The 144179-nt window shown below is 31.3% G+C and overlaps 1 protein-coding gene across 1 annotated transcript; it reads right to left on the bottom strand.

The window, feature by feature from the left end:
* Positions 1-32421: 32421 nt before the first annotated feature.
* Positions 32422-135103, bottom strand: LOC124362383. The gene is made up of 5 exons (XM_046816822.1): positions 135057-135103; positions 120427-120483; positions 49428-49980; positions 46176-46481; positions 32422-32477 (listed from the first exon to the last, which is right to left on the bottom strand). The coding sequence occupies exons 3-5, from the start codon at positions 49702-49704 to the stop codon at positions 32434-32436; spliced, it is 627 nt and encodes a 208-aa protein (XP_046672778.1). The 5' UTR covers positions 49705-49980; positions 120427-120483; positions 135057-135103; the 3' UTR covers positions 32422-32433.
* Positions 135104-144179: the final 9076 nt, after the last annotated feature.

The following is a 144179-nucleotide window of genomic DNA, read 5'->3' as shown; positions in this document are numbered from 1 at the left end:
ATAGAGTCTCGATAAATGAATTACCTCACATTTCTCTTATTGTGAAAAAACTGAGCACAGTTAGAGGATACAATAGAGCGAGAAAAAGAGATAGTGTCAGAGAACATCAACTCACAACACCAGCAACGTTCATAAACGTATTCTTCTCAAACCTCTCCATAATGTTTTAATTACCGATATTAAACAACAGGCTTATTCAAGGATTATATCACCATCCATATTACGTTCCGTTTCATTGTTACTTTTGTTACAGTTTTACTCTAGAATTCTAAAAACCACCGTTTTAGTCTAGGATTTGTTATAAAATTTTACTGCTTATTACAAGCAGAAGAAATATTTGCCACTAGAAATCTCTATGTTCATATGAATCAATTTTGTTGAATGGATAGGGATATTTTTTTCTTAATGCACATTATCAATAATCACCCAAAAAGTACTATAGTTTATTTTTAACTAAGAACCGTTTTGTCGTGGATAAAGGGAAACATTTTCAAGTCATGATACCAGATTTTGCATTCCACCTTCAAAGAACTCTGCCGCCTGACCGTTAAACAAGTAACAGTTTTGTTCAATATGACATCATTTTTCCAATGGTTTCCCCCCAATAAATTCCTGAGTTCTGGAAAATATATTTTGATAGTGCTAATTCAGGGCTGTTTAGTGGATGATGAAGTAATTCCCAACGAAACTTGGGTCTAGCTGCATCTACGCTGTGTACCACGAGGTCGAGAGCATTGTCGCGAAGCAGAATGCCGCTAGGGAGCTGGCCTAGCCGTTTTGAATACGAATATCAATTATTCAATAACATTTCACTGAATCTCTCTGCATTTATTTTCATTTCTTCCAGCATAAATTTTATAAAAAGTATGCCTTTCTAGTTCCAAAAACAGTGGAAATGAATTTCCTTGTTGAAGGTTCTTACTTGAATCTTCGTAACTTCGTCAGGAAATTTGAGTTATGCTACTCACTGGATTAACGTTTAGTCTCTGAAGGGTAGTTGGCAAACCATGTATCATCACCAGTTACAATGTGACTTTAGTACTCATACAATAGCGCTCCAAAAAGTACAAAGAATGTGACTTACGCTTTGTTTTATGTTTTCCTCTTAACACTTTTAGCACCCATCTCGCACACATTATTTGTAACATTAATAATAGTGTAATGAATTGTATCATTAATAATGTTATAAACTACAGACCTTGAAACTTGTGGAGATAGATTGTTTTTCATTAATGAAGCCCCTGTTTTGGCGAGTTTCTTCGTCAACTTTTTGTGTCAAATCTTCAATCATAACAGTAAGCCGTCCAGTTCGTTCTTCATCATGACATTAAATTTGTCCTACCTTAATTAAAAAGCCTAAACCATTTTTTTCATAATTCATTACACCCTCACCATAAACTTCAACAAGATGCCGGTGAATTTCAGCAGGACGGCTTTTTTTGCATTTAAAAACAGAATTGAATCAGTGCTTAACAATCGGTGTTAATGATTAACATAACGTCAAACAAAGCAGTATAACCACACAACCAACACCGGCAGAGACGTGAAACATAATGGCGGCGTAGTGGAGGACTGTTCAAGAGTGGCTGAACATGAACGGACGTCACGTGACAGGAGACGGGCACAATACCCAATCGGTTCTTAATTTAAAAATGAACCAGGTATAAATAATGAATTTTCAAAAAGTTCAATATCGAAAAGCAAACACAGAAGATCATTGACATCTGAAGTGGGACACGAGTATTCATATACTAATTGGAAAAATGTCAGCTACTAATAGAGCAATAATTTATTAGCAGTTTAAATAACACATCAAAAACTTTCTTATAAGAAATTTTGTAATCGAAGTATATACCCATTTACATAAAAAAATTTGAAGTTGCTATTTATCATAGGTTTTTTCAAATAGTTTGTGAGTTCCAAGTTATTCTAAAACAATGTCTGTCACGTTTACAAAATACTTTGTAATTTTTTACTGAATAATGTTTCTTTGATAACGATAGTATTATGGCTTTTATATGAAACGTTTACAGGATGGACTAATCAAGGGTCACATTTTTCCGCTTTATAGATACTTGTATAGTATTAACTGAATTGTAATAAATATTGAGATTAAGAGATGATTACAATGCATTGAAATTATTAAAAAAATAGATTTATCAGTTTAATTTTAAATTTTCAAAATGAGGATACATGATTAGCGTTCAAGATCAATTTATAGGCTATTAGTAGCAAAAGAAAAAGTTTTGATGATTCATACCTATGAAAAACTACAAGATTCAAACTGGTACAAGCAAAACAATTTTGTAATATTTAGATATTTGAAAATGCTTTATTTTTTAATGTACAAAACGTGTTTTATAATGTAGGAAAGAAAATAATACATTTTACACTTGAAAAGTAATTAAATGCGTGGTTGCGTAAAGACTACCGCCAGGTTCCTAACCGTAACCTAGAGTCATGACCTACATAAGAATGTAGTATGATTGTATTTAATTTCTAATAATAAAGCAACATTATTTACTACTTGGTTTTAGCCCTTGGAATTAAAAATAATATTGTGCTATAACTTAAAAGAAACTGACTAACAAAATAAATATGATACTGTGACAAAAACTAGAACTAAACTGTTAGCTCGAAGAGCTTACAGATAATCTTATATGCATACAAGAATATAATGCTTTAATGCCTCATAACACTATTCATGATTAATTTTTTTCTGAAAGTTATGACATTTAATCATGTTTAGTTTAAGTAATTTTTTATGGTAGTCCTACATTTTACCGCATAGTTTACTCCTACAAAAATGTTTAATGCGTACGCGATTGTAAATTTCTTAATTTATTATTATTATACGAAATTTACATTCATATAAAAGCATAACTGATATACAATCCAAGTATATTTTATTAATAGATTTTCAACCACATCTGTATTGATTAGCTGAGGAATTAGTTTTGCAAATTTTATTTGTAAATTTGCATGGGTAAATGGCATAGATATCTGATTAACGATAAAAGAGTTAAGTAGACCCATTAAATATTGAAAATCCGATAAAAGCCATTAATTTTCTTTAATAAAATAAACATATTTATAATTTCGTAAGTTTTTTGTTGATTACATGCTTCACATATATCCGGTATTTAGTTAAACTAAATGATGTTATGTTCTATGTTTCTATGTAATAATAAAAAGCAAAAGAAATACGTTATTGTCATTAAAATTGTAATTAAAACAACTTCTGCTATATTTCTGCATGTAATAACTAGTCTTCTTTATAAGTACCTGAACTGTTGAACAGGTGCCCTTGGACAGTATTCAGCTGTTTGTATTCACTAAGAAGTTTCCATGTTGTTTCTTCATCGTTCTAGATCCTTTACAGTCTATCAAATGTTCTTAATAATATCATTTTCTAATTAATAACTTAGTTGCTCTTAACAGGAAACTGTAATAAATTATAAATAATTAAAATAAATGTTGGCTCTTAACCAACAGGAAAAGTACATAAAAATGTTGAATATTTCAAGCAACCCATACTTTTTTAAAAATACCAATAGTAAAGTTTGTAAAGACTCTTTTAAAAATAACTGCTAAACATATATCTTATAAGGTTTAAAGTTGGTGTCTATTCAAATTTATAAAACAGAAAGATGATATCTCAACTAATGATGTAGTAGTGAACACAAAATAAAAGTACATGAAATGTTTCTTTCACGTATCAGAGAATCTGTTGCAGTAATTTTTGATATTTTAAGTTCGTGCATAGCTGAGTAAAGGCAGAATTATTTAAATAAACATATGATAAATTTACTACAATAAGGGAATACTTTTGCATAATAATTTCCAACAGGTTGGAAAAAAGTCTTACATGGTTGTTTTTAAAATTATCTGTAAGCTCTACGGGTTAAAAATTTCATTATAATTTTTGTTACAGCAACGTATATATTATGTTACTCAATTTATTTACGTGGATGATGAGATTGAAAGAAAGAGCGTTGATTTGTGTGTTTCGTGTCCAGATATAAAGTCATTTTCTATATGTTATGTGTTATTTCATTGAAATTTTACTTTATTATGAAGGAACTAGATATCAAACATATAATGTTGGAATCAAATTGCAATAAGTACACAATGAGTTATTTGTCAAACAATGGCAACATTTAAAGTGTGTATTTGATATTAAATTTGAAAAAAGGTAAGATTTTGAATTTTTTTAAATTAGTGCTTTTCAGATATTTTAGTTGAAATGGTCAGCATTTTCAAATATAATTTGCAAATCTAACTAGAATTTTTTAAATAGGTTTATCTTGTTGACATAAAATAGTTTAATAATGAAGGTTGGTTGATTTGTTTTTAAAACATTTTTTTAGTAAAAAGCTATTTATAAAGCTGTCTTTTATAGACAGATGATAGACGGAAAGAGGTATACTACAGGTGAATTTGAATTTTGACCTCATTTGAACTAATATTTTATCGTAAGGAACAATATCTTATAGTTTGGCTAGAAAGTTTTGTACACCCTGAGTAGTAATACAGATTTTTATAGCCTTATCTTATTGTGACTTACTTTATTATTGAAATTCATCTATATATCAGCTAAAGAAACTTAAGTTACAATAATATAGGGTAATAATAAATATTCCGGGAGTTACAACGGGCCATTAAAAAGGCGATATGTCATTGTGTGGAATATTTGTCGATGTCTCGCTTTTCGCAGACTTAATTTGGTACATTTCAGCTTAAATAGCCATGCTGTCAAATCTAAAATTTGGCAAAATTTAGTGATCCAATTCTTTTTATTTTTTAAATTTTTATTACGTCTTAGGTGCTTTTTGTACCTGAAGAACAGTGTAGGTTTCAGATTTTCAAACGTAGTGTTTTAATATACGTATAAAGATGGAAAATTTGCCAAATCCTTCTATCCTTTTAAATCATCAATCGTTATAAATTTTATACCTATACTATCGCTTATACCCATAGTATCGTAAATGCTTATGTCCTTAATTACTAACCTAATTTATGATATTTTAGCACATTATGGCAGACCTTAATAAGTTAATTAAAACACACACACACACACACACACGCGCACACACACACACACACACACACACACACACACACACACACACACACATACATATGAGTGAAAGTTTGACAGTGGCGTAGTCATGCGAAAGACGTCACGCTTAGAAATATAATGGTTTGCTTCTATCTGTGAGTACATAATACAAGATTTATACCAGCAATCCCATAGCCAGATGAAAATAACAATCTTGCTACTTATAGTTCCAGCTGCAATTGTACCTTATACTTAATGAAACATAAATTATATAATGTACAAAGTTATAAGAAAACTAAGTCAGTACTACCGAGATTCAGTAATTTTGGGAAAATAAAACTAGTTTTTATTTAGTCATAATTTTGAAATAGTATAAAACTTTGGCTACAACGTGGCGCAGTAACACCATGCTACGTTATTATATAGGGAGTGGGACCACTCCCTATAACTGTAACCTCTGTTAACGAATGTGTTATACCACCCTAACTAGTAGCAATTATCATATTTGTATTCTGTCTGGAGTTAGAGAAACAATACTGTTTCATTCAACGATCATAATAAACATTTCAAATATTGGTTACACATGTACAGAGACCGGTTAAAATTAATGTTGTTGATGGCATTGATGCATAAGTTAAATGGATCTTTCAAGTTACTAAAAGTCTTCTGTACCTTTAGTAATAATGAAGATTTGTATAAATTAACATGAAATAACGAAGAAAATAAAGTTAAGGCAAAGTGAGAAGAGTCCCAGACCCATTAGCAGCAGCCAAGATACAAATATACGCCAATTTCCATGTACGAATATTAGTAATTACAACAATTTAGGACTAGCTCCTCTATTGGAAAGTGTATGGAAACATTACTAAAGTGTCAATTTGAACCTGAGATGAAAATTATTCAGCTTTATTACTCAGTGGATTTTTATAATGAAATATTTTAAATGGCAAAGTTTGGAAATGTTAATTTAAAGAGTTTTCGTGTTACTTATATAAATTATTAGTTTAATAAGAACCCCTTTAATGTAAATATGTAATGAATTAACTAAGAACCCATTAATTGTGATGAAAGTATTCAAGCAAAAAGTTTCTTAATTTAATAGCTTTGTTAGTTTTAAAACTCAGTTAAATATTAAAAAGTAGAACAAAATGAGTACAACAAATTTTAGTGGTTCACAACAACCAGAAGGAGAGCGTCCTCTCTGTGTAGTAATGCTCACTTTTACGTTTCCTGGTTCCTGCCCATTTGTTGGTTTCTCTTTCAGCCTCAAGTTCACTGGGATTCCACACAATGTAATTAAAACTTTGCTTTGTGAGTGCCTGAGTCGTCCTCAGGCCAGCGGTGTTTCTGGTGGAGTTGTACATTGTTGCTCAAACTGTAAAACTACGAACTACAGATTGTCTAGAAAACACAATGATACCAGAACATTCTAGGGAGTACAAGTTTCCTGTCAAATTTATAGTATCCAAGATCACAACGGTGGCCCATTTTTAAAAGCCACCATATATATTTCATTGAGTATTGATAAGTGTATTCTCATTTCGGAATATAGTATTAAATATATTTTGTTCTTTTAACTATAGGTTCAAATTTTACTGTTCCACAGTTATTTAAACACATAGTTGAAAGTGTGCATGAATCTTCGGATAATTGTTTAGGAGTATCTAAATACGTACCATGTATCAATCATACGGTGCAACAGTATAATTACAAATAATGACATTAAGTAATTGGTAGTTTTTGTAAGTATGCGAATTCACTAATATTCTAACGTATTGCTAAAAGATTTATAACCACTCTTACCCATATCATGAAACACAATACCATTAATGAGCATACACAGTTTTGAACAAGAAATTCTATGGACAGTTACGTAATAAATAATGTATGCATTATCTAACCATATCTTAATATATTTTAGTCTTGTACGAGTATCAACAACTAACAACTAAAGTTAACCTTTCTTTAAATTGGTAGCGGTATCTTACATTTGTGTAGTATGATTGTTAAAACAGATTTCTAAAATTAATGTAATCCACGCCATAACAAAGAGACCACATAATTAATTAGGCCCTAAACAATGAACCATAATTATTGTGGTATCTGGTTTAATCTCATCACTAGACACGATTGAAATTATATACTATTCAAAAGGTTTTTTTAGAAGTTTTTAAGTACAATACTTCTGTAAAACTCTTCGTTCTCGATTATTCGTGTATTATCTTGATACTCTTTTACTACAATATACTATCCCACACTATCCACGCTTAACTACCCAAATATTTAGGTTAATTACTATAATTTTATAATTATTGCTTCTTCGGATTTGGAGTGATCTTAAATTAACTATCATCAGTATCAGGAATACAGCTAGTTGGAAGCAAATAAACGAACAATATAAAGAGCCTGACGAGTCGTTCTAGTTTTGAGAAGATTAACTTTAATTTTTTACCTGCTCAAGTATGTCATGCGGCAGACACATCCTGGTTTTGAAGTAATAGAAAAAACATTAAATTATCAAGTAAAAGTGAGTATAAGAAAAGTAGTGCATACTCACTTTAATCTCTGGTATCTACGTTTACACAACATAATCAATATTCCAAAATGTTTAAAAAAAATAACAGTGAAGTTTTTATATATCTGTTTTGTATTCATGAGGAGATAAAGCATAAATTGCAGAAAGTTCAGCAACAGACTAACGAGTAGAAGACGTAAATGGCATACAGATTTCATTATAGAACCTTATATAGCATAATTATATCGTTTATTTGATAACCATATGTACAACTTCACATTTATACATAAAATGTTTTGAAAAGTGATTAGTATTAAAGAGAAATTTTGAAATAAATGTTTGTGTTGTTGTTTGTTGTTGAATACAATTTATGGAGAGGTTATTCAGACGTATAACTTTCGAAGTTATTAGAAAAGTAATGAGAATTGCAATAAACTATCCTTATTAGACTTATAAATTATTTTCATCTTTTATATTCTTACTAATCTACGTTTATTTCAATCTCAGAACACTATAAATTCAAAAGGCGTTTACGAATATTTATGTTGCAAAAAATAAAAATAAATAAATATGATATTTATTTATTTAATTTTGTTTGTTTGTAAACAAAATAGAGTGCTATATTAACAAGTAAAACTTAGTAGCTTTTAAGGTAGGCTATAATGTTGGATATTACACATTGGAGGTTTTCTTAATATTTTCAACAAAAATATTAAGTTAACCTTAAATATTAGGTTAATTTTAGTATTACTCAATGAGTCATCCCATTTGAATTTTTTTAGTTGCTCCCACCCTCAATGTTTGGGTAGAGAGTGTCGTTTTAAAATCTATCAGGCATTTTAGGTAATAATATTTAAAAAGGAGAATTTACAATCTCGAAGGTTAAAAATAAAAATAAAGTGCCTTTAAACAAATCTTTGCAATAATTCTTATAATTACGCAATATGAGGAAGCAGAATAAATGGCTTATTAATTTATTTTGTATAAATGTAAAACTCATATATCCTCATTTTGAGTTATGATACGTTAGACAAGCTGATAGCTCACAACAAAGACACAGCTCAAATACGTGTAAGCGTATATTAACGACACAATAAAATACAAAGGAAGGAATGTGAGTAACTAGGGACCACCGACCCCGTGATGTAAATGCAAATGAAACTACAGCGTCCGATATAAATGGATAAATCAATCCGGCTCTCTTCCACTCCATTGTGCAATTTGTCACGTTTCACAGCTTTCAGTCACAAACGCAAAAGTCGTATTAAGATAGTTTTTTCTCTGCTAGCAATTGAATGCATCAATGGATATTTATTATGACAAAATTACTTTTACTAAATTCATTTTACTTGACTTACAATTCGATCTCTTACTAAACCAAACAGACGTAGTGAATTTTAACAGAAGGTAGAATGGTTCGTATATATTACCGTAGTATAAGACGTCTGGAAGTACTCTTGTATGTTGCAGTAAAGGAACCAATAAAGTTTCGCAAGCGTAGTTGTATTGTGTCGCAATATCCTGCCTCATTATTTATCTGAAAAATATACATATCATATCGAAGATAACAATTTCTTCTGAATTTAGTTAAATCATTATTACGCTCAACCAAGTTGATGACCATCACCCCTCTATAATGACTATCAAAATAAAATGATATGTAATTGGAATATTACATATGATTGTGGAACACTATCTCACTTTTTAGAAAACATAAAACCAATTATCCCTCGGTTAGGATTAGGAATAATTTTGGGTGTACCCGTATATTCACCTTAGATTAAAGACTATTTATTTAAATCTTATTGTTGATGATGGATGAGTTTAAATGATTAGGTAATTTTGGTCAGTTCTCATTTTTATGGAGATATTACATTAACTGAATCATTCTATTCAAAGAATGCGTATCTGTCCTCTTCGTACATTTCGAAAACCTAATACTAAGGAACCGTCATCATTTTAAGTTTTTTGTGTATTAATTTAGGTTTAACGCTTTAACTGCCAACATTGGGGCTACAAAATTGCCTATTGTATAACCTGCGATGTGTTCTACTCATAATATAACCCTTTCCTACTACGTTTGGTAGTACTGGAGTGTAATAATAGGCTCAAGTGTTTCAAACCCGGACGTCATCGAAAATCTAAGACTACAATAAAACAAAACCACAATGTCTCTATACATAACTACACCAATATGAGGAAATAATTTTTCCAATAACATGGCGTTGTGCACCGACATTGAAACTGTGGACATATACTTCAAGATGGTGATACTGACCAAAAGTCCTTTTTCAACTGTGCCAGGATTGTATTTTGGTAATATGACAATCCGCTTTTCTAGTATCAATATTGTACCTTCTTTATTAGCCAAAGGTTTTTGGGGAATTTTTAGCAAGCAATTGAAACGAAGTTCCCTTTATATGCTTAAACCGTTACACTATCAGGTTTTTTTTAATAACATTGTGTAGTATATTGAATAAAATATTAATTAAATGTTTACTCTGAATATCTGAATTTAATGTTTAATTTATAGTTGAAATTACCTCTGGAACCTCGTTTAAAAATTTACAAATGTTTAGAAATGCGTAACTCTATAATTTAATGTTATTCTTATATGGGTCAAAACAGAATTCAGTCTAGGTAACAAATAAAATTATCTAAAATATTACGAGAAATAACAAAACTATTTCTGAGGAGACTATTGTCTTTGCAGCTTACAAAGATAAGATTTTAGTATGTAATGCTCGAAAAAGAAATGCTAGTTTTAGATATTAAACTACTTGTTTAATATGAGGTTTATGTAGAAGGTGAAATATTCCTTGAAAACTCAAAAACCTGTCCATTAAAGCAGCATTGTCATTACACAGCCAGATTTACACAGTGTCGAATGTTCGCCAATCCCTCGATTTACAGTTCACATTTACTCTGAATTAGCTTAAATTGCCCGTTCAGTCATATGGTAAATCAGTTGCTTTTCGAAAATGGTGCTAGTTGACCATGTGTAAAGTTCACTTTAAATACAGTTGTTTGCTGTGCTCTTAGACTAATGATAACTTCCTGAGTAAAATTTGTACCTTACGCTTACGTTAAATAAAATTAATTAAATATCATTCCAATTATAAAAGACCAAAAAGGTATATCATAAGCTTTAGTCCAATGTGCCTATGTTTGATTGAAATCTATTAAACTTAGAGACAACTCAAATATTATGTTACAAACTTCTTGAAGATCCTTTAGTTGTTTTTGTATTGCTCCTGGCTTAAAGATGCTTAAAAATAGTGGAACTGTGGGTTATATTGTATAGGGGTCAAGTTGATAGTAGAAGTAATGCACCTACATTTAGTAATTAAAAGAGGAAAACTTTTACTAAATTTGGTGAAGATCGGTTAGAAATCTACCCCCATAGCTGTTATGGATAGATTAAAGATGAATTCCTATGTTTTAGCCAACAGGTCAGTTGTACTTTGATCGTATGGTTAAACAAACATTGTTTATGTAGTGCGAATATTCACAGAAGTTTACTTACTTAAAATTTCACTAATGTGTTTTATAATTGAGCTGAGTCATGTTTTGTTCTCCTGATAATCTTGAAGTAATTGGCTGTTAGAGAAGACCCGGACTACTACTATTCCCTTAGAATCTGATTATCCCTTCTCTCAGTCCTACCATGCTGGCAATGCCGAATTAATTGGATTAGGGTTCTATAACAACAACGGTGGCTCTGAAACGTCATTATTACTAAAATACACTATCTGCAGCAGTTCGCTAAATTGAATGTTTAGTTGAGAATGAAGGGGGTTTCTACACACTACACTGAATGTCTGGAAATTATTTCTGTTCAACATTAGCGTATTGGCACAACTGTAGTTGATATGATCATTTTTGTATTTGGTTTTTAATCTAATTTTTTTAAGTACATAAAAATAGTTGAACTATTAAAGGAAAATGTAATTTTCTATCGTTTTTCAGAGGCATCATGACTGTTTTTAATGAGTGTACCAAGCTTTAAACGTTTTCCCATTTGAAACTTTTATTGACATCTCCAGGAGTTAAGGCCATGACCGCTCGGTAATAGATCCCAAGGCTTACCCTTGGTTATGTTGAATATCAACATTGTATTATATATTTGATTGTAAGTTTAAAAGTTCCTATACGTTCACTAGGCTGAGTTTTATTTATAGACTGAGTATTTCAAAACTACGGAAAAAAATATCGTGTACTTTGTAGCTTTACTATCTATTATTTAAATTGTCCTCTCCAACTGACCTGGACTGAATTTTGAAGCATCAAATAAGCTATCAAGTTAAGGAAATAAAATAAGATGAATTCATAGGGTATAATTTGACATGATATAACTGTCTAGTGCGAATATCTTCGAATAAGTAATTTTGAGTTTTAAAAATGACGTGCGTGAAAGCACTTGTTAACAGATAGTGTACTGTAGTAAGCCTGCCCCTCGATGCAGGGAAAACTTTGGTTAATTTCTTGTTAACAGGAATTACAAATATTTGATTACAAATGTTTAAATCTACTTAATGGTCACCTCGAGACTAGCAAACATAAATGGAAATAGAAATAAACAGCGTAATAATAAGATACCTGTATATTATGAACCTTCTGCATTACAAAGGGAAATTTAGGTTTTTATTAATAGTTCCTACCTCCTTTCTAATTTACCACTTTACTTCGATTCCATGGAACTTGCTAGTAAAGAAAATTCAGCTCTATGGGCAGCAGTACCCATGTTCATTTCAATATATCATACATACCATATTTTTTGTGTTTTGCCATTTTGCCTTTATCGTTACTGTTGACTTCTAACTAGTTTGTGATCCTATGTAATCTTGCGTTTTGACTTAATTATATTTACTGCCTATGCATGTTAATAACTGTATGGTCTCATCTTTTCCTGCAATACTGGAAAGAACTTATTAAAAAATGTCTGATTTCTTGTAATTAGTGGTGTACAGTTCAATGTAAGTTTTTTCAATGACAGGTTTTTTGGAGGTTATAATAATAATTAGCAAGGTAATTTGGTACGGGATGACCTCACCATTTGATATTTTTAAGGAGACACTAGTTATTATTTATATTGTACATTAATTTTGACATATATTGCTTTATTATATTCAAGCCCAATGTTTCTTGATGGAAACATTAATCTTGCGTGTGTTTTGTAGCCAAAATACTAGTGTTACTTGTAAAATATTATTTTTCTTTCCGGAGTCCTTTCTTAAACTGTCAGGTGGAAAACATTGATTTTCAGCTTGCCAAGTGTTGGACACATTCAGCCTAAATACCATCAAAACGTATGTCTAACCATCACATAATGTGCCTGAGGTACATGTTCTAGTATAGTAAAAATGTGTATTAAATACTGAGACACGTAGTAAATAAGTGCACCTGTATGTTTTCCGCGTCTCAACTATATAACTGCGTACCTTACGCATTTAATTACGCGTTTAATTACGATTCGGCAAAATAAAAATATACAATAAATGAAAACAATACAGAACAAAATTATACTTTATTTAAATTAGGTTTGATTTAGAAATTTTCCAATCCAGTGAAGTGAAAACCCATCTGTGTAAATGGGTTGCCTTTTTGTAATTCAGATCAATCCGGTTCTCTAGTACTCAGTAATTTGCTGAATTGCTATGATTTACAAGCTTTCAAATTAAACACACAATTGAACGGAAAACGAAGCACTTTACAACTATAAACTACTAATAACAGTTTAACAAATGACTTCTTAGCCTAATTTGTGTTTCAGGATCATTATTGTTTCTCTAAATTTTACACTCAAAAGTTTTTTAACCTTATGGTAACCTGGCAGTGTCGATCATAATTAATACGTTTTTACTACTCTCATGAAATCTACTTAAATCAATAAATATACAGATTTAGTTTTACAGGAGTAAACAAGCATTTATTCTATTGTTATTTATTCGTAACACGTAAGGTATCAAACTATCTATTAACAAGCTATATTTTTTATTTCAGGAACAGTTTAACTCTTCAGTCTTTACTAAATTTGGTTTGGAACTTTGAAAAGGGTGATATTTTGAAACTATTTATAATATATTTTTCTTTGACAATGAAATAATGAATAAATATGTAATCGTGAATCATTACGATTCACAATTAAATTCACAATGAATACACAAAATTTAAACACTAACTTAAAGCGTTTTTTAGTTATGATATTGTTATTGATAAAGCGGCAAGACGAATATATATATATATATATATATATATATATATATATATATATATTGTGTTAGAGATGCCTTTTGGTTATTTTACATATTAAATGATATCAAAAATATATTTTATTTAGTAAAAATGTTATTTCATTTCTATATATTCAGATGGCTTTGCAGTCCGAAATGTGACAAAATAAGACCTGTTATGGTATCATGGTAACATACAATATCCTGTACCACTTGTCATCCCCTGTTTTTACCACAAATACGGTCAGATAACATACGTATAAATAAAAATTAATCGTTAAATGTGATGATACGCGCTAATCACAAGAAAGGATGGACCGATTAGGCTAGTTATTTGCTAAATATTCGTTGCAGAGGGACACATTAAACCCTTAGAGTCTACAAATTGGTTTAGTTATTATGCCCTGCCTGTATTGAATGGTTTAGTTCGCTATGAAAATAACCAAGTAATAGTTGACGAGATATTTATTTTGTTATGCTAGAAACAACAACTTGCACAGCCATTTGGCAAAGAATTTGATTTTATTGCATCGTACGAGTATTTTTAGGTGAGTTTGAATATCGCATCTGGGATTTGGGTATTGCAATGTTTTCCATTAGGCAGTAATATGAACTTTAGTATTTCGGATTAGATTTATTAAAGACAATGAAAGACAAACTCTTTCGCCACAATTTCTCTAATGTCTGCCTTCTATTTATAAGAAGTTTTATTCCAACTTACAATATTACAAGTAAAAAATAATTGAAATAAGCTATAATTTTTTTCACATAAGGTACGGCACTTTAAACTGGTGATTCACTAGACACTGATACGTCATTTTAATGGCTTAAGGTAAAACAGTAAAATGAACCCTGCCTCAAAGATCGATTCTTTCTCAGACTACAACTCACAAGGCAACAACACTACTATAACAAAAACCTTAATAACGATTATTTTGAAATGCTGCTTGATCTTAATAAGGATTTTAACCCCTTATACAAAAAGCAGATAGGATAAACGTAGAATCTCGCTTAGACCGTAATTGGCTTATCAATCCTATATAGAACTTACGTATTTATATTTTTTCATACGGACAAAAAGGATAACTGGAATATGACACTGGTAATATTTTAGACCGAAAGTAGATTACCAGAGCCGGAAGTAGACGCTTTTTGAAGTAGATAGACTTTTGACAGCTAATTCGTATATAATATTTTATAGGGTTAGTAAGGCAAACTCAACTGTGGCAGAGTAAATTAATGTAAAAGGCCATACGTTGACTTCTTTTTACCGAAATAAGCGTCTTGTCTTAGGTATGTATCTGCTTGTTTTTCTCCAAAACAACATGGCACCCCATTATACTACAAAATATCTTGACAGATTATTTTGAAAATGTTTTTGGAGCTCCATCGCAGCATAACTGCTTTTAAATAATTAGTATAAGGACTTCTATATTCACAATTGCGTAAAAAGCCATTGGTAACGGGTATTGTTAACAAAAAACAATTTGGTAAATATAATAAAAACAACAAATTGACTTCCAACTTTGTTTAAATAAACTTTACCTCTTTTGGGATAACACTGCACTATTTATACGAGTAATTGCCTAAAATAAGAAACAGCTGTTATTAATTTGTTTTCTTTTAGTGAATCCTCACTAGACTTAAGTTATATTAAGACAAAACAGTTTAATACATCAGTTATTTATAAAAATTTAAATGAATATAGAAATATTCTATGTATATTAATTGCAACTATTTGGGCATATAAACTTCATTTAAAAATAATTGTTACTAGTTTATAAAGAACATTTTATAGAAAACAAAAGCAATGCGTTTAATTATGCTATGTAGGTGAATCATCATGTAATTTAACCAGTTTGTATAGAACTACTACAAGCCCGAGAGATGTCAAAAGGATAAAGGGATAATCGTGACAGGAGACTAAGGTAATAAGCAATCAGTATTCAGGGCCACGTGGCTGACAATCTGTCCCCAAAATTAGTCTTTGCTTGGCAAATAAGGTTTAAGCCATTATTGTCATTTATCTTATTTATTCATATTTTCTGTGCATTAAAATTTAATTACCAGTACTTTTTAATATTTAGTACGTGTGATTTTATAAATTTATTATAGACTTTTGACTTATCAGGAGATAGCAAAACTGAAAAATATTGGATCATAAAATCAGTCAGAGACAATAGGGTATCATCAAAATGTTCAAATAACTAGGCTTATCTAAAACTATAGAAACATTAAAGTTAGTTAAAATAAAATGCTACAATTATTTTTGTCTCTATTTCATGTATAAATTATTGCAGCTTTTATATATATCATTCCACGTATTTCTGTATGAAAAACCCAACAGGTTCGTAAACTATTGCCATCGTCTGCATGTCCGTTTGTGCAATAACGTTTAATAGAAAGGTTCTTAAGACTTGATACATTCATCTTGGTTTAAGTATTGATTTTGAAATTAAAATTCAAAAGGTTCTTCTATGCATAATTTGTTTAGGTACATTTTTTGCCTAGTCCTTCAATACCCAGTTGTATTGGTTTATATTACAACAGTACAACAGAAAATTATAAATTCTAATGTTCATACAATTTTATATTTGTTACGTAGTTTAGCTTTTTAATTTATTTGAACCAAGAAAAATACAGGAAAAAGTTGATGAATCTCATCAGATCTCAGTTTGAAAATTTATGCTATAAAAAAAATAAAAAGAATCATGTGAAATACTATACCCTACAAAACAGAGTAGTGACCGTTCTGAATGCAGATCAGCATGATTTTGAAGAATAGTTATATCTCTTTAACAAATTAGTTATTATACAAGTTAAAGATATCATGGAAAAAATTACACATGAATCTAATCAAATCAAAAGAAAATTTAATTATTGATTAAATGCATTTAATTACAGAGCACTAATAAAGAATATACTCTTCACAAAGAGTGCATGTCTGCGTGTGGGAGGAGCTTCAACAAGATACAGCAATTTAAATGTTAGTATTATAATATTATTGTTCACCATTTTAAATAATTTAATAAAATATTTTGTATTTTGTTAAACGGGCTTCAAAATTAAACAATTTCACTGAGTAATAACGTTTAACATTCAAATTGTAGCTTATTCAGGTTATATTCAGCGTGCAGTGGTTTTATTATTGATTCTGCCGCTGACGTACCGGTACTGAGCGCACTGGATTCAGGGATCCAACACTAGTAGGCTACAATACCGCCTCCCTCAGCCTCTATCACCTCACGAGGGACATTTTTATATAAGTAATGCACTATATTAAATGACACAGGTATGATTTTTTAAATTGGTAGTTGATATCAAAGTGTATTCTGTTATTAGTACATCACGCTGAGTTACAGAAAATATGTATTGCTTATTTAATTTAATTTAAAAAAAGAGTGGTGCTATATAAAGTTGTGTTACTGAAAGTACAGGAAATTTATTGAATAGAAAATTAGTTCAGTAACGCCAGCTATTATTCGAAATAAGTTTGAGAGTTGACCTCTACGACATTGCAAGAGGTTCCAGCTCTGCTCCAGAGGCACCGTCCCACGCCCATATTGCAACACCAACTGCATACGGGCCAGATATAGGGTTCTGCACTGATCCACAGACAGCACTCGCGGAGCTGACGAAAGGCGCAAAATAGTTTTTTCCCAGGCGCAACTTTATATAATGTACATTAGGGAGCCAACTAAGTTTGTGATCTTCTGTTATAATAACTCTCAGATATCTATAGCGGTCCACACGTTATATTATACTACAACCAAATGTTGAGCCCACTGGTCACCGTATACGTGTAATCTAAGTATCCGGAGACATGGACCATTACAGGAACAAATTGATAAACATTTGATATTGTTAGTATTTTGACTAAGGTTGTAGAGTAACTAACCTAGATACAAAACATGATTTGAACTTACCTTATACAAATATAAGTTTATAAATTCTTTTACAAGTTGTGTCTGACAAATTAATTCATGTTCAGTGTCAGTTGTAACATTCTTACTAAAATTTTGAATTTTAATACATTATATTGTTAGAAAACATTATAATTTCAGTCGTAATTATTAACGTTAATACATTTCTAAATGAAGTAAAAGGGAGTACTTATTTTCAACAAAATTTATATTATATCAGATACAGATCGAGATAGAATAGTAGCACTACCCCATTTGCCAAATGTTATTGGTGCCATTGCTACTTCATGCAAAAACTGTCCTCTTCTAGAGCCAAGTGGGAAAATATATTGCCAACAATCTGTGAATGATTTTTTTTAAATCAGCTTTTTTTACATTTTATTCACTTTACTACTCCTACTTAAGTTGAACGGATATTGAACGTCACATCAAATGTAGATATCCAAATATGGGTCATTCTGTTGTGAAAAATATTCATTGAGACTTTCAATTGCAAGCAGAGAGAGATCGTTCCTAATCCGCCATTTGTGTTTGTGACTGAAAGCTGTGAAACATGACAAATTGCATGATGGAGTGGAAGAACCGGATTGATTTATCCATTCACTTCGTCAGCTGTCGTTTCATTTAAATTTGCATTACAGTGTTGGCGGTTTCACGTTAACCTCAATCGTTATTTTAAAGATTGGTTAATATAAAAAACATACTTTCATACATGTTTGAACTATCTATTTACCCAGTTGTGAACGGTCTCTTAGTATTAAAGTATCACATTAAATTTAATCTAGGATATTTTATACATTTTGTAAAATCTTATTTATCAGAAAATAATACATTAAACTTTTATTATTTACAAAAAAATGTATCAATATTTCATTAAGTTTATTCCTGTTTAATGTAAAGCAAATTATTATTATCATTCGATATTTTAAATACCTAGTTATATTTAAAGACTGAAGTTTTAACAGTTAGTATTATGCTAAAACCTAATTCTTGCATTACTATTAAGTTTCAAACTTACTAATATTCGTATAACTTAATCCTGAATTGTCTTTACAAATTCTACCAAAACAAACAATTGTTCAGTTATTTAGTGAACGTACTGTTTGGTTATAGATTGCATTTCAGAATAAGATACATAAGATTTATAATATATTTTATGGATAATGAGATAACAATGTTATGTGGTAAGAGCAGATAATCTTTTTTGCTTACGAGACATGTTTGACATATCAAGTAATTCTTGATATTACAAATTTAATCCAAACACTAAAGTTTGAAACAAAAACTGTATTTTAGAAACATTTAATATCTCAGTTTTCATAAAAGTTTTTGTACTTTATGAACTAAATATAGCAATAATTTAATAACTTATGTAAACTTCCATTATATTATAATAAATAGCATATAATGATATTCTTTACTCAAATGATATAACACAAAAAACATGTTATTTTGTTATAAGCAGTTGTGATTCCTACAAGTTATTTCGGTAGTTCATAGTTCTTAGGACCTGTGTGTTGGCGCCAAAAGAATATGTCGATGATCTTACACTCCGACCTGAAACACTAATTTAGATCTTTCAAGACATATATAGCTTGACTACACTAAATTTATTCATTACTTTCCCACTTGGTATTTCCCCCCAGTGTGTAACGTTTTGATAAATACTATTGTTTACTTCTAGGGGTATTTTACTGGTGCACTACATTCGTACATACAAAGCTTTTACAAATTTATAATTTAAAGATAGAAGTTTTTAAAAAAACATTGAGGAACATGATGTTAAGTCCGTATAGAAAAATTAATTTTTGTTTATTATAAGGAAGTGTAATAATTGGAAATTGTTTTAAGAGCAAATCGTTGTCATGTACTCTGACTTTTGGCATTGAATAATTTTGGTAGTTATCATACTCCACTTAATGTAATTTTCCAGATTATACTGCTTTTATTTAGTGTAATATAAATAAGTAATGCATAACAGGTATTTAGCGTTTATTATGTTACTATTCCAACTAAATAAAGAATTGTAAAGATAGCTCTGATAAATTTTAATTAAAAAGGTATAATAAATTTGCGTTTCAAAATGCAGAGATAAATATTTAAATTATTTACTTACAAGATCTGTAATCAAAAACAGAATCAAATTGTCGAAAATAATTAAAATGAAATTGAATGCAACTCAATGTTTAAATAATGTTAATGTTAATGTAATGAAAGTAACTAAAACCCTTTTAAAAATCTTTTTATTACATACACGTGTTTCGGTTTTTAACCATCATCAGTGTACATTAACCTCTAAATAAATAAATAAATAATAAACAATTAGATATACACATGTGGACCTTTTAAACACATGTTAAATTTAAATGACACAGTTTTAATTTTCTTATTAGTAATCTGTATTTAATATTTTAATTTATTCAAAAATTGGATTTGTCTTATTTTTCAGATTACTATTTAAAATGTTATGAGGATCTTTATTATAATTTAGATAAATATGTAATTCTTCTTTTGTGTTTAATTTCTCTCCTTTCCTTTCGATATCTAAAGTTTCCATGTTCTTTTCAATATTTGTGTAGTTATGGTCAGTCTCCAATAAGTGTTCAGCAAAATTTGATTTTATTGTAGACATGTTATTTGTTTTCAAAGCTTGTATGTGTTCTTTAAACCTTTTATTAAAATTTCTACCAGTTTGCTCAATATATATTTAAATAATGTTTAAATAATGATTTAACATTTAATCAATAATAAGAAAACAACTAATAAAAAAATAAATAAAAACTACTTTAATACCATCCTTAATAATTAGCCTAATAATTTATAAATCTTGTGGTTTGACATTTTTATTAATTTTAATGAAACAAATATTTACTCAAACCATTTCATAAATTATAAACACTGATTTTCCAAATTCTGTTTTCATGCTGATAATGTTAATAATTAATTTTATTATTCAGTTTAAAAATTGACAAACTAATTACGATCTCTTTTTAAATTCCTATTAAGAGTCAACATTGTATTAAAAGAGGAGCTATGTTTATTGGAAAACAAATTATTGCTGTAGCAGAAAATACACAATTGTACAACAATTTTAAATGTCATTGTTTGAAGCCTTTCAGAGATGGCATATTTGATGTTAGAAGCCCTCACGCAGTAATTTAAAAATTATTGGTTAATTGTGTATTTTATTGTATAGCAATAATATTATTAAAAGGAACGTCCTCTTTACGTCTTTATTCTGATGAATCTCGTCCGTCACACTTGTGGGGGTATTATTAAATTTGTCTGAGCTTAAAACTTAACAAAGCAGGTTGAGTTAAGGGAAGTAAAATGCAGTTTATTATGTCAATCGACATGTGCCTATTTGATATACACAAGCAAATTAGATTCTCTCTCCCAAAATGTCTTCTAACTCACTGGATTTGTCATTACATTTTGTAATGCTGGTCATCTTGAAAAGAAAAGTGTAGCCAGCTCAATTTTAATGTGCGCATTAACTGAAGCAGAACTTCCTATAATGTAGTAGTTGTCCTACCTATTAAATATTAAAGTGTGTAAGTTCAACCAAAAACATGAGTACAGTTAGAATGAAAAGTTTTAGTGAAGAGTTGTCCTTCCTGAAATACAATTAATTAAAGTCGCCTCTAAAACCATTGAAACTCCTAATTATATAAGGTATAGAAGTACTGAGAGTAGAACCGACATAGAAATTATGGGTCGATTTATCAGGATTTACTAAAGGCTGTGGTCTCTTTGTTAGGCCTTGGATTGCATTAATTAAAACTTTATGCTGTTTGTCACCATAACTTCTACCAATTTAATCTGGAAATACCACAATAATGCATGTTTTAAATCCTAGAACACAGACCAAAATGTTCTCCTATATTATTTCAATTAAACTTTTAAAATTTTAGATATATATATATATATATATATATATATATATATATATATAAACAATAAAAGAAAAAGATTTCACACAAGTCCGTTAATATTTACGAATTTATTATATTTAATATATAAGGATTAAAAAAGAAAAAATACTTTTGTATCCTTTTTGAAAACGACAATATTAGTCGAAATATTAAGGGATTTGTGTGAAGTATATTTCTTTTATTGTTTAAAGAAGCCACTGTGCATTTATTTTCTGTATACAGTAAATAAATATAAATATAAAAATGGCATTTTCAAAATCTTTCAAACGACGTTTGAGTATATTCAATTCATATAATCAGAAAAAAACAAATTATTAGCTGAGCGTCAGTCAAGCCTATCAAGTAATTCTCAGCGTTTGTTTGAACTAATTTACATTTAAATTTCAACGTTTTAAATTTTACACGCACCTTTAGTGAAGTCTGTTACACAACACGTAATCTAGCTTATACCCATGCCTTTTTAATATTTTTGGTTTACAAAGCTATTTGATTCTTCCGGGAGTTACATATGGTACATACGATTAATCAAAATATGTGTAGGATTTAACTTATTAACGTTAGACATATGTCGCACAAAAAAAAGCTAAAATAAGAATATTGAAAATACATTATTTTTATGATTTAAATCTAGCATAATAATAACCATATTAAACAGATAACCTTGACTATGGGTCCGTATCTTCAAATTACTTTGTGAATGTATTGACGCAAGATAAACTTTTCCTTTTCTTCTGTGGAAGGAACAGAAGTACCTTCCATGAACGTTATAATAGTTCTTAGACTTAGGCGGCCGATGTCATGACTAATACCTAAGATTTCCGGTTCACACGGTGTCAAGATTGCTCTTTACGAGATCAAAATTTTCAAGAAGCAATGTCTCGACGCATTGTGGTAGGTAACTAGAACTTTTTGTGGAGTCGCCTGATGAGGAAACCTTCGGTTTTGAAAGGCCTCGCACGAAAAATAAATAAATTGGAAATATTATGTATTCTTTACATTTATTAATGTTTACTAGAACTACTGTTTGTCTTTAGAGGTTTTAGTAAATTCTTACTCGCTCATTCTCTCATCCTTTTTTACCATCCTCAATATATTACTTAAATTCTATCTACGATTTCGAATTAAAATGGTAACATTTTTCTCTGCCATCATATAGACAATACAATCTACGAATTTCACACACTGTATAATGAACGTGACATATGTATAACATTCTAACAAACATCAACAACTGTATTATAGCTTAGGTTAGTATTTTCTTAGTTGGTCTCCATATTGGGACACAAGTTCTGTAATGTTCAACATTCTTAGACTTCGATGCAAACGAGGCCAAATTAAAATAATTGGATAAATCTCTATTGCGACCTACTAATTCTGCAACACCGAACAGTCGGCTGTGTTATAGTGCCGTCACTGGGCATACTGTTCCTCATTGTTTCGCTGTTTATAGGTCTCATTTATTTAGAATATCTCTAAATTAGGATTTTCAGTGTCGATGTGGTTAAAGTGCAATTTCATGTGAATTCGACTGTCCAAACATAACAAACTGACAATCGGGTTTATTGCTAGATACGCTTGTTTGAATTAAATTACATGTACCACTTTTAGAATAGTAATAATATTAATATATATTCGTACGTTTAAACACTTTCAATTTAAGTGAGTTTGTATAAATAAATATCTGTGAACCAATATCCAGTATAGGAAAAAGTAAGGTTACGCCACACCACATGTCGCGTAACAGGCTTCGCTAAGGTGCATGCAAAATGTTATGTCTATAACTGGTTTCTTTAGCAATTCTCTGGATGTCCTGCCGACCGACAGACAGGCGCACAGCAATAGATAAAAGTAATTTGCACAGCCAACCAGCAGAAGAAAGGAAAATAGTGTCAGTCTACTGAGTGTAGGATTCAATGGCGATCAGCCAAATTTCAAGGTTGGACAAGCATCACTATCATCATAGAACACATTTTTGTCTAAGCACTTCATACAAAGTTCAAAGTGGACAGATAAAATATTTCTTGACGTATCTTACCTACATTTTTGTTCAGTAAGTTAAGTTTTATAGCAATGTTGTTCACATAATACAGGTTACTGTAAGCTAGGGAGGGTATTTTAAACGTCCATTTTAAATGTTAGGTAAACTATTCGCAAACGCTCAGTCAATTTCCATCGCGTAACAGGTACCATAATCGGATTCTGTTTTGACAATATAGAAATGCTTCACGTACAATTTTAAGTCCATAGGTCAATTGGTTTACAAGATATTTTTTAGAGAGACAAATATACAAACATACTGACACATTTACAGAAAGACAGGATTCGCTGACGCTCAGCCAATAATTTAGGTATTGGTGTTTTTGAATAAGTACATCCAAAGGATTAATCAATTATGATTTAATAATGCTCATCATATTAAAATAATTTACTCATTTATAATACTTCAGTTACCTTTAATACAATATTAGTATAATAATTGAACTCATTAATCACTTGTATGATTTATTATGTAACAATTAATAATTACATAATTATCAATAGGGGCGCTGTAAAAATTTTATTCTCGCTGTCTGTATGTCTCGAGAAGGAATCAATGTTCACTTTTTTAAAGAACATGAAACCTCGTATATGATATATGAAATGATATATATAAATCAATTTAAACAATTACAATGATTTTATTGGATGAAAAAGTACCGTAAATAGGCATTAAAAAGCATTCCATAAAAATATAATTCAGAGTTTTCAGTAAATGAAACAGGAGACAATCATATTTGACCTCAGGCAGAGCAGTATCTCTGTACCTCTAATTGGTCGGAGAAACGGATAATATACTGTTTATTCTCCTTTCTTTATGAAGTAATCATCCAGCACTGCCTATTTAACAATAAGTTTGGTATTTATTCGGCCGGGATATTTCCTAAGTATTCTGAACCTTTACCGTTCTTCTAATATGACAGTTTCCGCATATCATACTGTATTGAACCACTTTACCCATATCATCATTTCGTTCTGTTGATACAATGTATATATCATTTTTGAGGACAAAGGGATTAAATCATTAATATATTTCAATATCTCGTAATATAAATTTGATACGTAACATTGCATTAAAATCTTTAACACTCAGAATACATATTATTATATTTACAGAGTAATTGAAATAAGTTAAATTCGTCCTTGTCAAATTAACTTAAACTGCATGTAGTTGAAGATGGGATATCTTAAAAAAGATTTTAATAAACTGTTTATTTCAGAAATAAAAAATAATTTGCAAAAACTAAGGGTACGTTTTTGTTTTTTAAAGCTACAGTTATTTAGAACTCTACATTTTAATTATACTAGTAGTAAAACCACTAACTAGTGTACTGGTAATATGATTTATACTTGTGGTAAATAACATAGTGGCATATTCTTTTAAATGTGTCAGATCAAAACTTAGTGATAATATAATTATGTATATTGCATTGAGTGAGTTTAGGTATTTTATATTATAATTATGATTAAATTAAAGTAATAAAGAGAATAACTATCTCATTAAAAGTATATATTTAAACTTTTTAGAGTTATAATAATTTTTTAACAGTATATTATTGCACATAAGTTAATATTTTGTTTGTATACTGAACCATACAGAATAATAATACTCAAAAAGGACATTATTTAACAATAATTTGAATGTGGCAGATAAGGTGGGATTGTGTGGCATTAAAATCCATATTATGGGTTAGGAGTCTGAAAGATGAAATCCAATTTGGACGTTAGAAGCACGTGAAATATTTTTTGTTATATAAGTAGACAGAAGTTGAATGTCAACAGCACTAGTATGAGGGTCGCAATGACAGGTTATCGAAAGGGTTTAAAATATCAAAAATTACATTTTATTATAATTAAATATTTTGGAGAACTCAAAACCAACACGAATAAATTTAAATCAATTAATTTTGAAATCGTCGTTGGTGAATTACTACTTTTCAATTTGTTGTTCACTAACGTTCATATAAGTAATACTTGTGCGTCACATGTGCGTAAAATATGTACGAAAATATTTATGATTAGACAGTTTTAATAATTTTATATTCATTTATTTTAAAGTTTAAAATTTTAAACGGTTGACAATCAATCCCTTTGTTAGGGGACAATCCGCTTTTGATTAAATCCAGAAGTAGATGACGTGCTTACGTAATGCAAGGAGGGTGGTGGGGGGGCTCACGACTTCCCAAATAATAATGTCCTATCCGGTTTATACTGACCAATTTGTTTTTGTTTGACTAAAGGACATTTTAAAAACCTAATATATATATATATATATATATATATATATATTATTAAATTTATTATGCAGTTTTACCAAATATTTCGTGCTTCTCATAATTTTTTTTGGAATTTTAATTTTGTCGGAATTCTATGTTTGAAAGGTTTTAATTTTATACGCCACGTTAATATTTAATATGTGACCATACACGCCTGTTTCCTTACGATAGAGTGTGTTAAATGTTGGATGCAGCTTCGTCAAGTATTTGCAGTCTCCAATCAAAGTTTCTTGTGCCGGAGTATTTGCTCTGGAGGGAGACTTTATTGGAATAGTTTAACTCAAACATTCCATACGCCAAGTACATATTTTACCTCAGGTACATTAGTGTGTTCATATCCTCTTCTGAGTAGGTAACGTAGTTCATAAGCTACAGTTTATATATACTATCGTTCTATCAGTTGATTAAAGAAATTAAGTTTATAAAAAAGAACACCAGTATTTAGTACTTTATAATAAAATTACTATTAAAAGTAAATATTGTGTATGGTTTAATAGCAATAAATTCAATAAGCTAAGTGTTATTGGCTTGAGTGGCTGGGGAACGAAGTAACCTATAGATTTAAATTTGATGAATGCATTTCATGGGATTTGGTTGAGCGATATTGAATATCTTTACATTGGTCTTAAGAATAACCATGATGGCAATGAAAACATATCAGAATAAGTAAATTGGTAATCAAACTAATTGCAGTCATTTGAGATTTCAACGTGTAGCATATTAAAACATGTAGCTCAACTACCTCAACACATATAGCATTATCATTCGGTGATTTGGTGTGTAGATATGTATTATTTAAACACAGCAATAAAAGGTGACTGAGAGAATAAAAACTAACCCAGCCTGTTGTGTGGCATGACATCTCGAGAAACAATTTATCTGTAGAATTTGTATTTTGTATTAAACTTAATTTCTACATACGCAGGAATGAGTTAGTCGTGCGCACGAGTCCACCATGTAATTTGGCTGAGGGTCATTGAAACCTATTAATCAGTAGACTAACATAACACAAGTTATAGGATACTCTGTGAAACAACTAAAATTAAAACTAAAACTTTTATGCCCAAGAATATTTTCCCCCCAAACATCCGCACCAATATGTCCATTGGGAGAATGAACCGCTTTTACATTATACCTAAAAACATACTTAATAGCAAGAGCTTATACATTGAGTACATAAGTAATAATGTGAGTACCTTAACTTCGCCTGGTAAAACAAGACATCTTTACTTAACTTTACTTAAAATTTTATTTTTTCACTTCTATTTATATTGTAATATAATTTGAAAATAAAAATATTTGATGTTATGGGTTACGTTGCGAAAGGTTTAATCAAAATATCTCAGGAATGGCTTAAAAATGTTATAAATCAAATTAAAACTTCACAATAGATGCAATGTTATGATGTTTGTTATGTTCTGTTATTAAGCTTAACTGGGCTGTAAAAGCCCATATCTCCTTAAGCACCGACGAAAACAATACCTGTTATAAACTTTGTACGGTAACCTGCTTCCTGCAAACCAGAATTCTCAAGTAACAAACGTCTTGTACTAATTAGGGTTGGCTCAAGAAAAATAATCCATTAAAGTATTCAGATTCACTCATGCGTAGTTCCCATTCTATCCCAAAAGATCCCGGAGTATTTTTAAATAAATGAGAAACCTATTTACATGGGACGCTTTACGAATATCTCTTATATATATATTATTCCTAGTACTATATAAATATACGAATTTTACAACTAGACGTAACAATTTCAATAGGTACGTATGTTAGAATATTTTAACGATAAATGATTACAAGGTATTAGGAACTTTTGCAACACAAGAAAAGTATCTTTATAAATTTTATATGTTTTTTTTTATAAAACATGTAAGCGTAAACTAGAAGCAAAATTGTTTTTATAGAATAAACTTGTAACTTTTTACATACCTTTAAGAAGACTATTTATATGAAAGGCAAAGCTTTCTTTAACTCACGCAGAAATTCTCCAACTTATCGATATCCCAGAAAGTTGAAATTTGGCACACATAGTCTCTTGACCTAGATATAAAAATTTAACAATTCTGATAAAGATACTATAAAGATTGAAATGCGGTTGTAACATTTAGAAGAAATATACGTTTTAACTTTCCACTGTCTTCGAAATATGAAATTTGATAGAAATATGACTAAAAACTTCAATAAAACAGAATCTTTATTCAGATCAATAGGGATCAGTAGATTTTCAGTAGGTTTTTTTGGGTAGCATAGACGTTTAAATGGGGATGAAACTCTCTAGAAAAACTATATTTTATTTTTTTAACTTAACGCTGTCCTAGAATGGTATAATTTTAAACACATTTTGTATTATGACCTCAACAGATTACTAGTACTCAAAATACTTTAGATCTGAAATAAATTAAAATGACCAAAAGTAGTCGCTTTTGGACAAAAGCAGTATTTTTACACGAAAGTATTTTATATTTTCTTAATCCATGCAACAGTAGAAACGCTACTATCGAACCTGAAGTAGAGAGTTCAATGACCAGAAGTTTTTAATGTATATTTTTTTGCCTAGCTGCACTCTACGATGACATATAATTGATTAGAACCGGAAATGCTTTTTCGCGGTTTATTTTCTCCTGTCTGGGTATCAAGTTGTTATAAGATACGCTTTCAGCTGTCCGAAAATTTTGTAACTTATAATAATGAGAAAAGTCTGAAATTACATTATCCTTTCTAAAGATCTATCGTGAATAACAAATTAAAAAAACGAAAAGAAATTACGAGGAAGTTCAGGAGACTAGAATATCGTCTGATGGGTATTAAGGAAGTGCATCTGATGTACCTACCTACTATTCAATAAGAAATCGCGCGCAAAGCCGTGGATAGCTACAAGTATATTTATAATTCGTGAAGCTCTCTTCGGCTGAGAACTGCTCCATCATTACTTGTATTTTTAATTTAAGAGGTTAGTTAGGAAAGAAGATGTTACAGGAATAACTTCCTTTATAGCTGTGAGTATTTTAAAAATTATATTAAATAAACGTATTTTTACGGCATCATGATTAACGATAAATTAATGTGTATTCTTCAAACGCCGAAATTAGATAAAAATTGGCAACTATTAACTTTAATTGCGCTGAATAGTTTGGAATTGGCTGAGAATACTACAGAATTAATGATTGAATGGTTATAAGAGCGAATAAAAACTCAATTCAATATGAATGTTTAAAATATAGATTGAAAAAGTTATTATTGCTATGTAATTTACAATGCAGATTAAAAATAAACGCTGTGATAAGTATAGTTCATATCTTTCTCTACATTCATAAAGGTTTAAGTATTATCAGTGCCTAATATTTATATCTATTGAATAAATATTGAGTAATAAGTTATGGAAAAATGTTAATTGTTACAAGGACATAATGAAAAATAGTTTTTGCCTTAGCACTGTGGTCGTAACCATGATGCCATAATTTTATAATTAGTTTATAATGTACGGAACAGTAAATATTAGATAAGTAAACGAGGATATTTTTAATTGTTACTAAAATTTTGGTTCAAACGACGAATTGAAAATCCCGCCTTCATATAAAAAAAACTAAGGAATCTACCCAAAAATCAAAAGTTGATTGTATTTTAAATTACTGCTTAACTAAATTTGAAAATTGTTGTGCGGATATCTTAACGTAAAGTGCACTAACACCGAACTTAAATAGCTTAATAAAGATGGATGAATAAAAAATATATTAAAATAGATAAAGGTATTAAAATAAGTTTTATATTAAACATAACACACACCTTGACACAGAGCTGTATGCATCTATCAGTGGTGTGGGATACATGCATAATAGCGTAAATGGTATTTCAACAATAAACCATTCATTTTCTTCAATCTTATTTTATTTCTCTCTGCTATTCAATTTTGCAACAATATGTTTGTAACACGATTGGGTTTAGATGAAAGTGGTTGTAATTCGTATGCAACTATAGGAGAGAAAACACAAAGAGGTCCAGAGTCTAGAATCCTACGTTTTAAGAGACAAAATGATCAAGTCCAGAAATAAATTGGTGTTGCCTAATAACTAGGATCTCTAGTGGCCAGAGATCAATGATTTTAGTTTTCATGAATGAGAAATTCAATTCAATCTTAAACACTACAAAGCGTACTAGCGGTAAAATGTAAGGATTGTACCCAAATACTCACATGCTCTTCTTTGGTATGGTACTTTCATAACATCCAAACTTAATTTTCTCTGTGAAAAAGTTCTAGCTTTATGGACAAATATATGATATGGAAGCATTAACCCTATAAGGGCTCTAAACGACAAAACAATTTCAAGAGTATTGTTTTAGTGCATGGGAAGGCTTTAGCCGGGCTGAGATTCTACGTAATCCGGGTCCTTTGGGAGTCACGTTCAAGCGCGAAATACCCGTACGCTAGGGACAGGAAACAACAGAATATTAAATTATAAAATACTGCGTTAATTATTATGAAAAAAACTTTAAAATTTTATTCATACAAGCAATAATACCATGTTGCTTAAATGTGTAATTGAATAAATAAAACACAAGTTTTAATATAGTGTCTCAACTATAAAACACTAACATGTTGGCTTATTCTGGTGTCGCATTTAAAAAGGATATAAAATATTTTATATACGTATTTACGAACCTTGTATAAAAACAGTATGTTAGACGAAGTAAGTTATATGATTTAAACTATTTGTAGAAGCATGGTATCCTCAATAGTAGCAGTCTGAAATATAATTAAACAACAACAAATAATATAAAGTTTATTTTATAACTATCATCGCTGCTTTGTTTTTAATATACGTGATATTAGCAGATTGTATTAAAAAAATGCAATATGGAGAATACAAATGATGGATTATTGCACAGATCGTCAAATATGAATTAAACTACTTACACACTGCCGATATGACGTGCGACTTCATAAACTTGGTGAAATATTGCAGGAATATACCTTAGATGGGAGGCGACTGCGAGTATTATCGACATTGAGAGGCTAATTACCACCAAATGATATACGGGCCGCTTTCTACGGGCGTCTGATTGTAATTGATCGCTTCCCACTTCCTGGAGAATCACCTTGAGGTAATGGCAGAATCGAGCATTCATTTCCACTAACCACTTTATTCGTCAAGTAAAGCATTTTACTTATTGACGTTTAAATTAACAACAATTATTTTAAAAGATCAATTAAAAAAACCTTAATACATTTATGCTCTTAAAAACATACATAGAGTATGTGTAGTACTGTACAGTTCACTAAGCGTACGTACTGAAAAAATGTTTCCAATATGCGAGAGAATTTGATAATTTATTACAAAATAACTTATACTATTAATATTAATAAGACGTCTTTCTTTAACAAAATAATCAAATATATTCTGAGAGATTATAATATATCATAAAGTTCTTTAAAAATGTTATCTAATTTATTAAGGACCATCCAAATGCTTTCTAAGATTGTCTAACTATTTGTTGGATAGCTCTTGATAGAAATATTGCAAAACCCTGAACAAATACTTGACATGAACAGGCATATCATTTTCTACAAAACAGTCTATGTAATATTGATGAGTCCAGGTCATTCCCTTTCTTGAAATATTTGTATTTTAATGTTCTTCGTTCGGCTATCCAAACAGTATGACAACAAAGTCCGGTAAATTAACTACGAGGTTGTGGTCTGCCCTAACCCAAAAGCTTGATTACCGTGGTTGCTCTGGTCAGCGTTGATCAACTTAACCTAAAACTTTGGCCAGTAACACCACCAGCCGGGCCGTGATACCACAGCTTGTTGTAGCCTCTCCAGTTAATTAACGGTTTAATGAGTTGATATTATAAAATAGATAATACAAATTTAACAAGACATTAAAAAATAAAAGTTCGTAGTTTCATGTAGTTTGTGACCAACAATATCAGTGATTACTTTTTTGTTGTCATGTTTATTACATTAAAATCACACATTTATTTTATATTGCTAAAATATATATAATTACGATGATAATATATACATATGCTTTGTATGGCTTATAAAGTATACATTTCTACCCTTAAAACAGAATATCTCATAAACACTATTAATGCAATTCTTTCTACATTGCAGTAATTTTCGTCTTCTTCAAAAATAAATAACTCGTTATGACAATTTTCACGATTAGTGGTGGAACATTTCTATTCGGTTGCAACTACCGTTTAAATGCTTTAACACCTTATACTCAGCCATCCCTGACCACACCTCATACAACCTTTAGCGTCTGGTCCTGTGATCAGTAATCTTTGATCTATTTGTTTGATCTAATGTATAGCTAACAATATGGACATTAAGGAAAGTTAAGATGTTGCAATCGACAGTTTAGTACCTATCTTAGTAGTACACACAACATTTACTAACTGTTGTTTAGGGTAAAATCTGCAAGAATATAAAACATTCAACACCGTTAACACTTACCTTGCATTGTGGAGTCGGGAGTGTACGTCACAACTGAAAAAAATAAAAACTTTTTAGTCTTACCAATAAAATGAGCAATGTGAAATAATAGACAGACACACACACAAGTAATGTCTATACTCTAATGTTCTATATATCCCTATATATAGTTTATATCGTGTCAACTGTATATGCACCTTTGAAAATACTATACTTCCTCGAAATGTCTGTACAGAGGAGATTAACATGGATTTACTCTTCATTTGAGGTAAAATGAGATGTTAAAGATAAAATGATAATTTGTATTTATACCATTATAAAAAGGCGTAAAATTAATATAGGAACAAGAGCTACTACTTTTCCATACATTAGTAAAGTTTATTGACATGAAATAAGTAGTTAGATACTTACTGGCTTTTGGCTTTATTAGTAACGTAATTTTAAAACCAAGAATCCATATTTAAAATACTTGTTCATTAAACGCGCCTCCAAATCTGTATTAATGGTTTTTCAGAATAACTACTGAATAACGTGATAGAATGTGTGATAGCCTTCCCCGCAAAATCGTCACAAGGGTTAGATATAATGAATAAGCATAAATAGCTTTAAATTTGTACAAGTTGGGACACTATTAAAAGTTACATCTGTCGTAATAATATATGTATTGTTTTCAAGTTTACAAATCTCTACTTTCTTGGAAGCTTAATATTTTAAACAGAATTGAGTATCAATGATTTTTAAATCACTTTGATTTTAACTTGTCTATTTATGAAAAAATCACATACATTTTTATTTTTACATTTAAAGTATATATTGTAACATATCTCAGAAACATTGTCTCAAGAATAATCCAACCGGCCATACACTGTAACTTTTGAACGGCTGAGACTTACAAACTCCTTTAGGGCATATTAAATTCAACTAAGCAGGATTAGGTGTGAGTCATATAGAAAAAAAGCAAATGTGACAATTCTTATCTTGATATCTTTATTTACACTTCAAAATTGCTATCTTTTAAACTTGCATTTAAAGAGCAAATTCGTCATACATTATGTTAGAATCCTGAAACTACTTCATTCTTAACTAAGATGATTAATAGTTTATTTATAAGAAATCTCTTTCGTTGTTATGAAATACTTTTTAAAAAGGTCGTATAATATATTAATGGTGTAAAAGCATTTTGCACATCGATGTACTATATTAATAAAGCTTATGTAATTCATACCTATATTATTATAAATATAACCAAGAAAATCTATGTTGGACGTTTTTGATGTTAATTATACAATACATAATTGGTGTTAGTAAAATAATGAAATAAAATAATGAATATTGAAATAAAAGAATTCCTTTGATTATTTTCTTCTTCCAACCCTTAACCACGTAAAAACATATTTGCGAAACAATATTTATGTTGAATTATGATTTAGGGTCGTTTTAATTATTAGGTTGTTAAAAAAATGATATGAAGTATTAAACAAAAATCTGAACTGCTGCTATTTTCAGCTAAACTCCAATTTAAAGTTTTTTCACGTAGTTGATCTCGCCTCATCATCACGATGTTCATGACAATTCTAGGTTACATGTAGGTATCATTCAGAATTTTCATTAACTGCGCTCCCTTGAAGAGGTTAAGATGAGTTTGATTGTATGCAAGCATGTGCAGATGTTAACAAATGTGACACCCATTATATTTTGAACCATGAAATATTGAAACTTCACACATCACATGTTTGACAATTCACGATACAAAACCCTAGTCGAGTAACATTATTGAAATCCTACATACAGATTTTCGGATTGGAAACAATATTTTCGATAGTATAACATATGTGGCTGCTATAGTGCCCCAAGAAAAGAAAAGAAAAGAAAAAATAATAATAGAAAAATATATTAGGATGCACAAAATTAAACAAATATATAACGACTTAGAACTTGTCACCCGGCTGGTCACACTCAAGGAAATTGTAAAATCTCCCTTAATGCTTATAAGTATGTATTATTTTTCTAATTTTTAAAATAATAATATTTGTAATAGGACAACTAACATTGTTTTAATGTTCTAAAGGTTCACAGAAATGAGCTCTCTAGCAAGAACAAAAAACCCCAACACATAAATTTTGTAGAGCCCAGATACGATTACATTAACAACCTTACAATGTACTTTTTGATAATAATACTGTTCCCTTATCAGTATAGCTTGCTTGATAAGTGATGACTATGACGATTGTAATATGACTAGCTACTGAGCAAATAGTTTTGATTATCTGTCTAAACTAACAGGTAAAAAATCTATAATCTGTGATAGGACCAGACTTCACGCTATGGGGATTCTGCACGACAAGAAGGAGTTGTTGGTGTGTGTCAACATGAACAAAGCTATTCAGGACTAAAAAACCCTCCGCTGGTGACCCAAGTGGAAGGGGCGGAGACATGGCGAGTAATTTGTCACAGTGCCTGTTTTGTGAGTGACACCGCAAGACGTCAACTACAGTAAGGTTTGAGTGATGGAGGCCCTCAACATGACGCTGTGACGTCCGACCTCACCCTGAGCTATTTATTAATTACATCGTCTTGAGGCCTAATATAATATATATCACACGTCATGATATTGTGCAGTAACTGTCTTAACAGCAGATGAGTACGATAAAAATATGTTATTGATAAGCTACACATACTATTTTTGACAAAATTGTTCTAAAGAATGTACAGCCTAGTTTTCGTGAACACAACACCCACTAGTAATTAAGAAAGTGTAATTGATTATAATAATAATCTAACATAACTAGCATCAAAGTTTTCACGTTCACATCATTTAAAAACTTGGCTTATACAATTAAATCCTTGGAAAAACTCGACCTCACCGTAAAAATCATTTTTCACTCAACATATTAAAATCGAAACATTAGCTCCTAGAATTTTGGCTTGACTTAATTGTGTTAATTGAAGATGGATCTGCACAGCGAGGCCGAAATATCTCAAAAATATGTTAATGCAGATGCACGAAAAATATTTTTTGACAAAATGATTCTAAAGAATATACAGTTTGGTTTCGTGAACACAATCCCCACTAGTAATTAGGAAAGCATAATCAATTATACGAAAACCTTCAACTAACATGAAAATTTTCCCTTTTACATCGCGTTTGCTTACACAATTACATTATTGAAATATTTCGGCCTCACTGTAGAGAGTAATTTGAACCAAAATTCAGGAAATAATATTTTTCGTTTAAATATTGATGTTGACTAAAAATGAATCTCCATGGTGACAATGTAAGAATATAATTTTGTAAGCAAAGTTTCGACGCGGTGTAAACGGGAAAACTTAGATGTTTGTTATAAAACCGCCCGTGTAAGCCTGAGAACTAAAGTGTTTTATCTTAAATTCCCTGCAGCATAAAGTATATTTAAATTAAAACACTGCTATTTTATTAAATGTATTTGTATTTCCCACATTCTTCAAAAAGGAGACTTTTTATATCACTTACCATTAATTATGCGGGGCATCCATTCCATTTGAGTGTTTTTATATTGGATCTTTGATCAATGTCTGAACTTATTGAAAGCTTCAAACGTTAAAAAAAAAATTACGGTTGCCTGTAAAGTCGGTTTTACGGGCGAAGATTTTACGTGACAACGTCTTTTTCTCGGTAGAATATTTATTGATATGAATATTATTAAATTGCACAATAGGAACAAGGAATTGAATGAAAATAAGAATTGCACAAATTTTAACTATAGAAATATATTTTGTTTACTAAAACATTGTACATAATTTGAAAATAATTAAAATTTGTTATTGTAAATGGTAAAGTTGAATAAAAAATTTACTAAAATTGGAATTTGAAATTCTTGCTAAACACAGTTTAAATTCTAACTCCGCGCGTGGTGATTGGTCGGTTTAGTTCGTTTGTTTGGTCGCAATGTTATGACAGGTTAGAGGTTATAATTTGTTATTTTAAATGTTTGACTAGCAATACGCGCTGTTTCTTCTCAATCGACTGAATTACGATTGATTGCAGAGTGATTTAAACTAATAATTTACTTAACACTATCAACATTTGTCAATAGTATGACATAACCTATAAACTCAGTTTCTCAACTTTTGTGTCAATCTAACAATTAATCAATCAATCATAGTTTACGATAATGAAATATCAGTGTACAATTATTTACCTTTATTGTTGTAGTTGTTGTAAATGACGAATCTAAGCACTCCACATTTTCACGAATAAACATAGTTATCTGCTTTATCCCGTGCGGCGGACCCACAGTTATCTGCTTTATCCCGTGCGGATCCCGTGCGGCGGACCCACTGGACGGGCATCGTAACGTTACCGGGCGTTACACTTTTTCATGAGTGACTCCGAGCCGCAACCTAATTTAAGACGTTGTCACGTCAATAATAAGATTTGATCCATAAATATATTGAAAATTTTTTTGATGTACCCTGAAAAACTTTTAATAATTACTATTATAACTAAAAAGAACTTAAGTGGTTGGTGCTAATTTTGAAATACATACGCTACCAAGCGCTTATTCGTTCTCAATATTGGGTGAATTAAAGAAAAAATATTAGAAATATAGAATTTTGTTGGAATTAATGCCCCAATATTGTAACAGGGGGTCTATTTAAAATTGAAAAATTAAAGTGCACGTAGTTCACAGCTCTTTATTAATTAGTCTCAAACGGCTACGCTAAAAATTATTGAAGCTAATGAAAATCTTAGACTTAAAAACTATTACTTTTCAGTAGTAAAGAAACGTGACGAAAAAAATAAACCAAACGATGGAAAATTTAATATAAACTTAGCCAAGAAAATGTAGAAAAAAGAATTTGTGCCTCGTTTAAGAACAATATTGTTTCTTTAATTAGTATAGTTGTCATACACAAGAGCAAAAAACCCCTCCCTCCTTTTATCTGTGATGTTATATAGAAGGAAATGTGTATTCCCACAACATATATAGAAACCGATAAGGATCTAAAAAGACTGATCGAAGGAGAAATGTGTAATGAAATAACATATCAAACTAGATATTTGTTCTGGAACTCCCCTATTCGTATGCCTGCTCTTTTTTTTAGAACAAGTGCGTAGCTGCATATTAGCTTTAATTTGAATAAACCCTTTTTATAGGGTAGCAACGCGTTATATTCAGCAATGTGTTTATAAATTATTACGTTACATAGTCGTAATGAAACTTAAAATAACAATCGTTATTAATATCTAAAGTTAACTAAAGTAGCAGGATACATTATTTCAGTATTGCTTTGCTACCATTTAAACTATGTATTAATCGACTACGTCCATCTTTTGTTTCTATTGCAGAATGTGCGCCAAAGTTCTATTTTTAATATTTTTCCTACGTGTATGCAAAAGTTCGTATTATAGGGTAACGTATTTAGTGTCGTGTAGTGTGACGTGTGTAGTTTACAAATACAAATTCGTGAGATACATTATATTTTTATGAAATAATCTAAACGATTTCTAATTGTAGTACGATCGGAGCAATTAGTATTTTTGCCTTGTGTATATTTGTATGTCGCGTCAATTATAGGGTAAAGTAATTACTCATTTCTTTTTTGTCAATGAGATTTTGGAAGTATCGTATATTACGTTAAGATAATTTCAATGTCATATTTTCAGATCAACGTTATAGTACATCCATATTAAATATACGTAAACGACTTTAAAAGTAATTTTATACAAACATTATAATGTAATTATTGAAGGGATTATTGTTGTACTTATGCCTTAATCATGGGTAGTAATATATTGTAAGTGCTTTTTAGAATTTCATAGAGGATTCTTATCTAAAATAATCACTGTATTTGTATAGTTGTTATATAGTTTTCTAAATATAGCACGTATTAGTTTTTTTTTATCTCTAAACATGTAAAATTACAATTCTGACTACAATGTATTGTTTATATTTAAGTCACGAACTCCCTGAAGTGCGAGAATGTTGTAAATCACTGTCAAGTCATCCTGTGGCAAAGAGTTATGTACGTCTTGAATCTGAATACTCATGTTTCCCTAATGTATCATGAGAGATACATACAGGCAAGGATATTTCAAATAATTAAATTTAAATGTTCCTTAATATGAACAAACAGCCAGTGTCCATTCTCGATGGCTTTTTTCTAAGAGACTGGGAAAAGCCACGCAGAGGACACAAATTTAGTTTACTACGTAGTACAGTGATTTTGGAAGCCCACCGTAAAATCACAGAATTGTCAGAAAATTAATCCTAGATTTCCTTGCTTAGTATTTACCATTAATGATATGAAACCTATTTAATAAGGTACAGTCCTTTCGAGAGGATCCTAGCGAAGCTATAGGTTGGTGCACTATCTTTGAAACCCCGATTAGTATTCAGTCTGTGACACCTTACGCAGTATTTAAGGATATACCACCAGAAGCATAATGTAAGAGATGGCATAAAAAAGAATGTAAAATAGGCTGTCCCTATCGGGCCTCAATAGGAACTATATTACATAGTAATCGAAGCCATGTAAGTGTAAAATGTTGTGACATTGTTTTTATAATATTGATCATTTGAAAATCATCATCCCCAATCTAAAAATTATTGAGTTAAACAGGAAGAGAGTATTTAGCATTAGACAATACCAAGAATAAATCTAAAACATTTAAAACTCGTGTTTGTATCCTATTCTATATTATATCCATATATTCTGGACGCTCCTAATTTTAATTAACGATTTTATATCACTGAATATAGCTGTTATATTTGATACATTTTAAGTTCAATATTTATGGTTTACGTCTCAGGAAGTCATTTGTATCATGAACGTAGAGCGTTCATTTGAAAGTTTAATACATGTAAAATTTCTAATTATAGGCTAACCTTCAACGTATAATGTAAAGGATGATCTTTAGGGATGTTTGTCTATTTCTTATTTCACCCACACTATATTGCAACGGATAGCAGCGACAGAGACGTCATATTATTCAATTCACAGCTTGGATTGTCCAGGAAATAGTGATGTATGAGTACATTTAATTATTTATGCATGACAGAATTACTTGTAACGCACATGAAGTTTCTTTCAATTCAAGAACTTTTAAGCTGATAAATTGTTTGGCTTGAAAAAGATTTCTCAGCCTGATCAATTAAAAATCAAACTTGGCCATTAAACGATTTCCTTAAGAATACGTAAAGATAGTTTGAAAGCATTATATTCCATCTATATGGTGTGGGTTTCATGAGCTGTATTTGTTCTTACTGATTTTGTGTAATAGAATGGTTCAATACGAATAAACAAAGAATGTACATAAGTGAACACTAGATTTTGGTGGAAAAAGTACGTTAACATTTTTTCTGGAGAAATAACCCACAGATTTATAATAAATTCAATTCTGTGGAATGTTGGAAAAGCTACCATAACATAAAATGATCCCCTTTTAGGACACACATAATACAATAAACATCAAAGAAGGATCTTATCCTCTGAGATGTGGAAAGACAACAAAGCTGGTGTAATACAATAAATGTTTACCTTTTTTGCGTTCAAGGGTGTATAAAGTATAGCTGAACTGTGTCAATATAAAATATTTAAGACACTGTTGTCTTACTTTGATAAATACATTTTTGTTTTACATGAGTACAGTTTAGTAAGAAAATATATTATTACCATAAGCTCAAACACAAGGTACTTAGTAAAGTACCTGATTTTGTGATCAATTTCATGCGAGTACTGTAATTTTATTTAAATCAAATATATAATTATTGGTACTCATCTATTTATCTGCTAAATATCTTAGCAAAATTTTTATGATTCGGGTGATTTGTAGAGTATTATTACGATTGTGTGTGTATTATTATATTGTAAATTCAAAATAATTATAGTAGTAAAACTCATTACTGGTTAACGGACACGCGTACTTCATTCACCTTAACTGTAATGATAAGAAAATTAAGTGTACAGGTATAGCATTATTACAAACATTAAAACTATCATAGAATTGAGTAAGTGTTTGGTTGGTTATATTACGAGTACTAAATAGTACATATGTATATAAAACTTTGGCCAGGTCTCCCTACTTCTTTGGAATGTAATAAAGTTTTCATGGCAAGACTTCAAAATACGCCAACTCTGAAATTTACTTTGGTCAAAACAGAATTAGGAACTTCATCAGTAATCCAATTTTGCAAGTATCTTGAGACCATCGGAATGATATAAAAGCTCTCATACCCCACACAGCTAAATAAGCTATGTTTTGTGTACAGGTTTATCTTGCATTGAGCATGAGGCTTTTGTATAACGAGCTAAGTTTTATCAGTAGCAGAATTGAACGTTAAAATAATTTAGAACCCTCGTCAAATGAGAGTAATAAATTTAAAAAATCTAATTCCAAAGTAGTTTTCGCAATATACAAGAAGTTAGAAAATCCAAAATTAGTCTCTTGGGTGTCACTTGTTCTTGAGTGCATTCAAACTTACGTCCTGAGTAAACCGGAGTGAAAAGGTGTTGGTGAATGAAATTCTATGCAAAATAACTCCGAACCAGAATAATTGTGATACATTACTGAACAATGTTAATTAATGAAAATCTCAAACAAACTTTTATTACATTTTATATAATAGTCACGTAAATGTGTAACAAGTTTTGATATAGTTATATTCCGTTAAAGATGTACACTTATCATAACTTGTTTATAAAAATCACTTTATTGTAAACTTCTTAAACTAGCCTCTTATGTTGAAAAATGTATAGGTACCCGAAATATTTTATAGTTAAGAAAATATTTTAACTTAACTTAAAGAAATTTCCAAATTCTTAACAGAAACCATTTAAAGATAAAAAAATAATTACATTATCATATAGAAAATGTGTCTTATGCTCTCATAAGGCAAATAAAAAATTGTGTATAAAGATAAATCACTCATATGTGTCAAAATAGAGGGTTAAAATCCTCAGAATAACTGCATTATTATTACTCAAATTTCTTGCAGAGATGAGTTGGGCACATTTCTTAAAAATCAATATAAACTTCTAAGCATTAAAAATCACCACATACATGGAATTGGAGTTGCAACCCCTTGAAGAACGATATTTTTGTTTTAAAATCTAAAAATAAAAAAAAAAAATCATTTCCACGATCAACTACTTATAGAGGTTTAAATAGGGCTGACATCACTAAAAACTTTCACAATTTTTTATTTTTTAACAAAGGTGAAATTTTATACACACTTGTATTGTTCCCTTGACACACTACCGGTGCGAGAAATACCTTACATTGGAATTAGATTATAATGGCTGCTTTGTGACCGAAGTAACTTTTTTAGACCAACCAACTATGTATTTTTATAATCGTGGTAACAATGTAAACGCTAATTAAGTTTCGGAAGTAGATTAAAATGAGTAGCAGACTGTTTAGACCTATGTATGTATACATCGTCTTGGTAATGATAACAAAAATACCTTAGACTGGAAGTAGAGTTTTGACTAAGGTAGGCTCCTCAGACCGATAATGTATATGAATTTGTTATACGAAAACTGTACTATTAGGTATGAAATATAATTAATTTGAAGCAGAAATACTTTAAATAAGAGTCAGTTGAAATTTTTGAAACACTTAGCAATGTACACTGACGTAATCGGTACCGTAAACGTGTCTACCTACGATTCAAAATCATCATAGGGTCTATCATACTATATGATATGTAGTTCACCAAAGATTGCTATGGACTTAGTATCCCTCCATTCTCGCCTTAACTTTTTTCATGTTACTGAAATTGTGTAACTTTCCCCTCAAATATTATGTAATGTTATGTGGATACAGATACATAGAGGTTGACATTCAAGCAATGGAGCGTTGTTTAAATTTACCAACTCTTTCATCAAGAAGAACGCTCATTGACTTGATGTTCCTTTACAAAATTCTTAATAACACCATTGATTGTTCCGAGATACTTCAAATGATTGATTTCCACGTTCCTCGGTCGGCGAGACATTTCCAGCTGTTTACCATCCATCATCTCTCAACAAACTACCTTTACCACAGCGCTATTCCAAGATTGATGAGGATTGGAAATGCAGTCTCTGCAGATCTGGATTTTTTTGGGATGCCCCTGTCATCATTTAAGAGGAGGGCAGCCAATATACTGCATGAGCTTCATTAGTTTATTGTTACATAGCCAGATGTCACTGTTATAAAAAATTATTCTTGTTAATTCTATTGTTGTTACATTTATACATAGTCTACTTACGTTTTCCCTTAAGAATATTATATATTTAATTGATCATTGTTGTTCTTGTTGTTTACTGTTAATTTGTTATTGTTTTAGCTGTTTTGTTGATCTGATTAATTTATAGTTATGATGTGGATGTAATTTTGTAAAACCAAACATTGTAAAAAGGTGTATTGCCGTTCATTGTAATAAATAAATAAATAAATAAATAAATAAATGTTGCGGAGACATTTGTGTTTTTCGTTTGTAATAATACAAATGGTTCCAATCTAATATTTCAAGGCCTGCACACATTGCTCTTTAAATTAAAATTTTAGTTGTCCTGAAATTGATCAGAATCTTCCAGTACAATCAATTATTTTCAGGACTGTATTATACCGTTATACAGGATATTTCTATAGTGTACCTGTTACCTATACCTCCTAACAAATAAAGTAAAAATCTTTTAGTGTGAATATATTGATAATTAGTTTGTAAACATGTATATCGTTAGGGAAGGCAAATACAAATTATGATTATGAAATTGGTTTGAGAGTATACTTTGCTTAGTATGCTATAAAATTGAAACTATAAAAAAATCGTAATCTTGATGTTAAGAATTTAGTCTAAAATAGTTTTTTATTAGATGAATTCGATAAAATTTTTCTTGGCTGATTAGCACCTCCATTGTTTCATCAAAGCGGTGTTCGTAAGATTTTGAAACACCAGCAGTTCTTAATCGTTCCATTGCTTTAATGTTCTTAGTGTAGTCTGAGTAACCATCAAATACAACAACGATACTTGACCCATATTGTGTTTGTAAATATTTGACGTATTTATACAAAATATCAGAGATAGTATCGTCTTTATTCCATACAACGCGATGCAAGAGAAATCCACCATCGATGATATATGTTGTAGTGGCTTCGTCTAGATATATTAAATAATAAATAATAATACAAATTTAATAATAATGATAATAATAATAACAATAATAATAGTATTAAGTAATAATAATAATAGTAAGTAAATAATTAACAATATAACTCATTTATTTATTGTATTCTACTGGCTGACCTCGCATTATCGTATATACAGGTAAGCGGTCCCCTACTCTTTGCGCTGTACCTCAAAAAGGGTTAATCGTACATAAAATTACTTCAGACAAAAGTTGAAGAGCATTTTCCGTTCTACAATTTCTCTAACTACCTTCAAAGTCATTTAGCGTAAGGGAAACGAGATATTTGCAAAAAACTGATTTTCGTGACCTTTGACCTTAAATATCTTAAGTCGCATACACGTGATTATATTAGACTTGTGAGGTAAGTTTTATACTATAAAAATAAAGACGTATGCAAATTTTTAGCTTATTATCTTTCATTCCGAAGTTGCATCTTTATTTTGCCTTATTTTACTGAGTTATGTGTTAAATAACGAGAAAACAAAAATACTTTTTTAAGAGACGGTATAATTGAATCTATTAAAATGCTAAATCTAGAATATATAAAATCAAAATAGAAATCTAACAGGTACCGGATTCACTAATAATACACTCTAACTTATGAAATACTTTATGCGGACTGTACACAATGCCCTACCGTATACAGAAGCGTCCAATTTAATCTTAACATGTTCCTAAAACCACTTATTTATTATCATATGATTTCTGTAATAATAAAGGAGAGTTAAAAATTGACATTTTTAAAGTATTAATAAATCACTGTATTCGTTAATCACGCAACTGTATAAAAGCTCTCACTTTGATTTGAATTTTTTTGATTATTAGACTTCAAATTAAAAATATTATGTTTTAAAATAGTTTAAAATATTTCAGGAATGAAGTTGTTTTTTACTTTAAAATATATTATTCAATTTATTTACCAATGAATCTTTTGTTAAAGATTTATTGTAAAACTCTGCTGTATTTATATCATAACCTGCCAACTTGAATTGGAACAGTCAAGGAATTGGAATAATAATAATACAGAATGGAATAAACAACAGATATAAGATTGGTACTTGAAATGGACATTCTTCATTTGACTTGTAAATGAAACTATTTTACCTCAGACGAAGCGAAGGGAGTTATGTTGCGGGAAAGGGTGACGGGGACAAATTGTCCCTATTACGTGATGGACAGGCACTTCTCTAGTAGAACAGTCCAGCGTATTACGTCTTTTCTGTCTCCGAATGTAGAACACTGTGGTATTGGTCTTTATTTTATTCTGAATAAAAAGTAAAGCTTTAATTGGCTGATCTTTAGCCAAGATTCAAATTACAAGGATCTTATACAGTTGAGAAATAATTTAAATTGTTTGTAGTTAAAGTGATTTGAAAAAAAACATTGATAAAGAAACCACTTAAAAGATCATTTAAGTTACGTTTTTCAAAGCTTATGATAAATGATTAGCTCACTTGTAACTGAATCTGATTGATTCCTATTTAATAGCAAAATTGCATATGTTAACACATGGTTTATAGATAATACAATTAATAAACTGTTAATAGTGAGCTAAAACATATTTTCCAAATGTAGTCGCTCATCATTTTACCTAAGAGTATGTAATAAGCTATGTATTTATTTTGTAAGAAAAAACACAACACATATGCCAATTCATATATAACTATCTACTTTCCATAAGATTTTTATCCTATTTCCTGCAGAATTTATTTGGGGCCTTTTTGAAAATGAATATCCTTAATCTGGTCGAGCGCAGTTCCCAAATTCTCATACGGTGTGGATTTTACTTGAAGGAAACTTTGGAAAATTGTAATTTAAGATCATATCGGGACAAGTGAAGATGGTTGAAAGACGCCCAATTGTAAACTTATGGGAAAGTAAAAGTAATTTTTATAAATTTAATAAAATCCAAGACGGTGATTTAATAGTTTTGTCTGCCTCACCCAATCCTCTAATTTTTTTAATATCCTAGCAGTTACCCGCAGTTTCTCTACCTCATCCTATCCTCTATTTCTATATATCCTAGCAGTTACCAGCAGTTTCGCACGCAATTCCTGTCGAAAAATAGGGAAGCTACGAGCATGTTCTATAGAAATGACATTCTAAATATGAATGAGATAAGTCATAGTCACATTCCAATATCTTTTACATTTTAGATTTAAGTTTAAAGAATAGTATTTTGGTTCACTAAATACTAAAGTTGGAGAGTGAAACATTTGTTATGACTTTTCTTGAAATAATTGAAATTTCACTCCAGCATTTCATGGTATTTGATTAAATAGCTCCAACGATTTCAGTAGCGACTGAGTTAGTGTAGACCTTTTTGGAGGAATCCCATTTATCTGCCGAGTATCAGCATGGGGTAACTCTGGGTTGTGATAAGTTCCGGAAATCGGGAAGAGGTTGATTACGAAGTATCTAAATGTATGTATCTCCATTGTCTATGTATAGACAATGCTAATATATATATATATATATATATATATATATATATATATATATATATATATATATATATAAAAGCCCGTGTTAATATAACTCCATAAGAACTTACATATATATTTGTTAGAGAAAGATATCTTATAGTACACTTACCATTGAAGTAGAACAAGACACCAGAGACGATAAGGAAGACTATCACAAAGAACACGACTAGCACGAGAGGCACGGCGGGTCGGCAGCAGCCAGGGTTGGAAGACAGGACTCGAGGGTCCGGGGTAGGCTCGCGGGCCAGAGTGTTGGCCGTGGTACCGTCTCTTTGGCTCGCCACCACTACCACTTGCTGTGGGTAGTAAGAAGTCCCTCCACCCACTCCCACTGCAGATTCGAACCCCGTCTCTTCCACCGCCACTCCCGCACTGTGGCTATACACTCCGTACGCCGCCACGATGTCATGGGTCGCTGCAACAAAAATAGAAACTCTCACAGTATATTTCTTTACTAGATTATAATTTATGCAAGCGTCGCTTTAACAACAATGCAAACTCTCACAGTATATTTTTTACTAGGTTATAATTTAAGCAACAGTCGCTCCAAAAATAATACAAACTGGTAGAGTGTAATTCTTTACTGTATTAAATTTTAGTCTTTCCAGCATATTCGGAAGTTTGCTAAAAATTTAACGTGATAATTAAAGGCCTTAATGGGGCAAAATTAACATTTCTAGAACAATAAGAGTGTTTGAAACAGCTGAATCTACTAAATGTTATGTAGCTGCCATAGAGAAATGAAGTTTAAATTTCATAAGCAGTTGCTTTTAAGACTCAAAATTGAACAAATGATGTGACCACTGTTGTAAATCTTAAATAAACGAAAGTTCGCACACATATTTTTTCCTTATAATTTATTTTTCTCGTCAAGATTCCTAGATTGTGAGGTATTTTCATGGAATCGTTTTTGGGAAGATATATGAAGCTAGAGATATAAATTTATGCTTTAGATTTTATAATTCCTTGCCCACTGATAATTAAACTCAGAATTTTCCTATAAATGAAAATTGTAAATGTTTTTCTTGGAAACAATACCACATAAAACTATGAAACTCTTCTAACAGCAACCTAATTATTTCAACATGCCTTTTTGTACTAATGTTTATTCTAAAAATTACATCTTTAATATTATAATAATTATAATATAAAGTAAAATATTATATTAATGACGTGTCCATAACATGTGAATTATGTTTTTAACGAATGAATTAAAAAAAACGATTTGGTTCGTGGGACACATGCGATAGGACCTATCAGTGCAATTATAACCTTACTAAAATGTTTGAAAAGAAAAGTTATACAGCAAAGTTATATTTTTGCCTAATTCAGCTCACAACCAGTAATTGAAGTAATAAAAACTGTTAAAACATCAACATAGAGGGGATTAATATGAAGCCTTATAGAAGATATTCCAGAATTTTGAATAGTTTTATGGATTCGTTAATTATTCTTTTTAAATAAACCATGCAACGTAACCTGCACCAAAAATTCAACGATAATTTTAAAACATATAATATCACATATAAAGAGGAATATTATTTTATTCATTGAGTATTATTTTTTCAGGTAAAATATATCAATGTTATTTTCAAACATAAATTATTACCACGTACATACAGACATCTGAAAGCATTTTATATATATATATATATATACATAAAAATTTACATTTATGTATCATGTATTATTATGTATGTAATATGAATCCATATTAAAATCATTGATTTTCTTAAGTAGTCATGCAAAAGAATAGCTTGGGGTGAATTGTCCCTGGAGAAAACAGAACGGGCAAACTCGGATAACGAGGCTGAAAGTAAGGATTGGAATGAATAATAAATGATAGGAACCCTCAGGTCTTACTTTCCTCCAATAATTTATTAAATTTGCGTTTGAGTCGGCCACCGCCTTCCCTGAATCTTGGATTGTGCTAGAAAATTAATTTGAAAAAGGGATATGTGTTATATTATGTAATCTATGTGATATATAATTAAACTGCTTATATAAATAAACAAAATACATATGTACTAATTTAGAATTAGTTGCAAAAATTGGAAAAAAAAATTATATAAATTTTCTTGCAAAATACTATTTGATTTAAAAGTGAAAATTTGAACTTCTTTATGTCGTAGCTTGTCATTATGATTATAACCATTAGTTTTAACAGTTTGCTCCATTGAAAACAATCTTAAGGTTAAACTCAAAATGCATTTTAATTCGATATGTCAAAACTTAATCTTTCAGAAAATTTGATTGAAAAATGTAAATTTTATTAAGCCTATTTTAATTATATACATTATCATTATTATAGAAACTCAACCACAAAAAAAGGCAAACGAAGTTATAGTAGTCACTGAAACACATAATTTCTTAGATATAAGTCTGAACGGTAAGTTGGTGAAACATCCTATAACTACGCTTTAAGATTTCCCACTGGCTCTATAGTAAAAGATTTGCAACTCCGTGTAACAATTTTAAACTAATAACGTTTACGTGTCTTTTTGTGGAGGAAATATGAGAAATGAGTTACTCTAATAATACTTATTAATAATTAATAAGTATTATTATTAATTATTAATAATATATACAGTATTAATTAGTTACTGTATTAATTAATACTTATCCGAACTTTTACTTTTGGACTCGGTAATGTACTAAATATCGACATCTTTTGTATAATAAATACAAATTTGACAAGAACTAAACAGCATTATGACGCATTCAATTCATAAATGAAAATGAGAAACTTCACTCATTAAGCCACCTATTAATTAGTTGCTATGGACACAATGATATAAATCGTGTAAAACGGTGGTCATTATAATTGTTAGGATAGAGATTCGATTATAAACATATTAAATTGTATTCGTTTTCATTCAACTCCAACAATATTAATTGATGGAAATAAAACCCTAAAGTAAATGTTGTGTTATAAATGAGGATTTTAAGACACCTTTTGATATATTTACCACTTTCATCTCGAATTACAAATTGTCACGTGGGACCGAGGGAATAAATTGCCCTTAAAGAATCTCCACTTGTGATTAATAAATTAGTACAAAAATACATATTTTATAAGTGCAACAAAAGTTGGACACATAACAGTTTTTAGTTTTATTCCAATCTTGGCAGAGCTTCGAGAGAAAAGAGAATTGTTCTTTTTAAATAAGGGAAACTTTAACATTATATGTCTTCCACCAAATTTACTGTAAACCCTGAGATGGTTAAGGCTACAAGTTGTAACATATTTCAGGTTCTACATTAATGCACATGATACCACTATACATTTAATATTATTCTATTAACTGTATATTAAACTGTAATTTCATATAAGAACTAAATAATAATCTCCATATCTTACTTCTGGCACCATTGTGTGTATCCGGTGGTATCCTGTTGTACGTCAAATCCGGTCGTCTCGTTTGCACCTCTTGGAGCTCGTCCACGCACGCGCAGCAGTTGGAGTTGGAGGGGGGCATTTTACAGTGGTCCCGGTGATACATGGGATAGTCCTCCCCGTAGCCTAGGCTTGGACTAGGGTACTTCCTGGGATACTCGGCCTCTGGCCGCGGCCTGCATGTTGGCCGGTAGCCACTGGCGATATGGCTAGGGTGTGTGTACGAAAATGGAGCAGCCATCTTCCCAGTTGATTTAGTCAGTTATCAGAACACTTTTTTGTCTCTTTATTTGGTTCCAGTCAGTTTCTATCTAGGATCACATTGGTTTCAGGAAATCTAATTGTTTTCTGTTGTTTGGAATAATTACTGTACATGTGATTCGTGTAAGGTGTGTGGTGTTCTGAATATAACATTTAGAAGAACGTGTCGTTGTAACTGTTGAACGGTTTGCAATCAGTGACCTTTTCCTAATCGCCCGCTGCACTTGATAATTTTCTGATTATACTGCAATTTAATCTGTAACAAAATAGATAAATACAGTTAATATTACAAAGATTTAAATTCAAAACTTTGGAATGGGCATAATATTAAACTGCGTTCATAAAATTTACAAAAATAAATAACACACATTTTAAATCTTATGTTGTTTTAGTGATTGACGTTGAAAATACGAGTATTATATCGATTTCCAATAAACAGAGCTGAAGTCGTTTATACTGGATGTTTTATTTGCAAGCCTTGAAGCGTATTAAACTGATTCAGATATCGATGTCTCCATATAAAAGGAAGTGACTGAGTGGAAATGTTTTCTTCCCAGCTGACTCTTTATATTCGCTTTTTCAAACTCCAATCTGGAAAAAGGGCGAAATAATCTCGGATTCCTGGCCTTATTGCCGATCAAGAAAGGTTCTTGCATTCAATAAAAGTCGAGGATTACGTCCATCGGAGAGAAGAGAGCTTATTTTACTCAAAGGAATATGAAACCTCACTTTGAGAGGGAATAGAATATCCTGCCCCTGCAGCAGTTCATCGAACACAAGGTGCGGACTGAATTGGACACAATTTGTCAAACCTTTGATTATTCTATGTACTTTCAGTACTTCTTTTGTAACTTTTTATTTATAACTTTTTATTTTTTGCTTATTAGTTAAATATGAGCAGATTTTACGAGTTATATTGATGCACTTAGGCGAAGGCTAAAGTTACTTAAGAAAACATGTCATCTGTATGTATATTACACATTAAATGTGGCACCAAATAAGCCATAATATCTCGGTGTTTTGTAAGATCTGACAACTTGAATTTTCTGTAACAACTGCTTTATTCTTTCAAATAATATCCATAATTAAAAATAATAACATTGTTTTTGTGATTTATAATAACACTTGACCAGTTAGTAAAAATTGATTGGCAGGTAAAAATATAACGATTTAAAACATATTTTTATGCGTAGACTTGATTACTAAGTTATACACGATTAAAGTTGTATACATTATATGTACAGTTTCCTATTATTTTAACATAAAGTACATAAATCTCATTTCAAACAGCATTATATCTTTTTATTATATGTAATAAATTCATTACAATTTGTTATCTCTTTCTAAAATATTTATAATACCTTATAGTATGACAATATCTTAGATTTAGGCCTTAGAGTTTAATAGTTTGTAGAGTCTACATCTTGTGTATTCATAAGTGAGGAAACTGAATTTGGCTAAACCTCTTTTTACTGAACTGAATAGTTTACTGTATTTTTGTCATAATTGAAAGATCTTTTGATTAAATACTGTATTTGTATGAATAAATAAGAAGATAAGAGATGACAATCTCTTAAGCCTGAAAAAAATTGCATTTATTTATGCACGTTTTACTAACTAATTTTAATCACCTTATTTATGTGTATTTATATATTTATTTCCTATCATGCAGTTTTAAAATAATAAACAAGGTAATCAAATAACATGTATGTAGTAATTAAAATATTTAATTACTACCGCAAAAAGTTGTAAGTTGTAGGTAAGGTTGTAGATAATGTTACATTGTTAGTTTCCGTAATTATAATTAAAGCTCCTAGAAATGCTCTATTTTATTATAAACCAAACATATAGACTGGAAAGTTCTCAATTATAAATGTAATGTATTTGAGATTAACCTGAACTGAATGAAGAATCTTAGAGCATTCGGAAAAGTTTAATTTTATATCTCTAGTAAATGAATACACATTTTCCAATATTAATTTTATTATTGCGAGGCCTTTCAGAATCAACGATTCCATTATCAGGAAACGTTTTGTTAAGTTTTTCTGTGATAAGTTTCATCCTTGCTGTCAATCACTTTCTGTCAATCAAACATCTGTCATAGTCTCTCAGAATGTGCGAGATAATCGTAGAAAATATCGAACAAGGAAGTGAATAAATTATTAGGGCATCACGTTTACTGGCAGTGTGTTACAGGAGCAGCTGTTTGAAATCGAATGCAACGGTGTTCTATTTTTGTGATTTAATACTTTTTAGAGAAGTCTATAAGCTGAAATTACACTTAAGAGAAAAAAGAACTAATATTTGTTCCCAGGCTTTAAGGACTTGAGCAGTGAGTTGCAAGATAATTTAGAAGAGAAATTTTGTGGCACACTTACACATATCTCATTAAACGGGAATTATTATGCTGTGCCTTTATGAGTTGTAAGATTACAAAGTTTTATAGAAAGTAAATTAAACTGTTAATAAACAGAATCTCTCTAAAACAGTTTTAAAATAAATTATTGTGATTTTAAGTACAAGCTGTATCAAAGTCTGTAGTTTTTGAGTTCACTTCTTTAGTTTTAAAAATGTCATCATGCTTAGTTTTATAGCTCATTTTAAACTAAAGAATATGGTCAGAACATTTAAACTGAATTATATTTTTTATTTAAGTAATAGCTTAAAACTATATATGTATATATTGTTGCAAAACCACTTAGGCTAGGATCATTTCTCTTATAACCACACCATGAGTAGAAATGCAAAAGCAAAGGAAAGCAGTACAGAAATGTTAGAGATTTAGGGAAAGCTCAATATTGTATGAGAAGCAGACATTATAATGTGGAGACATCGCATATAAGGTAGAGGATACAATATGGAAGCTACCGCAGTGCGGGTTGTATTAACATTGTATGTGCACGCTGTGTGGCGCATGGCGATACAAGACAGAGTAACGTTCATATGGGAACATGTGTAACACTTATGGGTACAGCTATTTTTCGTATGCTTACAAAAATGTATATCTTATGAACATTAACCGACAAGACGTAAATATGTATGTTTTTATATGTATATGTACAAAATGTAAACTAAATGTTATCATGATCGAAGCTGAAGTAAATCATTCCATTTAAGTTTTATTAAACAATCATTTATACTGATAACAGAAATATGGTTAAACGATATTTTAAAATTCATTATTGAATAGACAAAAAAGAATACCATATACCCACATATATTAATATAAGTTACATAAAAAATATGTTTTATGTATGTTATATATATATATATATATATATATATGTGTGTGTGTGTGTATATAATGCAAACTAAATTTAATAATGTTTGAAGCTGAAGTAAATCACTCTAAGTATGTTTTAATATACAATCATTTAAACTTATAACAAAAAATACGGTTAAACGAAATATTTAAATTCATTGTTGAATAGACAAAAAATAATACCGTATACCGATATATATATATATTAAAATAAGTTACGTACTATAGCAAGACATGCACTTAATCGAAACATGTATGGCTTTAAAGAAGACTAGGTCAGTTTGTCAAATATTTATTAAATTTTTTATTTATATATATTTTATAAGATAATACGTACATCAAAATGATGCAAAATAATTTCTAGACTACGGTGATGAGAAAACATCATGTTTTAGAGACTTGCATGTCAATTATGCTTGCCTAAGCTTTCAACACCTACAGTGGGAATTTTTAATTGCTATTTTAAGAAAAACGATAATTGATATTATAGTATTGATGTATCGTATCAATCATTATTTTATAAATATTTTTATTTTGCAAGGAATACAAACGAAACTCAATGGGGGACAGGATTAAAATAAGCCACTCTAAGAAATCACAGAAAGAGCGCTAATACCATAAATTTAACCAATTTAGTTTAACCATTCTTCCAAAAAAGAAGTACTTAGATTGAATACCGGACTCCGTAAGGCTATAAACAGGTTAAATACAAATAATTAATGCTCTAGAACTTTTACAGTCCATTTTTAACTTGTATTTAGTAGTTTTGAGCATTATATTAAACAACAATTAGTCCAGTCTGCCTCGTTGGCTCTGCAGGTTGGTTTTATGGGCTGTATCGTTGGCATGGATTCAGTCATAAAGATTATTCTAAAATCCATTTACCCTAGGCATCGGTTTTGTCATAATTAACTTAATGAGTATAAAACCTGGCTTTACATAGACATTTATAGGATATGAAACATTACATAAAAGTTTCACCATCAATATAAAAATGTGCCAGATGCCTTGGTATTAAACGTCTAAATTTATTAATGTATAGTTAAAACCTCTCCATTTATTATGTTGTAACATTACAAGACACAACTCTTATGTTTGCCAATAACGTCCATACTCGCCACTATAAACACGTTTTAATGGTTATAAATGGAATACAAAAACCGATTTACTAAAGAAATATGAATAATATAAGAATTTACAAATTATAACGGTTAGAGTTTTGAATTGACCATGCTGAAAGGAGAAGATGCCCCCCATTTGGTGATACAAAAGAGATGAAAGTTTTTCTTGCAAGTGTGTATTTCTATTGTTATTTATTTGTTCTACAACCGTTCAGAACTAATATTTTAATTGAAATGTTCACAAAACCTTAAATTACATTTAAATATTAAAAAAAATTATTAAATGGGTGTTTTACCCTTTTCACATTAATATTCAATACAAATTATTATATAAGAAGACCATATACCCATAGTTGTATAGTTTCATTTTGTAAAGAACCCATTAATTTTGGCCTTTTCATAAAACGAGTGCAGATAGACATCTACTGTTCGGCCAAAATTCTTGGTTTGAAAGTGACCGGGTTAATGACCTTATTTAACTTTTAACCTAAATCTAATAATCATAAATGGCATCCTTACCAGATAAAAAGTTGTCTTTTGCTCACAGGAACGTATGTTAGACGTATAGATGCTATATGATATTATTCCAGACGTATAAAAGATAGTCAAAATATGTTACAGAGTGGATACTAAATCTATGTTGATTTATTCAATAACTAGCGGGCCCGGCGCGCTTTGCTGCGCATTTCAATAATTTTTTGCAAAAGTTGCCCGCGGCTTCGCACGCAATTTCCCGTTGAAAACAGTACACTATATTCACTTATTCTTTTTCTATCACATTCTAAACATTGCTGAGTTAATTGATAGTCGTTCCATCGTGAGCCTCTTGGGCGTATATGAAGGTATGTACCATATTCCTGCCTCTATCTAGCTGTTACCCACGGTTTCGCACGCAAATCTTAAGAACCGAAGTCCTTATATTACTTAGTAAATTTTTTTTTTACTATAATAAAAATTTTAGATTAAATTAGTTATATCTCCGATGCCACGATTGAGCTTGCTTTGTTGTCTCGATCGAGAGAATATGTACACACGGAGTTTTGAGAACCATACTTCTGTCAAAAAAAACAACTAAGGGTTTGATTTTATAACATTCTTTATATTTGTAGCCAACGTAAGATAGTAATTATGATATCTGCATTACTCTTCTGATCAAGCATGAGCATGGTTTATATTAAATAAATATTGCAGTTAAAGGTGAATTTTTACGTCAAATTTGAATTGTATTATCTGGATAGTAAAGTCTATGTTTAACAGTGATTGCAAAAACAGTTTAAACAAAATTTGTCGTTTCTCTTAAGCTTACTCTATGCTTTAAAACTATAAGTGTAATATATGTTTACAAAGAACAGCTGATTAAAAATTTGAAAGACGTTAACATATGTTTGCTGCAATGCATTTCTTATGGGTATTTCTGTAACCAGTGGGGCGGAATCCTGAATCGGGAAAGGGATGGGCATAGCTTATAAACCTTCTCGTGGAAAAAATACATATACGTACAAATTTTCATCATGATCGGTCCAATAGTTCACGATTTCCATAAAGGACAAACATACAAACATTCATTTTTTATATATATAGACTAGCGGGCCCGGCGCGCTTTGCTGCGCATTTCAATAATTTTTTGCAAAAGTTGCCCGCGGCTTCGCACGCAATTTCCCGTTGAAAACAGTAACACTATATTCACTTATTCTTTTTCTATCACATTCTAAAACATTGCTGAGATAATTGATAGTCGTTCCATCGTGAGCCTCTTGGGCGTATTATGAAGGTATGTTACCATATTCCTGCCTCTATCTAGCTGTTACCCACGGCTTCGCACGCAAATCTTAAGAACCGAAGTCCTTATATTACTTAGTAAATTTTTTTTTTTACTATAATAAATTTTAGATTAAATTAGTTTATATCTCCGATGCCACGATTGAGCTTGCTTTGTTGTCTCGATCGAGAGAATATGTACACACGGAGTTTTTGAGAACCATACTTCTGTCAAAAAAAAAACAACTAAGGTTGATTTTTATAACATTCTTTATATTTGTAGCCAACGTAAGATAGTAATTATGATATCTGCATTACTCTTCTGATCAAGCATGAGCATTGGTTTATATTAAATAAATATTGCAGTTAAAGGTGAATTTTTACGTCAAATTTGAATTGTATTATCTGGATAGTAAAGTCTATGTTTAACAGTGATTGCAAAAACAGTTTAAACAAAATTTTGTCGTTTCTCTTAAGCTTACTCTATGCTTTAAAACTATAAGTGTAATATATGTTTACAAAGAACAGCTGATTAAAAATTTGAAAAGACGTTAACATATGTTTGCTGCAATGCATTTCTTATGGGTATTTCTGTAACCAGTGAGGCGGAATCCTGAATCGGGAAAGGGATGGGCATAGCTTATAAACCTTCTCCGTGGGAAAAATACATATACGTACAAATTTTTCATCATGATCGGTCCAATAGTTCACGATTCCATAAAGGACAAACATACAAACATTCATTTTTATATATATAGATGTGTTCCAATTGCCTTACGAAGTATTTAAAAAGAGAATAAGCTGAACTTTAGTGAAGAATATCTCTTGAGGATTAACTGTATCTCGAACATGAATTCACCTCTATAGTCTATACTCGAAAGCTTATATGAGAGTTACAGGCATCATTAAATTCAATGATGGCACATTTTACTCTATAAGATTTAGCTAAGTGCTAGCAAATACTTTTAAGCATTGGTCTTTTTGCTAACCATGTGGAAACGATAAAATAACCGAATAAATAATTTGTATACAAATTGAGTGTTGAAATTTTGATGCAAATAGTAAAAATAAAACAATAGAATGTTTAAAGTCCGTGACAAGATTTGATTTCAATGCACTCAAGCATTGTAGTACCCTCCCTAGCCTAGAGTATTTTTTATTTCAACATTTATACCAATATTCCTATGAAACCAAACTTAATAAACAAAAATGGGAATGATTTCATGTATGATTTTTTACGATATCTCGAGAAGCGTTTCATCTACAGTCACTGTGTTTTGCATGAATCTGCATTTCTGCAAGAATAATAATGTGATAGAACATGTCCAAAAATGGAATTTTCCTAGACGTTATTGAAGCTTTTCACTAACGAGGCTGGCTAGTTCTCATTCGTAAAAATGTATTTTTTGTATAATTTTCTGCTTCTCTGTCTGCTCGCAGCAAACCTTGAGAGTGAAATGAGCTATATATTTGATATGTGGCAAGCGTCCTCATGGAAGCCTTTTACTTGACCCGTGGTGTGGCGTACTCCTAATTTATATTATACTACTCGTAAATATGAGGGTTGTAAGTTCAATGGAGTTGCGTAACATTTGCATAGTATAAACGTAGAATCTAGATTTTTCGTAAAATCGTAGAGAAAGTGTTCCTAAAAAGGAAACCGATAATCACCAACCCTATTTTAGTGTAAGTCGAAATATGAGGGTAGCGACAGAGTTAAGGTATGATCCAATAATTTATCTGACATCAAATTTTCGGGGATACACTTATTATCAACTGTATTTTGTCATAAAATATATGTCAATAAATGTAATAAATGTGTTTGGCTATATATGAAGAATCTTTATCTTGTTCGATGACAGCAATCATCTTATTATTTCCATGTTTAATAGTTGGTTTGTGACTGTGTCAAGATTAAAATATCATTGAAAAAATAATCACAGTTTGATATTTCTAACGCTGTTGTCTTCTATGGAGAAATGCATACATAACTATGAAGTTGAACTTGTGTGCGTGCATGTGTGTGAGTATAGCTATTTGTTACAAAGTAATTAAATTTGTATGGTTAAAATAGGGTTAAAAACTTAACTAAATATCTACTTTTTATTTAAATTTAGTGCATTTATTTCTCTTTTTTCACATTATTCATTGTAAATTACGAACAAAAATTAATATTGCTAATAACTTAAAGAATAAGAAATTAAACCAAAATGCCATTATCAATATATCTAATTCAATTTTTAAAATATCCTTGTCCCCTTATGATCAAACTATCAGTAGAAGTAGATGTAATTAAAATTACATTAAATGCAAGTAACCAAACTGAAGAGCTTAGGGAATTTTCTTTTTGCTATAAATATTGTATTAAAGTTTCTTGCGTACTTATAAGGAGAAGTAGCAGAAGCGTATGGGCTGTTTAGAATGCAGCCTTCCGGATAAATATGCACCAAGTTTAAGTGGAAAAGAAAGTTTAATGGAAGGAAACACAGATTCAATTAGGAAAACTTGAAATTAACAATTAGCGAAGTTTGAGTGGTTTTGTTGTACTTTACAAACCTTTGATAACAAAACGTTTGTTAGATTATTGATTTATTGCATAAAGCAACAGATAATGTATGATAATAAAGCAACAAATTAGCATAGGGATGTAATGAAAATGGGGTCAAGAAATAATATTTGTGAAATAAAAATACATCTATAGCATGCATGTAAGGTATGTATGGAACCAAATATCAAATACATGAAACCAAGCTTAATATAATTTTCAGATGACTGATATGGAGGAAATATGGTAGAGAGGGCCATATAGCCCAAATTTCATCCAACTAAGGAGTTACACATGTAGCCGATAATCACCAACCCTATTTTTGTGTAAGTCGAAATATGAGGGTAGCGAAAGGGTTAAGGTATGATCCAATAATTTATCTAACATCAAATTTTCGGTTCTTCTGCAGGAAATTGCATGCGAAGCCGTGGGTAAACTGCTAGTACTTATACATCTAGAGAAATTCCTTAACAATTTTAAGAAAAGTGCCAGTTTTGATATATGTTATAAGTTACACCAAAGTCTGAATGTCTTAAGACTGGCTAGCAAAGTATGTGTATATACTGTCTCTGCACAAAGAATAGTATAAATCTACTAAAAACAAACAGTATTCTACTTGACCTGAGAATTATAACAAAACTTTTAATTTGGACTATACTGCATAAAAACTAATATATAATCATTTCTTTTCCTAACGTAAGATATATCTAAAAACTGAAAGAACTAAAATGATTATAATAACTTAGTATTCTCGAGACATTTTATGTTTAGGTTCACTGTCAGGCAATATTCGAATTAAAAGGTTTACTGGAATGTGAATATCCATTATCTTAAAGATTTTCATTCTTTAACACTGAAAAAAGCATAAAACAAATACAAGCTATGTGAACGTACTGCATTTTTACTTAGTGCATTCTTTATATTTTAAAGATACCCGGTATTTAATCAAAATCTCGGTTTATTTTGCATACGACCACACAAACACACTTACGTACGGAAATACGCATACGGAAATTCCAATTTTATATACTATCAAGCTTATGACAATCATAAATTTACTGTAAATATAATTCAGGGTATAGTTTATACATATATTTAGTTAAAATATATGCGTTTTATATGTAAACGAAACAAGTCTACCCTCTCTGTGAAGTTTTTAACAAATTTCGATGAACAGGAAAACTGTAGGAATATTTTTAGGATATAGCGGAAAAAACTCCTAATTCGGGCTTGTAACGAATTTTTAGTTTAAACTCCTGCAACGCCTCTCATTATTCATTGATAATTATTAATCTCGTTTTTATGATTTATTAGTTTTAATTAGTTACTGATGGTGTTCATCAATTACAAATGTTAGTAAAAGTAAAGAATTCAGTAATGAAGTTGAAATTAAACTTTAAATATTTATAATTACTTCTTAAAAGAAAATCTTGATATTTGATAGGTTTGACATATGGAGATATCAGTCTTTGTAGTCTAACCTTTTCCTATATTAAATCCGTGAAATAGGAAGGAAGCGGTAAGATGTTATGGGGCTTTCACACTTTTCCCAGTGCTTTTTATTTTCATAATAAAGTTTAGGTTTATTAATTTTATTTCATATAAAATCATCTTGGAGAGTATGAATTTAAGAGTACTATTTTATACCCATAATTGTCTCTTTGCTTCATTAGGGAACAGAGAATGAGTTAAAGGTTAGGTACAGCATAAGTATAAGTCAGTAGCATTTATGTGAAATGTCTGTGAATATAGAATACTGATTGAGATTCATGAAGAGATACGTTGGTAAGAGTGGGCGATATTGGAAGATATAGTAGCCATTTAAATCTTAAGGACCCTTAGATTATAACCGAGTTACATTAGTGTGTGCAAAGATATTGGAAATTCAAATAGCTACAAAACGAATACAGGATATAAAAAGATAAAAGTATAAGTATATACTAAACAATTAATTATTTTTGCTTTGTTTAGAATGGCTGATGGTAAAGAGTAGTAACAGTCTTCCAGAAATATCATTTTGTGGAACTTCCTATTCCTAATGGGAACTGGACATTAACTAATAAGTTAAAATGATCATAGTTTGATATTTTGAATCTAATAGACTTAAATATGAAATGATATTAAATAATAAATTAAATTTTGTCCAACACAATATGATGTGGAAACAAGTTTACAATTAAAATCAAATTGCACTTTGGTTCTTGGAATTACGTATTTACAGCATTAATGTCATTCAGGTTCACTTGCACCCGTAGTTGAGTAAAAATCATTATAAAGTGATTGTTTTTTGTTGTAAATATCAGCTCGTTAAAAACTTGCCTTAACTATTAATTGCGTTGTTAATTATTTATATTAAGAACCTCGGTTTAAATTGATTTATAACACTGTATTGATATTGCAAGAGACTTTACTACCCCTTGACAAAATCCGGAAATGGTTGATTCACATAGTTCAAATACATTTCTTTGTTTGAAAGTTTCTGTTATGTTAAAATATCACTATAAATGCTCTTGAGGTTATCCGTCGTTCGAGCTGCACATTAGCTAATTAGAGTTATAATTTATTAAAACCATTTTTAAGCCTAGCAAATACATATCAAGATGCATCCACGAGGTTTTGCAAAGCATTTGGCCATGTAGTGAAAAAGAACATTCTTGGTTACAAGGCTAACGTAGGTTTAACAATATGACTAATTACGGGGTGACGAGAGGGGAGGCAGTTTGAGTGGTAGAGGGTGGGGATAACGGTTTGTAAATTAATCTTCTCTAAGTAGTCTTGTGGTGACGGTAATGTTTTACGTGGATTATCCACCCCCAAGAGCAGGAGACTTTGTTTCCAACCCGGGAATTATTACTCTTGTCATTACGTTGGAAATGATAGTATTTACGTGTGTAAGCTAGGATCCATGACAAATTATACATATTCACAATGTTTTAAAAGCTGATTCGAAAAATAGAATTGATTTTTTATGGTTTGAAATGGTTTTTTAACAGTTAAAGAATATTTTTGTTTTGCTTAGGATAGTTCGGGAAACAGTTTAGTTATCAAAGATTACTAAATAATTTATATTTTACATCTCTTTTACTTTTTCACGGTGACCTTCCGTTATATACAACTAGAAATTAAGTGATTATATTTTAGTTTCTGCAATATAAACAAAAATATAACTAAAAAACTGTTTTCCCAATGGATTTATGGTTACTATTGACGTTAATCGAACTGTTTAAGTATTGGTATCCAAAACCAAGGAAATATAAGAAGATTACTTGTAACTTTTTATTGGGTGGCATATATTGACCAAAATAATTCTCGAACCTAATGAAGCTAAATAAACCTTGAAACCTAATTGATACTTTAATAAGCGTAAATAAATTATGTTGTGAGCTTTGAAATGGCTATAATGTATTGCCTGGTGACAAACCTCCGTACACTTCGTTACGATGGTTACCATTAAATGGTTACAAAAACATCATTCTGGTAACTCTTTTGCTATCAGAAACGCGTCCTGACTATCAATCTTTGTGAATATACCAATAGAAATTAATAAAATAATTACTATCATAATATTTATAAACGTGCAATAAATTTTTTAACGTTTAACGTATAACTTGTATCTACCATTTAAATAGTGTTCAGAACAAAGATTTCTCTCGTCTTATGAAGACATTAATGTAATATAATATTAGGGTAACACTTTTTCACTATATCATTATGAGAATTGAGATGGAAGGATTATGAAATAATTTGCCGTCATCCCATGGTAGAATCGTACTGAGATGCTATATCAAATGGCATTCAAATTGGTACATGCAGAGGCACAGTTATCTTGTTTTAGAGAATCTGAATTAGAAGTTTTGCTACGATTCTAGCTGACCTAAATGAGGTAGCCATAATTAGTGTGACTACACATATCGGAATACCATTCAACAAGAATCTAAAGCCTCGCCCATGTTAGCTTGAAAAGGTAGATAAACAGATGGATTACATTAAGTATCATAATGTGCATTATAATATTACAATATGTAGTAGTTTTGACAATCAGTACCAGATTTTAATCTATATAAGAATAATAGTTATATTTTTAATAAATATTTATTTTATTTATCCACAGAGATTAAAAATATTTTTAAACTGCAGTGGTCATTTATTAACAGGTTATGCAAAAATCGAAGTAGTGTTTTCCTTTACATTAAGGAAACCTTAATCATGATCATGTTTTTGTATTTTTTGTTGTATGGACAAATAAATATATTGATTTTTACCAAATTAACAGTTTTACTTCGTATTCCCTTAAACCTAAAATTTTGATACATCGTTCGGACACAATTTTAAATTTGGATCTTTCCAAAAGTAATATTGAATATTTTTTCTCTTTTTGGAACATGACTCCTAAAAATAAACATAACTAAAGACAATGTTATAATTCATTATGTGATTTTGAATTCGATTATACTAGGTAGAGATTCAAATATTTTCAGGTTTAAAAATTTGTGTGTAAAAAAATGTAGTAACTATATTCAACATAAAACGATAAGAGTTTATTTAAACTATTTCATTTAGCAAATTTTAAATGTATGTAAGGGAAATATATATAGTTAAAACATACTAATATAATGAATTATGATGTGGAGTGGTGTGTTTAAAAAAAGTGTTGAGACAAGGTGTTGTTCGGCATATTTTATCGATACATTTAAATGCCTAATATTATGCGCAGTAAAACACACAATTGATCTATTTTATAAATATTTAGGTATCTTACAAACAATATGGTACATTTTTACTTCCTCGTTTTTAGCAAAGTATTGCATTTCCACGTTTAATACTTTTAACATAAAACATTAAATACACATTACAGAATCAAACACATTTCCCGAGGAAAAATATCTAATTAACGGATCATATTTAACTTTTACCATTGAAACTGAAATGCGTATAAGAATGGTAAAAACCTACCTGCATCTATTATGCTCTTAAGCTGTTGGGGAAGGATGTAAAAGTAATTAGACGTTTCACTGTTCACTGGATTATGTCTGGAATTCAGAACGGGATTAACCACGTAAAATATTAACGTTCTAGCATGGCCACTTAGGGGAGATTACTTTAGTAAATGGATATTTAATGAACCTTTCCTTTACCTTCGAATTTTTTTTTCTAATTATCGTAAAATATTTAAAGCCCCTTAATATTATAAATTAAATATGATAATTAAATATGCAGCACCAATTTCATTTCTACCAACATTTTTTATAGTGAATGGAATGGAGACACACAGTAGTGGAAACTTCAACGTCTATTTGACTACATGTCAACATCAAAGATAACGGTCGAGAGAATTGAGTTACAAGTTTGAAAACATCGATAGACGGCCCTTGTCTCATAGCGAAAAAAGTAATGTTTTTTCTTAAATATACTTTTTTAAACTTAATTTTATTAAAAGAATGGCTTAAGTTTGCATAATTGAAATAATATATGTCATTGCTACGTCATATTTAAAAATTAGTGTCGCGCTAAAAATTTACAATGACTAGAAGTAAATCATTTAATGAAATATTAATTTTAATTATGCTCTAAAATAAATACAGAAGTTCGTTTAGTGATCCGAGGAAAAACAGACATGAGTAGAATCAATGATAAAATACAAAATTTTAGTCCATTACTGTTAATTATAGTGGCAGCGACAAGTCCTAAAAAATACTGTGAGACTTGAAAACGAAATCCAATTACAAAAAATAATTATATTTACAATACTTTTACTAGAAACCTTTTTTCAGAATAACTTTTAGCTATTTAAAATTAATAATAAATTTAAGATTTTCATTAGTTCTCTGTTTACTGATAATCTTTCAATAGTGTTAAATAAAACGATTAGACAGGTGAATATATTTGAAACAGTAAGTGTTTTTTGTAACGTCGTGTTTGTTCTGACTTTTCTTGCAGCTAAACATTTTGATTTCTACCTTTAAATTCTAGTTTTCATCTCCTTAATGCAAACTGAATAATTTGGATTTAAATGAACAAGGTCATTATTTTATAAGCATTTAAAACATTTTTCAATGCTTAAGAATATATTTTGAGACAATAATTGCATGTTTATCGCCATTGTTATTGTCGATGCCACTAGCCTATTCAGTACGTAAACTAAATAAAACAGCTAGCATGATTAATAACGAACATAGGTCAAATGTTATATTAAATAGTATCGATATGTATAATCGATAATCATAATTCGATTGTGTTGGTGGGCGTTAATTATACTGCATCATAAATATGAACCAAAATACGAACTGTGGGTTAGAAGATTTGGGCACACACGTTTGTATTAGTAAATATACCAACCTAATTACTTAATATGACAACTACATTTATCAAGTATTTTCGAAATCAACTTACGGTAATTTCAAAATAATATATTTATGTGTGAAAAGAATGTCGCTTTTAATAGTGCTATACAATTTTCAACAGAAAAGGCATCGAGTAGAGGAAATCACAGAGTGATATTAGTTTTCTTAAAAGTTTGCAGCTGGTGCCAGTCCAATTGTCATTCCCAGTAGGAATAAGTAGCACCTCAGAAGCCAGAATCCAATTTGTCACCTACAGAGGTGTTATGAAGATATTTCAATATGGTGGCTTCTCTCAAACACCTGCTCTTGCTAAATCCTAATCTTGGTTGTCATTGAGTCTTGTGCGCTTCCCAATTCATTCTTTGTTATTAGTTTTCCGTTGTTCGTATCGCATACACGAGTACGTTGTAGAATTAAAATATCTAATGATGAAGCAGCAGTTTTTTTTGTAAAGCAAAGTAACTTAAATTCATTATAATAGTTGCTTACTGCTAATTAAAGATAATTCTCAATCAGAAAAGAATGTTTTAACAAACTTTTTTATAAAATTATACTTAATTCAAAGATGACCTATTGTTTGGAGTGTGCCCATGTCTGTGTCGTTCATGTATAAATAAGAAGTTATTGTATAGTAGTCATTTCATACTATAACATTGTAAATTATTTAATAAATAAATTTATGTTGTAATTTTAAGGTCTATTCACTATTAAAATACCAAATTATAAGGAATGAAATACTGGAAGTTATAACAAATGTATTTAAAACATAATTCATTAAGTATAACTGTTCTAAAATACACTATTTACTAAGTGACTATATTGCGTTTGGAAAATTAAACTTGATATGTTTGCGTTACTGTAGTTTCACGATAAATACACTAAATTTCGTATGTAATAGTTGTTGTCTAGTATAATTTTACACTTTATAGAAATAATGCACTATTTAGCAGTTTCAATGTGTGTTCGCTTACTTTCGTGGACACACAAATACTATTAAAATACAGAAAATATCTCATTTAAAACCATTCCAAATATGGAATTCAAATAAACTTACAAGCTACTTATGGTTACCAGTTTTAAAATTTACTCAATCCTTTAGACTGTCTAAAAATTTCTCTTTACTCGTCATTGTATAATGAGAGTGTATAGTTTCACACAACTGGGAATAGATATAGACAGAAAGTGTGTCTAAATGCATACATTATTCCTGTATGCATTTTGTAATACTGATACAGGTGGGGTAGACAAGGTTTAACGAGCCTAGAGGAGAGAAGGCATAATTAATCGAGTGTACACCTGGTGTAAAGACAGATAGGGCAGAGCTATTGTGTGTGGACATATAATACAGTAGGCTGAGCTTCAGTTCCTCTACTGTGTCTATAGGGTGTGAAATCTATCAGTGAAGTGTATATCGTGCTAGTTGGTTTATACGTTACCATAATAATCTGTTACACATTTCCTTAACTGGAATATTTTCTGTCCACAATTATGTTTATCGCGTCATAATCCCAAACTTTGTTTTTTATGCTATTAAGAACTCATAAAGAACTAAAGTAACTTTCATCGATAAGATTAACATCACCAACAATATTTTTAATTGAAAATATTGAGGCACAAACACATAATCAATGAAAAGAAGTCACCAAATTTCATCGTTAATTTCAACTTAAATTACGTTATAAACAACTAGATTTATCGTCTGAATTTTATCAAGTTATTCTGATATTCTGAAGGTTTGGATTTATGAAGCAGTTGTAAACAAAGTATGAAGTTTGTCTTAGACTAAAATCACTCAATGAACCAACCTTTTATAATTTAGTTATTGGTCACTTAAATTGGTTGAGTTCGGGAAAAGATTGACAGCTCATTAAACTTGAATTTTAACATATTTAAAGATTTTTGTCCACTTAAAGGTCTAATATAGCTCTCTGTATCTCTGGTAAAAAAATCTCGCTTTGTATTTTTAGATATGACAATATGGAGTCCACCTTCAGAGATGTGTTTCATCATTTTTAGCTGAACTTTAGCGAAACCTATAGCTCGAGGGGCTGGAAAACCTATTTATCTCTGAAGGAGGAGGAGCTCTTCTTATTGGAAATATCAATTTTCTATTAGTTTATTAAATAGAAAAGAAAACTAAAGAAAAGATGGCATCTTCGATGTCGAAAGGCCTCGTGTTAAAATATAGAAATTATAGGAGAACTATTTCTCTCTGTTTTATCGCAAGGTTATTTCACTTCGAAAACGAAGTAACTTATGAACTCTTTTTGCTTAAAGCTTAATTTCTATGAATGCAGCATTGATTTCGATAATGATACGTCACTCCATGGGATTTGGCAGAGCGACAGCGAACATTTGTCTAGTTTGTAACCATGATGAGATTAAGAAAGTTGTGGGATAATTAAATTTCCAAACAAACTGAGTAAAATCTTGTTAAATATTATTAACATGTGACGTAGTAACTAGTGCAACCTAACTATCTGTAGGATATCTTGTATATATGGAGTCGAATGGACTTTGTGTCCACGGAATTTTACTGAGCGTCATTGAAGCTTATCTCTCAGTAGGCTGATTTAATTTATCTGTAGTAGGCCGAGAGGATTAAACAAATGTTTTCTCTGTTTTAATCCGTCTGTTTGTCCATAGGGATCCTAATAATGAAATGAACTGTAGACATGAACTTTTGCATACAACCTCAGCGAAGCCTGTTACACAAAACGTGGTCCTACCTAGTAGTATACCTAAAGCATCTGGTAATCTTGCCTACTTCTGCAAGTTAATAATTTTGTGGTCATTTCCTCAAAGTAAATGGGATATTATATAAATTAAGCTAATGTAAAATATATATTTCTGTTTGATTTTAGCATTATCTGGGCAGTTAGGGGTTCTTGTGGAATTTTCGTCTTGAAAAGACAATCTAACTACCTATTTAATCTAACTGAGCCGAGATTAAGATTTATCCAGTTAAAATTTATTTGTTTCATAAACTCCGTTCGAACTTAATAGTCTTAATATGGCTCCGTGACACGTCCTTGTTAAGAGAATCCCCTGAAGCAGCAAGATAATATATGAAGAGAATATAATTTATAAATCTTCCATGTCACATTTCAGTGATGCTGGAGGATGTTTTGTTCTTTATATCAGAGTTAAAATTTGTCGTTTCCTTTTGGAAGTCATAGTAGGGAACTTTTAATTTTGTTGTGTATCGGGTTGACGCCCCAGGTGAGGTTGATGTTGAGTACAAGTTTAAGAGAAACAAGTTGTTTTTGATATTTCATGACTTGCCTCATATTACATTCTACGCACATTTTCTCTGTTCATATCAGTGTTTTATATGATAGTCCACTAAGAATAATTTAGAAAATAACATGCAGCAACGAGATGCATTATATTGCACATATGGGGTTTTATGTTAATGATCGATCATGAATGCAATTGAGGGTGATAAAGAATAACTCGAACATTTCACAGTGCAGATAAAAATGAGTAATCCATTCTCGAACCTAAAAAAGTCAACACGTATTATAAATGATAAATTTACCATGCAGACGTACTAGGAATTATAAATTTACATTGCAGACATTTTCAGATCGTTTAACTTGTCAAAAAACTTGTAGATGTAGAAAAAAACTATGCAGAAATGGAATTTCCTCATTTATGAGGTAATGCCCAAACGCTATTCTCCAGTCATGTATCTTGAAGTTCATATTCAAAAAGAGAGAGTGTATTTTTACTAAGAAAATGTCATTTAAAGGCTATAACACCCTTTAACTACACTTTTTGGCTTTTGTGATCTCTCTAAAGTCAGTGATTTGCAAATAATTTCCTTTAATATGATTTTCTTCATATTTTGTATTGAAAAATTATACCTACACAGAAGAAGAACCAGTGCCAGGCTATGCGAGGGGGGGGAGAATGATCAGGTTTTGGGCAGGGTGTAAGCTTTCCACCGTAACACCTCTGAGTGGTACTTTATACGCCTTTTCCTACATGATGTTAAAGGGTCTACGCAATTTGCCTATTTTAAGAATTTAAATGGAGTTTCAGACGGCTTTTAGAGCTCTTGAGTTGCTCCAGAACGACGCACATTGAATTGAACATAAGAAGCTTCTCCAACCAAGATTCGCGAAAAACTCGCCATCGTGTTGGTGTTTGACAAATAAAAAGCTCTCTCACGGTGTCTAAAGTCATCCTTCTAATGGGAACATTTTAAAATCTTGTTCTTGAGCTTTAACATGTTATTTAATGGGTATTTAAAAGTAGACGTGTGTTCTACATTAGTTTTACAAGTAGGAGTTGGTAAACTGTTAGAAAATAATGAAGGTAAAAGGGCAATACCTCGTTGTCATATTGTTAGTGATATGAATTCACTGCTTGACAAGATATATCCTAATTTAAATGGCAATGTGTAATTAAGTCCAACATGATTGGAGGAGAGAAAAATTCTTATCCCAAATATTGATTGTGTAAGAAATAAATTATGACCTTTCTATATTGGAAAAATTACCCTCTGCTTTTGTGAGGAATGGATCAGTGAACCTGGTTTAAGACAGAGAGACCCTGTTCACTATTCAGTGAAGTTTCTTCCCACTCTGAATCTCTCTGGAATACCATCTCATATTATTTCTCTCAAAGATACTACCGAAAGGATATAAATAGAACATAGTTTCTGGATTTATTATAACTAGCACATGACTTGCAAAATTTAAGTAACAGTTTTTTTCTGACCACATGAAAAATGTTTAAAAGAAACTATTAACTATTGCCTATTTAAACTATTATGAGTGCCTTAGAAAATACATAAATAAAAGTTTGTGCTAATATATATTATAAATATATTTTTATGCTAAAAATATTCTTGAAAAAAGTTACAAATTTCAAAAAAGTTATTGTGTTCGCAACGTTTCGACACGGTGTTGATTCGGTCCCTAGACATTAACTATGTTAGCAACTATGAAATTCTAAAAGTCCTCGGAACGCCTGTTTTGAATTTTCACATTGCCTCACGTCAAGCAAATCATTTGTAAGAAAAAAAAAATAATAATTTACAACGAATTAAAATATGTACAAGTTATAATATTATGAAAACTCTGCAGCAATTATAATGCTTTCTCACTGAAAACTGCAAAGTTTTTAAAAGGTAGTTCAGCATATAACCTTATATTAAAATTTATCTAATTTAAAATCAAAAGGCGAATACTTGTGACCGAGGAGTTTTAAATTTTAAAGCAGTTTTTATCACACATTATGTTCGATAACTGACTATTCCAAGATACATATACTTGGATAGGAAGTTAATCAGCGCTCTTTGACTCATAATGTTTTATGCTAAAATCAAAATCTTAGTGCTGCAAGAATATGATTTCAGTTGATTTTGAGATCCAGCTTTTATCTTATTTAGGAAAAGGGATTGTCTATGTATATTCCTCAACTACGCGAATTGTCTGCTTTGTAAAGCTTTCTCCAATAACGGGAAATGAAGAATCGGGATGTTTTAGTGCAGAAACATTGAGCGAGACAGAAATGACTACATAAAGTTAAGTAATTTTTATTTAATAATTATATTCAATAGGTTAAATACAAACGCATTGCAAGATACTTTTATCTTGTTGTTTAGTTTCCCGGTATTACTCATGATAAATATTAAATTTGGATTGAGTTTAATTAAACTGTGATAGACAGGACACTTTAAGAGAAACAAATAGTAACAAAAAATATTCTACTTAACGATTTATATAAGTAATCAAGAAGAAAATTGTTCTATACAAGAAAGAAATTATTCTACTAAGGTATAAATAATGGCTAAAGTAATTTAATGCTCCGTATAAACGAAATTACTTTCAACGTATAAATTATCAAATTGAGAATGTAAGTAAAAAATAAATTACATGAAAAGAATACTCTCTCATTGCATTGTATCTTTTGTTCACATAAACAACTTTGTTCGGGAAAGAATCTCCTTCCCTCGAGGGAAACCACGTTTCGTTCCTGCAAACTTGTATTTATTGCTCAGTCTACCAAATGGAAATATTGTGTGTACTGTCCTTCACAATTTATTTGCGTACTTAAGTCAAATGGTTTTCTGATTCTTCACATTTTATTTATTTTAAGTTTCCGGTATAATATTAGGATATTAATTTTCTTAGACACGGTATTCGTAAGTTATTAATTAGACAGTGAAATGAATTTATTAAACTGTCGTCTATACCTATTGCCTTTAATCATAACTTCATTTCAAAATTCAAAATAAAATATTGTTATTAAACTAATTAAAAAATCAACCAATGAATTATTTACAAACAAATCTAGCCATTAAGTTTGAGCATGTAATATTTAAAGATTGAAGTATTTAAATTATGATGGTTATATTTTTTCCTGAATCAAAAACAAGACATTTTGTTTAATGTCTGTTAGTGTTCTAATTTTCTTAAAGTCAATGATATTGGGTACAAACAATATCAATTACATCACTGTATGTAGAAAAATATGTTGATGTTGTACATGTGGAGTGTAATAATAATAATAATAATAATAATAATAATAATAATAATAATATTCTTTATTGCGTGAAACAATTAAAATATTGCATGGCATGCGTCAACATAACTATATAAAGTAAATAAGTACATCAGATAAATGATGTTGGTCAAGGTAAATACATACAAGAATTATATTACATTGCATGTATCAGAACCGGGGATTTCGTGGTTATTGTTAATTTCAAAAATTTTCATCCCAGCGGCCCATCATGAACTCATCAGTTTGAGTAAAATGCCTTTGACATAAGAAAATGTTTTAGTCGAGTTTTGAATTGTTTTGTTTCATTGAGTTTTTTTGATGCCCTCAGGGAGCCTATTGATTAGTCTGACTCCAACTTGAGATGGTAAGTGTTCGAAAGCTGCCGTTCTGTGCTGTTCGACTCGAAAGTTATTCCTGCCTCTAGTCCCATATGGTGGACATCCCTGCCCCGTACCAACTCGCATTTAAGTCGGCAGTACAAGGCCACCTCGAGAATATAGAGACAGGGAAGGGTCAGCAATCCAAGCTCCCTAAAGGCATATTTGCACGACTCTCTGGGGTTTAATTTTGAAAGAATTCTTACGGCTTTCTTTTGAGATCTGAAAACTCTTTCAAATCTGTACTTGGAACAGCTTCCCCACAATCTCAAGCCATATGTCAAATGTGGATGTATCAGACCGAAATAGGCCATTTTTAATACATCCACCGAAACAAAATTTTGCAAGATTGCGCAGGACATAAATTCCCGAAAGCAATCTTAGAGCAAACGTTTTCAATGTGATCGTCCCATGTCAGCCCCCGATCAAGGTACATTCCAAGGAACTTAATGGAGTCTGTTTCTTCCAGAAGGAAATCGTCCACCATCACCGCGGGTCGGAGCTCTTGTCCTTGTTGACGAAGGAAAAAATGTATGACGTTTGATTTGGAACTGTTTGTTTTCAGATTGATTCTGGAGAAATATTCGATGCATGAATTCAATTCAATGAATGACTCCATTTCAAGTTCGTTTATTGATTTTTCCAGCATATTTGAATTAATTTTCCATTCTGGATTGTAGAATTCAATCTGTTGACGTAAATTAGAAAAAGGGCTGGTCCTAATATTGATCCCTGTGGGACACCGTAGGGCATTTTGACTTTGTCTGACAAGACACTCGCAATCTGCACGCACTGCTCTCTATCTTTTAAATAAGACGAGATCCAATCGTGCGGCAGTCCCCGAATACCACTTGACCACAACTGGTGTAACAGTGTTGCATGATGCACACAGTCAAAAAGCTTTAGAGAGGTCGAGAAATATGCTTAGCACGTGCTCTCGCCTCTCTAGGCCTCGACAACATTGTAAATTAAATTCGTTACAGCGTCGATTGTCGAACTTGTTTTTCCTGAACCCAAATTGTTCGGGACATAGAATCTCGTAACGATCAAGAAATTTTTCAAATTGTTTTGAGAAAAGCTTTTTCGAAAATTTTGCTGAAAACTGGGAGTATAGAAATTGGACGATAGTTGCTTGAAATGCAAGCATCGTCCTTTTGAAAATTGGTATAACTTTAGTAATCTTCAATTGCCGACGGGAATACGCCTTGAGCAAATGAAAGATTGATCAGTCGGGTGATTGGAGTCAAGAGGTATTTGAAGCACCCCCTGAGCAACCACACAGACATGCCATTGGTGTCACTGGATTTTGTCGGTCTCAAATCCCGCACGACGATACGGGCCACCTCCACCTCACTCATAGGAATAAGAACCATAGACGAGATCGGTCTCGTCAATGGATCATCGCGAGGGCTATCCGAAAATGAGTCGTCTGGTTCAGCCACAGTTGAAAAAAATTTGTTAAATTCGCTTGCCACTTCAAACGGATCATTCAATTATTTTATTTGTTGTTTTAAGTGTCGGAGTTGAAAATTTGGAAAAGTTTTGTTGTTTTGTGCTGTTTTTTATAATGTTCCAAGCGCTTTTTGAAAAATTGTCTGATTATCTCAGTTTGGTTTCGACATCTCGTGCCTTGGCCATCCTTATTTCTTTTCGATAATTTTGCTTGAAATTTCGAAAAAAAAGTTTTCAATTGTTCGTTTTCGGTCCCTACATATATCGAATGATAAAACTTAAGCCTTTCTCTTGATTTGAGAATATCCTGAGTAATCCAGGTATCTCTTCTCCTTTGAAAACGTTCTTTGAAATTTTTGAATGGACAAGTGACATTTAAATGAAAAATTACTCGCTTTAAAAATGCATTGAAGGCTTCCTCCACTTGATCTAAAGAATCCAGGAATGACCACGACTCCTTCCTGAGACAATTGTTGAAAAGATCAAACGTTTGCAGACTTTACATCTCGTTTTATTTTCACGGAGGGAGGTTTAAATTTTGGTTTGGAGTGGGTAATTATGGCTTCCTGGGCGAAGTGATCCGAGATGGCCGCGTTCAGAACAGAGACCGAAACGTCTGGGATGTTTGTGATGACGTTGACGATGGCCGTACTCGACGCGCAGAGACCTCGTGTTGGTGAGTTCACGGACCATGTTAAACCGAAAGAAGATAAAGATATCGCGAAGCCGCTGGGCCAGGGGGTTAGCGTGGTCCAGAACGTCGATGTTGAAGTCACCAATGATGATGAACTTCAATAATTTTGAATGAAAAAAATTTAGAAGTGTTTTAAAGTTTTCAAAAAATGTGGTGCTGGCACCCATTTGGAGATCTATATAAGCCAATTACTGTGATTTTTCCAATGGATTTTTGATCAAATTTTTACCCCAGCCACTTCAAAGTTTAGATCACTACTATAATCCACTTTTAATGGCTGGTAATTTAGTCGGTATTTGACAAAGATTGCCACGCCACCCCCTTTGTAGTTAGTTCGGTTATAAACGCTAGCCAATTCGTAATTATTGATTCTGAACATTGCAACAGTATCAGCCGTGAAGCCATGCTCAGAAACAACAAATATGTCAGGATGCAGCTCTTCTGCCATGAGCATCAGCTCGTCGACTTTATTTGTGGCAGACTGTGCATTTCTGGTGCACAACAGAAAATGCTTGAATTGAATTTTGAATTTTTTGAATTTGATTTGGGTTTTCTTGAGACTGTTTGGTTGGGTAATTCCCCCGATTCTGATATTTTTATGTCAGATTCACACAACTGAAAGGCGGACAGTTTTTTTGCTGATCCATGGCATTAATAAAGGTTGAATCAGGCTTTCTTATCGATGATCCGCTTTTTAGTGCCTCTGCGAATGAGTCATAGGGAAGCACGTGGGGATAAGCAGCGACTGGCAGTTCCAAGGTAGTCGGCATTGGGGTAGTTGAAGACCTCTGTGGCCGTGTCGGTAGTGGCTCGGCAGCGGTGACAGGAATCCGGGACGAAGTTCGAGGATTGGAGCGATTCAACCTCCGCAGACAATCAATCAGCAGGTCCGCCAGAAGATGCTTGCTGCTCTGCTTCAAGTGCATCCCATGAGACGTGAAAGCCACTTCTGCTTATTTGGTTGAAATCCAACACCACCGCCCCACGGTATCTTGCGCATAGTTCCTCAAATATATGCGTTTAATAGTGCGACCTCTTTATTAATTTGATGACACGGTGGTAAGTCGTGTCTGTGAGGCAGGGTGGAGACAACAACGCCGGAGGTCAGTAGCCTAGTCACAATGCGCTGTTCAAGGTGTGTCGGTAGACATTTGCATTGCTGACCGGAGGCGACATCATTGGTCCCGGCGACGATAACACAGCAGCTACCGTATTGCAAATGTATACGTTGAGTGATGGCGAAGCCTATCACTCGATGAGCTGAATATTTTTTTATTTAAATCTGTTTGTCAAACTCTTACAGCTACGTTATTTATTGGCTGATTGTTATGTTTTGGATGTCATAACGTTTTAATTAAAACTATTAACTTTTACTATTATTCTACTCGTACTTTTTATAATTCTTTCAGATGTTATGTTACTAAGTTTTTAAATGTTACTGTCTGCTATATTGGAACGTGATACGGTCATATTAATAGAAAGACTGATTAATCAGTCTCTGGTTTGAAGCTGTAAAAGCAATATCTGTGCATACTTTGGATTCTTTATCTTTAGTTTCTGAAGGAAAATACAGACAGACTCTAACAAATCCATAAACAAATGTTGAAATGTAGTCATAAGCTGCATTTTACTTAGATTTCACTCTATCATATTACAGCAAAACAATTAATCTGACAAATAGATTTTAATGTGGCTAAAATATCATAAAAAACGCCAGTTTACACAGACACATGAATGTTTTGTAACCCTACTTCTACACGACACAGCAACAGACCGCAACAAAGCTTGTAATTTTATACAACTAACTGGTTGTTTTTAGAATTTAGTGGTGTTAAAGATACTCAATTAATTGTAAATTTAATCCAAAAGAGGAACAATAACAAATAAATTCTCATCTTAATTGAATTTGTCATAACTTTGCTGAAGTACGTGTAAAGCATGTTTTCATACGTATTTAATAAATAAAATCATGAAGTAAGTTGAAAAATATTTTATTGAATTAATATCTAGCAATGATAAATGCATATTCACAATATTCTAAACAAGTATGAAATACAGTTAAAACGTTTGTAAATATTACAATAAGGTGAACAACCTTTTGATTTTTCATTTGCCCTTGAATTTCTGAACAAAAAAATTGTTCTGCAATAATTTAAAAGAAGTAAAGTAAAAATCATTTTCATCTCTAAACCGTTGAGGCTCTTATAAGGAGAGGCAAACTTTAAATTAGAAATGTTCGTTTTATCTTTTAAGATTTATTATTACCTCTGGTTTGTAAGTGTCAAACCTAAGTTTAAAGAATTATTACCTTAGTTTTCCTCTAGTTGCAGGCAGACAACAACAAATTCTCATTCATAAATATTACAGTAGAAACAAGTTATTAAAGCAGGATCTCTAGTAGTAAGTAGGGTACTGTCTCGTCCGGAACAGTTTCATCTCGTCCGGAACAGTTTCATTATATTTAAAAACGTTATATTGATATATCAAATCAAAGATACATTAACAGTTTTGACACGTCTAAATAGTGGGAATGATGCATTTATTAATTTGTATGGAATTTGTAATGATGTACTTAATTTTTTAAACGTTACAAGTTAACTATAAATTTATAAGGATATACAGAGTTCTAGAGATTTGTTTTATTTTTGTTATCTCATGATTTGGATAGAAATGTACGTCAATTAAAATTCATATCCCTATGACGTATACGTTATTGAAAATTAAGTCGCGTGCAAAGCCATGTGTTTAGAATCTATATATTCTAAGTATTCTAATCAATTTTCTGTTTCTTCATTTACAAACATTTACCCTAGTTATTTTTATAAAAATGTTAGTAATAATAAGTAACATTGCTAGCATGGGATCTCCATCAGTTTGGTTGGACTAAAATGAAGACAAATAAATTTGTAAGAATTGAACAATATTTCAAAATAAACGTGGTAAGTGATCTGCTTCTGCATCCGTTGAACTGTAAAACATAGTCGATCGTGGCTGTTGATGGGGGGGGGGGGCTGTACTTGAAATCAATCCGTCTGCTCGGCCGTTGGTTGTCTTTCGGAAGTTACCTTTAAGCAGTTGGCCCCAAGGTACTTAACCTTAAAGAAGGCTTCTCACTTCTAACTTACGCCAGACAAGATAAAACATGCTATAGAGTTTTTATGTTCACACACTTGGCATATCAAATACCCTAAAATGTTATTAAATAATTACAAAGGATAAAAAAAGCTTATAGACGCCATAACAGAAAGTGAGAGAGAAGTGTGTTTATATAGAGTAACCGCACACTGGTATTTTATTTCAACTTTGCAGACAGTAAATGACGTTATCATTCCCAATTTAATTTTGAAGGAATAAGCCATGATGTAGTTGAAAATTGTCATGTATTCGTACGTAACACTTAACAATAGTTAACAGATAGTTTGGGAATGCTATAAGTACCGAAATGATAGTAGAGAGACAATATTGTTTAAGATGCGGAACACATTATTGCGGTAATATAGTATTAACCAACTAGGACGTTGAATACTTCACTGGCAGATTTCACGCCTGTGGCACATCAGGGATCTAAAGCTCAGTCTACTGTATTATGTTCACACCACAATAGCTCTGTCCCATCTGTCTTCACGCCAGGTGTAGACTCTGTCAGTTCTGCCTTCCTTCCCACTAGCCTTGTTAAATATTATTGGTTCATTTAAATATACTTGAGATAATTTGAAGAATTAAAAATCTCGAAAGTAATCAATAAAAATTTAGATGGAATTATAATACACGTAAAGTAATTTTAAACTTTCAGTAAAATTAAAAACTCATAGACAATTAAGGTTTAATTGATAAAATAAACCAAGGATTATTTCTGAGTTATATGCTTGAAAAAGTTTCATTCTGTACACGTCAAACAAAAGCTGTTAAATAATACAATAATTTAAAATAGTTTAATATTTTACTGGTCAATTTTTGCATGGAACTATTCATATGTGACTTTGCAAGTCACATTTTAGTTCAATTATTTCACTTTGTTTAGAAAATGTGTATTGTAAATTTAATTATACACAGAATTTATAAAAAAACTACAGCAATGAGTCTTTAAATTCATAACCTACACTTTAATGTCTCATAGCTCTAAAAGGTACTCGAAATTCGAATGATGAAGATAATTTTAAGAGAAGCGCAGCGACAAAGGAGTCAGTGACATTCAAGATGCCAATATGCCAACAGCAGATGTTGGGAAGAGAGTCAACATAATAAAATACTTTCATAAGCCACTATAGGTAAAAAATTGGATTCCGACTTCTGACGTGCGACTTATTCCAATTGGTGAGAAGAATTATACTGGCGCCAGCCGTGAGCTTTTTAGAAAATTAATACTACTCAGTGATTACCTTATTCTCTTGAGTAAATATTATCATGGTGTGTAATCGTAAGTGATTATACATTTTCATAAACAATGTACAATTTTAAAAACACTATAGTTTTACTTTGGGAATCTTTGTATTTAATATTGGATATTGCATACTTACCGCTAAAAATATGTGTAGCTCAGTACTTTAGATATCGTGTGTTCGTACCTTTTTTTCTTTATTTCCAAATGTCTTGGTTCAAAAGCCATAAATTAAACGTTTATTAAAAGCATTAATTCAGCGTTGTATGTTTGATTATACTAAATACTAGTATAATCAAACGTTGTACCTGTAATGATCAAACACATTTTACATTTATTCACATTGGACAAAAACAGTGAGACATATGTTTCATCATTGAATATATCGTTAATTTCTTGTTAAATTTTAATTATTTTTATCTCATATTGTTGAAAATATAATAGCAGTTTGTTAATGTTCTATTATCCTCCATATCTTTTATATACGATTAAAAATTTTATATACAAGCCATTTTAAATAAGCACTCGTATGAAGTTCTACTATTGTTTGTTATGTATGATGTTTTTAACTTTTTTAATGATTGATAGATTCTCAATTGCAGAAAATCAAAGTAGATATTTCAGTTCGTAACTTGTCCCAAATAAGAAAATATATACACATGTTCCTACGAAAATTCAATGTAGTCTTTTGAGAAAATATAAAAATGTGTAAAATTTCACCTGGACAGGGGGGGTTAGGAAGATAAATAAAACTCTTCTAGAGCAGCAATCCAATTTAAACCCCTATATATGTTCATGAACATTAGTTTTTGTTTCTATTTAAGTCTTGAAGTACATGTGTGTAAAGTTTCATGTATATAGGACATTGGGAGGTTAACCAACCAAAAACATAGTTCTTTTAGGGCTGCAACCCCATTTCATCCCCTATGAGTAATTGATTTTCATGAACATTCTTTATTTTGTATTTTGAGAGCACGAAGCCCAAAAATGGCAAGTTTCATCGTCCTAGGACATCGGGAAGTTGAAAGACATTCTTTTAGGCAGTCAAAAACAAATTTAAATCCCTATTTGTGATTGATTTTATGTAATCAGGTAGGGGTATGTAAAATGTTATTTTTCTAGGGGTTTTGAAGGCTGTAAAAAGTTCTTCTTGATGTCGTGTAACAAAATTTCAACAAATATGGTTGAAATTCATGACAAATGTATATTTATTCTAAAAAAATAAGACAATGACAATGCTTAAATTATATCATTCCTTGAGGAATACGTGTGACTACTTTTAACTTTCTGGGATATCGAAAAGTTTGAGAATTAGTGATGAGTGAGTGAGTGAGAGTTTTGCCTTTTGTATGTTCTACATTTTAATTCTTTTATTTATAATCTCATATTTTAATGGGCTTTTAAATTATATATTTTACAAAGTGTCCATTATTTTAAAAGATATTAAAAATTAATAATATATTTTAAGAACAATGTAATCCTTTGTAAAAATGTATACTACACAAAAAAATGTTTTTATGGTGAAACAATATATTATAACTTCTAGGTTAAAAAATGTCACGACGCATGGTAATATTATTCTCATGCTAGCTATAGAATTTTCCGAATGGAAAGTTGCGTGCTAACATGTAGGTATTGTCCTAAAAGATTACTACAGCTATATAGGATCGATATAATCTATATAAGTTGAGAGGTACAGCCTAGTCAACATTTATTACTAATTTTACTTCAGTTGTTTGAGGACAATAGTAATATTTCAAGAAAAATGAAGCTTTACTATAACTTAACATAACTACATAGGAGAGATCAGACACAAATGAATGAGTCTTATTTACTTCAGCTTTGATTAAAGTAAAAAAAGCAAGACAAAGCTGGTTTATGTTTCCCTGGAAAGGATTACAAAAGTAACAATAAAACAGACCAGCTGAGGTCCGTCTACCGGATCACGTGGTATTAATCTGCTGAGTTCCCATCTTCATACGTGGTATTCGTCAATTCCTATCATCCATAATATACTCGTATAAGGGTTCATTATAATATATTCTTACTTGTGACAGTAAAGAAAAACTACTTCTTAAGTTACCTGCGGAACAAGTGACTTCATTATGGAGTCTTGATTCATTTATAGTTATCGAACGAACATTAACCGATTGTCAACAGTAAAATTAACTATAAAGAAAATTAAATATTGCAGTGTTCTAAACCTGCAGAAAATCGAATTTCTAGGAACTAAAATATTAAAATATAAAATGTAATACAATTTTGTTGATAAAATTGTCATGCAAATGCGCTGATGAGGAATCTGGTTTCAGATAGTATTATATTGAGTAATGTTGCCGTATCTCTGCTGCTTAAAAGGTATCTCTACCGCTGACTCCTTCTGTATTACTAGAAGTACAAGACAATCAAAAAATAATTATATCACTTGCAGAGGGTCTACTCGTTCATAAATGCTTTCCGCATATTTGAAAACTATCATTAAATTAACTGTATTTGGATCTTTTAAGTGACTGACTGACTATTATTTAAGCCTCTTGTAAGACATACGTAATTATTAGTAAAATAAAATTCATAGAATCAATGGACAGATAGCTGGAAAGGAAATCTTGTATTACAATTCGATACAAACATCCTCCGGATGTATGTGGATACGCACATGCGCCCAGACACCGATGATGAACAAACAGGAAATGCTTGTTTAAGCAGCGGAAATGCTTATTTATAAAAAAAACCGTGCGACGATGTAAGGGACAGCCGTCCTGATATGAAAAAATGGTACTCACCAATTATGATGGAGAGATTAGGCATAGGCGTGGTCATTGGAGAGCTGGCGGGGGCAACAAAATCAAAAACCACCACAACGAGAGGGAGAAGTCGAGGACGGGATTCGAAAAACGAAGTTCGGGAGTGCCAGTGCTTGTGTTCGTGTGCGGGAAAAATCTTTTAGGCGTAATAAGTGTGAAGTGCAATAAAATGAAAGTAATTTTAGGAACGTAGTATTATATATATTAGGGTTCATTAATCATTTACAATTCCAACCTAAATAATGAAAAGAAAGGATTATAATGTGTAGAAATCAAATGAATAGTTTAATATTGGAATTCATATTTTCTTATTTCATATATTTAATTTAAATGTCAAAAGGTCACTCATTTGTTTTAATCATGTAAATTTATGTAAATTTTTAGATATTTTAAAAGAAAGTTTCTCACGTTAGTCCATGATCAAATATTTATTGCTACACTACAAAATTACTAGTAAATGTTATAGTTAATTAAATTAAACATAAATTGTAATGAATAATTTAATATTAAACATGTGTTCAAAGTATTAAGGTATTAAAATTTGTGCTCAATATGTCGGTTGACGTTATCCATTGTTAATATAAAATTTTAAACAATAAAACGCTCTTTATGAGATGCTCCTATAATGCTCTAAGGAGATGCCATTAAAAATAAAATATGTGTTGGTTCATTTGAGGGTGTTGAATTGCCAATCTAACCTATTATTATATCCTCTCACAGCAGCCCTTGATCATAATATATTATATATTTCACAACCTTAATCTAAACCAACCTTACAAACCTTACATGGTGGAGGCGCCGGGTTACTTAAGCCACATTATGCTAATCCTATCTATATATTCATGTCACATTTAAACTCGTTCATACAAGAATAATGATACATTGTTTATTTCAATTAAGTATAATTTTTACAAGTTATGTAGTTTTGATTAAGACTGATCCAGTATCGTCTACAAAAATCTTTGAAGCATAAGTTTTATGGTATTTTCTTTAAGGTTAGTATTTGTTTAAGTAGCTTTTATTTCTATGTTATTGTAAATATAATTATCCTTGTTATTCATTGATGTACAATCTTTAATGAGTTATAGTTAGGTTTATATTTTATACTGTTAGTATTATGTACCGATACAAAATAAACATATTTTTATTGTGTTGAACTTAACTGGAAATAATAGCTTCCTTTCTGCAAGAACATTAATTTTGAACAGTCCTTCATGTTCCAAAGAGTTAATCACCGCAGTGATTTTTAAAAGTTCCTTACAAATAATAGGTTAAAATATTAGAGTATGAATTATAAGAAAACTGCTTTAAAAATGTTTTCTTTATAGGTGCACTTCGTAAATATTTGTTGAGTAACATGAGATAAAGTATCGGAAGGCTATCAGTGTAGCAAAGTTGAGTAAGGCACATAAAAAGTGCAATATAACGTGGTTTACGATTTCCTACCTTTGCTTTTGTGTCTAGTCAATATAGTTATGTATGATGGATTGGGTAAAAATAAACTATATTATACTTCTATAAACAGAATATTCCTCTGATATTCAATAAGTATTTACAGATTTATAATGATTGTAACAACTTGAGTGAGATGGTTACTAATTAAAATTCTTTTAGTATTAGGCGTTTATGGTGTCTTTCCAGAGAGTACGATAAATTTTCAACAACTATTAGGAATTTTAATTACTTAAAATAGTAATTGAGGCCATTTTGCAATCATATATATTATTATGTTCGAGTATTTTGGGTGTAACAGATCTCTCTACACAAATTTAATGGGTAGACTAAGAGGTGCTAAAAACTATATACAACCTGGCCTATCTTTTTATTAATGAATAAGATTTTAAGCCTATATCTATATTATAATATAATATAATTTTTTGACCAATTTTAATAATCTACGTGTCACATTGTTTGTAATTAGATTTAGCAACATTCACTATTCGTTAAACATTTTACAGATTTTATTATTGTTTATGGTATCGGCTTTTCAAATATTAACAATCCGTTATGTTAAAACTGGATAAGATAGTACAATATGAATTTTCTTTTTGTTTGAGACTGAAATGAAGTTTATTTTACCAAATTTAAAGTATTCTTTTTTACTGGTTTATGAAATATAAAATAATGACTAAACATTATATACTGACAGACGTGAAACCAAAATTCACTGGATGCATTTACTTTTGATTCTTCTTGGTTCATTGAGCAATATCCTGCGTAGAGAATGTTGCTACACACCATATATAAATAATATAAATTATTTTATAAAATTATATTATTTATAATAAATTCAATTTTCTTGAATTATTCAATAAAATGCTGATAGTTCTCTTAAATTATATTATAAGATAAAATGTACATACTTCACGAATAACACCTTTATGTTAAGTTGTTATCCATTAAGACAAACCAGATTTGACCAAAACTACCATTCTTATATATACTCGAAGAAAGAGTAGATTTAAACATTTTTCAACCCTGCACGAATGCTTTTTAAAATGGCTGCGCCTTTGAAGTTTAAAATATCTGTTTTAGATGAAAATCTTGATACCTTAGCACTTTTCTTGAAAACCTATTTTTCTTGTTTATGATAGGAGCAAACGGTGAGTTGCTTATAAAGTAGGGAGTATTTTTATACAACATAAGAAAGTACATTCTACCTTTTATGGCAATGTAATATAAAATATAAAATGTAGTTCAGGCGGAGAAGAATAAACAAATACACTCGCTTATCGCATTACTAGCTTCTCTTCACATAAACCACCACTTTGTACGAGAAAGAATCTCGTTCCCTCAAGGGAAACTTCGTTTCGTTACTGTAAACTTTTATTTATTTATCGTTGTACCAAATGGAAATGTTATGTAGTATGTGTTTCCTTCACAATTGAGTGTTCTGTTTATATAAAAAAAACATTTCTATTCTTTATTTACTCTTATGATCACTGTATTGAATATTAAGATATATGAATTTATTATAAGTATGTAATCTATGTTACAAAGATTTCTTTACATCCTTTATGTCTGTGCATCAAAAAAAGAAAAATAATACAATATTACTATATTAAAATCATTGGAGGGGCCCTTGAAGTGTCATTATTTATAATTAAAAATTTTGTGTGACTTTAATACGATATGGGATGGTATAACTGAAAATATATATAGCTATTGGCACTTACCTCAGAGCAATATAAAATATATGATCAATAAGCAAGAAGATATTGACGTAGAAGATCTTTATTAAAACGCAATCTTTTATACTCTTAAGCTGTTCAAGAAACATGTAAAAGTAAATAGATATTTTGAAGTTCACTGGGCTGTGCTTTTAGGTGAGATTAACCCCGTAAAATATAAACTTTATAGCGTGGGTATTTCAAGAAAATTAGTTTAATTTATGGACATCAACAGAATAATTCTTTTAACGTAAAATATAATAATTTAAATTATTTTAACTTATCTTAAGCTTGATATCACTGATATAACTATAACAATATGAATTACATATGAATAAATTTAATCCTTCCGATATATATATATATATAGATATAATATAAGATAATTTATATGTAATATGTATATATATATATATATACATATATATATATATATATATATATATATATATATATATATATATATATATATATATATATATATATATATATATATATATGTAAGGTGCTAAGCGTTTTAGAATCTTAATTTTTATTTTTATTTGGTAAAACTATTACCATTAGTATCAACACTTTTTCAATGCAAAAAGTCTAAAAGTCCTTCTGAGGGATCATTTTTCTTGATTCGGTTATACGATTCGTCAGTGAAGAACTGTTGGACCTGAACACTAATTAGCATCAATTTTGTTTTAACTGTATATTTTTGCCCACAATAATATCGGAAGTCGGCCATAGCGTTACCAAACGTAAAATGCCCGCCCTGGCTATGCCAAGGCGAAAAATGAATGGTGATATTTGGGCTTTGAATCAATAGCAGTGTCGTAGTAAACTTGTTGTAATTATCGTAGAAAACACTGTAAATAATATTACAGTGATTATTTGTTTTACTGATGTATAAAGGCAGATAAAAACCAAGTGTATATATAATTTAATAGTTTGATGATGCATATAAAAACGCATGAAACTACATTAAAAATTATAGAACTTTTAGTTGTTATATATGAAAGTATTCTAATTAAAAAAACCTGTAATTATTGTTCTTTATTTAACAGTAGTAAAAACTAAATGAGTGTTGTTAAAACTTACATAATATTATAACACTGGCATAATGTAAGTCTGACTCCGGGTAGTTGATGGCATCTCCTCCTCCCCACTCCTTATTGATGAAAACTCTCGGTCCTGTCTTTACTTTCCACTTGCCTTGGTCTATTTCTTTGTTCGTCATGTGCTTGAAAAATTGTCGGTAAATTCTATGACTATTATATATCGATATTAAAGCGAGTAACCGGATTGAACAACCTTTCAGACTAACATATGCATCTTTTTATATAATAAAAACATCATACGATATTATTGATATCTAAATCTAAGTAAGGACAGAATGTATTCTTTTACGGTACATTAAAATTATGACAATTCAAAAACTTAAAAAAAACTGTTTCACGTAAGTTAAAGTACTACACTAACCATGAGTAACAGAAGAAGAATAAGTGTGCAGAAAATATAAATTACGCGTAAACAAAAATATCAACGCCAGAGATACTGACAGGGAAAGATACTTTATAATGTTTTCGGCTTTCTAAATAGAATAACAACCTTTAATAGTAAAATGAAAATCAATTTAGTTTTTAAGTTAAGCCTCTGTATGTATTTTGTACATCCAAACCACACACTATTAAAGGATCATGTATTCATTTTTAAATAATTCTGTTAGTAATTGTCCATTAAAAATATAAATTCTTTGAAAAAAGAATTAAACAGGTCAATATTTTTATAAAACTACCATTGCCATGTAAGAATGTCTGTACATTCTTAGTGCACTGATGGAGTCTGTGATTGTTGGGATGACATTGTTTGCCTCGTCGTTGTGGAAAAATTAAACGTAACACGTGTCTGGTAGCAAAACACGAGTTTATACTTAATTGTTTGTTGTAAATATATTATATTTATCCTAAGCTAGAATTTTCATTTTTTAAATAAGTTAAGGACCGTTACTTTTCCTTACTTACATTACTATACATTAATTCAACCCACATTTCATAATGTATTAAATATAATGATCAATAGATGAAGAAACTCCTCTTAATTTTTTTAGAATTATCTTACATAAAACACTATTAGTATGAATTTCTTTAAAAAGTAAACTTAAAGTACTTTTCATTTCTAAACTGCCTGAGATTTTAGAGGGAAAAGGAAACTTCAAATTATAAACGGCTGTGATATCTTTTAAACTTAAAGATGTTTACCTCTCGTTTCCAAGAGCCAAACATTAATTAAGAGGAGTTACGCCCTGGCTTGTTTTCTGTGGAATAGGTACTTTTCCCTTATATATTACTTATACAAACTTAAATGATGCCAGGAATTTAAAGTGGTAATATAAGATTTCATCTTCTGTTAATTTAAATATATTATTAATAATATTTTCATCATCACTAATTCATCATTAACATCACATTACTCCATAGCTTTTGATATATAACGAATAAAAACTCAATTTAGGTATTAGAATTCTATAAAAAATTAAATTGCGTGACTCTTTTTATAGCCAGCCCCAAAATGGTGTGTGACAACTTTCATAAAGGTCTGAATAAAATTTATTTTTTTAAAGTGTAATGTATAAGCAAATTTTGAAAAAATACAGGTTATTCGTAGGTAGATTTCCCGTAAACATAATGTCGTCTCTCCTTGCAAACGGTATCTCACATTTTGAAAGATTTTCGGGATTATTTTCACTATCTATTACGGTGAGCTAGATAAGATATATTTTATAAAATTGCAAAATGAAACCCATATATTGCAGTTTGATTCCCGGTCACACAAAAGTAAAAAAAGTAAAGTGAAATAGTAGCTATAAGTGTTAATTAGAATTTTCTTAACTATTAGGTAACATGTTTCCAATATTGGAAATGATAGTCAAATGTTTTATAATAAAAATAATCTTTACTCTTATTCTGTATGTTAACAATTTAAAATTTGCAAGATCAATCTTATTTTGAGAGGTGCAATATAATTTTGTATTGTAAAAAAATTACTAAGTAAAAGTAAAACTTTATTGACATTTTTATTTACCCATAGTAATTGTTAGACAAAACATAAGTATTTAGCTTTTAGAAACTGAACATAAATAAGTATTGTTTCGATAATTTAGTTCAAATTCCTTATTTAACAGAGCTAAATTGATGGAAGCTTTACACTCTTTGATCTATAACTCAAATCTTTGATAATAGTAATTGCTATCGATAACTAATAATTAATTTCAACATTGCCATATTTTAATTTTACACTTTAATTGGTAAATCTTCAAGCAGTCCATTATTATGATCTTGAAGAATAACTTAATTTATTAAAAATGTAAGTACAAAATAGATATTCAACAGTTTCATAATAAATATTTTAACTATGAAAACTTTTGTAAATATGCTTTAGAAATAGATCAAAATGAACAAATAAAAAGTAATCTAGAAGAAGAAAAAAAATATTTATAAACCAACCATATATCTTCGCTGTTATTATGAATTTACACTTTTTGGAAATAAATATCCTACAAACGTTATTTAATATTATATCACTCTTCTGGTACAAATTTGGGTTAGTATTTCTGAAAGTGAAAAATTAAAATAATGAACTATATTAGAAATTTGGAATTTTTGGTGTGTTAAAAACAAAACGAAGATGAATTGAACGAAACAAATGTTTAGTAAGAAATCTATCAGAATTTATAAACAATATAGCAATTTATTAAGGGTCATCGCGCAGCGTATTTTTAAAATAATATTTATCTTTATAAACGGAATTCTTATTATTAAAACTAAATACAGTTCTTTTACAGGGAAGGTTTTCAGCAGAGGTATTCAGTAATTTGAGTTTTATAAAAGCCCGCAACTGGTGCCAGTCCAATTTTCATCCCCAGTTGGAATAAGTTCTACCTCAGAAGCCAGAATCCAATTTGTCTCCTTAGAGCTGGGTTATGAACATATTACAATATGGCGGCTAATATCAGACACCTGCTGCTGGCATATTGTCAACTTGGCTGTCATTGCACCTTTTGCGCTTCTCAATTCATTATCTATTCGTATATTTTACCGTTCAATCCCACAAATATTACAGCCTGTAAAGATGATTTATTTTAAAGACAAGAATAATATTTTTCAGGCACATTTATAAAGGATTAAGACTAAGATTAATATATGTATAATATCTAATTCACAATCTAATGAGGTTTTTATTTTTATTATTCTATAAATCTAGTTCTTCTTTATTCATAGCTATATTGAATGATATACTGGTGGCTGTAGGAATAAATATGCTTCTGGGCAGTGATATTCTCAAGATTTCATGCAAATTTTATATCTGCTTGTATTTAAGAAATTAATGTTTTTACGGATAGTCGTTTGTAACTTTAAATGCAGTCATATTTATAAATACGAATGTGAATTTGTTTGGTCTGCTTTCACGGAAAACTATTGAACCGATTTTGATTGAATTTAACATGGAAACTCTTTGGATCTCTGCTATAAATATAGGCCTATTCTTATTTCGAAAGTCCCTTCGGAATGCGCCTCACTGGTCTTACAGTAGCGAAAGATCCCACCTTAGTCTGTAAAGTTGTGAATTATTAGTTGAAAGAGCCTGTAAAATGTAATCAACTATTCTCTGTAAATAGTGTTTTTTGACAACGCAATCATATGTTTAATTAATGTAACCAATATTTTAAATTTGTTTGCATTCATATTGTGAAAGTACATAGTAGGCTTGATAGTACCAATACTCCTTATTTCAACATTTTCTGCAACCGTTGTTGAGAACAGAGTAAGAATATATATATATATATATATATATATATATATATATATATATATATGAAAGTTAAAAGGTAGTACAAATATACACTTTTAACTGGGTGCACATATTATGTATGCCGTGCTTGGTCAGAACTGTAATGCAGGTAACATAGATAAAGTTACAATTTAACATTTACTATAAATTTAAAGACTGTTTTATAACCAATGTTAGTTGGCTTTTGACAGAAATAGGCTTCTTAGGCCTGTGTATGTAATTATATTTTCTTGATCGGGAAACAAGGAAAGATCTACAATGCAACAAATATAATAAGACTGGAGTAAACTAAAATGGCCATAAATATACACTTTTTGATAGATTTTATCTATCGTAACAATAAGGCAATCTCATCATTGTCATTAGAAATATAATATGCATATTTGGAGTGCCGATGGCCGAGCGGTCTAAGTCGTTAGACTTTGAGTCTGAGTTAGAGATAGCGCAGGTTTAAATCCTGTCTGTGACCTTTGCACTTTTTATCAGTACCATCAACCTTGTACTGTATCGACTCTCTCCCCCTTATTCTGTTTGATAAGATCCTCGCACAGGCCAGTGGCCCACGAGGACGGTCAGAATAAGGCTTAAAAGGGGATCGGTCTCTCCTTAAAAAAAATGTATATACTCCAATTAGAAGTCGTGCACAGCTATACAAAATTTTGAAAACAAGTCACTCTCTCAAAATAATAATAATAACTTTTTATAATACTGTAACTAGTCATTGTTGAAATCGTTCACTGGAATTCTGAGACAATGATCTGGTCATTAAATTCAACATAACCAAAATAGTTTTGGAATAGTCTCAACCAGAAAGGATTAAATTAAATACATTATTTAATTGAATTAAATTAAATACATTTCTAAAATGATACTACCATACATAAGCTAATTAAAAATATTATTAACTAGGCCGTCTAAGTTAAATCTATATTTTACCTTTATAGATTTTATTTATTTCCGAGATTTAAAGATTTTCTACATAACAGCTAATGTCAAATTTAATCTCTACGAGTATATAATATCCATTAGTTTATTATCATTATCATTTCTCTTAACCTTGAACAATGAAATACTTTATTTAAAAAATATTATAGTAGCCAAAGAGGTATGAGATGGATGAAAATTCTCATAATGTAAGTTTTTAAATGTGTAAATATTATTTATGTGGATTATGGTTATTTAATAGCAATATCTATGTCAATCAAATGTTCTAAACTGTATTGTTTTGAAATCCAACTTAACTACAAAATCTTATATAAGTCTATAAACATTGTTTCTCAGGGCACAATAACAAAATCCAATTTGGCGTCGGAAATATAATTAATTCGATCCAGATATGCTTTTAAAAACGCAAAAACTATCTCAATAAAGATATCTTTACCATACTAATATTGCATACAATACTTTTTAATTCTCTTAGAAGTTTTCTTTTCTGAAGTTTGCAAAATATTTTAAAACACTAAGATCTAAATGTAAAAAATACTACGCAAAGCAAACGCAAAAATGTGTTAAATTCAATCAGTTCTCTCAAGCCCTACAACACTGCTACATATTAATTCGTTTTAAATGATGCCTGTAATTGTCCGAAAAACTGTTATCCTTTTCAATAATATATGACAATAGACATGTTAATGTATTCCAAACTAATTATCCTTCTGCTTCTTGGATGTATATTAAATTTTTATGTTTGTTTTGGAGGTAGGCCAGCCAAGAAAGAAATTTAAATTCTTATAAATAGACTTGTTTACTTGTTTTTTAAAAGTATACTTTCCTTTAAATACGTATTTCTTGTCTGTCATATATAGTAACAGACTCATTTTAAAAATAGCAGATTTTAAGTTCAAGGCAATATTAAAATAAAAATCACTATTCCGTAAGAACACCTTTGTTTTAAATATTTTGTAAAAAGGAATGATATAAAATACTATGTAATGAATAATTATCTAAGTAGCTATGTTCCAGCATAAGTAATGTATGTGAGTGTCAATTATATTCGTGTTAAGACATCATCCAAGGGATGCGAAGACTTTAATTACTTTTATATTCTCTAAAAGATTTCGAGCCCTAAAGATACAATTGGAATTTACTTCTCTCACATGGATTTAGTTCCCTAACTTCAAATCTGTTTATTTAAAAATGTAATTTACTTCATTAATTTGTTTACTGGTAATCGACTAGTCTCAATGTAATCGGTCCGTTTACATTCCAATGGCTGACACTGAAGGTTATAAAAGGTTGAAATATATTCATATGATGGAACAGAAATATATACTATATACTAAATATATATAGTATATACTAAATATATACTAAGTAGTAACAAAATTAACCAGGTTTAAAATGTAAATGGGACGTTTTTTCGAGTAATTAATATCAAACAGGAAATGAGATCTCTGTATGGTTGGATCACAAATACGTTTAAAATCCTCATCAATGTTGTAAATCAGGCGTAGATAGATTGATGGGCGGTTATTGCGTGGGTGATGACCGTAGATTCGATGAAATAGAGCAATAATTCTATCGATGGCTGTCTTTAAATTTCCAGTTCGAATAACCTGATGATTTATGAGGGTTATATCAGGTTTAATTCACACATAGTATCTAAAATTATATTACTCACTTGCTAAAGATTAGATTCTTCATATAGTTTTCTAATATCTTTTATTCACCTTAAAACCTGCAACAATAAACACATTTAAAATACTATAATCTTATACAATTTCAACATAAGACTTACAAATAGTTTACCCAATGCATTGATTACATGGATGTTAATGGACAAGTTAAAATGTGTTTTTAAGAAACAATTAAGAAAAATTGTTTTAGTGATCACATCACCGCCACACCTGTGTGGATATAAAGTATCATTAATAATTCCCTGTGTGCTGTGAGAATATTTCTCTTTAATTTTTCCCTCAATGAAAAAACCTTCTTTACAGAATAAGGTGTGATAAAATATTCTCTTTTGTTCAAACAGGGATTAAAGGCGTGACAGAGCATCTACCAGTTAACTTATGTTAGCCAGTTTCAATTTCGACAAATACGTAATAGAGGTCAAGTTTCATACTAAATTTCCACCTTTTAAGTTTACTCATTTGGAAATTGTCATGTATATACTGTAGATGGAGCACATTCAATCATTAATTGATTGGAGACTTCCCTACACGTTCAACCAACAAACTACCGTAGTGGCCAATGGTAAACATATATAAATATATTTTCAGGGCCAAACCATTTTAAAATAATAGGTGTATTGTAACCTTTTCTCGAAAACATTAAACTAGTTTACTTGCATCTGCATAACCACGCATATTGAAAAAGCCTCATTATATATTTACATTATCTATTTATTTGTTTATGGCAGAACGTATTATTTTTGTTTCAAGGTAATTTTCCTATGTATATGCAAACACTCACAAGGCTATGTGCGAGCTTTTAGTAGCAAATTGCATAATAATGCACTGTTTTGAGTTCTGCAATAAGTTCCATATTTTTTCAAAATAGTACAAGAAGACATACAAGAAAGTGGATTATTAACGATTTAAGTACCGTGCGTGAGGACCATAGTCTATCTATTCCCTTGTCTCTCAGTCAATATAAACAATAAAAAAGTCCTTTACCGTTAAAATTGCTAGGTTTTTAATCAAAACATTTACTGAATATAAGATATTTCAGGTTAAGTTGAAATTTTTAAGTATTATATATAATCAACCAATCTAACTACGTGACTTCATCACACGTGTTTCCTAATATTTATATTCAGTTTTCTTATCGTAGCTAATAGGATTATCCGTAATATTAATGTAATCAGCATAAAGTTTTCGTTGACAAATATATTATATATATACAGGGTGATTCATGAAGTTCTCCCCCCACTTCTACAGCACATTGTACTAGTAAAAATAATGAAAAAATGTTATATAAACATAGGTCCGAAAACGCTTCGTTAGCGAGTTACAGCTAGCGAAAGATTTCGCCTGAATTCCTGGGTAAAGAGTAAAATAAAGCCATACTGAACTTTTGGAAAGGTTAATTAAGTAAGAAATATCGTGGATTCTTATGTATTTTTTTACCTGATAAAGCTAATAAAAATAGGTTTCAGAACTGTACCTGTAGTAGTTTTTGAGGGATTCAGGGTTAAATGCAAAAAATTGGGGCACGAAACAATGTTTTTTTTTAAGTTTGATGTACAATAACTTTGTTAAATTGGTAATAAATACATAAAAATCAACAAACATTAATTGTAGAGAATTTAATTCTGAGAAAAATTTATATAATCAAAGTCTAAAATAAAACAAAAATAAGTACCAAAAAATCGATTTTATTCAGTATAATACATTACTAGTTTTAAGCAAAATTAATCAGGTTGGGCCAACCGTACGCACCTTTTTATAATAGGTGTTCGAAAATGAGGCCATCATTATCAATACATTTTGCAGTACGTTTGTGTATTGCTTTTGTTGCGTTTCTTAATTTTTCAGGACTTCCCTGTATCTGCACAGCCAAATCCATAATACGGGCAATTAATTCATCACGAGAATTTCACTTTTGTCTTGTATACAATGACTTTCATCCATCCCCAGATGCAATAATTCAATGGAGATAGATCTGGTGATCTTGGTGGCCAAGGGTGAGGCCCTCCACGACCAATCCAGTGTCCAGGAAATTGATGATTTAAGTAAGCAGAAACGGCACGTGAAAAGTGGGGAGGTGCTCCGTCATGCTGGAAGTACAAATTTTTGTCTGAGATGTAAAGGAACATTCTCTAACAGCTGCGGCAACTCTTCTTGAAGGAAATGCAAATATAACTCAGCATTTAGGCGTCCAGGTAATATGAAAGGTCCAATCAGCCGATTGTGCAAAAGGCCACACCAGACATTGACGCTAAATCGGTGTTGAAAGTTCTGTTCCACTACCTCATGTGGATTTTCTTCTGCCCATGAGTGTTCATTGTGCAAGTTATTGACACCATCCGAGTGAATTGTGCCTCATCCGTAAACAAAATACGCTTGTAGAGTTGATTATTAATATTCAAAAAGTTGCAAAACTCCAAGCGAAGCGGACCATCCCCTAGCTGTAGATGTTGAACCTTTTGTTTATGACACGGATACAATTTGTTTTCGATTAAGTGACCTCCACACCGTTGACTGCGAAACTCCTATCCGCCTAGAAATACGTCGTGTACTTACACCTGGACTGCGATGAACAAGCATTAATAACAATATCATCATCAAGTTGAACAACTCGTTCATAATTGGTTCTAGTACTTTGGTAGTGATCCTGTTTCCCGAAGAGTACGAAAAGTTGCTGAAATTTTTTTTGGTATCTGGAATCCTCCTATTAGGGTAACGTAGTTGATATTCTTCTACAGCAGCTCTAGCATTACCATTACAGTAACCCAAAATAAAAACCATATCAGCGTATTCCTCTGATGTAAATAAGTAAGGCATTTTTTCGCTGAATAAAAAAATCGAATTATAACTCAACAGAAAAATTGCATTTAATAACACGATTCACAGAACCCGATCTCCTGCTGTAGCTTGCAAAACACCACTAATACAACAGTTCTAACGTAACAGTACAGAATACCATTGTTGATCAGCTGTTATTCGTGCGTTACCAACTTAGAAATTAATAAAACAAAAAACTGCATTTCGATGATTAGTAAACAATAATGGGAAAATGTTTGCTTCATTTATTTTCGAACATTTGATGTAATTTTTATTTAAAAAACAATACAACGTAATAAAACATGATATTTTTATTTACAAACAAATTTATTTAACAGTTAATCTTGTTTTCTCAATTTATCTCATCATTAAGGAACAAACATTTTTTTTTTGTTTTATTTTAACTAAATACCGTACGCGTATTATACTGAATAAAATCGATATTTTAGTACTTATTTCTGTTTTATTTTTAGACTTTGATTATATAAATTTTCTCAGAATTAAATTCTCTACAATTAATGTTTGTTGATTTTTATGTATTTATTACCAATTTAACAAAGTTATTGTACATCAAACTTAATTGTTTCGTGCCCCATTTTTTTTGCATTTAACCCAGAATCCCTCTAAAAACTACTACTACAGGTACAGTTCTGAAACCTATTTTATTAGCTTTATCAGGTAAAAATACATAAGAATCCACGATATTTCTTACTTAATTAACCTTTCCAAAAGTTCAGTATGGCTTTATTTTACTCTGTTACCCAGGAATTCAGGCGAAATCTTTCGCTAGCTGTAACTCGCTAACGAAGCGTTTTCGGACCTATGTTTATATAACATTTTTTCATTATTTTTACTAGTACAATGTGCTGTAGAAGTGGGGGGGAGAACTTTATGAATCACCCTGTATATATATATATATATATATATATATATATATATATATATATAATTTTATTTTCAAGTAGAATAGGGTTTTACTACAAGTTTAAACTCACGATGTCAAATTATTGGACAGTACTATAGACAGACAGACAGACGGGAAATCGTGTTTGGATATCAATAAATCAGCCGATAAAATTATATACGTCTCGTCCAGATTTCTTCAATAGCATAATATACTGTATCGTAGGCTTTGGCCTCGGATATAATCTCCTTTAAAGGAACATCCGCGTAGTATTTTCACGCCTAGTTTTTGAGAAACAGCACCCGTATTAGTTATTTTACCAAGTTTAGTTTTAAACCGTAGTATGTTTAAATAAACAATAAATTACAAACAACACATTGTGATAGTTAAGGAGACAAAACTACCTCTTCGGTTTTTAATGTTTTATTAGTCCTAATTACGGGCTGGCATAGTAGACAGCCGTCTTGAAGAATAGGTAGTTTTATATTAAGCGATGGGCGCTCTCAATGCGATCAGTAAAGTCGAGGTATGCAGCGACTCCGTTAGACCTAAATATGTTACAATACATGACGATAGTTCTGTGGTCAATCATAAGTTATTATAAATATAAATATCTATTTAAGACTAAGCTATAGTTTTGCCATGTTACTTAAAACAGGATTAAAACTATTTTAAGTGGTTAGAATTTGGGAACAGCCCACAAATCAGGCCAATGTTCATAGTAAAATATTTTACTACTCATTAAGAACCATCAATCAGAGGTGTGACAACAATAAACAATAGTAAACTTCGATAAGGTAGCAAACACATAAGTAGTGGATTTTAGTTCTTACACTCTGTTTTAAAAACTGCATATTCAGGAGATATGAAGTTATTTGTTGTTATGCTATACATTTTTAACACTATCATATGTACAGTGAATAATATTTAGATAATAAGACGAAAATGTTTCGGCTAAAGACCTGAAAAGAGCACAAGAAGAAAAAAAGGTGTAACATAAGCTAACATGGAAGCACAATGGTCCGCACTGCGGAATGTGTTAACATTGCCTGCGTCTGTAAACACTAACATCATAGCTACCGAGAACTGAACATCAGTGTCATATTTACCATTGGAGATATTGATATTTTAGAGGTGTGATTCAATTTTAAATAGCTTAATGGAGCTTAATATAACACTATCTGGAAATTGATTATTAGAAAGATTAATTGAAACTTGACAACTAAAATGAACCTTAAAATTCTTTTCATTCAAAAAGTTAAATCAGTATCAACTACGCGATACTGGTTGAGGACGTTAAGCTTTTTTAAAACCTGAACTGATTATGTTACTCAACAGAATCATTTTAGGTGATTTTAATGTGAACCCGTTAAGTGATCTGTTTCTCCTTCCGTTGACCTGTTGCCTGATTTAAACGACGCCGAGAGTGGCTTAAGGTTGGTAGGGAGGGGGAGAGGTCGCTCAGCGAGTTTCTACTTTTTGCAAGCAGTCCGCCTGTTCTGCCATTGGTTGTCTTTCTTAAGTAATCTTTAAGCGTTTGGTCCACAGGTCAAGTGTTAAAGAAGGCTACTTATCTATATCTTAATCCAGGTAAAATAAGACATATATACGGTAATTATGTTTCCACTCATGGCATATTAAATATACTACAATGTAGTTAAATAATTATAAGGATTAAGAAATGTTTATAACACATCGCAGTAGAAAGGAAAAAAACAGTGTGGAACATGAAAGTTACTGCTCATTTGGAATATTTCATTTCAACTTTGCAGACAGCAAATGTGATCAACGTTATCATTCCCAATTTAATTCTGAAGGTGATTAATGGCGGGGATTCATACATATCTCTTCACCATAGTTAACACATAGTTTGAGGATGTTATGTGTACAATAATAAAAGAGAGAATATATTTTAAGACGCATAACAGATTGTTACGGTAATATAGTATTAACCAACTAGGACGTTGAGCAATTCACTGGCAGATTTCACGCCTGTAGGCACAACAGGGATCTGAAGCTCAGTCTACTGTATTATGTTCACACCACAATAGCTCTGTCCCATCTGTCTTCACGCCAGGTGTAGACTCTGTCCGTTCTGCCATCTCACCTTCTAGCCTTGTTCAACATTATAGGTTTATTGAAATGTACTCCAGTTATTTTAAGAATAAGAAATTCTATATATTTTAAGAATAAAAAATATAGATGGAACTGTAATAAATATCCCGCATAAAGTGAAAGTTTACATGATAAAATAGTCTGTTATACATAATAACTGTAATATATGCTTAAAAATGTATTATTATGTACCGGTTAGGCAAAAATTACGAAATAATATAATAATTTTAAAACTAATATATGGTTAATTTAAGTCACAAATTAAGTTTTGCATAGAATTATTCATATATGGATTCGCAGTTGTTACGTCACGACGTTTTGTTTGAATTATTTTATTTTATTTTAAACATGTGTATTGTACACTTTATAACTGACACTGAGTATAAAGAACTCTACAGCAATGATTCTTTAATATCATAATCAACACGTCAGTGTACTTATCGTTTTCATTTGGAGATAAATATATTGCACTATGTTAGCTTGAAAAGGCACTTTAAAATTGAATGATGAAGAATCAAGATACCAATATGACAGCAGCAGGCGTTGAGAGGAGTCACCGTAATGAAATACGTTCAGAAGCCCGCTATAGGTGGCAAATTGGACTCTGACTTCTGAGGCGCAACTTATTCCAACTGGTGTTGACAATTAGACAGGTTCCCCTGTGACCTTTTGAGAAAATTCATATTACGCAGTAATTTTCTCCACTGAACGTTCTATCTGTAGGGCAATGTTATAAATCGTTTAGTGAATATATATTTTCACCAATAAATAAGTAGTTTTATAAATACTATAATTTTACTTCATAAATCATTGTTTTTAATATATTGTATAATTACTGCTAAAAATGTGTGTAGATAAGTGCTTTAGAAATTGTGTGTTCCAACCTCTTTCTCTTTGCTCCCAAAAGTTCTGCTTCCAAAAGCGTAACTAAACAGTTTTTCGTACTATTTTCTGAACTATCAGTGCAGCGTTGTATCTTTCATTGTACTAGTTATCAGTATAATAAAAAGGTGTACCTTCAATGTTTTAAATTAAAGTAGTTTTGTCATTTATGCATGTTTACATTGAGACTAATATAATTTTAAACATTAAATATATCGTTAATTTCTTGCCAAATTTTGTTTATTTTGATCTCTTATTACTGAAAATATAATATCCGTGAATTGATGTTCAGGTATTTTATAAACATTTTATACACGATTCTAAATTTGTTTATATAAACCGTTGTGAACAAGCAATAGTATGAAACTGTTTTAATATTTATAAAGTATGATATTTGTAAGTTTAAATATTTGAATTTTTTTGGTTTTTGATTGTTTATTACTCAATCACACAAAATCTAGTGAACAGGCTTAGATGAAATTAGGTACGAATGAAGGAAACAGGATTTTCCGGAAATTTGGCATCGCTCAGTGAAACAAAAAACCAGTAACACTGCGTTTCGAGATCTGCAATCTTATCTCTTCTTCAGGTTAATAACTAACCTCATATATAATTGCAAACTAGTTTAAGATAAACAAATCATTTTAATGGTTCGTAAAGGGATGGTAGGTTTGTAGATTTTGGGAAGGCCACACATATAGGGATTTTGGAGTAGTGAGGAGTTAATTTAGATCTAAATTTATCTGAAAAGTTTGCTTTGTGATTTCTTAAGTTTTTTGCTACTTTGCGTTCAAATGAATCCGTCGGGGCTTTATTTAAAAGTGCATATTTGCCAGTATTTAAAGATTTTGCAATCTTTTCTTTATACGCTACTGAGTCAAGTACAACAGTAGCGTTACCTTTATCGACTGGTAGGATTTTGACCGTTTCGTCTTTCCCAAGGATCGATATGGCCTTTTCTTCTCTATTTTCAAACTGGGAGGAATATTCCCGAGCTAAATACAGGCCTCACAACGAAACCGGTCACCTTGTTCCTCGGATAACTGTGAAACAGCCGACTCGATTCCAGTTACAAAATCCAGTGCCTTCACCGTATTTGGTGCTTCAGAAAAGTTTAAACCCTTAGATAAAACTGATATTTCCGCTTCATTGAGGATTTTCGAAGGGAAGGTTGATCACATTTTTATCATTTGCATCCGTATTCACCTTGCCATCTTTAGGTAAATCATATTGTTTGGACCTAACTTTTTCAAGTTTGGAGATTTTATTTTTCTTGTCTATTTCAGAAACTTTTTTACATCTATTTTGGATGGTTTTGAGAATGTTGTTGTTGAATTTTGTAACCTATCAGGGTTTTTAATTCAGTTTTTTACACGCAATTATATTTTGGAGGAAGCATCTTTCACGATGATGATATGCAATTCTTTCTTTAAGTAAAGGTTTAGAAGCAGAAGACAAAAGTTTTCAGGCTTTCCTACCATGAAAAGGAGTTTTTAGAGTTCACCCTATAGGCATAAGGATTTCCATCTTGGATTTATGCAAAAAAAGATAAATGATTAGTGTGTTTAGTTAACTTAAGATGCAAGCTCTCAAGGTCTTTGATTTGTTTACTGGTTTCGGGTCCGTACCGAGAATCTATTATTTGTTTGAAGTTTCTTTTTGACGATGGAAGGATTGTGAAGGAAAAAATATCTCGAAACGTCGTGTTGCTGATTTTTTGTTTCATTGAACGATGGAAAATGTACGGAATAATCATGTTTCCTTCATAATCCTTCCATCGTCAAAAATAAAATTCAAACTAAGAATAAGTATGAATTGCTTGGGCATCATAATAAGACATAGACATATTTTTATTCTAAAATACAATTGATTATTAAATACTCCTAGGATATTGCATTTTTATAAGAAAAATATATCTCTAGATGTGTGTAGCAAATAGTTCTGAAACTAGTGCTATCTAACTTTCGTGACTGATGGCAGCAAAAATAAATTTAAACTGTTCGGTTAGTTTTTGTTATTCGAAAATAGTTTTCTGTGACATTGCAGGATGGCATATTTACTAGCTAAATATAAACAAAACAATACGAACAACAGTGAGAGACCGAACTCTTAACAAGATTCAACAAACCATTCGATCTGTGACTACACTTTGTGACGTCGGGGCCCATGTTCCCGCCGTCTGGAAGTACTGGAGGGGGAGGTCAGCAAGGTGAGCGCCCGAGGCGGTGTGTACGTGAGAGGACTCCGGCGCGAGCGGATGTCCGAGCTCCCTGAGGGCCGATCTAGTGTAGGGCTTAGCCTAGTGATGGTCGTGACGCGTGGTGTCCATGGGTTCGGGAGTGTTGTCGTTTAAATAAAGTTGCTGTAATCTGAGCTGCGTTTGGTTCCTGAGTACACCCCCTTCGCCCCAGCTGAGCAGGAGGCGTGACAAATTGGTGGAGGCAGCCGGGTATCCTGAGGTGATCCAGAACCAAAGACGGATTAACGATCCCAGGTTAGTAATATAATATATTTAATAGTAATATAATATAATAGTGAATATTTCTTTTTAAAATTCGGATTGTTTTTTTTTTTTAAGTACATTGATTAAGTTGAAAAAGAAATGTAGATTGAAAGAACAAGAGAGAAAGTTAGTTTTTGATCCAAATAATTGTAGTTACCGTTTGAAAGCAAAGTGTAATCTGGAGTAAATAATTTTATTTGTTTTCTCGTAGCTTGTAAGCCGAACATAATTTTGTAGTTGTTGTAAGAGTAGCCTACTTAGCAGCCACAATGCGTCGAACCAAGGTACCGGTAAGGGAGGCAACCTACCCGTGATGTAAACAAAGCTGTTTCTTTTTATTGGTGAATAGAATAATTTTGAGAAATAGTTTGTGTTGTTATAAAGTGGTAAAAAAAAGAAAAAAAAGAGAGCTTGTCCATGGGTAGGCCAGGTCAAACCCAATTGGTACGACGACTGTCGCGGCATTGATATGTTGTGGTGTTTTGAATAACCCTTGTGTTCAGGGGAATATGTATATTTAAATTGTTGATTTTATTTGGATTGTGATTGTGATTTTGATTTTGTTTTGATTTAAATTTTGTTCTGATTTGGTTTTTATTTAAATCTTAATTCGTGATAGGGTGGAGCAATCGTATGTCGTCCCCAATCATCAAGTTTAGTGTAAAAACAAGAAGTCAGTCAAGGCTGACATCAGTTAGTGAGGTTCCCGAAGACCCAGGACAACTCCAAAGACATCTTGAGGAAGTAAGAACCGTAGCTGAAGTCGATTTAATTCCCCTACCTGGTAGTGGTCCTGACGGTGAAGAGGAAGTAGAAGCTATGGCTGAAGCCAGGGGGCCTGTTATTATTCCAGGAAAGTTCAGGGGCGGAATGGAGGACAACGTGGAGGAGTATCTAGCCCAATTTGGAAGAGTGGCAAAGGCCAATGGCTGGAACGAGGATAAGATGTTGGTTATTCTCCTCTGTTACCTGGAAGGGGCCGCTCTGAAATGGTACGAAAACCTAGAGCAATCTTTAGGAGCCAATATCACCTGGGAGCGGGTAAAGAATGGAATGAAGGATACGTTTCAAGCAATCGCTTGGGATGAACAGATGGAGTTCCGACTGCGGATGCGGATGCAAGGGGAGGAGGAGTCCGTAGAATCGTATGTACAAGATGTGTTAAATTTATGTTCAAAAGTGGACCCCGGAATGAACGAGAGAACTAAGATCAAACATGTTTTAAGAGGATTAAGGCCATCTCTATTGGAGAAAGTGATGGTGATGACCAATGACACTCTAGAAAGCCTACTGGCTAACGTAAGGAAGATCCAGACCGCACATTTCATGGCTGGACAGCGGGTAGACCACCTACTGGGGGAAGTCTCATCAAAGGCGACAACTACAGGGAACGCCAGTCAGCCATCCAAGACGGAAAGAACACAGGAGCTAGAAAGCAAACTAGAAAACTTAACATCTGAATTTTCCAAGTTAAGCATGCGTCTTCTAGAACAGCAGGAGAAGAATCGAGATACACGAGGCCGCATGACTGAGAACAATAAGCAACAGCCAAGGGTTCAGTTCGAAGTTCCGAGGGAAAGAAGAGCACAAGATGGTGAACAGTATGGAAGGTGGAACCGAGGGAGAGCAAGATGAGCCTACTCCACCTCGAATCGTGGAAGAACTAGTGACGGTCGAGTGATATGCTACCAGTGCAATAGACCCGGTCATTATGCTGTTGCCTGTCGCTCAGGAAATCAGGGAAACGACAGAGGGAACCACTAAATCAGGGAGCGAGTGGTTCCGCTAGAATGAGCTCCCGACAACAGAGGATGAGCGTCTTGTGCCAAGAACATGAGCGCCGAGAATGGCATGACACATGGAGGAGATACAAGCGTAATCCACGCCATGAGTATCGCCTTGGGGATTTTACCAACGCTATACCCAAGGAATTCCCTCGTCCCGAGGCCAGTACTGTTAGGACCGTGGGAGTATTGGAAATAAAAGGAAAATTAAATCAGAGGACAATGCCAATAATATTAGATACTGGGGCCTGTGTGAGTTGTGTTGATGAGAATCTGGTAGCCAACGTGAGAGACAGGATCAAAGCAGTACAAGGAATGAATGTTAAGACAGCCACCGATGAGCCGGTACAGATTTTGGGTAGAATAGAAATTATCTTAGAAATCAGCCACTGTGTGATATTGTTCCCAGTGTTTGTGGCCAAAGGAGTGGGTGACTGTTGTATCCTGGGTAACGATTTCCACCTGAAGTTTGGTACAACAATAGATTTCTCGAGGAGAAGAGCCCAATTTATAATCGCCAACGGAAGAAAAATCTCAGTAGATTTCCTCAGCGCGGAAAAAGACGCCAAGTATTTACGTCCACCTACAGACCCCTCGTGGTTGAAGCACATACAACAGATACAGGCGAGAGTAATATGTGATGATTCTACTGAACTCCCTCCAAGAAGTCAGAGACTCCTGAAAATTAAGTACGAAGGTTTGTTGCCCACTTTAGGAGTTATGGAACCAAAGGAAGGAATATTTAGAGAAAAATCTGTTCTAGTGCCTTACGGATTGACTCACGCCGAGCCACCTAACCAAGTATTGGTGATGAATCTGGCAGATGATAAAAGGTGCCTACAAAGAGGCGAAGTGTTAGCGGAGGTATATGAAATCTGTGAACTGCGAGAAGAACCGACCAGCGAAGTCGAGGGAGCAAGACAAGAAAAGAGCGAGCTTGAGGAGGCGAACATAGATATTAATCCGCAATTATCCCCAGAGAAAAGAAAAGCCCTACTTAAACTGCTGACAGAGTTTAGAGACCGCTTTGCCTGGAAGAAATCTCAAATAGGACGAACAAACGTGTGTGAACTGGCCATTCCGCTCACTGACGATACCCCAGTGCATCAACCTCCCTATAGGGTGTCGCATCGTGAGCGAGAGATTATCAGGGAGCAGGTGGATGAAATGCTAACGAAAGGAGTCATCCGGAAAAGTAACAGCGCTTACGCATCCCCAGTTGTACTCGTAAAGAAGAAGAACGACACATGGAGGTTCTGTGTAGATTACCGTAAATTGAACCTATGTATCCAAGATCTAGCGTATCCCTTACCATTAATTGGAGATATATTGACATACTTGAACGGATGTCAATGGTTCTGCACCCTCGACATGAACTCTGGTTATTGTCAAATACCAATTAAGGAGGAGGATAAGCACAAAACTGCTTTTATAACGGCAGACGGCCTTTGGGAGTGGGAATGTACCCCCTTTGGACTCAAGACTAGCCCAGCGGTGTTCCAGAGATGTATGGACCAGGTACTAGCAGGGTTGAAATGGGGGAGCTGTCTGGTTTACCTTGATGACGTATTGGTCATGGCACCATCATATGATGACATGCTGAGCAGATTAAGGCAGGTTTTGGAAAGGCTTAGATCAGCCTCTATGACTCTTAATCCAACCAAATGTTCGTTCGGGTATAGCGAAGTCAAGATCTTAGGACATACGGTAAACGCCCAAGGTATAAGTCCCAACCCTGACAAGATACAATTAGTAAAAGACTTTGAGGCTCCAAGACGACTAAGAGCTCTGCGATCCTTTATTGGTATGTGTAATTATTACAGATCTTTTGTGCCGAATTTCTCTAAGGTAGTTGGTCCTTTAGTCCATCTTACCAGGAAGGATGTAAGATTCCATTGGGGTCCTGAATAGGAGGCAGTCTTTGTAGATCTGAAGGAGCGCCTGACATCAGCTCCAATTCTGAGACATTTTGACCCAAAGTTGCCCATTGAGTTGCACACTGATGCGAGTGACCAAGGAGTAGGCGCAGCCCTTATGCAAAAGGATGGAGAGACAGTGCTTCCAGTAGCGTATGGTTCACGAAGGTTATCGGACGCCGAGAAGAAATACACTACAACTGAGAAAGAGTGCATCGCTGTGGTCTGGGCGGCGCAACATTTTAGGCAGTTCTTGTGGGGCCGAAAGTTTACTATAGTGGTGGACCACCACGCGCTATGTTGGTTAGATAAGAACAGAGACCTATCGGGCAGACTGGGCCGTTGGGCTCTCAAACTTATGGAATTTGACTACAAGATTAAACACAAGCAAGGGAGATTGCACGTGGTACCAGACTGTCTATCCAGGAATCACGGAGGGGTAGACGATCCGGAGGATCAGGACAAGACCAATGATATCCCAATGTTAGCAATTAACCTGAAAGATCTCACCAGTCTACAGAGAGAAGATCCCGATTGCAAGAGGATAATAGAAGCAGTTCAAGACCCCGACGGAGCAGCTAGCGCAGATCGACGGTTGGCTAAGAGCTTTATGGTTGAAGACGGGTTACTATATAAGAAGAATGTCGCACATGTAGGTCACAAGAAGTTACTAGTGATCCCAAAAAGTATCAGAGATGAGGTGTTATTTGAATGTCATGACAGTCCGTTATCTGGCGGCCATCTGGGGTTCAGTAAAACATTCTTCAAGATAAAAAGCAGATACTACTGGCCAAATATGGTTAAGGAAGTTGAACGATACGTAAAAACGTGCCCGGACTGCCAGAGTCGCAAGACACCCAAACGAGCAGCCGCAGGGTTCTTACAACCTATTCCCGTGGGACAGCCATTAGATACCATAGGAGTGGACTTCTTGGGACCGTTTCCGAGGTCAGCGAAAGGGAATGTGTATATAATAGTAGCAGTAGACTACGCTACAAAATGGGCAGAGGCCGAGGCAACGAGAACCACGACTGCTGAAACAACAGCGAGGTTCCTAGTAAACAGGATAATCTGTAAGTTCGGATGCCCAAAGAAGATATTGTCAGATAGGGGGACGAATTTCAAATCCTCCTTGGTGAAAGAATTGTTAAAAGGATTGGGAATACAACCAGTATTTACAACTGCCTACCACCCCATGTGTAATGGATTGACAGAACATTTTAACGGTACTTTGGCCCAAATGCTGTCGAATTATGTCAGCACTAACCAGAGAGACTGGGATTTGTATGTAAGCCTTACTTGCTTTAGCTATAACACATCTGTACAATAGACCACTCGACACACACCCTTTTTCCTTATGTATGGTCGAGAAGCACGACTCCCCATAGACGTGTCCCTACGCCAACATGCGTCAGAGGACCCACAAGTCGAGGAAGTGCTGGAGAGAGTTCAGAAGTGCCGTGAAGACGTACAGAAGATAGTCAGCGGTACACAGAAGAAGCAGAAACAGAGGTTTGATAGGACCCATCGACATGTGGAATTTGAACCAGGGGAACAAGTAATGGTGTGGACTCCCATCCGCAAGAAGGGTAGGTCGACTAAGCTGCTACACAGATGGTATGGACCATACCAGGTCGAGGCTAAGCTATCGGACGTGAACTACGTGATAATAGTCACCAAAGGAAAGAAGCCTCCGTTCCAGGATACAATTCACGTTAGTCGGCTGAAGCGGTACTACCCTAGGACACTGTGAGAGGGTTATGGTAAACAAAACAAAGTGGACTAAAAGTAGTTGTAAATAATATTTAGTAAAAGGTAGATTAATAATTATTAATGTAGGACCATGTTCAATTTTTGGACTTTCCAATTTATTGTGAATTGTAGTGAGTGGTAGTAAAACCTTAACATTAGTGTACGAAATGAGGAACTCATGACGGTGTGCTTCACGACAATAAATAGCCGGTGAATGAACTATGAACGTGCCGTCAGCAAGATCAAAGTTCGAACGGAAGGGGAGAGTGTGACGACCTTGCTGAGGACAATTAGTTCGGTTAGTGTCGGTGTCGCGTGGACATAAGTGAACTGAAGACAACCTGAGTCCCATAATCGTGGTTCATTATATATATTCATGTACGTTTATTCTCAGAACTGATTTAATAATTTTCAAATAATTGCTATTTATCGTACAGTGTTTAACATTTTATTTCTTGTTTAATTGTGTTACTTGTGTGTGTACCTAAGTCCTGACAGAGACAGGAGCGAGGTGAGCGGCTATGGAATACCAGATAGCGGTGATGTATCTAGTTACGTGTAAGTGTATTTTGTTTGCAGTCGCAGTTACCGGGATGCACAGCGACACTCGGGTGCCGATATCTGTAACTACAGGGGTGTACTGGAAAGAGATACCCGAGATGGTGATGTACGAGTCATCAGTTCCTCTAGTGTATCAAAGTGTGTTGCCAGAGGTCGATATGGCTCATTTGTCACTGCCACAGAATAATGGTTTTTGTAACAGAGTATTAAATGATCCTCAATGTATGTTGTTCGCATGGATTCTTCAGGCCGATAAAAGAATAGGACAGCAAGTGAAATGGCTGAACTCGAGCCTCAGTGGGAAATCCGATGTATATGTAAAGTCTAATAGTATGTCTGCTAGAGTCCAGAGGAGTTTAAGTGTGATAGGAGATTTCGCCCATTGGTGCTGTGGAGTAACGACTAAACGACAGTTAAAACCTTTATTCACTAATCAATATTTAATGTCAAAATTTGAAAATAGCTTAAGTGAGCAAGTAACTGAAGCCTTTTCAGAAATAGAGAATGTCAATTTAGGTATGAAGAATTACAGTGCAGAAGTAGAGAGGACCTTTGCACGTGTCGTGGATGTTGGCGTTAACATAACCAAGTTAATCGATCGATTTCAGAAGCAGGAATTCACAAACGAACAGAGAAATGATCACAAGAGTTTTAGTTTGTTACAGGTGAGACGCGCACCATACAGTACGTCAGTTACAATTGTTACAACTTGTTACACGCCTAGAGATATTGAGTCAGATGTCGAGAGGGGAAGATCCCGAATTCTATAATAACTGTAGATAAGCTAAAGAGGATTTAAACAAAATTGACAGTTGCATTAAAAGCGGACAGCTATGACCTAGCGATACCATTAGAGGAAGTGTCTAAATACCATAAGTTAGAAATAGCTGATTGTGTAATTTCTGGTAACTCAATCTTAATTAATTTTGCAGATTCCAATCAAGAAACTTACGTTCCAATGGAGATTGTATACCCCTTTAATAATACCTTTTGCGTGGAATAACCAGACTTGTACCATTAAGCAGGAAACGTCATTTTTGGTTAACAGTGAAGACAGTATGGTAGTGATACAGGGAGCAGCCTTGCAGCACTGTCAGCCGAATATTAATCCACTATGCTATGTCCCTAGATACGCCGGTGATGCTGTATCCGGATCACGTTGCCCTAGAAAAACATTTATGGGTGCGACCATACAAGAGCTGATCCTCACTATGTGTATTTTCATGTGTGTCAGGTGACGTGCCACTTATCACCCAGATAGACGACTTCACCTATGTACTAACCCATATTGTTGAGCATTTAGAGTTTGTGTGCAGATACACTTCGAACACTACAGTTAAGATAACAGAGCGTAAGAGCCTGGGTGCACTACACGTGGAGAGTGCCGTGTGATTGTAGCTTAGTCGCTGACTCTCACATTTTGGTTTCATAAAGCTAATCCGTGTAGGCAGGAAGCGGATAAGTTAGCTGTGGCACACATACTTCCAGCTTCGTGGTCAAAATTAAAAAACTTTGAAAATCACCTCTAAAAATAATCATGTTTCCAGCACTTTCGAGACACTAGACGAAATGCTTAGACAACGAATGGCCTAGTCAGCTGCCGCACTGGAATTTATCTTTTTCAGAACATAGAAAGTTAGAGAGCCCGACGCTTAAGGTTTTGTCAGTGGAGAGGGACATGTATACATCACTGTCAGCCGTGCTGCAACTCCATTTATTTTTGTTTACTAACCATAATTGTTGTGAGAAATCCCCATCTAGTAGGCTTAGGTATAGGAGCATTTGTGAGAGCAGAAAATGAAATATTCTCCCCGAATCAGGAACAATTTATTGTGGAATTTATTTTGTGGCATTATAATAATATTGGTTATGATTGGTTGTCGGTACGTCGTGGGGATTATGGGTAAACTGGAGATCCAAGGTATCGAGACGAAGAGGCGACGACATAGCGATGACCGCCAAACGTGACGTCAGAGACGATGGCTTGCCAAAGAACTTACCTATCACGGAGGTCGATGGAAAGGAGCTGAGAATCACTCTTGAATGGTGGGACCAAGTTCGTGATCAGGTTATAAAGGATACCAGGTAATCGTTGTAACCATAGGTAAACTTCGAGGTAAAACTGTATAACTGTGAACGTTATAGTGTATGATTAATAAAATGTATAAAATATATTATTTCAGGAGATTATTGTTATCATGAATTCGTAAACATGTAAGTCCAGTGTGTGAATGAAAATGTGGGGGAGTGTGAAAGTTGGAATGAAAAAAAAACCGAGTGGCCACTCAGAGTGAATGTGAGTGAATTATGAGTATTAGCTAATATAAGAGTTTATATTCAAAAACTGTTTTATTATGATTGACTAGGTGAAATACATGTTCTGTTTTCAGCGGTACGTATACATACGCCAATATCAGCGTGGAATGGTTAGACGTTGATTTTGACTAATAATAATTAAATTGTAAACTCATAATTATTCTGTAAATACAGGGGACCCTTGAAAATAGTTTTTAGAATTCCTAGATTAGGTTAAGACTTAATGTTTAAGAGGATTGGTACGTCGCAATGTCATAATAATTTGTTTGTAAAATATAATTGCCTATTGTATTATAACACTGATGTAAAACATTTAATAATAATTTATGTTGTTCTTCCAGTTGTCATTAACGTAATTATGAATTAAGCGTTGACAAGTTAGTTTCTAAGATTGTAACACCGTATACGAAAACCAAATGTTGTATATGGTTATGCTAACCAGTGTTAAGAACTAAGTAATTACTTTTGTAATTTGTTTGTAATTTGGGAATAAAAATAATCAAGTATTAACTTGTCAATGCATACAAAGTAACTTATAAGTTGTTCGGGTATAGTTAGCTATTAACATATTCTTGTGTGGTATTGAGGTAGTTATGTTAAAAAGGTAGTTAGATGTATGTAAAGAATAAAATTTAAGAGATAAGAGCTTTGTTGAAAAACGAAGTCATTTCATGCTAAGTCTTAGAGCACCCGAGTGGTCAGGTGACCAGAGAGGGCCGGACGGCTACAGCTGACCACAGCTACTTTTGTCACGTAGACACTGCCGCTGTGCACAACTTCAGTTATAAAACTTTGTACCACCTCTTGCAGTGTAAAATATCTGTATCCTGTAGTACATGGTTACGCTTATATAATGTCCTACTATAGTTTTGTTTCACTTGTCTATGTTAATGAGTAGGAAGATGTCAAATATCTAAAAGCCTTGTCGTGGACTTATAATAACAATTATTTAGTTTGGGTCCCTATAAAATAATATCCACTTTGTAAGGTTATTATCTATAACAAAAAAAAGTGTTTTTTTGCAATAGTAAGTTATAGTATGGGTAGATAATAAGGATTAATGTACTAGTTAGTAATTTGGTAAATAGTTCTAATAATATTATCATGTTCTAATATTATCATGTTTGGATTGGAATATCGTCATTGTACTAGATCATAAGAAAGGGCAATATAGAGGATTAATATATTTTGTTTTGTATGACCCGCACAGAACAGCTGAATGGTTCCGGAATGTGTCATGAACTCATTTATTATTCATATACAATTATAATTTCTCGCTTCAAGTAATTATAAAGACATGTAAAGTTGATTAATGTATTTTTAATATAAAATGTCGAATATACCTACACGTAAGGATAGATGTATAATATAAGGGAATGGACACCACCGCGGGTATTTAAGAGTAAAGTTTCTATGAACTAATGTTTTCTGTCAAATAAATGCGATTACACCAATAGCAAACATTGCTAACTAGAGTAGGTAGATAGGCTCTCGTAGGACAACATGTTTTTGTAGAAGGCAAACCTTTGTGAGGAACGATTCATTGCCTGTTGCTGGAATAACATTAAAATTAATAAACTTTCCCTGGAAATGTATTAGTGAAGCGGTACCGATGGGAGCGAACGACTGAGGCTCGTGGTCGGGCCCGTCCCAACGCCAGAGACTTTATGTGTAATCGAGCCGTCCCAACTTCAGACACTTTATGTGTGATCGAGCCGTCCCAACGCCAGAGACTTTATGTGCCAGTGTAAATGACTGTCCCTGAGAAGTGGCTGCCGCAGTGTCGTTGTTCCCCCATGTGTTTTCCTCCACATCTAAAGACAACTATTGATGTTGGAGAACCCCGACCGCTAGCCACACTGTTAGCGATACGCGGCGAAACGTGAGGGTAGACGCCATGGTAAACTTGTGCACGTGACCCAGCCGCCCAGCTGAACACAAACCAAGGGACCAGCTGCCAGGGCCTGAAAGAATGAAGAAGACAAACTCCTAGAGGCAATCCACCCCAACAACCACCCTTAATTTGGCTGGGGGTGTGTGACGTCGGGGCCATGTTCCCACCGTCTGGAAGTACTTGAGGGGGAGGTCAGCAAGGTGAGCGCCCGAGGCGGTGTGTACGTGAGAGGACTCCGGCGCGAGCGGATGTCCGAGCTCCCTGAGGGCCGATCTAGTGTAGGGCTTAGCCTAGTGATGGTCGTGACGCGTGGTGTCCATGGGTTCGGGAGTGTTGTCGTTTAAATAAAGTTGCTGTAATCTGAGCTGCGTTTTGGTTCCTGAGTACACCCCCCTTCGCCCCAGCTGAGCAGGAGGCGTGACAACTTTGAGGAAGCAAATAAGAGCCCAGTGAGCCGTTGACCATTGCAAATTGAATAACAGTGCAACGCACCAGACAAAAAGTGCATTTTACAGAATTCATCTACGGAGGGGCGAGTCCGTTTTTACACAATTGAAATTAATTAAAGATATTCCTATTTCATAGTGCATTTTTGGAAAATTGCACTATAAATTTAAAGAAAAATTGAGACCCTGAAGTCAGGAATTGAATTTTCTTTCAGAGTACCATTAATACACAAAAATCTACATGCAATATTCCATAATATTTGAATGAATAACTCTAATAACATCCAGTAATACTTGAACTATTTTAAGCCCGAGTGGAGTTCATATAATAATCTTAGTGAAACGACTTAAAATGTAATATGATCGAGCCTTATGATAATTTTGAATTATGTTCAAAACTGGATCATATTTAATGTTTACCTTTTTCCTTCGATAAAACATATACACATACGCAGTATGAAAAATCTACTTTTGGGAAACGGATATACTTTCAGTCATTGCCATCTACTACTTCCCGAGCAGTTTTACTGTTGTCCCGTTTAAGAAAATATAAAAGTCTTCCTCGACCAAGAAGCTCTTTTCGGCCATTTTAATCTACTTGTAATCTAAACTATTTTAATGCCGTAGAAGCGCTTGCATTGTTGAACCGAGGAAAAAATATATACACCATTCGTCCGAAAAGTCAATTTTGGTTAAAAAGTGTTTTTATTTCCATCAATTGTCATGTGCTTCCGGCGCCATAGTAGCATTAGTATTTTTACCCTATCAATAAAATATGTACATAAACAGTTCTGAAAAGCTCAAATATGACTATTCCGTTAATTGTATTCTCTTTCGAACAGGCTAGCCTTGGAGGCCCTATATTTCTCTATATATAAAAAGTAAGATGTAGTTGATAATTATCTTTATGTTTTTGTTATCTCAGTATATTTTTTTTCATTCTTGTACTTATATTATTTACTTTTATGTATTCTTACGAGTAAATTTGTTTAAGTTAAAAAACCTTGTAAACTTTTTCATTGTGCTTGACATGTTTTTGTATTTAAAATATTGTAGATAAACTTATAGTTTTGAAGTCAGTCCTGGCAAGACATAAATATGTAAAACTGTCTACTATACATATATAAAAAATTGTCAACTATATGTATATTGTATATATTGTGATGTAAAAAGATAGAAATAAATTCTTTATTCTTTATTATTCTTATTCTTTCCGGTCTAAGCCATTTAACGGTGCCAGTCCTCTGTTAAAGAGCATATTAAAAATCTGTGTCAAGTTTCATCTTTCAAGGTCGCCGGGAGATTTAGAAAACAAATATAGTTCTGTTTGGGTTAGAACCTTATTTTAGCCCCTGATGGGAAGATCTTGATGAATATGCTTGTTTATCTTCTTTTTTTAAATATTGGTACCCAAAGTAATATTGGTACCTCAACTGCAGGTTGACTTAGCGGTTGGTCTCCTAATCTTTATGTATGGAACCTCAATACGTTTACGTTAGAAAAAGTTTTCCTTGCGGTGTATTATGTTGGCTTAATCCCATTTCATGTGATGATTTTCAGACCAGCAATTGTGAGCAATTCTAGACTCCCCCACTAGTCCTTTTTTCGTATTATCTTCATGCTCTATAATTCTCATATTTAGTGGTCTTTTTGTCTCGAATATGTATTCCCTATTCAAGGACATCTTATACTGTAAACCCAGTTTTTTGAAACCTGTGTGCAATTTTTTTGTTTGGGTTTTACGAGAACGCCTGGACTGGACTCCAAGCAGCTTTTGGGTATATTTAAACCCTTTTCTTTCCCTTCTTAACTTCTTTCTGTTCGTTATTTTTGTATGTATTAATACCTTCCCCAATTGATTTATTTAATTCAACACATTTTACGTCTTTTATGTTTCAAACAATACAAACGCCAGCATTGTAACTAATGCAAATGATATTATGTTTTCACTTTCAGACCCAATAATAACACAAATTTGTACTTTTAAAGTGGTTTTTAATGCGGTAAAGTGTAAATTTGTATTAACGGCGCAGATATGTGATTGGTTATAAATAGATTATTTTCTGTACTAGAATTTGGTTTATTTGTTCATTTTCGATCTTCTAAAAATATTTAATAAATCATACAGATTTAAAATGTTTATTAAGAAATTAGATAACTATAGAACATATTTTCGTGCTTAAAATATGTTACATTTTAAGCTATTTATGTTAATTAAGTTATTTATAAAATATACAACAATATTTTTTTAGAACATTTACCTTTAAAGTGTAAAAGTAAAATATGCTAAAGTTGAAATTAATTATAGTTATTGGTAGTAGCTATTATTATTATAAATTTAGCTATTGATTATACGGTACAATAAAGTTTCATTCAATCGAACAAGGAATTTAAGCTAAACTATCCAAGCAATAATAATTTATTTTTAGATTCTAAAAGTTAGATAACTATGTTATCTTTAAAAATTACTATAGGTAAAAGATTATTTAATTATTTTATTTTATTTTACATAATAATTTCTTAACAATTCAAAAATTATATTGCAACTCTCAAAATAAGATTAACCTTGACAATTTTAAATTGTTGATATATAAAATAAGAGTAAATATTATTTTTGTTACAAAGCATTTGACTATCATTATTTTTAAATATTGCAAACATGTTACCTGATGATAGCATAATAACTCTAAACTGTAAATTAGATATTAATATTAATTGAAAGATTGTTTTCATTTCGCTAAACTTATTCGTATGATAAATAACAGTAAACTCTTTCATGAAAATTAAACATGGCCTGTAAACTGTATGGAAAGCCTTACAAATACGATGAGGGAGATTTTAAGGATACCGTGTTAGACTGGTCTCATGAAAACTGTAAGATTTCTGTGAAATTCTATAATAGAAACACCAAAAACTTTTGTACCTGTATGTATTATGAAGTATAATGTTTTAGCATCTAGGTAAATTCTTTTAACGTATAGCGTGCGTAATCAAATAACTTCATATAAAAGTAATTTAGTGGTGGCTATATGTAATTGATTATAGTGATTATAAGTGTAAATAAGAATAGAAATTTTTTTTATAAAAACACAACACTTAATTGTGAAGGAAAAACAGAGTACATAACATTTCCATTTGGCACACCGAGCAATAAATACAAGTTTACAGTAACGAAACGTAGTTTCCCTAGAGGGAACGAGATTCTTTCTCACAAAGTGGTGGTTTATGTGAAGGGAAACTAGTAATGCGATAAGCGAGTGTACTTTTTTATTCCTTTCCGCCCGTACTCGTACATACTCTAATGGTATAAAAGTAGAATGCAATTTCCTTTTAATGTAGTATAAAAATACTCCCTACTTTGCTAATCAAAGTTTGCTACTGTCGATGGAAGGTTTGAGAGGATAACAGTATTACGGACATTTGCCATCGCTATAGGTTATAAAAGGTATAATATAACGTTTCGAGGATTGCAATCTTACCTCTTCGTCAGGTGGGGGAGGTATTAATACATAAAAAATAACGAACAAAAAGAAGTTAAGAAGGGAAATAAGGGTTTAAATATACCCAAAAGCTTCTTGGAGTCTAGTCCAGGCGCGTAAAATCCAAATCAAAAAATTGCGCACAGGACTCAAAAAACTGTGTTTACAGTATAAAATGTCCTTGTATAGGGAATACATAGGCGAGACAAAAATACCACTAAATATCATTGTATTTTTAACTTTAAAATGTGTTGAAATAAATACATTTTTAACAAGAAATATACCAAAGTTTATACAGTATTTAATATAGTGATAAAACAAGAGTAATTGTATGGCGGATTTGTTAAATAATATTTCCCTTTGCGAAAAGAAAATTTTCATAACTATAACTAAAACAAAGTTCTTGTACAGGATAGATTTTCAGCAGTAAGGTATTCAGTACTATGAGTTTTATAAAAAGCTTGCAGCTGTTGCCAATCCAATTGTCATCTACTGTAGGAGTAAGCACCTCAGAATTCAGGATCCAATTAGTTACCTTAGATAAATATACTACAGTAATATAACCATAATAGTAATTAACTATATATAACGTGTATAAACATATAACTATTAATTATACTTCAATATAAAATTCATTTACTAAACATTTGTATTTTTTAAGTGCAACAAGCCAAACAATTCAATATGTGTCAAAAAGATGTCATAGAAGACGTTGAGATAACTAGATACACTAATGCATCATTAATGAAAGGCATTATATAAGCTGAATGTATATATCCTTATCAGGTTTGTGCAGAGTAAATATGTGTGTAATGACGTCAAGATGAGCATTTAATGAGTGTACTGGTGACATTACAGGTTCATCATTATAGCAAGTCATTACATAAATTCTTCTGCTGTTCATTCATTTAGCCACACAGGACATCCTATTGTGTAATGATGTCAAGATGAATGTTTGATGAGAGAACTAATAGCTGTAAAGGTTAAAATTACTACATCTCATCACGTCATCAGCCCTTCATTTCTTGTTCTTTCTATGTATAATTATGTCAGAATGGAACGAAATATATATTTTATACAACATTTTGTACCAAAAGTTGGACGAAAATTAGTAAAACCAAGTATTTAACTAGATTTTAACTGCTTTAATATAAATTGGACAATTAAAACAGACCAAGACAAATAATTCTTGGGGATGGTGTGTAATTTATTTTTAACTCAAAGATTTTCTTCTTCTTAGTATTTCCCTCCAAGAATATTTCACTTTTCACTTTTTAGGTCAACAAACGACGCCATTAACGCAATTATAGGAATATTCGTGACTATTTGTTATTTAAAAATACTTTACCAACGAATGTTTTTGTTATAAAGCATTTTATATATCTTCTCCTTAAATATAAAAGACTGAATACTGAAATTATTGAAATTTCCAAAAATTTAATTGAGAGATATAATTAAATTAAACACATCTTTACGTTCGCCTTGCGTAATGTTTTAGGCATTTCGATTGTAAAATATGTTACAAACTTCAAAAAAGGTAACTTACTTATGGAATTAAACAAATATTTTACACAGTATGAGTACGTTAAAGATTATCTTTATTGATTGCTAGTAATTAAAAGTAAATATGTACTATCACACATCTGCGGCTTCGTCCGCAATCTCTACACAACATTCTGTTTAGTTCATTGAATAGTTCCCATAATTTCAGTAATTCTACTTAAATTATTTTAGACCGATGTGAAGGAATTTCATAGCTTTCGCAGCTTTTGGTTTAATTGTGTAGGGTCCTATGATCTTTTGGAATGGAATCGCTCATATATCATGCATCAGGTACTTATTTTTCAGTTTTCCTGGTAAGAGAATCAGAAATTAGGCGAAATTGCGAGTAATTCTTATTTTAGCATTGGCCGTTTAAAGGAATTTGTTGTTTTCAATAATTATATTTCCGACACCGAATTAGATTTTGATATTTTGGTCTGAGAAATAACATTTATAGGCCTATACAACATTTTGTAGTGAAGTTGGATTCAAACCGATAGTTGTAGTAGTATTTGAAAATCTATGCTGTAAGGATAGTGTTTTTTAAATAAAAAATAAAAATAAACATCAATAATACTTGCTCATTTCAAAACTTGTGAGAGCTGTCATCTACCCCATACTACGATGAAGAATATTATATTTTAAAAATGAAGTATTCAATTGTTAATTTTTTAAATATAATATTCTTCATCGTAGTACGGGATGGATATATATATATATATATATATATATATATATATATATATATATATATACATATATATATATATATATATATCGTAAACAATAAATGTTTCATTAGTATCTGTGTAGAATATTTTTAAGTTTCAACAAATAATAAACATTTATACGGATTTATTTTTAATTTAGACCATCTGGTCACCTAGATTTCAAATTAGCTGATGTAAGATGGAAACTCTTATTACATTTAAATTTATTTTAAAATGAAAGATTCCGGTTTCATTGGGGTAGTTTCAAAATGATTTTGCCATTTAAAATGCTGAATTCATCTTCATATAATAGTCTGAGTATTTCGGTGAATTGTATGAAATCAATAATTGGTTATTTTTACTTTTAAAAGAGTTATTGTTTTTTAACATCGTAGGATATGCTCGCGTATGAGGACTTCACCTTTGAGTATATTAAATTTCCAACGCCGATTCTGAGAAATATACGAATAAATAAGGAATTGAGAAGCGCGCAGACACAATGACAGCCAAGTTGACAATATGCCCGCGGCAGGTGTCTGGGATTAGCTGCTATATTGGAATATGTTCATAACCCGGCTCTAAGGTGACAAATTGGATTCTGACTTCTGAGGTGCAACTTATTCCAATTTTGGATGACAATTGGACTGGCACCAGCTGCAAGCTTTTATAAAACTCACGGTACTGAATACCTCACTGCTGAAAATCTATCCTGTAGAAGAACTCTGTTTTAGTTATAGTTATGAGAATTTTCTTTTCGCAAAGGGAAATATTATTTAACAAATCCGCCATACAATTACTCTTGGTTTATCACTATATTAAATATAAAATTTGGTATATTTCTTGTTAAAAATGTATTTATTTCAACACATTTTAAAGTTAACAATACAATGATATTTAGTGGTCTTTTTGTCTCGCCTATGTATTCCCTATACAAGGACATTTTATACTCTAAACACAGTTTTTTGAGTTCTGTGCGCAATTTTTTGGTTTGGAAAGGTTTTTCTGTAAAAGAACAATATTTTAGTTTTATGAGAATATTTCTCAAATATAATTTTACAAATATGCTACACGTTGATCTTTTATAAATAACTAAATTAATTATAAAATCTGATAAAAAAAATTTGATTAAACATTTACACTACAACAATACAAAATATACTCTTTTATTAGACTACAGTCAACATATACCGATACACAATTTCAAATACTTAGGATTACTGGAGAGAAGGAATATGGTACAGCTTGTAGTTACCATATCAAACTGTGAGCTATGGCATGTAAATCTATATACAGGGACTGCCCGAGATTTGGTATGGCGGCCATCACATGGAAAAAACTATAAAATAATTTTAACATGCATTAAGTCGTTTTACCATTTTTTTAAGCATTAAAATTGAACTAATTAGGTTCTCTTATATATTATCGGTTGAATTTAGATACTTTTATGAACTAAAGCTTGTTTCACAAGCAGTAAAGAGGAAAACAATATACCTGTATTTTTCTATAGCACAAGAGTACGAAAAGATTCGTGTATTCAATTTTAAGTGTGATACGTTAGAAAATACGTAAATTTGTCCTTATTAATTGCAATAGTTAGTTATTCCAATTATTTTACCTCACTCTTGTTGGTGCGCTATTGAGAAAATTTAATAGCAAAAAGTATGAGTAGTCAAAATAAAATCTACAACCTCTTGTCAAACCTTCTTTTCACATAATAATGCGCTTGAATAAACAGCAAATATGATCCTTTATAGCCTATTATGTTATATTATTGAAAATATATGTTTGTTCATGTCTAGTACATCTAATATGCGAAACTCATTTTTTCTGTTTTATAACGTTATTGACTATCGTTTATTTTTTATAAATTTGATATATTATTTGTTCTTTTAAATTATGCTCTAATTGCAGATATTTTTATATACCAAATTATAAAAATCAGATTACACTTTACAACGGTCTTCACTCTTTAAAGGGGAAGGTTAGGTGGTCTAAGTAGGTTATAAAATAAACCAAGTAAATGTATCTGTAATTGATATCTGTAATGTAGGCTTTCCCCCCGAGACAGCTTGTAAATGGAATGGAACGAAAAAAGCAATTGATGCAATGCACTGGGAGTCAAAAGATAATAAAAATAGTTGGAATGTACCCTTCACATTAACTATACTTTGCTCTTTTAGTCAGAAACACTTTTGTATCAACTAATTCTCCAACATTAGCACTAACCTACAAATTACACTGAGCCCTTCCAATGATATCTGTATGAAGTTTTTAAATTATTGATTCAAAAGACATCATATTAATATGAAAAATGTATACGTTTCTTGATATTTGACTGATTTTAGTTTTATAGTATGGGCTACTTTCTCCAAAAATATATACGTAAGGAAAACTAAAAAAACTATTAAATCATATTGAATATTCTATAAAAATAGATAAGTATGTATGTACAGTATTCAAATAGCGAACAAGTCATAAAAGTACACTTTAGAATACAATCTCCAAATCCAAGTCTTGTCAAAACATTATTTCGATTCTGAAAATGTTACAGTCAACAGTAATAAACTTCCTTAAAGAGTCCGTTGAAATAGAACTACATGTTTAGTTTATAATAATTTATTGTTATTTAGATAGTATCGTTGCAATAAAAGGTATTCTTCATAGATTTAGGTGAATTATTTAGTTTGTATCAAATCTGAAAATTGTATGTATATATAAAAAAAAAAAACACATTTACGAATTGTGTGCAGAAAAATGAACTATACATTGTAAGATCTTATATATGTAGAAAAAAATAAACATATTATAATTTATTTCAGTAGTTAAAAATTTCACAAATTAAATTTTAACTAATACCCGCAGCTTTGCTCGCAATTTTTTTACAATCCACGTCGATAGAGTGAATCGGAAGTTTTCACGAGTAATTAATATTAAATAGTAAATGACGTCTCTGTATGGTTGGATCCCAAATTTGTTTAAATTTCTCATCAGCGTTATAAATCAGGCGTAGATAGATTGATGAGCGGTTATGGCGTGGGTATTGACCGTAGATTCGATAAAATAGAGCAGTAATTTTATCGATAGTTGTTTATCGATAGTTGTATTAAAATTTTCAGTTCGAATAACCTGATGATTTTTTAGGGTTATAACAAGTTTACTTCACACATAATATTTAAAATTATATTACTCACTTGCTAAAGATGGGATTCTTCATATAGTTTTCAAATTTTGTTATATCCTTTTAAAACCTGCAACAATAAACGCATTGAAAATAATATAAATTACACAATTTCAACAAATAAATTTAAAATAGTTGATCCCATGCTTGATTACATCAATCACTTAAAATGTGTATTCAGAAAACAATTATTTTAGTGATTAAAAATAGAATAGAATTAGAAATAGAACGCATCATTAATAATTCTCTAAATACTGTAATGAAACATTACAAGTACAGACTTCACTCAATTTAAAACGCCACCTGTGCAGAGTAAGGTGTGATTTAAAGTTCTCTTTTGTTTAAACACGATTAAAGGCATGAGAGAACATCTACCAGTTAGCTTATGTTTGCCAGTTTCAATTTCGACATAGACGTAGTAGAGATGTAGTTACACACACTACATGTCCACCATTTAAGTGTATTCATTCGAAAATTGCCTTGTATATAGATAGAACATATTTCATCATGAAATGTGTTATAAACATATTTAAATAAACGACAGACTTCACTAAACGTTCAACCAAGCACCAAGCAATCATCGTAGAGGCTATAATAATAATATATAAATACACTTTTAGGACCAAACCTGTATTTTGCAATAACAAGTTTTTTGTAAAATTTTCTCGGGGTCATAAACCTTGTTCACTTGCATCTGCATAACGATGCATATTGAAAAACTCATTATATAGTGACCAATATATATTTATTTTGTTATAACATTACGTATTCTTTCAGTTTTAAGGTAATTTTATCATGTATATGCAAAAAGTCTTACGAATATATTCGAGGTTTTAGTATAAAAGTAGTAAAATACATATTAACGGACTGTTTTTAGTTATGAAAAAAGTGTCATATTTGAAAACAGGGCAAGAAGTCATACAAGAAATTGGATTATTAACGATTTTAGTACCGTGCGTGAGGACCATAGTCTGTTTATTCCCAGTCAATATAAACAGTAAACAAGGCCCTTTACCGTTACATTGCTAGGTTTTTAAATTAGCAAATTTACTGTATGTAAGACATTGCAGGTTAATTTGAAATATTTAAGAGTTATATATAATCATCCAATTCTACAATCACATGTGTTATAAATAAATTGGCAATACTAATAGTATGGTATTTAATAGTATTAAAATTTACAATATTCACTGCTTTATTATATTTATATACTATTTTTATCGATGCCTATATGGTTACCAATAAGGCCAATGCAACCAGGTTTTTAACAGACAGAAATTGGTACTCCCACTGGGCAAGTGCATTTTTCATGCACAAAAAAAAGTTTCACTCTAAATTTAAACTCTCGAGATGAACTCATTTGAGAGTTATAGTATGTACAAATAGACATAAATTGGATTTGAACATCAGCAACACAGCCAATAAAATTATATACGTTCCTTTCAGCGTTCTTCGCCTCAGATCACTGTCCATTACACATCAGCTTGGTGTAATTCAAAATTATTAAATTCTAACCTGTGCTAGCTTTTATTAACCTGAAAGTTACTTGCTCAAGCTACAAGCATCTCGGACATCTTAGGTTAACCTCCCTTGCTTTTTTTAAATCCTTGAATAACATAATTTACTATTTATTAGGCTTTGGCCTCGGATAATGCCTTTTTTGAAGCAAAATCCGCTTGGTGTTTTCACTCCTAGTTCTAACGCAAAACAGCAGCCTATTAGTTGGTTTACCAAATTTAGTTTTAAAGTGTAGTGTGTTTAAATAAAAAAATACAAACGAAACATCGTGATAGTGAAAGCAGACCTAAGAACCTTTAAGTTTTGTGAGTTTTATTAGTCCTAATGATAGGCTAGCATAGTAGACAGCCGTCTACTGTATTATGTTCACACCACAATAGCTCTGTCCCATCTGTCTTCACGCCAGGTGTAGACTCTATAAGTTCTGCCTTCCCTCCCACTAGCCGTGTTAAACATTATTAGTTTTTTGAAATATACTCAAAATGTTTTTAAGAATTAAATAACTCAAGAGTAAGCAATATATATATATATATATATATATATATATATATATATATATATATACACATTTATAATAACTGTATAAAGTAGTTTTAATATTAAAATAAGTTGTAAAATGCATAGACAATTAAAATTTGAATGATAAATTTACCTGTCATAGATTATTTCTCTATTATATTCTTAAAAATGTTATAATCAACTACTGAAGTGACTCTTTAATTTCATAATGTAAAATTAAATATATTTATTGTTTTGATTTGGAGGGTAAATATATTGCACTGTGTTAGCTCTAAAAGATTCGAATGATGAAGGTAATTCTAAACGAAAAACTAATTGTTAGGCTCGAAAGAGCCAGTGACATTCAGGGTACTAATATACCAACAGTGGGTGTTGGGAAGAGAGTCAACATAGTTAAATACGTCCATAAGCCTGCTATAGCTGGCAAATTGCATTCAGATTTTTTAGGCGCAACTTATTTATTTATTTGTTTACATTCCCACGGTATAACCATTTTGAAAAATTACAATACTACTTACTTATTCCAATTAATGATGACAATTAGACTTGCGTCGGCCGTGAGCTTTTCAGAACACTCATATTACTCAGTTGTTATTTCCTATACTGAAAGTTTGTTCTATTGAGTAATTATAAATATATATTAGATGTGATATATAATCGTAAGTGGTCTTATATTTTCATTAAGAAACATACAATTTGGATAATACTATATTTTTACTTTATAAATCTTTGTATTTAATATTATATGTTGTGCACTTAGTGCTAAAAATTTTTGTTGCTCAGTTCTTTAGGTATCGTGTGTTTCTATCTTTCTTTGTCTTTGTTCCCAAAAGTCCCGGTTCCAAATGCTATAACTAAACCGGTTTTCTTATAATCATCAGTTCAGCGTTGTACATTTAGTTACTAGTATAATCAAAGTTTGTACCTTTAGTGACTCAAATCAAATAAATTTATCATTTATTTAGTTTTACGTGGATAAAAAAGGTGAGAATTTACATATTTTTCATAATTTAATACATTATTCTTGCTCAATTTTCTTTGTTTTTTTTGTCTTTGTCTTTTTATATTTTTCTATTAATATTCTAGTTGTTTTACACACCCTTTTACTCACGATCCTAAATTTTCTGTATATTAGTCGTTGTGAATAAGCAAAAATATGAATTTCTATTATTAATATTTGTGATTTAGGGTGTTGTTTAACTTGTTATATGTACATGTTTGGGTGTTTTGATTGATTGACACTCAATCACACAAAATATAGTGGACATGCTTAGATGAAATTTGGTTTTCGCATTGTTTAGATAATAGGTATAACACATAAACATATTTTTATCAAAAAAAAAAATGTACAGTACTATAGATACTTATTTATGAATGTTTTGTTTTTATAAACAAAATACATGTTTCGTTATGTATAGCAATTATTTATAGCAGTTAAGTAGTATTATCTTTGATTTTGCGATAAATGGCAGCAGTGACGAATTTAAACTATGCAGGCTATTTTGGATATTCGAAATTAGTACTCTGACATTGCAGGACTTATTTACTAGCTAACGAACAAAACTTAGTTAATAAACTCTAAGCCAATCCCACGAACCATTCGAATTGTGACTAAAGTTTGAGAAAGCAAAAGAGCGCAGTAAGCACGTGTATATTGCTAATTGGATCACAGAGCGAAACAAGAGGCACAAAGTGCAAGTTTTTATTGCAGAAAACCATCAATGGAGAAATGGGTCTGTTTTCTTACTTTTTAAAATAAGTGGAGGTCACTGGATATATTTATAATTCCTTGTCCATTTCAGAATACTTAAAAAAATTCTATGTACAATATATTGAAACCATGAAGTTGGAGATTAAATTTTTATGAGTATAATTAATACAATCTCCTTGCAACATTTAATAATATTAGAATGCATAGTTCCAATAAATTGCAGTGACACGAAATATTTAAACTATAGCTGAGGCATACGTAGTGATATCAATTAAGATGAAATATAATGGACCCATATTATAATTTCTAATTAGAAGTACAATATATGAGGAAAATATTAATACAGTGTTCATTGTAAAGATGTTCAAAACTTAAACAAAGTTTCATAAAAGTGAATCGTATTTTGTTTTTTACCGCATGAAGAAAATTTAAACATTGCAAAATTTGAGTTTCTTGCAGTCCATTCAAACCATACTTCCGGTGTAAGGTATATTGTGACTTCTTACTTGTTGTCCCAAATAAAATGAATTATACACAAGTTTGCATGTAAAGTCAATTTTGGTCAAACAGCATTTACATCCATTGCCATTCTACTCCCGTTTAGGGATTTCAGGTCGCAATAGCAGCGTTTGCATATTTGCTAAAGTATAAACATACTCAAATCTGAAAATAAAAAAGTGATTATTTCCGTTAAGGCATTGTGCAGTTTGCTGAGAGAATATTTAAAATATTTCTCATATTTTACCTATGGAAGACGGGATGGTTGAAAAAAGAAATATAGTTCTTCTAGGGTCTCAACCCTATTTAAACCCACATGGATATGAATAAATCTATATATTCATGAACATGCTATTGTGGTTTCTATTTAAGTCTTGAGGCACGTGTGTGTAACATTTAATGTATATATCACATTGGGAAGTAAACAAAACATATAGCTGACTTTTAGGGATATAGCCCCATTTAGTACACTATGGGTGGTTGATTTTCATTAACGTTCTTTATTTTGTCAATTGAGAGTATGAGGCACGTGTGCGTTAAATGTTATCATCCTAGGACGTCGGGAAGTTGAAAAACATTCCTTTAGGTTATGAAAAAACACAATCTCATTTCAACCCTTATTTGTGATAGACATTCTCGAGAGCAATTTTCTTTTTATATATTGATGTCATGAGGCACGTGTAAGTCGAATTTTATTTATTTAGAACATTGAAAAGTTGAAAGACAAAAATATAGTTCTTTAAGGGGTTGTGCAACCCAATATAAACGCCTGTAGGTTAGGTGGTTGATCGTTATGATACATATTTTATGTTTATGTAAAGAGAATAAGATTATGTTTATAAAATTTCGTCTTTGTAGAATATCGAGAAGTTGGAAAACCCTAAGTTTGATCCGTATGAAAACGCTTAAATTGTATTATTTGCATTGAGGCATACGCGTGCCATATTTAAACTATCTGATTTATCGAAAAGTTTGAGAATTAGTGATCAGTGAGTGAGGGAGAGTTTTGCCTTTCGTACAGTCTAGATTATAATTAATATATTTATAGTATCATATTTGATATGGGCTTTTAAATTACGTTATTGATAAAGTGTGCATTACTTTAAAAGATATTAAAATAATAATTAATTATTAATATATATTATTTATAAAGAAAGTTTTTAATGCTTTGTGAAAATTTTTAAATAATAATGATTCTAAACCATACTGTAAAAAAAAGTAACGAAGTAAAAAATAATGACGAAACAGTATAATTATTTTAATAATTTAACTATTAAATTACCGAATTTAATGAAGCTCTATAATATCATATCAATATAAACTCTTATTTCTATAAACTAACAACGTTTCAGACAAATAAACCGTGAGCTATACAATGTTCTTACAATGGGAAGTTTGCGTGCTATAGGTATTGTCCTACAAGATTGCTACAGCTATGTAACATCGATATATTGTATACAAGTTGAGAGGTATAGACTAGTCAATATTTACTACTAATTTTACTTCAGTGTTTGAAGATAACAATATTAATAAAAGGAAGATGAAGCTTTACTATTGAACATAACAACATATAAGAGGTCATACACAAATGAATGAGTCTTATTTTTGTTTTAATTGTTTTATTTGAACTTCAATAAAAGTATTAAAACAAGACTATGCTAGTTTATGTTTTACTGGAGAGGATTACAAATGAACAATAAAACAGACCAGCTGAGGTCTAGCGTCTGGATCATAAGGTGGAGATCGTCTGTATTCTTCTTACGTGGTATTCGCCAGTGTCTATCACAGCTAATATACTCATAAGTGAATGTAATTTTAGAATGAATGTTAAGATATAGAGAAAGGAAAGTACAGAAAGAAACATTGTTATAACAAGTTATATGTAAAGAGTTTTCAACAAGTTGGCCAATCTTAATTGAATTATTGCTTGAACAGTTTGATAAGTTTTACAGAATGACTTGTTTTTTTTTTTTTTTTTTTTTTTTTTTTTTTTTTTAATTTTGACTTAATAAAATAAGATATAAAAAGAAACCATTTTAGCCATATCGGATTTTTTCCACAATACATTTTTTTTTTAAATCCTTCTTTTGAAGGAAAGGGGTTATAATTTTACTGACAGATATCGTGTATTACTATGATAGTGACTTTTTGGAGTTCGATATCGAGTACATAGAACCACAAATATTTTTACTTATATTCTCAAAATAAAACTAATACATTTGATGATGGTAGATGATCTTGCTCGGTAGATGCTCGGATTGATGAGTCTGGACAATTGATTATACACGGACGTTAATGTGTATTATAATTCCATGTGGGTCAAGAAGCTTGGATTCTGTATGCCTTTATTTGAGAAATGAAAGAAAAACCACTTTCTAAATACCTTCGAAATATAAGGGCTTCCTTAAAGAGTTCTGAGTTATAGTCATCGTATTACCATTAACTGAATGCCAATAGTAACATTCACTAAAATGAAAACGGGACATTGTAATATTTTATGACTGCAGGAAATCAAAATATCAATCTCTGGAATCTAAAATATTACAGATTTGAAATTAATAACTTTGTATTTTCATATTTTAAATGGACTATTGAAAAAATATAGTGATTAAATATCGTAAAACTTAAAGGTATTTTGCTGGATCCCTGCTAATTTTAAGGTTATCTCAAACTGTACTACTGTAAGTAGTCACATAATCTCTAGTTGGTGGAACAAGAACTTCAGAGCTGTGAGAGCCAAGTTTTTTCTACCCAATCCACACTATCCTATAAATAGGAAAATACAATTGGATCATTTTAATGGTTGCAAATGATGAATTTTCATTTACTCCTTTTTTCCCGTTGTATTTTAAGAGCCGGTTGTATTAGCAGCCCTCTTAAGTTTACTCCTATATGATCCGGGTTACAATTTAAACTCTTTTACGCCGCACATTTTGGACGTGAATCTTTTCCAAACGCTTTTCAGTTTTCTTGAGAATACTTTGGGATATTCATAAAAACAAATCTCAAATTAATATGGCCCTATTTAATTGTTTAAGTATTTAAGAAAAGCATATACTTTACAAGAAAAGCGGTTGGATGCGTCATAAACTATGGAATGAGAGATATTAAAAAATCCTACGACCAACTACACAATTGTAAATGTGCTCGAAGTATAACCTTGTTCTTGTTGGGTGAAACGAATTTTAAGTTTCACTACAGCTGCCTCCTATTACTGGAAGTACAAATAAAAACTAACAAGATCACTTGCCTAGGGTCTTTTTGTTCATAAGTTCTTTTGGATTATTTGGAAAACTATTGTTAGATTGACTGTAGTTGGATCTTTCATGTGTTTCACTGAGCATTATTTAAGCCACTGTAATGTAGTTAAATATGCCACATGTTCCAGTCCTTATTATACCTTTATGGTATATAAGGATGCGTTTACACAATAATACTGATAGCTTGTTTATTTGTGCTAAGCATAATTTATGCACTTTTTATTAAAATTTATCCAGTAACTCTGAAAAAAACCTATGAAGTATAAGTCTTTCGTGTCTAATCAGATTTGTATTTGATCAATTATTTTCGAAGTAAATTTTTCTTAATGTTTTATTCCTTATGGTTTTATAGGTGAGTTTATGAACTAGATAATCAACAATCTTAATGATTGTAAATATTATTATCCTTGTTATTCATCGATATAAAGTTTTGAATCAGTATTGATTAAATACACATTGATCTTATTGATGTACTAACACAAAATAAAAATATTTATATTTTGTCAAAATGAATAGCTTTCTTTCTAAAAGAATATTGTTCTTGGTCAGACCTTCATGATCACAAGAGTTAAATCATAGTGATGTTTAAAAGAGAACAAAGAAAAATCTAAAGAAACCTAATAAACGCGTTAGAAAATAATATAATCCCTTTATAAATTTGCGCGTTACTCAATTGAATTCTATGACTCAATTTTTCGGTAGAATCGATATTACATTGCCATAGTAGTTGAGTGTTAATAATGCTAGATTAATTTAATATTTTGAAATTACCTTCTTGAGAATACCAGTTAAGAATCATAAGAAAACTGCAACAACAATTTTCGATTCTGTGTGACAGGTGTACTTACTAAACTTTTGTTCGTTGACAAGAGGCACAGTGTCGAAAGGCTATCAGTGTAGGAAAGTTAAGTGAGACACATAAGCTGCAATACAACGTACTTTACTTTTTCCTACAGTTGTTTTTGTTTTTTTGTCAATACTGTGATGTATGATAGATTGGGTAAACACGAAATAAAACTATAATCAGAATGATCTTCTGATTTTCAATAAATATTAACATATTTAATATTAATGCTATTAATTTTCTTAGGTATGGTTTTTTTATTAACATTCCTTTAGTATTGGCCATTTATGATCTTTCCAAAATGTATGATCAAATTGTGACAATTTCACGAGGCCATAATTACTTAAAACAGTAATTGAAACAATTTTGAAATGACACATATTATTATGTAGAAATATTTAGTGTGTAACAAAACTCTCTACACAAATTTTAGGATAAACTAAGGGGAGCCAAAATCTATATACAACTAATGGTCTATACTTTTGTTTACGAATAATAAACTTTAAGGCTAAATCTGCATTATTTGTTGATCGATTTATATTATATAGATGTCACGATATTTTCAATTGGATTGAGCAACTTTTACTATTCGTTAAATGTTTCATGATTTTATTACTTTGTATGGTATTAAGCTTAAAAAAATTTAAACAACCGAAATCTTGAAACTTGAGATGATAATGCAATTTAATTTTGGTTTAAGGCTGCAATAAAAATTATCGTACCGCATTTGAAGTGTTTATTTTTACTGGTTCATGAAATAGGAAGTAAAAACTAAAAAGCATATACCGACAGGCAACCGCTAAAAAAGAGCGATAGCCCACTAGTTGCATTTAGGTTTTAGGTTATATTAGTTCATGGATTATTATCCTGGTTAAAATTACCATTCCTATGTTTAATTGAAAAGATTTACAAAAATTTGTAGCCATGCAAGAATAATTTTTTGAATGGATGTTAATTTGAAGAAAACTAATTTAGCTAAATGGTACAATTAATTGCTTTTATTGAAAATATATTTTATTATTTATGATAGTAGCAAGCAATTAAATGCTTAGTCAAGTGAGGAGTATTTTTATACTACCTTCAAAGGAAATTTTATTCTACTTTTATACAATTAGAATAAGAATGTATGAGTACAGGTGGAAAGGAATAAAAAAATCGCTTATCGAATTACTAGCTTCCCTTCACATAAACCACCACTTTGTACGAGAAAGAATCTCGTTCCCTCAAGGGAAACTTCGTTTCGTTACTGTAAACTTGTATTTATTTATCGGTGTACCAAATGGAAATGTTATGTACTCTGTTTTTCCTTTACAGTTAAATTAGTATGTGTATATATTCTTTATTTACTCTTACGATCACAGTATTCAATTACATATAGCCAAAAATAAATTAATTTTATATGAAATCATTTGAAATAAAATTGTATGTTCGCTATATGTTTAAAGAATTTCTTTACGTCTGTAAGTATGACTATTACAAGAAGAAAAATAATAAAATATCAATATGTAAAAAACATTGAAGGGTCACTTGAAGTTTCATTACTCATAAAAACCGATTTTATGTGTCAATAATACGATATCGCATGGTATTATTGAAAATATATATTATTATTGGTACTTTACCTCAGAGTAACATTAAATATCGAAAATATGATCATTAAGCAAGGAGATATTGACGTTGAGCATCTTTATTAAAACGCAATTTTATTACGCTCTTAAGCTGTTCACGATAGATGTAAAAGTATGTCAACATATTTCTTATCACTGGATTGTACCTTTAGGTGGGATTAACCACGTAACATATTAACTTTCTAACGTGGCCACTACAGAAAATTAGTATAATAAGTAGGTACCAGCAAAACAATTATTTTCACGGTAAAATGTAATACTTTAAATGGTTTATTTTAAAGTAATTGTACGCTTTATATAATTTATATATCTATTACAATGTGAATTACACATGAAAAAATTTAATCCATACAAAATATGTAAATATGTTGACTGAGCGTAAACGAAGCATCTCCTAAACCAAAGACTTGAGAAAGGAATATATTGGGCATAGACGTATTAGGGCCAAAACAGATGTTGAAGCTGAACTACATTCCCATATTGGTGATAAAATTGAGAAAAAACGTCCAAAACTGTTACTCAGTTTTGGTTGGCTGATTTACAATAATACCGCCTTTAAAACATGATGACTGTTATTTTATAATCCTCAATATCAAAATTATTTTATATGAATATATTGGTATAGTCATAAGCATTTTAGAATGGTAAGTTTCTTTTAATTTTTATAAGTTTTAAATATTAACATTAGTAACAAAATGTTTCTTAATACAAAGCATCAAAACGTTCTTCTGAAAGAACATTTTTCTTTATTTGTAATATTTAAAGATCAGTGCACTGATTAAAACTGTGTGTGTTGCATGACTCAAAATCTGTCGTCCAGTGCAGTTTAAGTTAATTTTAAGATAGTTTTGTCCTGTTCAACAAAGCATGTAAATAAAAGTATGGAATATATTTAGTAATACTGTAGGTATTGAAAAGTGTACAGTCATATTTAAAAATAAATATATCATTTAGTTTTTATTATGTTAAAATTTTCCTTATAATGTTAGAAATTCGTGAGCACTTTGTACGTTAAAATATGCACTATATTCATGTCTAAATATCTGTGTTCTTATAATACTCTATCCTACCTACCCCGCAAAATTAAAATTGTGACATACATATGTTACACTAAGGTTTATGAGTTTTATTTGACTAAATAAATGTATTCTTCTCATTAAACCTGTTACATCAGGATCTAGAAAAATAGAAAATTCAACTTTCAGTTAGATTTTCCGAAAAAGTTAGTAAAGATTTTTTGAATTTATTAAGGTACATTGTTAGAAAATGTGGAATAAATATGTTTTGTTGTAGTTTTTACAAAAAAACGAATTACATACCTTTAATAAACTTAGCTTTAATAATTTAGCTTAAAACTCTTCTTTTAACTGAACGATTGAGTGAAACTTTGTCGTACTCTCTCATCAAAAGCTAAAACTTATAATAATAATAATTGCAATCAATACTTGTAACAATTAATTACATAATTAGAATATTTTCTATTATACTGTATTTATAACTCTCCTATTATACAAACATTATTATATATTTGACACATAACATAACTAATTAAAATTTAAGTACAAAAATTACATTTCAAAGTTTGTTAGTAAACTTAAAACGTTTACTAAGAAAGTTTTTCAGGTTTTGTAAATAATTTTTAGAAAGAGAAGATTAAAATCAACAAATAAACCGAATTCTACAACAGGAAAAAATCTACTTATAAACTAATCATATATATGCGCTGTTATTACCAGTTTACGTTATATATAAATAAATATCCTAAAGATGTTACTTAATGCCATATATCTCTTTGGGTACCAATCTGGGTTAGTAATCCTGAAAGTAAAAAAAAAAAAAAAAAATAATTTACTTATATTAGAATTCTGGAGTATCTTGCTGAGTGAAAAAACAAGACAAAAAGTGTATCGAGTTAAACAGAGACTTGATAATTAAAATATTGTTGTATGAATAGTCTTTGCGTGGCATATTTGAAAAATAATATTTATCTTTATGAATAAAAAATAATTATCAAAACTAAAATGGTATTTTTTATTTTACAGGCAAGGCTTTCAGCAGAGGTTATCAGTAATATCAGTTTTATAAAAGCCCGCAACTGGTGCCAGTCCAATTGTCATCCCCAGTAAGTTGGAATAAGTTCTACCTCAGAAGTCAGGATCCAATTCGTCACCTTAGAGTTGGGTTATGAATATAATCCAATATAGCGGCTAATAAAAGGCACCTGCTGCTGGCATATTGTCAACGTGGCTGTCATTGTCTTTTTCGTTTCTCAATTCTTTGTCCATTCTTATATTTTACCGTTCAATTGACACGAAGATTCACAGCCCCGTAAAGATTATTTATTTTATAGACAATAATTATACTTTCCGGCTACATTTTATAGAGGATGAAGCTATAAAACTATACTATTACTGTTATTACTGTAAAACAAGAGCCAAAATACAGTTTACATTACTATTTTACATTCAAAAATTATAATCTCTATTTATATAAGGTAATAAAATGAAATAAAGGTTTTATATGAAACTAAAAATAAATAAATAGAATGAAACCTACAAGGAAATTAACAGACATTCATCCATCACCATTCATACAAAGCCATCGTCCCATACCCTATGCCTCGATATCGTCAACCCGACGAGGCCCAAAACAGGTCCCTAAGCACCCCCCGAAACCGTTCCCGACTACGAATACCTCTGATATGATCCGGGAGATTATTACAGAGTCGACAAGCAGAGACTGTTGATGATTTACTGTAAATAGACGATCTATGAACAGGAATACGTAACAGAGAGGCTCCACGTCGAGTATTCCAATTGCTTGTTTCAGAAATGAAAGAAAAGCGTTCCGACAGATAGGAAGGGGAATAATCGTTAAACAAAATAGAATTTCACATGCTAAAAATGTGGAACTGACGGATTAGATTCAACTTAAACAGATTGATGAAGGGTGTTATATGGTCATATCGCCTAAGGTTGAAGATAAAGCGAACACAATAATTTTGAGCACTTTGTAATCTGTCCGAAAGCTCAACCGTCATGTCGTTTATAACTTCGCTACAGAAATTGAAATGGCAGTCTTCACTAGCATTACTTTCAAATTCAAGTTTAAATAAATAGCAAATTGCTTAAGACTGTGAGTGAATACCAGCATATACCCTGCCACAAGTCTCAGTAACATTATCGGACCAACTAAGAGTTTTTGTAATAGTCAGTCCAAGATTTTTGACCTTGTCACTGTATGAAAGAGGACGACCGTTCAATATGAGTGTAGGAGAGTTGTTCAAGTCGATACCGCTCAGAAGTCTGGAAGTTCCAGTGAGAATAGTTTGAGTCTTGCTTTCGTTAAGTTTCAGTCCGTGTTTGAAGGCCCACGTTTCAATAGCGTCAATGTCAGTGTTCATGTCAGCAACAATGTTTGGATAGTTTGAAACGGAAAAGTGGCTGTAAATTTGCAAATCGTCGGCATACAGGTGGAAACATGAGTGTTTGATCATAGCAGTCAAATCGTCGATGTAAATTGAAAAAAAGAAGAGGGCCAAGGACAGAGCCCCTGCTGTGGCACCCCTCGATCCACAGGTTTCCAGGAGGAGTCTTTGTCGTTGGACCTACCACACTGGTGACGATCTGACAGATACGAACCAAACCACTCCACACAGCCATCAGAGAATCCGATTTTAGACAATTTCAAAAGAAGCAATGGGTGTTAAACGCAGTCTAAAGCCTTAGAAAAATCAAAAAGCGTTAAAATGGTAACAAGCCTTTTGTCCATTGCTTTGATTAGTACAACCAGTAAAATAATAAACAACTTTTGCTGTTTTAATAATAAAAAAAACTATTCATTAATTTGATATAATGCACCAAAATAATTTCGCCATTACCTTAACCAAGGTATTCGAAGTGATTGATTTGCAACTTAATTTAGATAAAAGAAAATTGAAGAATGTTGTTATTGAGCATCAGCTAATTTAAAATATATGCAAACAGACAGACTAAATAAAAGATAAATCCGTATACTTACTTTTACATTTTATTTCTTTGTCGAAAATAAAATAGCTGATGACAAATGTATATAATATATATCTAATTTAAATAAACATTGAATCACAAAAAGTACTTGCTCCACCGGGACTCGAACCCGTATCTCTCACTTGCCGGGTGAATGTGCTACCATTACACCACAGAGCCCTTATTTTTTACAATTCAATAATTTTGTATTTGGCCGTATCTGTCACAAATTAGCTCACTCTTGAGTAGTAGTACCATAGTATATATGGGAATGCTTTACATCGCGAGAAATATATCATCTGTTCATTTAAATTTTGATTGAAATTTCATGTTTAATAATCGGAAGTTTTAACCATCAATTTATATTAAGTAGGAAATGAGGTCTCTGTAAGCTTGGATCCCAAATACGTTCAAATTTTTCATTAGCGTTGTAAATCAGGCGTAGATAGATTGATGAGCGGTTATGGCGTGGGTGATGACCGTTCATTCGATGAAATAGGGCAGTAATTCTATCGATGGTTGTTTTTACATTTCCAATTCAAATAGCCTGATGAGGTTTGAAGGTAATAACAGCTTTGCTTCATATATATATATATATATATATATATATATATATATATATATATATATATATTGTATCTAACATTGTATTACTCACTTGCTCAAGTTAGTATTCTTCATCCAGTTTCATAATTTCTCTTATTCTTCTTCAAACCTGCAACAAAAATTTTATTTAAAATACTATAATTTCATAAGATGCACATAACTTCATAACATTTGATCCAATGCTTGATTACATTGATCACTTAAAATGCGAAAACCATTATTTTAGTGATTACATATTCGCCCCAAGTGTGTGGATAAAACGCATAATTAATAATTTTCTGTATGATGTAATGAAAAATTAAAAATTACAAGTACAATTTACACTCAATGTAAAATATTCTCTGTACATTTTAAAGTGTGATATAATTTTCTCTTCGGTTTAATAAGATTAAAGGCGTGTCAGAGCATCCTCCAGTTAATTATTGTTTGCCAGTTTCAATTTCTATAGACGTAGTAGATGTGTAGATGTACAGTAAATGTCCAGCATTTAATGTTCACTCATTCGAAAATTGTTGTTTATATAGACAGATGAAATTTAATAATAAACTGATTAGGTAGACTTCACTTCACATGTTCTACCAACCAACCATCGTAGTGGCTAATTATAAAACATATATAAATAAATTTTAAGAGCCAAACCTAGATTTTCAAATAATAAGTTTATTGTAAATTTCCTCGTAAACACAAGCCTAGTACACTTGCATCTGGATAACCATGCAGATCAACGCTCTTACTATTCAAGAACAGAAATATTTTTTGTGTGTAATATATTCTTTCTTTCTAAAGGGAATTTTACTATGCATCTGCAAACACTGATAGGATTATAAGCCAGTTTTAAGTATGAAAAGTAGTAAATTATATATTAATTTACTGGCTTTAGCTCTTAACTAAGTTCCAAATTTAAAAATAGGACAAGAAGACATACAAGAAAGTGAATTAATAACGTTTTAAGTACCGTGCGTGAGGACAATATAAATGTTTATTCAATTGTCTTGCAGTCAATATAAAACAGAAAAAAGAGTTCATTTGCCGTTAAACTGCTAGGTTTTAAAATCAACTAATTTATGGAATATAAGATATTACAGGTTAAGTTGAAATTTTTAACTGAGATATTTAATCAACCAATCCAACTACGTGACGTGATGTAGTGAATTTAAATAATGTATTACATTATGGTACAAACTGCATGTTGTGAAAAATATCAAGTAATATTTATTATTATTATCATATACAATTCCAACACTATCATATACACTGACTAAGTTTTAGATACTAAGGCAAAAAATGTTTCAGCTCAAGGCCTAAAAAAGAAACAAAGGTGTAACATAAGCTAGTATGGAAGCGCAATGGTCCGCACTGCGGAATGTGTTAACATTGCCTGTGTCTGTACACACTAACCATATAGGTATAGGTACATAAGCTACCGAGTACTGGAGAACAGTGCTATATCAACTATCAGAGATATATGAGTTCGATTCAATTTAAAGAGTTTAACGGAGCTTAAAATAACACTATCGGGAAAATATATAGTTGAAAATATTAATTGAAACCTGACTACTAAAATGATTCTTTTTATTCAAAGTATTGAAAAAATTTATTTTTGGTAAAGACGATAACATTAAAAAACTATTTAAATACACCATTCTGTGTAAAAAAAATCTTACCGTCCTCAACCAATATAATTATTTTAATGTTTTAACTGAAAAAAACAATTTTCGTTGAAAGGTTTCAATTAATGAGGAGCTAGGTGTCATCTATTCAAGGCACAACATCACGAAGCAGAAAATCATCCCCATTGTCACTCGTGTGCATTTCCAGGCCCTGAAAATAACAAGTACTTTGACTTCCTCGTCATCTTGAAGGCTCATTAAAGAGTTTTACTCTGAACCCCGTTTCATTCTTGACAAACAGAACAGCCAGACAGTGATAGGCTTCAACGATGCTCAGCCAAATACCATGGATGGACGTATATATTTACAGATAAAAACTACACACACACAAAATATTTTTGTTTGGTGTTTGCTTTTATAAGGGTGGTTGTTTAAACTACTTAAAAAAACCGTCTGGCTATAATACATTAAAAAAAACAACACAAGTCTACATACAAAACTCAACAAGTGATGATATCATATGTTGTGGTAGTTAGACTACATATGATACAACGCCATATGGTAAAATATCACATGATTGTACTCAGTTTGTTTCCAAATTATTATAAATTGTTTTTGTTGCCTCCATGGTTTCATATAATAATGTAGAAGTTTTTGCTAACGATCATCCAAACACCATGTTTTCTCCAATAATACGCAATTTTTATTCATAAAGAATAAAAGAAACACTCTTACAATATAGATACCTCTCGCGGAAACCGGAACTTTCATTATTTGAAACTTTTAACCAAATATTGCTTCTACCTCAAATGTAAATAAATCATGGCAATATATCTGGAGAAAGAATTTACCTGTAAATTTTGAATTTTGAATGACACTTCATTGAGCATAAACAAGAATGACTTCTAGGACGTTGCATTTCCAGATACTGAATTTGGCTGAGGGTCATGGAAGGCTATATATCACTCTTATAGGCTGAAACGATTCATATTTTGTCTGCCGGGGGGACATGAATATTTATTGTCCGTATGATTTTTACCTATCTATCTGCACACAGGAGATCTCAAGAATGCAACCTCAGCGAAGCCTATCATGCTACTCGTAATGTCGCGTACTCCTAAGTCAAATTACATATTAAAGTTAGACGTTGCGAAACATGCAATTCCTAGTGCACTGCGATTGGATAGTGAGGAGAGAATAAAAGCAGAAGGCAGAATATAACGAAATATATAGTGTTTCAAGCGAAATACCATGGACCGATTTTTCAAAATATGTTTTGTAACTGAAATACAAGATTACAGCAATTATTTAAAATACTTACAATAACTAAAATTAAGTCAAGTTTTAAGTTTTTGGAATAATTAATCAAAACATATCTACGATGAATTATCAATAAACCAGCAAAATAAGTAGTGAGAAGATTTAAGTATATTTTATTATTTGAGTTATTAGCTGTTGAGTTAACATTTTAAATTTATGAAAAATGTTAGATTTTAAATAAATATGTTGGTTTATAAAATAAAACACTAAGTCTTGGCATAACATTCAGCTTTTATTAAATCTAACAACTGAGGTTTTATTGAATATGCTCAACAAAGAATTTATTTTCATTTCATTTATATTTGCAATTTATTAATTGACAGCTTTCTCAAAGCCTCCTGTCCGTACGATATATCAAAAGTTAACTGAACTTATAGACCTGAAAATTTGTATGAAGCTTCATTTACATACATGAAAAACTGTGTTCGATGATGGCGTATATCAATTCATTCGATTTAAAAGCACTGCTGCGGTGTAGTACTCTTAGTGGCTCACCGGAACTATTATTTTTAACATCACTATAAAAAATAACTTAACAAACAAACATGTTAATGTATCTCGTAACTTTTTTTACTACTCAAATAAAATTTTAAAACTTATTCTTGAATAGTTATTGTTCTAAACCAGTGATTTAAATTAAACACAGCTGGCGTGGCAGGAAGAACACAAACAAAGGTGCAAATGTAACGCCACGTGATACTGACATACACTGCACTTTATTGTTTTTTGCTCTTCATGGAAATAAAAGCAAGTATTTTATATTTTTGTCCTTCGTGAATGCTTCAAAATTCAAGCAAGCTCATGATATTTGCATGTAGTGTTTCTTACGAATATATATATATATATATATATATTCGTATATAATATAATATATATATATATATATATATATATATCTTACGGGTTTTGGAGGATAAATTTTTCTAACTCATGAGTTGTATAAACGCAGATTTTTACCTTTTATATGTAATAATGTGTATAATTGTACCGGAAATACTGAGAAACCAAATGTCAAATTTTATATTGCGTTACGTAACTGATCTATTTTTCACGCAACCTAAAAAAATATTACTCGAAATATGTCCATATGAATATAATATGAATATTAGTAGATATGAATATGGCGGTTCTAGCTCACTTTTGGGACAGACAGAAATTCCATACAAAATACTGTTTAAAGGACAATAAACGAATCTGTAAAATCAAACAGTAAGGCGGTTCTAGCTCACTTTTGGGACAGTCAGAAAAATCAACGTAAAATACTGTTTTTAAAGGACAATAAACTAATCTGTAACTCACGAATGAAAAATTAACCGAATCTATAGCTGTTTTACTGTTCATTGTAGGCTTCTAATTTCTTAAGCTGTTTTAATGAAAAAAATCCAGAAATCTTAATAAAAAATCTATAAACGGAAATAATGAAATTTGCTAACAATCACTCGAGAAGTCGGGGAGAATGTGAGTAAAACCGCATTCTTTTCACGAGGTTCTTCATTTACTTTTCTCCAAATGTACTATAAAATCATCAAAGATTTCAGGTTTAAAAATCGTAGTCAAATTCAATGTCCAAATAGTGAAAGATTATAGGTAAAAATCTTCTCATAATAAACGTGTGTATTTAAACCTACAAACCTAATGTATTCTTTGAAAAGGAAAATAATTTTGTCAACGGTTCCAAGAGATAAGTAAAAATTTTTTTTCTTTTTTCTAAATTCTGAGACAAATTTTGTTGGCTTCTTATCTCCATATTGTAAATTTTTCTAAGCAGATTATTCAAATGTGTTAGCTTATTTCGAAATTTCTTAGGTTTAGGTCTTTCATACAAAATTAAATTACAATCTCTACAAACTAATCTTTTATCAATAATTTCTCCTCTATTATAACACTTGTAACAGTTGGCATTATACTCTTACTCTTCCATTTACAAAAAGAATAAATGGAAGCTATGGAACTAAGTCTGCCGAGATATAAATTTTTCAGCGCAAATGTTTATGTTTATATTTCAACTACCGAGATAAAAAGAAATGATTTTATTTTATTATTCAACTATTTAGGATATTTTGTCTATGATTACAAAGATTATTACGGAAGAAATCGAGATTTTTTTCATCAGCGAAAGAGTATATTTTTAAAGTTTTAGAAGGAATGAAAGAGAACAATATGAACATCATTAACTACTGAATTTTCTCTAAATATCGTTCTTAATCACGTCATATGATAAAAATTTCTCAGAAACCACAACCACATAACAAATCGCGTTTGTAACAGCATTTTTGAAAATCCATATTGATAAATTATATCGTTTCTTTGAACTAGAAATATTTGTCAAACTCTTTGTTGTATCAATGACATAAATGGGTCTATTTGCTATAAATTCTTTGGGGTTGTAAATACATTTCCATATTTTTGTAGTAAACTTTCTTAAATCTTGATACATATGATACATGATTCTGAAAAGACCTCCGGAAATGTTTAAATTTTGTAATTCATCTGGATAATAAGAACCGTTTCAATTTTACTCTGATATATTTTTTACATCCAAACTATCAAACTTTGAAGGATTTTTTTTCTTGATTATTCTGTCTATCTGTTTGAAAAACCGATGATAACGAACTTGGGATTGAAGATATTTCTATAAATATTTTGTGATATCGAACGAATAAGTTGTTCCGGAAATACCTTTTTGTTTCAATACATTGCCAATCTAGAAAATTAAACGTGATGTTTTGAGATTTTATAATTTCATCAATCAACCTAATTTTACTCGTGGTTTTGTAATCAATCATCGGAACTCTAATGAAAAACTCGTTAATTGTAATTTTGCCATCAACAGGCATAACATTTCCAGTTGCAGTCTTCAGAATCACATCATCGTCTTCTAGCTCTTATAAAACTTAGATAAAATCCTCCTTTATAGATCGGAATAGTAACATTTTCAAAAAATCCTAAGCCGAAATGTGCTAAATCACCGACCGCCTTCAAATTGTCCAAATTTAAAAGTTGATTCAAAACTGTTTGAAAATACATCACTTTTGGAATAACAAATGGTTTCCTTTAATTGTGCTTAATTGGCCACAGTTTTCGACTTCTTCTATCAATTTATTGTGTTTTCTTACTTCAATCTTAGAAAATAAAACGGTATAAAATTTATCGATTAATCTAACATTATCTGTTCCAAGATATGGCTTGACCATCTTGTTTTGTTTTAAAGTTCCAGAAATATAAAACTGGAAGTTAGACGAGCAAAAGTTATCTCCAAAATCAATATTAAACTCAGTTCTTTTATTCGGTTCATTCAAATGTTGTTTACTAAATTGGATAGAAATTTTTAAACTCCGCCCTTTTTCAATATCGCCTGAATACTTTTTGTAGTCCACCATTTAATAAGAGAAAATTTAGAAATTTTAAACATCATGTATAAGTCGATAAGAAAAGATTTTAGTCATTTTTTAAATGATCTACTTCGTCATATTCAGGATTCTGTTCCTTAAATTTTGCGATCTCGGTCACATATTTCAATAAAATCTGCACAGGATAGTAACCGCTATCTATATTATTGTTCCAATCAACTGTATCTTTATTTTCATCCAAAAATTTTATACTCAAGTGTTGATAGAGACAAAGAACAGACATATGATCTTTTAATTGATAATGTATATTTTCTTGAATGAACTCTGGGGACAGATTTTGATATTTTGCAATGTTATACCAATTTCTCAATTTGTTTACGTATAATCTCATCATATCTTCGGATAATTCATATTTTTGAGAAATGTCATCCCAATGTTCTTTTTTCAAAATCTCTTTCGTGTTGCATTATAAAAAGATCGAAAGCACTGTAATGTCCCGCCATCTCTATTTATTAGGAAAAAAATTTCAAGTTTTTATAAATTGACTCTTTTTTGCGTTTACATTCAGCACATTTTCCAGAAATTCTCTTAAACTCCATTGATATTTGCATAGTATTTTATATCATTTGTTTCAGTTTTTGCCTTACACCTCACACAGTATATGAGCGCCATTTATATAAGGAAATTTTATCATGCATAAAAACCCTACACGAATACCTATTTCAGTAAGATCTTCCTCCATATTATTAAGTTTTTTTTCTAATTTTTGAAATTTGACAGCAATAAGAATCATTGTATTCAACAAATTTATGACCCAATATTCTCAAAAGTTTTCGTAGCATCTAAACTAAACTTATCAAAAGACTCTTTAAATTTAGTAAGTTTTTCATTAATTTCACCAACATCGTCTACTGATCTTCTATTTCTGGCTTCTAACTTATCATAGACTTCTGTCGTAAAATCTTTAACATGCTGTTTATGATTCTCATAATTTTGTTTTAGTTCATTAAACATTTTAATAGGATCTTCTAATTGAATCATTACAACAACATCAAATGGATTAATTCCTTTACTAACACCGCTAATTTCTTTTTTCCTTTAAAATCTAAGGCATTTTTAACATTCGGATCATGTAAATCAACAATATCGATGTTTTCTGATAATTTTAGAGGTTTTAAAATTTGTTTCTTTAACAACAACATCATGTTTGTCAATACCAGGTCGAACACCGACAATTCTTTTCTTATTAGCCAAACTAACATAATTCTTTTCAACTTTGATCGCTTCAGTAATTTCATTCAGCTTTTTCGATATGAGACATTAAATTGGTAAATAATTTTTTTACACCATCATCAACTTCTTTTTCCAATGTTTTTATTTTATCAGCAACTTCATTTGAACTCATGAAATTTGCAAGTTTGTTATCATATTCTGCTTTAAAAATCTTCAATCTCGACAGCAAACATATCTGAATCTGGAAGGTTTTGTAATAAATTTTCTAACTTGTTATCAAACTCATTTCTCAAACTATCAAAATTGAAACTATTATCTACATTTTGGAATAATTTGTGTACCAAATACGTCAAAAATATTTGTTGTGAATCCATATTTATTAAGCAATAATTTGTTAACAACTTCTTTAAAATCTTTACCATTACTCAGTTCATTCAAAACAAAAACACATAAATGACCACAAATTGGGGGATCTTTATAGTCTTGAATCTGAGAATCATTGTAGTAGACGCTTGATTTTTTTCAAATATTTAATCAATTCTATAGGTGGTTTGTCCTCAATTCTTCCATACGAATCAAAATAAAACGCAATCTTATCATTTTTATAAATAGCAAATCCAATGTGTTCCACTTCCCATAATCGAGTCTAAATTCACAATTCCACATTCAAATTTCTTAAACTTTTTCAGGTAATGTATCTCTCATGAAGATTCCTCTAAAATTTTTAATATTTTTGCAGATTTCTTCCAATTCCCCGAATGTTAAGGGTTCAAATTTTTTTTTCCGATGTTTTGATTTCACGTAATTCAAAGTTTTTTCATCTAATCCAGATCCTGTAACATCTTCCAACTCTTTATCTAACCAATTTAAAATGTTTCGAACAATAGAATCACATCCTTTTTAACGATTGGAGCAGCTTTACGAACATAAGGAACAACATTTTTAACAACTGGAATATTTTCTCCAAAATCTAATAAATCTTTCAAAAGTCCACCATTTTTAAGTTCTTTCAACTGATTATAAGAAAATTCTATTCTGGTTCCTTTATTGTTTTTCTTATGTTTTTCGAGTTTATTGTATTGTCTATTTGTTAAAAATATCTTATCTTCGCCATTTTTTTAGTTGATCTATTTTAAATTGAATACTAACGGGTATTTTTTTCTTAAAAAGCGGATTTTATTTTTTCTTTCTGATTTTTTGCTGAAATTTACGTTCACCTCCATTTATATAGTTAAAATTTCAAGTTCTCTCTTCAATTCCCATTCCTAGTTTTCTCTTCAAAAACATTGCTCCAACTGTTGGAAAGTGCAACAAATCTTTCACCTAAACTAGCATCTTTTGATAAAAATCTATCCATTGCCTTATCTTGCAAAACTTTATCTGCTATATGTCTGGAAATTTGTGTCACTATGTTTTGCATAAAAAATATCGTGTTCCATAGCAGCTTGATCTAATTTATTTATACCAGGATCTCCTCTTTGTAGTCTTTTTTTCGAGTTTTGTGCCAGGCCCCAGATACTGATAAGTTGGTACGTGTAATTCAAAAGGTAAATTGTTGATAAAATCATTCAAAAGTCCGCTACCTTCAATCATAGATGAACTTATTGCTGGCAAAAACTCGCTTTAAATATTTAATTCCATCAGGTTTTTCAATCAATTCAT

This window comes from Homalodisca vitripennis, chromosome 5 (genome assembly GCF_021130785.1).
Source record: "Homalodisca vitripennis isolate AUS2020 chromosome 5, UT_GWSS_2.1, whole genome shotgun sequence".
Lineage (NCBI taxonomy): Eukaryota > Metazoa > Arthropoda > Insecta > Hemiptera > Cicadellidae > Homalodisca > Homalodisca vitripennis.
The sequence above is the reverse complement of the archived record's forward strand: the minus strand, read 5'-3'. Positions and strand labels throughout refer to the sequence as shown.

Coding starts and splice junctions, on each gene's coding strand:
- LOC124362383 (XM_046816822.1), bottom strand. CDS start 49,704: ATGGCTGCTCCATTTTCGTACACACACCCTAGCCATATCGCCAGTGGC. Junction 46,482..49,427: donor TACACACAATGGTGCCAGAA/GTAAGATATGGA, acceptor TTTTTGTTGCAG/CGACCCATGACATCGTGGCG. Junction 32,478..46,175: donor TGTCTTGTTCTACTTCAATG/GTAAGTGTACTA, acceptor TATTTTTTTCAG/TTGTGACGTACACTCCCGAC.